The sequence below is a fragment of the Triplophysa rosa genome, linkage group LG4 (assembly GCF_024868665.1).
Source record: "Triplophysa rosa linkage group LG4, Trosa_1v2, whole genome shotgun sequence".
NCBI classification, from domain to species: domain Eukaryota; kingdom Metazoa; phylum Chordata; class Actinopteri; order Cypriniformes; family Nemacheilidae; genus Triplophysa; species Triplophysa rosa.
In genome coordinates this window covers 26,453,131-26,580,260 of record NC_079893.1, presented here as the reverse complement: position 1 = coordinate 26,580,260, position 127,130 = coordinate 26,453,131, and the positions used below count along the sequence as shown (strand labels likewise).

The 127,130-nt window shown below is 39.6% G+C and overlaps 8 protein-coding genes across 16 annotated transcripts; 6 read left to right on the top strand and 2 right to left on the bottom strand.

Moving 5' to 3' along the window:
- The first annotated feature begins 7,507 nt into the window (after positions 1-7,507).
- Positions 7,508-11,857, top strand: btbd3a (BTB (POZ) domain containing 3a). The gene is made up of 5 exons (XM_057332698.1): positions 7,508-7,693; positions 8,211-8,428; positions 9,382-9,472; positions 9,939-10,057; positions 10,175-11,857. Exons 2-5 carry the CDS (start codon positions 8,274-8,276, stop codon positions 11,205-11,207), a joined length of 1,398 nt encoding a protein of 465 aa, XP_057188681.1. The 5' UTR covers positions 7,508-7,693; positions 8,211-8,273; the 3' UTR covers positions 11,208-11,857.
- Positions 11,858-13,169: 1,312 nt separating this feature from the next.
- esf1 (ESF1, nucleolar pre-rRNA processing protein, homolog (S. cerevisiae)) lies at positions 13,170-19,490 on the bottom strand. The gene is made up of 14 exons (XM_057331460.1): positions 19,382-19,490; positions 18,302-18,795; positions 17,927-18,207; positions 17,619-17,732; positions 17,388-17,497; positions 16,089-16,241; positions 15,828-15,942; positions 15,510-15,660; positions 15,271-15,429; positions 15,006-15,130; positions 14,760-14,853; positions 14,443-14,528; positions 14,214-14,360; positions 13,170-14,053 (listed from the first exon to the last, which is right to left on the bottom strand). Exons 2-14 carry the CDS (start codon positions 18,759-18,761, stop codon positions 13,736-13,738), a joined length of 2,313 nt encoding a protein of 770 aa, XP_057187443.1. The 5' UTR covers positions 18,762-18,795; positions 19,382-19,490; the 3' UTR covers positions 13,170-13,735.
- A 253-nt stretch (positions 19,491-19,743) lies between these two features.
- ndufaf5 (NADH:ubiquinone oxidoreductase complex assembly factor 5) lies at positions 19,744-22,623 on the top strand. Its single transcript, XM_057332160.1, has 11 exons — positions 19,744-19,998; positions 20,086-20,126; positions 20,208-20,271; positions 20,444-20,491; positions 20,612-20,715; positions 20,810-20,849; positions 21,263-21,460; positions 21,580-21,640; positions 21,717-21,800; positions 21,927-22,009; positions 22,093-22,623. Exons 1-11 carry the CDS (start codon positions 19,819-19,821, stop codon positions 22,153-22,155), a joined length of 966 nt encoding a protein of 321 aa, XP_057188143.1. The 5' UTR covers positions 19,744-19,818; the 3' UTR covers positions 22,156-22,623.
- A 126-nt stretch (positions 22,624-22,749) lies between these two features.
- On the bottom strand, positions 22,750-40,128 carry kif16ba (kinesin family member 16Ba). 4 transcript variants are annotated; one of them, XM_057332155.1, is made up of 32 exons: positions 39,823-40,128; positions 38,099-38,168; positions 37,901-38,014; positions 37,369-37,485; positions 37,122-37,219; positions 35,465-35,574; positions 35,230-35,372; positions 34,985-35,153; positions 34,777-34,908; positions 34,521-34,696; positions 34,366-34,431; positions 33,711-33,770; positions 33,510-33,629; positions 33,351-33,402; positions 32,971-33,108; positions 32,749-32,831; positions 31,426-31,514; positions 30,279-30,311; positions 29,907-29,960; positions 29,360-29,561; positions 29,060-29,271; positions 28,595-28,979; positions 28,163-28,423; positions 27,707-28,044; positions 25,648-25,803; positions 25,452-25,557; positions 25,019-25,066; positions 24,657-24,701; positions 24,447-24,569; positions 24,259-24,348; positions 23,834-23,917; positions 22,750-23,738 (listed from the first exon to the last, which is right to left on the bottom strand). In XM_057332155.1, exons 1-32 carry the CDS (start codon positions 39,867-39,869, stop codon positions 23,577-23,579), a joined length of 4,083 nt encoding a protein of 1,360 aa, XP_057188138.1. In that variant the 5' UTR covers positions 39,870-40,128; the 3' UTR covers positions 22,750-23,576. The 4 variants fall into 4 exon arrangements, with proteins under 4 accessions (XP_057188138.1, XP_057188140.1, XP_057188139.1 ...); XM_057332157.1 differs by lacking the exon at positions 25,019-25,066; XM_057332156.1 differs by lacking the exon at positions 30,279-30,311.
- A 7,872-nt stretch (positions 40,129-48,000) lies between these two features.
- On the top strand, positions 48,001-51,603 carry LOC130552459 (uncharacterized). 2 transcript variants are annotated; one of them, XM_057330758.1, is made up of 2 exons: positions 48,001-48,060; positions 50,470-51,603. In XM_057330758.1, the coding sequence occupies exon 2, from the start codon at positions 50,478-50,480 to the stop codon at positions 51,114-51,116; it is 639 nt and encodes a 212-aa protein (XP_057186741.1). In that variant the 5' UTR covers positions 48,001-48,060; positions 50,470-50,477; the 3' UTR covers positions 51,117-51,603. The 2 variants fall into 2 exon arrangements, with proteins under 2 accessions (XP_057186741.1, XP_057186739.1); XM_057330756.1 differs by lacking the exon at positions 48,001-48,060 and adding an exon at positions 48,095-48,409.
- A 1,372-nt stretch (positions 51,604-52,975) lies between these two features.
- On the top strand, positions 52,976-97,390 carry mast1a (microtubule associated serine/threonine kinase 1a). 5 transcript variants are annotated; one of them, XM_057330752.1, is made up of 27 exons: positions 52,976-53,144; positions 59,224-59,252; positions 78,052-78,140; positions 78,238-78,313; positions 80,475-80,547; positions 82,396-82,553; positions 82,664-82,739; positions 82,982-83,191; positions 83,272-83,373; positions 83,738-83,870; positions 87,050-87,117; positions 87,421-87,497; positions 87,714-87,922; positions 88,367-88,505; positions 90,108-90,240; positions 91,034-91,199; positions 91,538-91,645; positions 92,454-92,576; positions 92,654-92,763; positions 93,249-93,409; positions 93,741-94,006; positions 94,099-94,347; positions 94,462-94,694; positions 94,829-94,951; positions 95,168-95,301; positions 95,378-95,565; positions 95,679-97,390. In XM_057330752.1, the coding sequence occupies exons 1-27, from the start codon at positions 53,094-53,096 to the stop codon at positions 97,388-97,390; spliced, it is 5,196 nt and encodes a 1,731-aa protein (XP_057186735.1). In that variant the 5' UTR covers positions 52,976-53,093. The 5 variants fall into 5 exon arrangements, with proteins under 5 accessions (XP_057186735.1, XP_057186736.1, XP_057186734.1 ...); XM_057330753.1 differs by having other exon boundaries at positions 59,221-59,252; positions 91,538-91,639; XM_057330751.1 differs by having other exon boundaries at positions 59,221-59,252.
- Positions 97,391-108,278: 10,888 nt separating this feature from the next.
- On the top strand, positions 108,279-115,535 carry atg4da (autophagy related 4D, cysteine peptidase a). Its single transcript, XM_057332678.1, has 11 exons — positions 108,279-108,606; positions 110,386-110,622; positions 110,783-110,866; positions 111,287-111,460; positions 111,710-112,067; positions 112,147-112,214; positions 112,311-112,444; positions 112,978-113,056; positions 113,139-113,215; positions 113,808-113,927; positions 114,140-115,535. The coding sequence occupies exons 2-11, from the start codon at positions 110,427-110,429 to the stop codon at positions 114,317-114,319; spliced, it is 1,470 nt and encodes a 489-aa protein (XP_057188661.1). The 5' UTR covers positions 108,279-108,606; positions 110,386-110,426; the 3' UTR covers positions 114,320-115,535.
- Positions 115,536-115,663: 128 nt separating this feature from the next.
- Positions 115,664-125,171, top strand: actr2a (actin related protein 2a). The gene is made up of 9 exons (XM_057332679.1): positions 115,664-115,816; positions 116,983-117,093; positions 117,307-117,522; positions 117,607-117,679; positions 118,632-118,768; positions 121,750-121,899; positions 122,029-122,174; positions 122,906-123,038; positions 123,372-125,171. Exons 1-9 carry the CDS (start codon positions 115,769-115,771, stop codon positions 123,540-123,542), a joined length of 1,185 nt encoding a protein of 394 aa, XP_057188662.1. The 5' UTR covers positions 115,664-115,768; the 3' UTR covers positions 123,543-125,171.
- Positions 125,172-127,130: the final 1,959 nt, after the last annotated feature.

Sequence of the window (127,130 nt, the reverse complement as noted above, 5' to 3'; positions counted from 1 at the left end):
CTTCCAAGAGATTTGCCCATTGAGAAACACACAAACACAGAGAGACAGACACCCATCGTTGGTGCTGTAATGTGGCAACCGTGCTGTCAAAAGAGCCTGTGTCTATAAAAACAGAGGGCTGGAGATGAAAGGATGAAAAGAGAGGGGGATTGATAGAAAGAGAGATTGAGAAAGGAAGAGGGCGGAGCTTGAGAGAGGGATTAGAAGGGAAAGCTGCCGCCTGTGGCCTAAGGCTGTGGATTGACTGAACACGCTGAGGTCACTTCCTCTCCTGATGGTCCGTTTGAGCTAGAGAAAGGATTGGACATTCCTCCTATTGTCCAAAAGCAGAGGGCACCAGGAGCTCAGGATAACATGGGCCTCAGGGAAGAGACAGAAAAAAGTGAAACGGCAACTTTAGTGGAAACGGATAGAAGCGAATTGAGCGGTGTTTGCTCTTTCTGATCACGAATGAAATCTCTGTTTCTCCTATAGAGAATTGAGATTGAAAGGAAAGAAAATGTTGAGTTTGCCTGTAGTACACCAGATGTCTCAACTGCATGTTTATAAAAAAATCTATTTCTTCTCTTCCTCTGCACTGATTGAAGGATAGAGGTACGGGTGTAGGTCTATCTCGAGGCAGAGCTTCAGTAAACGCATCGTTTCCACCCAATGTGCCATGCAGTATCCCCACGCGTGTATCAAGAGTTTAGCTTCTCCTATGAGGAGCCGTTAACGCCTTAATTATTGAAAAGACTCTTACAAACACTAGTGAAATAAAAACATCGATCAAACTTAGTGAAATTCATCCATATGTATTAATGACATACATCTTACAAACACTAGTGAAATAAAAACATTGATCAAACTTAGTGAATTCATTCTTAGCCCTTTATTTCCCGGGTACATGATGTCACTATTCCGAGTTTTTGAAAAACCTCCGCCCAAAGGAATACGGCAAAAAAGGGGCGAGGCCTTCCTTAGAGAAGAGGAAGAGCCGCTGGAGTAGTGTTTGGTTCTCAGAGATTTTAAACATTTACTTTCATCACAGTCCTACAGCTGGTAATAAGAATTCAGCTACACACATTCTAAGATGTCCAACGGTCAAATAACAGCTTCCGTGACTTTAACATCGGCTGTTAAAGCTGTTCTGTGTAACACACTGACATTTTGTGTATGTGCGCATAACTGTACACTTCTACGAAACGTCCTTTGAAGTCCTGCTTGCAAATGTCTCCTAGTCAATCTGCTTGTTTTATTATCCAATTTAGGTCCAATATGTGACCCTGGATCACAAAACCAGTCTTAAGTAGCACGGGAACATTTTTAGTAAAATACAAAAATACATTGTGTGGGTCAAAATTATTGATTTTTCTTTTATGCCAAAAATCATTAGGATATTAAGTAAAGATCATGTTCCATGAAGATATTTTGTAAATTTCCTACCTTAAGTATATAAAAACTTTATTTTTGTGAGTGGATGGTCTGCCACAGTGCCCCTGATTGAACAACTTCAAAGGCGATTTTCTCAATATTTTGATTTTTTTGTGCTCTCAGATTCCAGAGTTTTAAACAGTTGTATCTCAGCCAGATATTGTCCTATTTTAACAACTCATATATCTATAGAAAGTTTATTTATTCAGCTTTCAGATTATGAAAAAATCTCAATTTCGAAAAATTGACCCATAAGACTGGTTTTGTTGTCCAGGGTCACATATATTCATTATTTAATATAACCGGTCTGACCCAATCGGTCCGGTGTCATTTCCCTCGCCATAGTAGGAAAACAAATCTGTAACAAAGATTGACGTTTGCACATGCACTAACCTCCGTTACACTTCGATCGATCCATATGTTTTTAACTGATGAAGTGAAGTTGATGCCATTGTTACTGTTTATTGCTAAAAGCCTAATCTTATAAAAAGAGAATGTGAAGCTGACGTCACGCCCTATGTTGCGGTGGCGGCGCCATCTCGGGAGGATAATACTCCACTGCGGTTATTGTTTTGATATATACCGTTTCTTGTTTTGTTTGATATATGGAGAAATCCAAAGTGAAAGAACCACGGGCTTTTCCTGAACGACTCTGCGTAATGCTATTGCAGTTTTTAACACAGCAAGACCGACCTACCATAGTTATATTTCCTAATCAAACAAGAAAAACAAAACACTGCATTGAACGCACTAGCAGCCATCCTCCCAAGATGGCGCAACATCCAACGTGGTGTGACGTCGATTAACAAGCTCTATACACATGCACTGAGAGGGGGACCTGAGAAGCGGAAGCTCGCTGATATTGTGTGGGTGGGACATCTTTAGACACCCGCTCTAAGCGGGGAACCAATCACGACAGACCTGGTCAGCTTTACCAATCAGAGCGTTTCGGAAGGAGGGACTTTATATAAACCGGAAAAAATCCAGTCGTTTTGTGAGAAGAGGGACAACGTGAACAATAGACTTGAAATGTGTGGAATTTAAAGCATTTTTTGAAACTAGAAACATGAACATCCACTCTTAAAGAAATCTTCAAAAGTATTTCCTAATACATTTTACATGGTGTCGTGGCAAAAGCAACATCCACCCCAAAAAAGAAGACCAAACGATTGGGTTACACTTTGTTTTACAGTGCCCGTGTTACAGTGTAATTATACATTTAAAGGAGAAGTTCACTTTAGAATTAAAATGTCATGATTATTCACTCAAAATCATGTCATCCAAGACGTCCATGTCTTTATTTCTTCTGTAGAAACTAATCCAACATTGTTGAGAAAACCATTTCCTGCATATCATGGATTTAATGGGGGGTAATCTGATTTAAAGCCACAATATGGAAGAATTTTGTTATGAAATATCCAAAAATCATTTGCACAGTGTGATATATTTCATGCAGTTGTGTACTGACATTATCCCAAATGTTCTCAAGAATGTGCAAATCCAGAGAAATTCCTATTTAAAATAATGGCCCGTCCCTTGTCTCCCTTGTATATCAGTGACTTAATATCCGCTGCTCCGCACTACCCTCAGTTTCCGGTTATAGAAACTACGGCAACACGCAAATGCGGAAGTGGTTAATACAGCATCTGGGACGCAGCATCTGTTGTTCTGTTATCATGGATCACGATTACTCTTTGGCAAGTAAAGGAAACCCAAAAAAGAGTAAACGTAGACCAAATGAGGCAAGCAGGCTTATGGACAAACGAAGAAATAAAACGAGGATTAATATCCATGTTCCTGTGTAGCACCTTAAATCAGATTGCCCCCTATTAAATCCATTATATGGAGGAAGATCTAGAAATGTTTTCCTCAACAACCTTGGATTAGTTTCTAAAGAAGAAATAAAGACATGGACGTCTTGGATGACATGAGGGTGAGTGAATAATCATGAAATTTTAATTCTAAAGTGAACTTCTCCTTTAAGTACTGAGTGATAAAAACTACAAGTACTGACAAGGGGTTAGGATAAGGATTAGGCTTTGGTTTAGGGTAAATTACATGTAATTATGCATAATTTATAGTACATACTAAATACACGTAACGTGTAACAAGGCCGCTGTAAAATAAAGTGTTACCGAAAATATTTTGAGAAATGTCCATACAATGGAAGTCAATGGGGGCCAATGTTGATTGGTTACCAATGTTCTTCAAAATATCTTTTGTGTTCTGCTAAAGAAAGAAAGTCATACAGGTTTGATATGACATGAGGGTGAGTAAATGATGACAGATTTTTAATTTCTGGTGAACTATCACTTTAAAATGGTTATCATTACTGTGGGCACTCATTTTAATGCAAGCCTTCTGTCAGGCCCCATCTAAAGTCATTAAACAAGATCTGTCCGAAGTGATGGCATGTCACGTTCGGCTGCTCTTTCTACAGTTGAAGGGCCTTAATGAGATGGAGGGCCTCCGTGACCGTGAAGGAACATTAAAATGACACCTGTTTGAATCCATTGACGCAACAATAAGAGAGACACAACCAGATTATCAGCAGCTGTTCCTCCGCTGGCCACAGTTTCTCTGAATGGAAACCCCTGAAGATGTGAATGAAGGTCCCTCATCCTCCTCCTCCTCCTCTATTGTGGGGCCGTTTCCAACAGCACGGCCGCTCGGGGCTCTGTTGTGGCTAATGGAGTTTATAGTGGTTTAATTGAGTGGAGTAAATACACCGAGCACATCAATGGAGCGGCAGGCAGATGCTGGCGCGGATAATGAGCTACGGGGCTATTCTGAAGAATTCAAAACTTATTCAAGACTCCATTATCCCGTTCAACCACGCGCACGAGGGCGGAGAGCAGCGGCGCAGATGGCGGGGTGAGAGGGAGGCTTTACGTTTAAGAACTTCGAGATGGCATTCTTTGAAGCAAATGCAGCGAAAAGCGATGGGGTCTTTATTGAGTATTCATTGCTGTTGAACACCGGTTACTATTGCAGTGTAATGGACCAGTGGAAGAGAGAAAGACAAAAGCAGGCAAATAGGTCGAGAGGATGGAAAAGTGAATGCGAGGTTTGCTGAACCAGTTTAGACCGGCGTGAATTTGAAGGCTTATGGTTTATGCTGGTTTTTGGAATGGTCTGATAGATCAGCATAGCTAAGATGTTTAATTACAAACCCAAAGATTTCTTATTACTCCAGCTTTTCTTTTATAGAAGTACACATTTCCAAATTTTGGTTTCAGAACCATTTTGGGTTGAAAACAGGTGCATGAGAACAACGTATTTAGGTACAACGTATTCACAGTAATTCCTAGAAATCTTTGTTTATAATATTCACAAACTCATACCCACTCTTTAAGACTGTCATAATAGGGGATTTGAAAAAAAAGAGGATTTGCATTGACACACTGTCTACATCCCACAATGCACCTGGGATGCACAACCGTCTGTTCCTCTCACATGCAGCCAAATGAACAATACTAGTTTCATGAAATGCTACAATACACCTCATGGCACACTGTTACCGCCCTTTCCTTCTTCACAACACACACGCAGCCCTGAGAAAGCCCTCGCCACAAAAAAAGGGGCAGGAACTGACCAGCGTATGAATACAGAGCCCTCCATTATCACACCATGTGTTCGCTGAAAACGCTGCGGTTCCCAGGCATAAGACTTATTATTCAATTCACTGAATGCCACTTGACAGATAAAGAGAAAGAGTGAGGGTGTGAATAAAGAGAGTTAGTACGGCTAATTCATCCTTTATCTCCGTAAACAGCATTTCATTGTAATAGACTTCTAATTGACTTTGGCCAATCTGCTCACTGCAGGTTTTGAAAAGGATCTCGGGGGTTCGGGGTTTGAATGCATGTGCTGTTACTCACAAAAGAAACACACTGGAAATAGGGCTGAACAATATGGTGAAAATCTTGATACTTACATATTTGGTCTGAAACGGCTTAAATGTAATGAAACGGTTTTTCTATCCCACAGTGCAAAACATAAACATACAATAAAATGTTGTGCTTTAAAATGATGCTGCAACGTGAATGTGACTAAAATAAATCCATTTTGGTTTTATCTGGCTCCTGTTTCTTTCTACAATGAACTGAAACTAGAAAGAAATCACTAGGACAGATTTTCTTACTCTTTTCGTACTGCATAATTGCTTTGTGTACGCAATAATATTTATTCTTGTACTTTTCAACACCACTTACAGTATTGGTAAAACAAGCATTGACACACTGTAAAAATGAACAAAATTTTACAGATTTTTCATATATAATGTCAAAAAATTTGCAATTTTATAAAACTTTATACTGTTTCATTAACAGATTTTTTTGACGTATTTTTGATTTAAGGTTAAAGACAGTCAAATTACAGAAAAAGTTATTTACAAGAAAAACAGGAAAAACATGTAATTTTATGTGGAATTTTCTTATTTTTGTGGTATATTTGGGACGCCCCAGCTGCTGAAAAATTTCAGTTTTTTACAGGATTTTTTACAGTCTATTTTTGAAATACGGTCAAAAACCATCAAATTGCAGATAAAGACAGCAAATTTACAAGAAAACAGAGAAAAACATGTAATTTTGCAAGAACATTTTTTTATTTTACAGAATATTTCTGGTGCCCCAGCTGCCAGATAATTTCAGTTTTTTTACAGGATTTTTTTACATTGTTTTTGCAGTTTTTAATTTATAAACGATTACACGTGCCTGGACGCGTAAACTTCCGGTCTGTGCTTGGTTATAATATAACATTTTATTTCATATTTAATTTATATTCAGTTATATTCATATTTCTTTGTATATTGATTGTATTAAATTATATTAAAAATACTCAACAGTTTATTCTAAATTTAGACTTTGGCAAAACTGGCAACGAATGAAAACCAAAAGTTGGCCCAAACTTTGAAGAGAGGTGTAGATGTACCACAAGACTGACCACAACTATACTGCATATACAGTCAAAACAATGAAAACCTGAATAGCCTTTAAATGGCCTGTAATAGGTCTGAGATACAAATCAATGTCCAGACAAAAAAAAGTGTGGCTTGTGTTTATAGATCCTTCCCATCAGGTCAGTGCATGTCTCTATCTGAGAGAAAGTAAGACCCGTTACCCACAACCATCCCCCATGACCAGGGCCTCTATAGTGTAATTAGTAAATCATTACATGAGCCTTCTGCATGTAACAAGGGCAGCACTGCATTCCTTTGAATGATTTTGCTGTCAGCTCCAGTCACGCTGCATTCTAGGGTCAGAGCATTTGCATGACCATGGGATTTCAATGACTCTGAGTCTGAATATTTGTTGTTTTATCTCAAATTGGAGAGATTCTTTGCAGTCACTGAATTTCACACACTGACCTCAGTTGTTTATGAATGAGGTTTAGCATGGTTAGGATGGTTAGAGAATTTCTTTGTAAGGTGCAAAAATCCCAAACATTTATGGAGGACATTTTTTTATTTAACAGCTGCAAAGACAGCTGAAGTCACTTACAGATGGAAAAACAAATGATGCAACTTAAATGAGATTTTTTGGATACTTGAAGTTTGTTTGGTATAAATTAGAATTTGAGTTTGAACCAAGCAAAGTAATGGAAAAATGTATAAAACGAACCATTACATGAATATAAAACATATGCATTGTATTAAAAAGATTAAAAACAAAGGAATGATGCGCTTATTTATTTTGCTACGTATTAGTAAGTAGCCTACTTGCATCGAGTGCCACCTCCCGGTTGTTGGCTGTAATAGCAATAGATTTTTTAATTTGTCAACAATTTTGTTTCAAACTTTGCGTTGACTTTTAAGTTAATAATTTTTTACTTAAAACAAAAGAATTTTTTTATATATTTTTGGGAAACACTTTTCCACAATAAGACCCATGGTTTAACTAAATGAAAATTCCGTCATCATTTGCACCCTTGTCATTCTATCACTTTAATACAGTGCAACAATCAAATAAATACACAAGAAATTATTAGAAGAACACTTCTAAAACCAAGCAAAATAATCAAATAGTACAATATATTTATTCTTATTGTTGTAACGTAGTGTTTTGCCTCGCGCATGCGCACTGAGTCAGGCGGATTCTACGATCATGGAGGGAGGATGTTGACGAGCAAACCAGCTCCAAACTTTCCTCATGAATTCTCCTATAATCAATATTCAATAATCTAGCTCTGGTAATGACGACGATTAACTTTTATCGTTGTGTAAACTCGGTTCATGGCAAGGCGTGATAGTGTTTTACTGTGATCTTTCGGAGGCTCTTAGGTTTGTTGCACGATGATTGTTTTTGTTTATTTCCTGTTGCACACATCTGAATCAAATCAGCATATTTTAATATTACTGATGTCACACGTTTTATTGACAAACGAGCTTCTAGATCCTTTAATCCTCATTTTAACAGGGTTTGTTGTTGTTGTGCGGTTGTTTGGATATGGATGAACTCACCTTTAGCTGTGATCGCTAACTGAGTATTGCTGCACTTCAGTCCGGGAGTGAATGCGAATCAGCTTCCTTTGTAATTCGAATTCATTTTACAGATAGAAGTGATGACGACAGCATAATTGCTAAAGGGAGTAAAAGATTTGAAAATGTATGGATCTGACCATATACTGTTATGAATGGCATGTATACTTTAATTTATATAAAGAATACTTTTTACAAATCGCTTTAAGATGGTTTGTGTCACACAGAATACCTTGATTGTGTTTTGTCTTTCAGATGTATATATTGATTATTTATGTCATACTAAATCGCTTGATTGTGTTTGCGTCTTTTTTCCAAGATACAACGGGTGCCAGATCCTCTGCCATGAAATCCTCCTAAGGAATTGACATGTGTAGGTAAAATGGCCGCTGAACTGTTTCCTATCAAAAAGACGCCGGTTGTCACAACCCCCACCACTGGCACGGCTTTACAACAGTACCAACAGCAAAACTTCCGCAACAATAACACTATCCAGGGATGTAACTGGCAAGGCTTGTATCCAAGTATCAGAGAAAGGTAAACTCACTCTCTGTCTGTTCATTTCTCAAGTTTTCTCAAGCTTTCCTCTAAAACCTAGCGAGCTGCCTATCAAGACATTTTAAGGCGCCTGTTCCAAGACACATATAGAAATAAGATGTCTTCTTGCATTCTTCACTTGGACATTTGTTGGACATTGGTATTTTTACACTGTTATTTTCTACTTTGGTGCAAATTTGAATCAAATGAAATAAGAATTTAGATTGCGTGTGACTTCAAATGCTATTAGATTATTAATGATAATCTTAAACTATAATTTATTTTATTATTAAGTTTATTTATTTTATTTAGCCTTGTTGTGCAAGTTCTCTGGAGCTTGTGCAGAGGCAGCAGCTTTTGCCAGAGGGGAACTGGAATCCCCTGGTTGGGCCTGGGTTCTCCTGAGGTTTTTTTTCTCGATTAGAGTTTTGGGTTCCTCGCCACCGTTTGCATACTGTTTTTGCACTATCTGCCTGACCGGGGGGGCTGCTTTAGAATCTTAAAGTTTTACTTAATTAATATTGCATATAGGAATTTATTATCTGTTATATTTGACCTGTGCTTCTCTCTCCTTTATCCTAAATGTGTGCTCTCACTGAGCGTGTGTGTGTGTGTGCGTACTTGTCTGTGTACGTACGTGTGTGTGTGTATGTGTGTGTGTGTGTGTGTGTGTGTCTCTGTGTCTGTGTGTGTTGGTGCGTGTTGTGTGTGTGGAGTGTTTTGTGTGTGGGTGTGTGTGTTGGTGCGTGTTGTGTGTGTGGAGTGTTTTGTGTGTGGGTGTGTCTGTCTTCTGTGTTTTCAACCTTTTCTTGTTTTTGCAGGTACAACTTTGATTGTTTTGCTTGTAGTCAATGTGTCTCATGTACAGCTGCTTTGTAACAATGAAAATTGTAAAAGCGCTATATAAATAAAGTTGAGTTGAGTTGGATGCCATTTGGATTCTTTCCTCATAGAAACGGAGTCATGTTCAACAACGAGCTGATGGCCGACATTCATTTTGTGGTGGGGCCCCCAGGAGGAACCCAGAGGGTCCCGGGACACAAGGTACCACATTATCACTGCCTTGCCTTCTTTAATAATCGTTAATAACTGTAATTTATATAAAGAGAGGGCCCAAGTCATGTTTCACCTCAAAATAAAGTGTTTAGGACTGTTACGTTTTTTTGGGGGGGGTTTAATTTTCATGACGAATAAGAATACTTTACAAATTTGGTAATATAGTCTTTGATCAATTATTTTGAAATAAATAAATACGACTGTGATGTTAACGGTTTTTTCCCACATTACAGTAACAAGGACTAGTTTTTTGTTTTGCAGTTCAGTTTTAAGAAGTTGGTTAAGATTGATCAGTAAAAAGTGTCATTAGGCAAACATTTTAATAATCATTAAATTGGCTTCATTTTATTTTGCATTTCGAGGTGATATATCATCATTCATAGGAAACATAATATAAATAAAAGCAGAAAATGGTTTTCGGTTTTAATTGAATAGGTTTTCTTTACTCTTGCAGTATGTTCTAGCAGTCGGCAGTTCTGTTTTTCATGCTATGTTCTATGGAGACCTGGCTGAAGATAAAGAGGAGATCCGGATCCCTGACGTGGAACCAGCCTCGTTCCTGGCCATGCTAAAGTAAGTCGTAGATCTATGCCTTGAAAAAACCTCTTTATTTAGATATAATGTCCCATATCTGCTTACATTTGATTAAAAATGGAGAAAATAGTTGTGTAACATTTTATCATCTTCCAGGTATATTTACTGTGATGAGATTGACCTGTGTGCCGACACCGTACTCGCCACCCTATACGCCGCCAAAAAGTACATCGTTCCCCACTTGGCCCGTGCCTGCGTCAGTTTCCTTGAGACCAGCCTGAGCGCCCGAAACGCCTGTGTCCTGCTGTCTCAAAGCTGCCTGTTCGAGGAGCCTGATCTCACTCAGCGCTGTTGGGAAGTCATCGATGCCCAGGCGGAACTCTCCCTCCGCTCGGAAGGATTCTGCGACATCGACGCACAGACTTTAGAGAGCATCCTGCGGCGAGAGACGCTCAACGCCAAAGAGATGGTGGTGTTTGAAGCCACCCTGAACTGGGCGGAGGCAGAATGTCACAGACAGGACCTCCAGCCAACTATAGAGAACAAACGTCTTGTTTTGGGCAAGGCGATCTACTTGATTCGGATCCCGGCGATGGTGCTTGACGATTTTGCGAATGGCGTGGCACAATCCGGCGTGCTGACGCTCACCGAGACCAATGATATTTTCCTGTGGTACACGGCGGCCAAAAAGCCTGAGCTGAAGTTCGTGTGCAAACCGCGAAAGGGCTTGACGCCGCAGCGGTGCCACCGATTTCAGTCATGTGCGTACCGTAGCAATCAGTGGAGGTATCGCGGGCGCTGCGACAGCATCCAGTTCGCGGTGGACAAGCGCGTCTTCATCGCCGGATTCGGGTTGTACGGTTCAAGCTGCGGCTCGGCAGAGTACCAGGCTAAGATCGAGCTGAAACGTCAGGGCGTTACGCTTGGGGTCGCCATTATCAAATACTTCTCCGATGGCTCCAGCAACACGTTCCCTGTGTTCTTTGAGTACCCGGTGCAGATCGAACCCGACACGTTCTACACGGCAAGCGTGATTCTGGACGGCAATGAGTTGAGTTATTTCGGCCAGGAGGGGATGACGGAGGTCCAGTGTGGGAAGGTGACCTTCCAATTTCAGTGCTCGTCGGACAGTACCAACGGCACGGGCGTGCAGGGGGGCCAGATCCCTGAACTGATATTTTACGCCTGAGAGAAACCTGTTCGCAGCGGAGCTTAATCAGACGCAAACGTTTTTTTGTTCTTTTACAAAGTGCTGCTCACATTCACGGAGAATACAAAAAGAGAGAATTTAATACACTGACAATCGATAATAGACTATCAGAAGTTTTTGAGTCTAGCTTTCAAAATCTTTTGTGCACATGCAGACGTTCATACATGTTGTGATGACGTTTGATCTTCAACATCAGATCTAATGTGCATGAGAGAATGAGATTTAAGAACTATGACAGAAGACTTGATTTTTAGCGAATAACAACTGTGTTTATATCACCAAAAGCTGTTGTAGACTAAACAAACATTTTGGAACGTCATGCACAAAATGTATGACTACTTTTATGAGGGCGTGTAAAAGACCTTTAAGAGCAGAAATTATAATCCATATATTTTACAGGACAGATATGCCTCCATCTTAAAATAAAATTATTTTGTCACGACTATCAGCACTGGTAACACTAAAGGACTGCAGACACAGAGACTCAATTCAAGTGAGACTCAATTCAAGTGAACAATCATACTGTGGTCTGACTAAAAGACACTCACTTGATCTGTTATATAGAGAATCCCATTTGTATCACCCTTGTGTATGAAATTAATTTTATTAAACTTAAGTTTTTGTATACATTTTTACTTAACATGTGAAGCACAATTTGTCCTTAAGCGTTTCGCTGGGGGAAAACATTATTTTTCTCTACTTAATCCTCTAATACTACATTTTCTGTAAGCGCCATGAACTTGCGAGGTGTTTGAGAGAAAGACAGCACCTTTACAATTACACGTATGTAGGACTTGTTACAAAACTCTTATGAAAATTTACCATGGTTTTACTACAGTTAAAATTGAAAAACCATGGTTTTACTACAGTTAAAACCAAAAAACATGGTTACTGTAGAAAAACAATGGTTATCACAAAATAACCATGGTTTTGAAAACCATGTTTTTTGTAAAAACCATGGTTACGCCCCAAGTAATCAATGCACCAAAAAAACATGGATAATTTTCGTAAGGGAAATAACACCCGGTTGTGTTGCTAACATGAATAACCGTACATTGTGTGACTTGAAAATATATTTTGTTGCTTTTCTAACAAAACAGAACAGATCTGAGATTTTTTGCTTGTATGACGCGAGCGATACAGTGACTAAAATATAGAATCTTAGATGTGGGATAAACAGCACCTTGGCAACCAGTAACATCCTTTGCTTTAGGAAACACCTGTTTCTTTTAAAAAAATCTAGTGATTACTGTGGTCCTCACTCTATGTGCCAAAAATCCTGAGACTTCAGACTAGAAACACTCTATTCAAGCTATTTCAACTGGCATACGTTTTCGACGTCGAAGTCAAACTTTAATTGCACTATTTTTTATAAAGTAGATGTTTGTTTTGTAACACTGTGGCTCAACCTATAGTTATCATTACATTGCGTTCTTAACTAAATTTATTCTCAAATGTTTCACAGGGCAAAGTCACGTTTCTCTGTTGCAAAGCTGTTGTAATTTGTAAATTGTGCCTTTTCTGGGTTGGGTCTGATGGTTTACTCGAGTGGTTCTTACGTGTACTGTTGATATTCCTGGATCAAGAAGTGAGATGTTTTAACATGTTTCAAGTGCTGGTCGTATTCACTGGAACTGTACGTGCAAAAGAGCATTGATTCATTCACGCCTGTATTTTGTTATTTTTGGCATAAGGGAAGAAGCCTGCTTCCTGTGTTGTGTAGAAAAGAGATACCCATGAAAGTGCCAACAGACTTTGAATGTGTGAGCGGCGTTTGTGTCTACATGAATAAATAAAGCTAACTTTAACTCCAGTTTAAAAACGTCTGTCTTCGTGTGATTGTCATTGTTAAATTGCACAGAATGGCTTTTTCTTTTCATTTAGACTTAAATCTTATATTGGTCTCAGAGTAAGAAAATAACAGGTCATTTTTATGAGTTTATTTTTAAACTTCATATTATGCAGTTTACAAATTTTTTATCGTAATTGCTACTTAAAAACTCGTTAACAAAAACGTTAAGCTGCAGTCCTCTGTTTGATTAAAATCAAATCAGTTATTGAGCAAGTATGTACAAAAAAATCTATAATAATATATAAATATATAATCTATAAAAAATATGTGTTCTAACCTTGTCAGTCAGTTTGACTTCAACCAATGTAAACATAGGTAACCTACAATTTTATGTTTCAAACAGAGATGGCGATATAGAGGCAAAAATTGTGGACTGCAGCTTTAATTTATCGCTATGCAATCTCATTCGTTTTTTACTGCAAAATACGACAGAATTAAAACTGCTTTTAAAATCTAATTGTCAGATTTTTGATAGCACATTCAAGTGTCAAAAATGACAGGCCGACCACTACACTGCACTTACTACACTGATATAACTTGACTTCACAGCATATAATCCAAAATATTAATATCTTCATATTATCAAGTGAAAGTCGAAAGCAAGCACATGAACAGCAGGATATCCACTCAAACATCTAGATCTCTTGCAGTCAATTTATTTTGTCTTCTGTTTCTTTCGTGCTTGAAACTGTTCTGTTTTGTTTTTGATAGATTTGATGAGCAGTGATAAATTAGGGTCCGTGGCTTTAGCGGTTGATGTGTTTTCTGCGCCCGCAGCCTCCGTTTTGACCTCTTGTGCTGCTTTGTTCTGTAGCGCCACCTCTTGGCTCTTCTGTTCCTCTTCTCTACGTTTCAGTTTCTCCTCGAAGATGCTCTGTGTGCCTTTGGTCTTCTTGTAGGCAGGGTCTGAGGGGTCCAGGTTATAAAGATGGGATGTAAACATAGCCTGGAAACGCGGGTCTTTAACATCCACCTGGAGAACATACCAGAAACAGTGAATCATCATTTTTTTTACTAGTGTACATCTTGCATTTACCATTCGACTTACTGGTTAACAATTCAGAGAACATGTACATAAATATTGACAGACATTTAAAATATTTTATAAACAGTATAGGTGATAGAACTCTGACCTGGAAGTCGTCCACATCCAGCGGGGTGTTGCTCTTCAGAAGTTTCTTCCGCTTCTTCTTGCTCAGGTTCTGGTGCTCCACGATCTTGTCATAGTTGAAATGTTTGTGCCCGTCATCATCATCAGCCATTAGCAGCTCCATCTCAGCCTAAAGATACAACACTCAACAGTTAACCCTGTGACGTTACCCCTAAACCCACAGGTGTCACATGACCATAAGAGCAGCTCACCCTCTGTTTCTTCATCTCGTCCTCCTCTTCTGGTGTTTGTTCCTCCTCCTTACTGCTCTTCTTGTTCTTTTTCTTTTTCAGAGATTCTGCAGCAGAATTAAAAACAAACTCCGTCAATTCATTCGAATGAGATGTCCTTTTATGTATATGATATTTCAGAACTTTAAAATTAAGATGAATTTAATATTTTTATAATTTCCCAGGCATCTTATTTTAAAATTCCCAGATATTTCCAGGTTGTCAATTTAGGAATTCAATTTTGTAGTATGATGAAATGCATAAAAGGAAAGAAAATTAAGTGCAGAATTGTAACTAACGTGTCGTGCCGAGCTCCTCTGTGAAAAAGGGGTCGTTCAGGTCAACATCATCAGGAATTTCATCATCACTGATTATAGGCTCCCCCTCCACTTCCTGCAAAAGACAAAACCGAGGCTACGTCAACACTAATTCGGATACATTTGAAAGAAATGGAGAGAAAAAGATACGCTTCAAACAAAAACTATTACGTGTGAGAGCAGAAATGAAAGAAAACCCAAGCGATTTATCCTCAGCGTCACGTTTACCTTCGTTCCCTTTCTTTTCTCTTTCTTCTTCTCTCTCTTCTTCTCCAAAAATTCCTCCCATGGTGTCAGCTGATCTTTGCCATCCATTTTCTTCTTCACCAACTTCTCAGTCTTTTCCTTCAGTCCTAAAAACAAAAGTGATCACACAGCGTTGGAGAATAAGCTTGTATCAGGGAAAATGGACACCATGTCCCAACCGCACACTTCCATGCTGCTGCAGGATGTAGTATGTATATCTTTTTCAAACACTGTCTGACTGTAATACCTGGTACCCATGTGATCTCCATGTCCATGTTGTCATCCTTCTTCTTCTCTTTGTCCTGAATGCCCTTCAGAAGTTCTCTGTATTTATTGATCTGATCCGAGTCTTTCCTTCCTTTGCTCAGCTTCTTCTCCTCAGGAAGAGACTCGACAGGCTTCTTAGCTGAGTGTCATAGCAGGTGTGATGGTGCTTTTTTGTTACTTAGGCTTATTGATGTCTAAGAATTCTTCACCATTACTTACCTTGTTTCTCTGGCTCTCCGTCGTCCTCCTCTTCCTCGCTCGAGGAGGCCAAGTAAGCGTTAAAGTCCATATCCAACATCTCGTCCTTGTTGAACTTTCTACAGAGAGCCGTGACGCGGTCGTGATCCGTTTCGTCCCACGTTAGCCCCACCTGTTACAAATTTCAGACCAACAATTAAACGTGACATCACATGCACAAATGTTGAAGTACTAGAAGGCGAGACTTCTGTCACTAAAGTGGCCACATTTTCCATATTCATAGTAATAAAACTGCAGCATCTTGTTATTATCTGTAATCTTTGGTTTAGGGTGCCAGACCTTGGCTGTAGTAGTTGCTGTCGAGGTGAAGAGTTTGGGCCTGTATGACGTATAATCCACATCTGTGGCGCTATCCTTCGTCTCTTCATCAAACGTCACATCATTTGGGACGAACCTGCAACAAACAAACAAATCATCTGTTTGACGTCTTGAATAGATGAAGTATTAAGAATCTATTCAAACATTGAAGTGGGTTTTACACATTTATATAATTTTCAACCAAAATGCCAAGTAAATCGAATTTTGCTGTCTCTCTTATACCGCAAGTCGATGGTGGAGCAGCTGCTCTCGTACTCAAAGCCATCACACTCCTCGTAAATCTTGGCTGCCGTTTCGACCGTGTCGCACTCCACCACAGCGTAGTAATACCGCAAACGCTTAAATTGGTAATCACGAATCTTTTCTCTGTAGATCCTGAAAACAAAACAAAAAATGAATGCTTTTTTGAATTTGCGTTTTATAAACTTATTTACTAAATGGACATTTTTAATCTGCATTTCTCTGGCTTTGTCTGCCATCAGTTTTTTTTGCAATGCATTCTGGGACTACCTTTTCATAAAGGACACAAACAATACTGAAAGAAATATGACTGAAAGAAATCACCTTTGAAAGGGTCAGTGTGAAATTTAGCGGCATCTAGTGGTGAGGTTGTGAATTGCTGACACAGTACTAAGATGATGTCACATTTTCACTGCTTTGCTGAAGGAGATCATGTATTTACGAAACGTAGTTTGTCCGTTTAGGGCTACTGTAGAAACAACATGGCGGATTCCATGCAAGTGGACCCGAGGTCATTCTAATGTAATAAAAACATAACGCTTCATTGTTTAATGCATGGGTCTTCAACCGGGGGGAACTCCAATGGGTCCGCTAATTAGTGTTTACTCACAGGCAACTTTTTGTTAAAAATGTAAAGCATGGGTACAGAAATATAACAACCAATGTTCCTTTAAACTGCGCGGATTTAAGCTTTCGCATCCTGAGACAACTTCTACCTCCACTAGAATAGTCTTTGTGCCGTTAACCAGAGTCAGTCATCTCATTGAAGCCTTAGTAAAAACTAAGGTTCAGGATAGGTAAATGTTTAACTGTCCATCTCACAGTAAAATGAAAATGTATGATGCTGCAAATCCCTTAAAATAATCAAACAATCTATATTAACAATAAAAATAATACACAGAAAAGTATGTATGTGCAACAATAACATGCATAATAGTGCTAATGTAATGTAATGTTATTTTAACATAATATTGCTGTGACAATAAGGGTTGTTTCTATTTAAATAGCTCTCTAAGGGGTCCTTGCCCCGAAAAACGTTGAAGACCCCTGGTTTAAGGTCTTTATACACCTCTGAAGACATAGTTATGTATATTATATTGCAATGCACTTCTGTCAATAGATCCTCCAAAAAATGACACACTAGACCTCTAAGAAAGCAAATTCATACTGCTTAAAGTTTAGAACTGCGTTCACGTAGGGCGCACACCTGTGATCCCTTAAAATGATGCCTACATGGGTGGCTTACTAGAGCCAATGACACGCTATGACTCTGGCTGGTACCTTTGCTCTTCTGTGTCTGCATCCGGGTTGTCAGGCAGGCTGGTGGGCTCCATAGGACCTTGAGTCTGCTCGATTTTCATTCTCTCTTTCCCAAACTCAGATGGAAAAATCTGAAAATTCATGTGAGATTCTCAGATTCTAAAGCATCACCGTTCAATTATACAGAACGAAGCCTATAGTAAGATTGTGGGAGGAACTCGAGCAAAAAATTAGGGATTGGACGATACATGCCTTCACAGACAGAACCATGCCTCCTTTGGGCTTAAACGAGTTGAAGAGAGCCAGAAGATCTTTAGCTTTCATTCTGTCCCAATCCATGTTACAAACCGCCAGCCGCCTTGAAGTCTAAGCACACAGATGTAGAAAATAACACATTAAAACATCCCAGTAGACCCTTATACACAACAGCATGTTACAGACCACTGTGCAACAAATTAGCTTTCCTTAGGCAAAATTATATTTTTTTATTATATTTTAAGATGTAAGATATTATATATTTTATGTATTCTGTTCTATTCTATGAGACCGTATGAGCTCACATTATCCGTGCGTGGAGCATCTTTCCACATCTCTCCCCAGTCATGCTCAATTTCCTCTTCCTCCTGGCAGAGGAGGTCCTCCACATCATCATCACCATCATCATCTTCATCCGAGCTGGTCTCGATGTTTCCTCTCCCTCGGGCCAGATCAGGCCCGCTGTCACTGTCTTCCTCTGACTCACTCTCATCATCTTCGTCACCATCATCATCATCTGTATTGGCTTCAGATGAACCATCCTCCATGGTGACATCATCATCAACCCCAGACTCTTCATCCTCATCTGTTAAAACAAAACTCCAGTATTCATGAAATCAAGCTTGACCTTATTTAATTTTTAAAAAGTATGAATACATGAATCTTGTACTTAGTGGTACCTTCTTCAGACACCCTCACTCCCTTCCCTAGCATCCTTGCGCTTGGTTTGGGAACCTTCTGGAGCTTCTTTGAAGGTTTTTCTGGAAAATCTTCTTCCTCCTCTTCAGATTCATCCGTCTGATCGTCGTCTTCATCAGCTTGAGCTCGTTTACCAGCTATCTTTTTTGCTGCCTGTTTCTTTTTAGTCTTTTCCGTCTTCTCTTCGTCCTTGTCTTCATCTGACTGATCGGAGTCAGAGAGATTGTAGAAGCGTTTGAGGTCCTCTGCGGACGTGTGGTTGACAGGCCGGCCGCGTTTATCGACCGTATACTTTAGCTTGAAGCGTTTGTCGTGGAACATGGACTGGAAACGTTTGTCGATCTTGACTTTGCGCTCTTTGTCGGGCATCTCCCAGAAGCGAGGGTCCTTTTTAACCTTAGAGAAGCGGTCATCTCCGCTTACAGTGTTTTTGGAAGTCATGATGCTTTTGGATGAGGAAGATTAAAGCATTGACCTGTAAACAACACAAAAGTTGCTCATATAACTGCAACTGGGGTGATGTCTTTTATCTTTAATTATATGAAATATTGGTAAATGCATATTCAAACTAATTCCATGCAATATGTTGTAGTAATCGTTTCTTTATAAAAACATACATTAAATACACTTTAGACGACTAGAACATATTTGCAATGAAATTAATTAGTAATTATAGTAATCGAATAAAACTTAAAATTCACACCATTCAAGGTTTGTTTACTCAAAAAAAATCTAAATAATGATTAAATGACATTTCAGTTTGGACCATAGGATTCACACACAAAACGTAACGTTAAATGCATTTTGCATCTAACTTACTGCTGTCCATTTACACAATACACATCAAACATTTTCCTGCATTGTTCAGTAAGTTGTGCATGACGGTAATACAATAAACTACACATCGCTTTGTTTATCATTGGAGTGCACAACATGTGTACACAATATTTCGTCTAATAACCAAACCAGGCAAATGATCAATTATGAAAAACAAACAACTATTTGACACCCAAATAAAACACACTAAAACCAACAACATTTATTAGAAAACAAACACTCACCTGTAGAATTTTCCTGCGATTTACGCACCACAGGTCCACACGTGTTTTCCCGTGATGCACCAGTACTTCCGTGACTCTCGTAGCCCCGCCCACTTTCCCCAACGGCGAGCCACAGAACCCAAAACGCATTAGACGAAAGCGTTCTTGCTTTTCTTTCTACACTATTAACTTTTCTGTTACGTCTGTTGATTTGCTATATTTATGTTATACATGAATATAATATGTACATACACACATGCAAGTATTTATCATATAAATTAAGCGATTTAAATGGAATAAACTGAAACCGATCCCGGTCCCTTCTCCAGTAGATTCGATCCATTCCGCGTTTTATCTCAGTTCTCTCTATTGTATGACGCAAAACTAAACCCTTTCGTTGTTTAAGATCCACAAGCATACCTTTTAAAGACTGTTACAGAAGCGATGTGTAAGAAAGTATGAATGTCAACCTGCAAAGCCTCCGATCTCTGCAGCGTTTGTGTGGGGCGGGATGGAGGCGTCTGTCCTCCATGCAGGGAGGATCTATGAATGTATTTGACAGGCGCATGAAGCGAAAACAGAAAAAATGGGCATCGTCTTTACCGGACAGCGCAAAATACGATTACCTGAAAAACGAGGTGAGATGGTTTGCTTTCTGATGGGTGCGTGTGGCTTTAAAAGAAGCGCAACTGTGTGTGTGAATTGTGTTTGGGTTGTCTTTGCAGGTGGGCGGCAGATTGGCAGACAGAATATATGATGTCTCAAGGTCATTCACAATTACTTGTGAATTGTATTATGTCTTGGGATGAGATATGAAGAATGTAATGTGATTTAAACGTCATTGCAGGACTTTTCCTCTGGCTCTAGATGTGGGATGTGGGAAGAGTCACATCGCGGAGTATTTGAGTAAGGTAGATCAGTTCTTAAAGATACAGCGCTCTTTAAATGCATAGTTCGTCCTTGTAATGTTTTTGTTGTCATTAACCCATCCTCATGTCATTACAAACCAGTATGATTTTGTTTTTCTATTTAACACATAATATGTTGACAGATTCAGATTCTAAAAAAATTCTCTCTTCTCAGGATGTTGTTGGACGTCTCTTCTTGACAGACATCTCAGATTCTTCTTTGGTAGGACACAGATAGCTCTTGTACAGCTTCATTTTTTTATGTCCATCGAGAACATTGTATAATTGATATCCCTTCTGTTGCCTGCATCTTCATTTTCCTTTTTATCCTCATTATATTCAGAGGAAGAACAAAGATTGTGAGATTCCTACTCACTCTGTTCAGGCAGATGAGGAGTTCTTGCCCTTTAAAGAAAACACATTTGACCTGGTGTTCAGCAGCATGAGGTACTGTTCAGCCCCAATGCATTATGGTATATATGTGGATATAAAAATACAAACTTAAAGACTGTCACTTATAAACCTGTCTTTGTATTCTTAGTATGCACTGGATCAATGATCTCCCTGGAGCTTTGAGACAGGTATGAAGCCAGAAAACGCTTCAGTTCCTCTTAAAGGAATAGTTCACCCGAAAATGAAAATTCTGTCATAATTTACGCACCCTCAAATTGTTTCAAAGCCTGTGTACATTTTTTTGTTCTGTTGAACACAAAAGGAGTATTTTTAAGAATTTGGTAACTACACAGTTCTTGGGCACCATTGACTACCATAGTAGATTTCTTTTCTACTATTGTAGTCAATAGTGCCCCAGAACTGTTTTATTAGGAACATTATTCCAAGTATCTTATTTATGTTCAGCATAACAACGAAATTTATACAGGTTTGAAACTACTTGAGAGTGAGTAAATGATGACAGAATTTCATTTTTGGGTGAACTATCCCTTTAATTGTATAAGCATAATATCAACCAAATTTCTTTCATTTCGAAAATCAGATCCACCAGGTGCTGAAGCCAGATGGCGTGTTTATTGGAGCAATGCTTGGTGGCGACACGTTGTACGAACTGCGGTGTTCTCTACAGTTAGCTGAGCTGGAGAGGGAGGGAGGGTTTGCTCCTCATATCTCGCCCTACACGGCCGTCACCGACCTGGGTAACCTGCTGGGCCAGGCTGGCTTCAACATGCTCACTGTGGTCAGTGGATGACGATTCGTTTATTTATTTTGGTAATAATGTTGGTTTAGTGTTTTTAGTAGAATGTTCCTTAAAAAACGTTTTTTTTTGGAATTTATAACAAATTCTTTCTATTGCAGGACGTTGATGAGGTTCAGGTCCATTATCCTTGTATTCTAGAAGTCATGACTGATTTACAAGGTAAATTCAATGTCATTTCTCATTCTCAATATATTATAAAATGGAAAGACATTCACGTGCATTCTGTGCACTTTAGGTATGGGTGAAAGTAACTGTGCGTGGAACAGAAAGTCACTCTTACACAGGGACACCATACTGTCAGCAGCTGCCATTTATAAAGGTGCATCACACTTTTTTTACACATTAAAATGGATTTTAGATCAGGAAAAGCTTGTAATGAGCTTGATGTCAATTTAAGTTTTTCTTTATTCCTTTCTGTAATTCTCTTCGATGTTATTTCTTTTAGAAATGTATGGCAGTGAAGATGGGTCAGTTCCAGCTACGTTTCAAATCCTCTACACGATTGGCTGGAAACCTCACAAGTCTCAGGTCCTTCACGTTTCATTTGCTATTCTATTCTGACCAATCACATTTATCTAAGAGATTTTGACTGTGCTGCCTTGTTTTTACAGGCAAAACCAGCAAAAAGGGGCTCAGCGAATGTCTCGTTTGCAGATTTGTCAAAAACAGGCTAAATTCAGACCGACTACCAAAAATCCGATGACAAATCTTAAGACGGAAAGATGCATTTATACCTCACATCAGCCCTTCCTGTTTGGATCTGCTTTACTGAAATGTACAAGATTACACAGAAATGTTGCATCAACGAAATGTATTTTTGAAATGCCAGTATACTCGAAAATATGATGCTATACAGGTTTGTTATTTTCTTAAAAATAAGCAAATATTAACAACAAAGAAATTCATACCAGTAGGTTCCTCACAAATGATTACATTCAGTTCCACAAATAAAAAAGTAAACGACAATATGAAGTTGAGATGAATTGTAACTCCTTTAAAAATGTATACATCATACTTTCGATCCCAAGTCCAAAAAACAAAAATACACATTCATTCTAGTGTGCATCTACTTGAAAAATCAAACTGTCTAATGTAGCATGACAGTCAACTCATTTACATAAACATTCTACATTTACATATGGCTTTATCGTGTTCAACATTAATGTTTTTTCTCAGGTTACATAGTCACCCGTGTTATTACACTATATTCTACTTAAAAAGCCCTTAATCTGTGTCAAGGGTCCGTGAAGGGGAGTAAAGGATGGTAATGGTGACATCTGTTGTTTCTGGACGACGTTAGCTTGCAGTACATGTACCATTAGAGTTCATCCCTTTGAGCTTTGACCTCTTAGTGGTTATAAAACATGAGGATTATACAGTAAATACACAACACAAGCAGTTAGGTTACCAAAATGAAAGTTCTGTCATTATTTACCCATTCCAAACTGTCATGAAATGACAAGGGAGTAAATAATAAGTTACAAAATTGAGTTTTCGCGTGAACGGTTCCTACAATCACTGTACAGTTTTTATACTCAAGTCAACCAATCAGAGGCCAGAATAGAAAGCATAACTTTAGCTGTTTTTGAATCCATAGAAAAGCAACTGTGTATGAACATGGTGAACTACAAAAAGCAAATAGCAGCTAAAAGACGTTATTTGCTTAGTTACAGACCCCATGGTCCTGTGTAAACTTAAGATGTTTGGAGCAGGTTATGGCAGCAGTCTGTTGTCAAAAATCCACATTTCTCATTCTTAGAAACATGTAAATCTCAGTTACTGCCTACAAGGCACTACAAAACTTTTAACATATACTTTAAACTTTTTCCTGCTCCCTCTCTTTCAAGTTATAATGTTCAGCTTTCCTGAGTGAGCTCATGAGCATCATTAACTCCGAAATCAAAAGAATTACTACTATATTATTACTGTAGTGCAAAAACAAAGACATGCTTCGTATCTTCAAATCTTAGCAAAATAAAGAAAACATTTCTTTTGATTTTGCGCTTATATGAATTTCATGAAATGTGCATATTTTAGAAAGCTACTCGAAGTCCATTTCAATGACAGTGTCTGCGTTTCATTTGAGTCTTGTGTGTCAGCCTGTTCCGTGGCTGCTGTAGTCAAAAACACCTTTCTTAAAGAAAAGTGAGATGCTGCACACCGCATGTTTCGAAAGTTGCAGTCCAGACTCTTCTGTCCTGAGAGGAGAAGACGAGGACGGTGACATCATCACATGGAAAAAGTTCCGCAGGTATTGCTGGGAAAAGACTAAGATGTTAGCAACACCTTATATAAAAACAAAACCCGGTTGTTAATGTATCCAGAATTGATGGCTGGATTTGTGGGATTTACCTCTAACTGATTCCGCCGTTCTGCGACCATTCTCTCATCTCTGTTTCCAAATATCTTTTTGGGAGGAAAATCCAAAGCCGCAAGCTACAGCAAGAGCATATTTAAGAATATTAGAAAAAAGGAGATAAAATGTTTACGAAATGTGCAGTTTGTCTATTCAGGGCTGCTGTAGAAACAACATGGCGAATTCCACGCAAGGGGACCCGCAGTGTATGTAGATAGAAAAAGCGAATTCTAAGGTAATAAAAACATAACGTTTCATTATGTAAGGTCTTTATACACCTCTGAAGACATAGTTACAGTATGTATATTATATTGCATTTCTGTCGATACATCCTCCAAGAAATTACACACTGGACCTTTAATAATGGGCAATAAATGCAATACACAATGTATTTCATATTACATGTACATGCAGGCTGTACCTCGGGATATTTCAATTTCAGACATTTGTGCATCTCCCGAAAACGACTGTATCTTCTAAACACCGTCCAAGTTTCTTCCAAAACTGTGATCTAAAAAAAGACAATGGAAAGCAATTGTCAGACATCACAGATGCACTGTATGCTTCATTCACACATCCAGATCTGTGGTTGTAAGAACGCAGGCAAACCTTGATTTCAAACTCAAAGTGCTCATCTTTGCCCTGTCCACACAGGACGTAACGGGGAATGCTGATCTTCACTGGATTTTTAAGACTGTCTGGACTCGGATCCAGAGGTTTCGACACCTGCCGCTGTGAAAAGACAGGATCTTCCAGTCAGAAATTGTCATTTCATAGGCTGCCAATGAAATAACATGCAAATACATCATAAGACCATACCTTGTATTTCAGTTTGCGTGGGTCGATTAGTTTTTTATCATTGTCCTAAAAGTGTAAAACAGCATTAACTAGAGATACAAAAATAACTTGAAAAATCTGAATTTATAGTAGCTGCTATCAAAAGGCTAGCAGGCTTGTGATTTTCCATCACAGTGAAGTTGCAGAAAGTTTCAGTGCAGCTAAGGGCTTAAGGGTAAAAAAGCATCTACGCGAGAGTTGACAGGTGGGCAGCATGCTACCAAAGCTATAAACCACAGAGGAAATACCCAATCTACTGAGATCAGAGATTGTGAGGGATGTATGCAAAGAATTAGGGCTGGATCATGCAAATCAGGCCCTGATTGGCTGAGGCCTGTGCTTACCTCATCCGTCAATCTAACAGAGCTACCCTCACTATCCTGATCCTCGTCCTGAAGAGTTAAACAACTTTGTTGTGAGTCTTGTTAAACATTGTACAATATATATTTATAATGTGAAGTGTGTCGTTTCTGCAACACAAGCTGCACTAAATGTTAAAACTATTGTAGAAACCTTTGTTTGAAGGTTTAACAACACTTTAGAAATTCATCATTTTTGCAGCTTTAAAATGTAAACGTTTGAGACAATCTTCTAAAAAACACTTGGAAGTTTGTAAGAATAACAACCAGCCTCATGGCTCAGAGAAGAAAAGAGCCATAAAGTTTTGGATTGACATAAGAGTGAGCAGATGACGACAGAATTGCCATTTTTGGGTGAACTGTCCTTTTATAAAGTTATTAATAGCGGGAGATGCCTTCAATAAGTAACTGTCCATACCTGTAGTGAGTCTGAAGACAATGAGAGAGTGTTGTTATTCTCTCTATTTAGCAGGTTTAGTTTCTGTAGCCTCCGCTGGACCTCTTCTTCAATAAGAGCGTTTACCCTGAAGTGGAACAAGAGCAAATCACAAATATTTACAAAAACTGCAAACACTAGTACAGAAATAATGAATTTTTGTATGTATGTATAGTACCTCTCGTCACCTAGTGACAGTACAACGGGAAGAGTCTGTATGGGGCTGACGGGCGATTGGTTCACATTTTTCTCTTCGCTGCTCACGTTTAGACTCCGCCCACTTCCTTCGCACTCGCTGATCCTCTGCTTTAGCTGTGCGATCTCTCTCTCCATCCTGAGAACAACCAGAAAACCCATAAGGGCACGGGAGAGCACTTCTGGATTTACCAGGGAGCCAAAGTAGCATAATGACTAAAAGCACTTCAAGTGTTATGACATCGCCCTAATATATTAAAATAAATATATATATATATATACACAGTATCCAGTATCTCACAGAAGTGAGTACACCCCTATAATATTTTATTATATCTTTTCATGTAACAACACTGAAGAAATGACACTTTGCTACAATGTAAAGTAGTGAGTGTACAGCTTGTATAACAGTGTAAATTTGCTGTCCCCTCAAAATAACTCAACACACAGCCATTAATGTCTAAACCGCTGGCAACAAAAGTGAGTACACCCCTAAGTGAAAATGTCCAAATTGGGCCCAAAGTGTCAATATTTTGTGCGGCCACCATTGTTTTCCAGCACTGCCTTAACCCTCTTGGGCATGGAGTTCACCAGAGCTTCACAGGTTGACACTGGAGTCCTCTTCCACTCCTCCATGACGACATCACGGAGCTGGTGGATGTAAGAGACCTTGCACTCCTCCACCTTCCGTTTGAGGATGCCCCACAGATGCTCAATAGGGTTTAGGTCTTCACCTTTACCCTCAGCTTCTTTAGCAAGGCAGTGGCCGTCTTGGAGGTGTGTTTGGGGTCATTATCATGTTGGAATACTGCCCTGCGGCCCAGTCTCCAAAGGGAGGGGATCAAGCTCTGCTTCAGTATGTCACAGTACATGTTGGCATTCATGGTTCCCTCAATGAACTGTAGCTCCCCAGTGCCGGCAGCACTCATGCTGCCCCAGATCATGACACCCTCACCACCATGCTTGACTTTAGGCAAGACACAATTGTCTTTGTACTCCTCACCTGGTTACCGCCACACACGCTTGACACCATCTGAACCAAATAAGTTTATCTTGGTCTCATCAGACCACAGGACATTATTCCAGTAATCCATGTCCTTAAGTCTGCTTGTCTTCGGGTAACTGTTTGCGGGCTTTCTTGTGCCTTGTGCATCATCTTTAGGAGAGGCTTCCTTCTGGGACGACAGCCATGCAGACCAATTTGATGCAGTGCGCGGCGTATGGTCTGAGCACTGACAGGCGGTCTGACCCCCCACCCCTTCAACCTCTGCAGCAATGCTGGCAGCACTCATACGTCTATTTCCCAAAGGCAACCTCTGGATATGACGCTGAGCACGTGCACTCAACTTCTTTGGTCGACCATGGCGAGGCCTGTTCTATGTGGAACCTGTCCTGTTAAACCGCTGTATGGTCTTGGCCACCGTGCTGCAGCTCAGTTTCAGGGTCTTGGCAATTTTCTTATAGCCTAGGCCATCTTTATGTAGAGCAACAATTCTTTTTTTCAGATCCTCTGAGAGTTCTTTGCCATGAGGTGCCATGTTGAACTTCCAGTGACCAGTATGAGAGAGCGAAAACACCAAATTTAACACACCTGCTCCCCATTCACACCTGAGACCTTGTAACACTAACAAATCACATGACAACGGGGAGGGAAAATGGCTAATTGGGCCCAATTTGGGCATTTTCACTTAGGGGTGTACTCACTTTTATTGCCAGCGGTTTAGACATTAATGGCTGTGTGTTGAGTTATTTTGATCTATCTATGTGTGTGTCTATTATATTATTATAATATCAAAAATATATCTAAAATAAATATAAAAGTTACAAACTTACTTAATTTTGATATTTAAAAAAAACCAAGACATGTTATCTAGGTCATTTTGCTTCCCAAGCAAATGTATCTTTATCCCACAATTTTTTTGATATTTGTACTGAAAAAAAACTTTTTTTTTTGCAGTGCATAGGAACTACATTAAAGCAGACTTCTAATTAAGTCATTTCTGGGAATCATTAAAAAAACACCAGAAAGAAAATCAGCACACCTCTCCTGGTCCAGGTCTTGTGTTCCTGACGTCCTGAAAGTGCTTTGTCCCAGTGCAGACTGTGACCTCCTGCGGGGTCCTTCGGCTTCAGGTTCAAGGCTGAGGCTTCTGCGGTAGGTGGAGTGTCTTTTTTCCAGACGCGCGACTGCCTGCTCTAAAGCCTCCCGCTGCTGTTTCTCCCTCCACTCCAGGATCTCCTTCTCTTTCCGCCGAACCTTCTCTTCCTGACGGGCCACGTTCGCCGTGAACTCGTATGTCTGCTGCAGCTGTTGCAACTGTTCTGTGCTGGCGCTGTACTGAGACAAGCGCTCCTCCTTCTCCTCTAGCTCCTTCTCTACCTGCAATAGAAAAAAAAGAGAATATAGAATATTTTCGGCAATAGAGAATATTTTCGGCAGTCCTTCGTTGTGTGTTTAAGGTATAACGCACCAAAAAAAACGAATCTCAAACCTTTACCTGATACAGCATCTCATCTAGGTCCTTGTCCATTTCCTCTGGACTGGTGTCAGACCCAGGAGACCCTGTTCCTCCTCTCACCCTCTCTAGCAGCTCGATGGCTCTCTGGCGCTCCTCAGACACAGCAGGGAGATGCTTCTCACGCAGAGAGATCAACTGTTTCTCTTTCTGCTGCAGCCTGTGTTCAGCTTGCTGGACGAGAACCTCCTCCTGACTCAGAGACGAGACGTCCTGCAAGCCACGCTCCATCATGTCATGGACCTGAAGGGACAAGACGCAAGAAAGAGACACATTAAAACCGATATGAATAAAATAAATGACTCATAAATAATGATGAATGAGTCAAAATCAGGTTTTAATCAAAAAACGATTTCGTTATTTTGTAAATTAAGAATCCATTTCTACTAGTTCCAGTGTAAAGGGCACTTCTACCTGTCTTTGTTTGTCCCCGTGCGTGTGGAGCAGCAGGCCGAGCGACGTCCGTTCGCTGTCCACCTCTCGCTCCAGCCTGTCCCTCTGCTCGACCAGCGACTCCTCCAGCAAACTCAGCTCCTCCACCTGCACCTGCTTGAACTGCTCGTATCGCTCCTGCACTCTCCTCCGCGCCTCCTCCCCTCCCTCATCCTCTCCGTCGATCCGCGCCTCTTTCGCACGGAGCAGCTCTTCCCTGAGCTCACCGAGCGTCCGTCTCTCCTCCTCCAGATGATGCACCTCGTCCGGCGTGAGTAGGGCGGCCGCCTCCTCGCTGCGCTCCCTCAGCTGCTCCTCCAGACGCCCGACCAGGCTCAGCTGCTCCTTCTCTCGCTCCTCCAGACGTCTGGACATTCAGGACATTTGTTGAAGTTTCAAGAAATATAAATCTACAAGAAATTATATTATTAACACAAACCGTCTCACCTGCGCTCTAGCTGGAGTTTGACAGCCTGGTTCTCTCTTTCTCTTTTGAGGCGTTCCAGCTCACGAAAGAGCTCAGTCTGTTCTGCTCGCTCTCGTTGGGCCTGAGCTTTCTCATCTCCCTTCCGCACCTCCTCCTCCAGCTGCTCGTGCTGTAGCTGATGTCTTTTTTGTTTCTGCTCCTCCTGTTCTTTCTGGTCCCTGTGTCTTTCCTCCTGTATAAAACATATGTTGGTTTAACATTTTCAAATGCTTATAAATGACAATCATAAAACTTGGTCATTTCCCGAACACCGGTCTGACCTGGAATTTTTCTTTCTCAGCGATCAAGTCTCTGAGTCTGCTTTCGATATCCTGACTGCGTCTGCGCAGACTCTCCTCCTGCCTGCGTATGCGCAGCTGCACCTGCTGAGACTCCTTCCTCTGAGACTCCACATCCTGCTGCATGCGCTCAAGCTCCGCCTTCTCACTCTTCTGCTTCTCCTCCATCTCCTTTATCAGCCGCCTACAGCACCAAAGAGTCAGAGGTGAGGATGGTGATTGGCCGGATTCAGCAGTGACATCATCCATGACAATAAAATGAGGTGTTCAATGCAGACTTCATTCATTTGTTAGGAATAATGTTTTGTGTGCATCAACAAATGTGCAAATACAAAGAGACAATAGACAAATAAGATAAAGAACCTTATTTTTGAAGGTATTTCAGGACATAATCTGTAACATATCTTTATTTATAATTTGAGCTGTTTAATGTAAAATGTTAAGATAACTTTCATCTTGACCTGTTACTGTTTCTTTGATATGATTTGCATGAAATAATGGTTGTTGAATTTGTGGTCACATGACAAACCTTTTAGTTTCAAGTTTTTCCAGTTCCTCCCTTTGTTGTCTCTCGAACTCCAGTCTGGAACACAAAAACAATCGGTTTCCACCCTTAAAACACACACACACGCACACACCACAGCAAACTCCCAGCAGTGCACGAGATGAAGGTCGGCATCAACTCCATCGCAGCTACAAGCACATGCTGCAGGTTACGCGACGTGAAACAAACAAGCAGTCAGATGAAGACACACGCTTAACTAAAGTGTTATGATCATGAGGCGTGAGGGGACAAATAACTGCATGGACGAGAAATGGAAAGAACAAACCTACAAACACGACGATTTATATTCAAATAAAGAGACGACAGTTACAGACTAGTGGTGTGTTTATGTTCTACCTGAGAAAGATGGGTCCCTTTTCAGTGAAGAGACTGCCACAAAAAAGTGCAGAAAGAAAAAAAACATCACCAGTTTTATTTTAGTTGTTGGTAACCCAAATGTTAGGATGTTATGACAGAGCTACATTCACTCCTGCAGAGGTAAGGCCTCAAGTAAAAAAATATTTGAGCTGATGTTGTAGATTATTGCCTGCAACTGTAAATCGCCATTACGAAAGAACTGTCAGGGCCAAGCTGTGAGTTTTTTTTGACATGCATGATGCAGACGCGCCTGCTTTAAATGCAAAAGCCAACATGCGCTATATTGTTTAAAAGGGATGCATCAATATAGAAAATTGGACTAATAATAATAATGACTGTTAACGCATATAGTGGCTACTGCAATATTTTCAATCAATCACTTAATAATAATTAAAATCTCTTTTAAAAAAATGTTTATTTTTTATTTTTTAAAAGATAATGTAAAAAACAAGTGGCTATATTTTGATTGACTGTTGCAGTCAATACTTGTCGATTCCTCTTACAGCACACATTTGTTGGGGATAGGTTACAAATTTAACCAAAGAAAATTCTTGCCAAAATCTGGCATGCTCAACATGTCTGTTTTGAGTCTTTGTACCTTCATAGTTTTTTAACATAATAGTAAAGAGACATCAGAAAATGGGGTGAGAGTGGGGAACAGAAGTCAAGTGAGGACCACATGACTGGACTCGAACTCTGGTCACCTGGACCACTATTCTTGTTAAATTTTGATTGTGACCTATTAATTGAGTCTCCAACCATATTTGATCAACAATCTTTATTGTTCACTATTTTAAAAGGCACTCTGGAGCAGAAATAATGTGACATACATGCACTTTATCCTACATTTCTATTGGTCGATCTCAATACAGTCACGAATACATAATGCATCCTTTGTTAACATTTAGTGTGTACTGGTGAGTGGGGGGCTGGAGTTTGTATTTTAATGCGACATCAGGAGTACCAGCAATGGTGTCGGAGAGCATGGAGAGAGAGGAGGGTGGAAAGAGGAGGGAAGAGGAGGCTCCTGGTAAGGAAGATATGGAGGAGACTGAGGAAGAGGAGTCGGGAGGAAGATATCACACGCTCTCAAACACACGTTTATTCGCACGCGTGGGTGACTTACCCGGGGTTATACAACATGACTGTGGAGAGGTTTTCACAGGATTTGGAGAGGTCACTCATAGATAAACTCAGACTTGTCAGGAGGCCACTCTGTTGAACAACAGCAATGTTACATTAAATTAAAAGAAAATGTTATGTAAATATTGTTATGTTTGTTTTTGGTGAAACTAAAATAAATTTTGAAGAGTTTTTATGCAGCTATCCAGCCAACACAGAACAGATCACTAATTCAACTATTTTGGGAACCAAATAATAACATTTTGGAAAAGTTATTTTTACAGTTTATTTTTTGTAAAAAAAAGTTCTCTAATGGTTATTGAATGGTTATGAATGGTTATGGAAATTGGAGGCGGCCGCCTCAGTCAAATGTCGTGCCGCCTCAGGCTCTCGCCAAAATTATGTTGCGAGTCTTCCCAAGAAGTGCTGCGTGCATTTAACAGACTGTCATTTGTAACTGCAGTTGCGACATTACGCCACAGTGGAGGCGCTGTTTCGTTATCAGCACACTGAGGCGCTAAAAAGAGTTGCAGAACAAGAGCCAGCCTGTGTTTCACGGCTGTTTGTTTTACATCCAAGTATGTTTAATTTCTTGAAATTTATTGAATTAACATGACGTACATCATTGTAATGTCTTTAGCTGTGCAGTTGGGTCGTTGAATCAGCGTATACTGTACACAGCGAGTTCGCCAGTATGAACGTTCAGAACGACTCGCACACGAATGACTCATTTGAACCGATTCATTTAAACTATTGAACTTTTCAGTCACTAGCGAATATAAGAGATCCTTGAATCATTTAAAGTGAACCACAGAGAATGCAAGATGTGAATGAGCTTTGCTCATTTAGAAAGACTGGTTAATTCAGTTGGCTATTGTGGGCTGAAAAGTTAGTTGAAATGATAAAAAACATTTCTGTTTGGTTGAATAAAAGTAATGTTTTATATAACTTAATAATTGTCATCTTTATCTAATTTTATTAGAACTTTTAATATGTCAAACTCAAAGTCACTTTGGTTAAGCCACTTAAAGGTACGGTAGGCCTACGTGTGCGTGTACAAGATCAGGATGGCACCACCTCAGCCTCATTTTGAGCCAGGAAAAACCCTGACGTCTACATTTAAAATAACAAATATGCGCACGGAAAAGACGTGAAATGTGAATCGAGCCTTAGGCTTCTTTTTGTGCTATTTTTGGTTCACTTAGTTTGCAGCATGCCAGCACCTGGTTCTGACAGTGTCTGATTCCACAGCCAGAGTGTCTATGAAAGAACGACGGTCATAAGGGTTTGGTACAACATGAATTTAGTTCATCTAAATTTTTCTCACCTTTCGTTTCTCTCGTAATTTTGCCGCCTCTTTGGGATGGTTGAATCTAAACATATTGGTTCTGCCGAGCAGAATAACAGCTCCTGAAAAAAAACAATACAAAAAGCTACTGTTTTTGAAAAGAAAAAAACACAAATAAAGGAAAACATCACTTCTACACGTTCTTTTATTAAATAAAAAAATATTTGTAAAAAGAGTGTAAAAAATGTTTGTAATAAGAACCTTGGTTTAGCTGGCAGGGCTCTGTGACCTGAACTCCGTTGACTGAACACTGAGCATCATTCAGAGGGATGAGAGTCACCCTGCCATTCTGATTCTCTATCAAACAATGTTCACTTTCCAGACCCATACCATGAAGAACTACACACACATAGACGCACACAAAATATCGAGTATTACTATCATCTAGTTTCCAGAAAAACTTCATAAGTTGTATGTACTGCGTGTAATTATGTTTTCATCATGAAATTCATTCTAAAGTTATTAATTGGTTATTAAGAAATACACTTACACAACTGTTTAGACAATTCAATATATTATATATCACATATACTAATAATTAATAACTAATAATTCTGTCCACGAAAGCAGATTTCACTCACTAATGTCCTGCTCATTGGTAGCATCATCACGACCAACATATGTCCTTCCCTCCTGTAAACACACATTCCTTCAATCATGACACACTTTGCTGCAAACACAGATTATTACATTTAATACGCACTACAAACACACAATCACATTCATAACAAACCCTTTACCTTCAAATGATACAAAATGATGCCGGTACTGAGTAGATCATCATCGATACCAATGAGATGAGGCAGTTCTGAGTCTAAGATCACTCCGATTCCCTCCTTCCTCAGAGCCAGAGTTTCTTCCTGCACAACACAACCATACATCAGAGCTTACAGATGCATGAACACAATGCAGTACAGATGGCCTTCATCACTGCCACAAACCTTGAGGATGTTCTGAGTTTCATTCCATTTGTTCGTCCATTCCTTGGTCAGCTCTAAAACCTGTCACAGACAGGTATAAAAACTAGGGCTGTCAAACGATTAATCGCGATTAATCGCATCCGGAATAAAAGTTTGTGTTTACATAATATATGTCTATACACTGTGCATATTAATTTTGTATTTATAAATACAAACACATACACATAAATACATATTTAGGAAATATTTACATGTATTTATTTATATTTACTAATAATTGAAATGATATATAAATATTTTTTTAGATTTTCCTTAAATATATGCATGTATGTGTATGTGTATGTGTTAATAACTACAAAATTATTATGCACAGTACACAGATATATATTATGTAAACACAAACTTGTATTCTGGATGCGATTAATCGTTTGACAGCCCTAATAAAAACATGTGATTTGAATCAAGTGTGTTACTTTTACACAGTCAAACAGACAGTCCCGCCTAACACCATTGGTTGCTGTGCCGGGATGCTCAAACGGTATTTATGGGCTTGAATTTGATTTCATTAAGATTTAAAAACCGCTTAGTGAGGTTATATCGGTTGCAGAGATGCTATGATACAGAGGAGAGTATATCTTTTGCTATGGAAACGATGCTTTAAAAGGGTGTAGTTTACCCTGGCTTCATTATGATGTAGTTCTTCCTCCATACTTAACGCCGTGGGGGAATCCAAAAGTGCAATCTAAAAAAAAACACACGCACACAAAAACAAGAGTACATTAGAATGACACAGTTCATAACCCTTTACGTAAAACAGGATCAAGTTCAGACCTGATTTCCCTGTGCGAGCAGAGCTTTAAGTCGAGCGATCTCGGCCCGGAGTTCTCGGATGAGTCTAACATTAGACTCTTCATTAATGGTAGGTTTGTTGATGATGTTTTTGGCTCGGTTGGCGTAGCGTAACGTGCTCAGCGTCTCGCCGTAGTTCACATCTGCGGGTGAAATGGCTGAAAAACAAATGGTTTTTAAAATGAAAACTACTCCTGCATGTAGATGTGCTTGAAAAGATGTTTAATTCTTCACTCACTTGCGATCATGATGGTTTTGGAGTTTCCGCCCAGACTGTCTTTCAGGAGCCAGGTGAGCACCGAATCTCTGTATGGAACAAACACTTGCTTCTTCTTCAGATGACTGTTTAATCCTTCCTGTGACAGATCAGCTACAAACACAATAAAATAATACATTTGATATCTTTACAGTTTAAATATTCAGTTTCATACCATATCCTTACTCACCTAATGCTGAGATGACGTTGCCCAAAGTGACCAGTGATTTGTTGATATTGCCGCCCTCTTTAAGTCGGACCCCAGTGGCACCTGTAGCATCGGCCCGCTCACTTCCTGCCAAGTCCACTAGATGAATCTTACTAACTGTCTCGCTCGGCATCTCAGCATCAAACTTGGCCTGTGAGGATGGGAATTATTGCGTTACTTTCTGCTGTACTCGCCGTGTGGTCAAGCCTGTGATGTGTTGCAGTTACCTGTGTGAAGTTAATGGTGAAGATGGCGTGCGAGCGGCTGCTGGCGTCGTTCATGCCCGTGCTGGCCGTGGTGCGGTTAATGTTCCCCGCCTCCATCAGCTCTTCCACGTCACTGAAGTTCTGCACGAGGTGCTTCGATAGGTCTAAAATCAATGATTTTTTAAATGCGTTTTATGTTCAAATACAAATTCAATGCAAATTGGTATTTTGGTTACCCTAGTTCTGTTATTCTTACCTTCCACATAGGGCCCTTCTTTTGGATGCTCTCTCACTCTGAGGTTATACGTCTTTGCCATCTTTCTCCTTAACAAGTCACGTACTCGTTCATTGTAAATCTCCAGGTAACTGTCAACACAACGACAACAGTAAGAACAAGATTTGTGTTTGTATTCTGCGTTTTGCGGCATTATTGTTTCAATTGCTTTCATTACGGACCTTCACAGACGATCCTTTAAAGGAACAGTTCACCCAAAAATGCAAATGAAAACTCTGTCATCATTTATTAACCCTCAAGTACAAATGTCTTTGTTCTGCTGAACACAATGAAAGATATATAGAGAAATCGTCGCCTTGGAATTATAAGGTTCTGTCTGAGTAGTTTTGAGATATTGAGCTTTTAAGTTTTTGCATTTCATATTGCAAAAATGATATGAGGGACAAATCTCTTTTATACATGACAAAAACAATATTCCAAATGTACAATATCAACATTTTCAGAAATTTGTAAATGTTTTTTTTTGGAACAGGTCAAACGCAGATGGAACCTTCTGATTCTGAAAGAACACTTTCTGTTTAGAATTATAAGGCTCTATCTGCGAAACATTCATTAACGCAATACATTTTCAAGCAACACAAACAATTTACTTGTAAGTTGTGTTAAAACATGAAATTAGTGTATAATAATACATTTACATGGTTTTTATGACACTTCTTTCATATTTTAGGATGCTTTTTTCTTGTTCAAGTTAAGCATAAAAGGCCGTGCTAATTGTTCTATCGATGTTTTATCCACAGAAGGCGGGACAGATCAATTACTTTTTAGAGATGAGTATGGCTGAAAAAACATAATAATGTTTATTGTTGTTATCAAGACTCTTGACGCTGTTGACTATTTGGCATTAACTGCATTATGGGAGTCTATGTAAAGACAGGTATTAGGAAGCTAGCGCTGCTGGCTAGTGTTGTGTCTATAAATATACAAAAATGAATCTCCTCAACAAAACCTAAAACAAAACAAAAATAATGTCGTTTGAGCTGCTCTCGTTGACAAGAGTATCAATAAAACAGTCAACCTTGAGGTTTCTTTTAAACATTGTTTTGTGTTGCACTGTTTCCTCAGATATTCCCGTCACTGAGGAGTCCGGTCACATGACAAAGAAAGCTGATCCTGATTGGTCCTCTTATGTGCATTCAAAGTGCTGATTGGCTCTTGCAGATAGAACCTTATAGCACCAAATTATAATTCAATTTGGAGATAAACCCTTTTTGTTTTCTTAAAAAAAGTCCCAAAATGCACACATTTAAAAAAACAAACATGGCATACTGTAAATAAATTGCACAGAATAAGAATAAGTGAATAACTCAATTTTGACCAAAATGTCAGATAGAACCTTATAATTCTAAGTCGACGAAATGTTTAAACTAAACAGTTCTGGGGAACCATAGACTACCATAGTAGTGTTTGTTTGAACTCAAAAGAAGATATGACGAATATGGGAACCAAACAGTTCCGGTCGCACATTTGGCTATCGTTGTCATTTTTCCAACTATGATAGTCAACAGTGGCCCAGAACTGTTTGGTTGATTTGTAACAACTTGAGAGTCAATAAATAATGACAGAATTAACATTTTTGGGTGAACTATCCTTCTAATTTCGATCTGATTCAACTCACCTGACCTCTGTGCGGAAAGAAGCCTCATCTCTTCGAGTCATGCCTGAAATCCGGCTGAATAATCCTTCACAAATTCGCGGAATTAGCCCAACATCACCCTACAGCAGGTCAAGATTCAATTACAATAACATCACATAAAATATGATCAATATTTTATACATTTATATTATTTTACAAGCTACCAAGATATCTCTGTACTGAAAAATGTGTCGTGCTCAAGTCAAAGTTCAGAGAAAGAATCTCTTACAGGTATGCCCATCATAGTGTGTGACTTCCCCGACCCGGTCTGGCCGTAGGCGAAGATGCAGGCGTTATATCCTTCAAAAGCTGCCTTCAAAACATCTGTGCCCAGATCCTTAAACACCTGCAAACACAAAAATATTCCACAAACTCAAATGTATGGATTTATATGTATTGTTAATGATAAACTTTTGGAAACCAGCACTGAATTACCGACATATTTAGTGCTTCGCTGAACAACAACAGACACAATGTTGTCATGGTTCACAAATTTAACTAATCTACACAAGGTCTAAATGGATTAATCTCTAAACAAATCAGATTATTTTTATACAGAATGGGCCCAGAGAGTTGTTTAAAAGTTCACCTCTATCAAACAACAAACAATAAGAAACATTTTGAGTCTATGTGGCTACGTAGAACATCTTTTTATGGGCAAACACATTAATATTAAAATATAAATAAATGTTCTAAAAATCCATCTTTTTTATGAGCTCAACCAGCCTTAGCTTTCATTTTTACAATCAATACCCACTGACCTTCTCCTGCGAGACAAAACTGGCACTTTTACCGTCCGAGGAGTCGTAGGAAAAATCGTACGTAAACGTCTTCGTTCTCTCTCTCACGGAATCTCCAGTCACACCATCCGGTATCTGATAAACAAACAAGCCAAAAATGAGGCTGCAAACGTTTATTTGTGAATCACTGACCTCAGAAACAGCCAGTTTTTCACCTACTTTTACATTGGTGATGGAAGTCTTGTTTCCCTCCATTTCGATGATGCTTTTGGCAGACAGGTCTTTCTCCCTGTCCAAAAAAATCAATACTACATGAATAAAATATCTGCATTTATGCATTTCATTTATTATTCACACACACTGCGAAGCCGGTAAAGTCCATAGACATGCACACTAATAGGAGACAATTTAATTTAACTGCTCTGTTGGTTTAAATCACTTTCGCAGGTCTTAATCTAGCTTTCCTGTGGCTCAGTGGTTAGAGCATGGCGCTAGCAACGGCAAGGCCATGGGTTCGACCCCAGGGGATTGCATAGAGTTAGAATCAAATGTGTAATACAATGCATTGTAAGTTGCTTTGTAGGGATGTAAAGATTCACCGTGAGCCGGTTGAAAATCGATTATAATGTGTGACGATTCAAAATCGGTTGAGTTGTGAACTGAATCGCAATACATTTTTTGAACAGCAGGGGCCGCCATGTTCACTGCAAACCTAAACGTGGACGTTTCTTAAATGCAAAACAATCCAAGAAAAGCACAGACAGTATTAGTTTAACAAAAGAGACTTTTTATATTATTAATTTGTTATAAAATTGTAGTTTAGTTTTGTTATTTGAAATAAAAGATAATTTTTTTATACAAAGAAACATGAAGAATTTAAGAAATAATGCAAGGGAAGTTGCTCATTTCTAATTTGTTTCAATTCATTTTGTAAAAATAAATCGTGAGTAAATCGTGAATAAATCGCATCGTGAGATCAGAATCGTGAATCGCATCGCGAGCTGAGTGAATCGTTACATCCAGGGCTGGACTGGGAAGAAAAATCGGCCCTGGCATTTTTAGGCCCGCATGCATACGTGTCCATTGCATTCGCATAATATGTCCGTCTAAGCGGCCAACGCCTCCGCTACGGCCCCATACGTCAGCAGCCCACCGGGGAAACGCCTGGTAAGCCAGATGGCCAGTACGCCCCTGGTTATATCCCTATTGCTTTGGATAAAAGCGTCTGCCAAATGCATAAATGTAAATGATACTTTCATGAGCTGTTTAAGAAGGTAAGTATGTATGTATTTATGCATGAACACTCACACTGTAAATTACGTTATCAGCATAACAATGTGTGAAAAATTAACATGAATTTCAGGAATTAAAATATTTCCCCTTTTGAATTTAAGGACACTATGACGTGGACTCCACGTGATCTGAGCAGAATCTAAAGAGCATCTTGGGTTCTTCGACAGTGACATTTAGGCTGCAAAAAAATAATTGAATTATTTATAACAACTTCTATATATTTATATTTAGTCTTTTCGCCCCATACACGTACCCAGGTCCCGCACCTATGGGACCAGCTGATGTTTCGGGAAAAAAAATCATCTGTATTCCCAGAGGATGTACAGGGAATTCAGTGCTTGTAACAACAGAAACTTCACTACGAACACTGTTTTGATTTACATACTGCCCCAAAATCTCATAACTTTAGGATGTCGGTTTTAATTCTATTATTTTCAATGGTGATTCAAATTAGATTCTTTACTGTAATAAAAAACATGGTCCAGAAAAAAAATTCAGTAAAATAAAATAAGTCACAATAAATAATAATATTAAGCCAATAACATGTTTTACTATTTTATGTATTTAATGTGTTCCGTCCTGCTGTCATGTATTTCGCTCCGCAAATTCACGTACACGTGTTTACTTGTGTGTGTTTGTGACTCTCTCACCGTCTGTTCATGGGCCGGACCCGCACTGCCACCCGAACCGATGCCATGGCACATCCCTGAAGATCAGAGCGGACTCGCACAATCACAGAAACACTTCGCGACAGTTCTCATGGGTGACTGACACTCGTGATATCGGCTGTAAAATCCGTGTAAAACAGACGAATGCGGTCGTGAGGAGCGATGATCGCGCTCGTTTACGGTTTACTCATGATTCCCGAGAATAGAAGACACGTTTCTTCTGAACGCAGTTGATCAATTTGTATTATTTTCCCGGAGTGATTCACAACGTCTTTCTCTTTGCTGGTGCACTGGCTGCATACAGAAAACACAGGAGACGCGACACTGCCACCTGCTGTATGGGAATCAAGTCGGGTTTTTCAATGCAAGGGAATCATCCTGATAGCTGAGAATTTCAATTTGTTACTGTCAGATAAGGTTCCCCTGTGATCGATAATACAAAAGATTGGGCAGGACTAAAGCCAGCAACCTATAAGGTTTAAACTACCAGCTCTGTGCCACCAGTGTTCTATTAAACAAAAATATTTCAAATATGTTTAAATGAAATAATGATAATGCTGGTTAAGCATATTTTTTTCTTCTTATCTGGTCTGTTCTAAATCTACTTTAGATTTGTCACATATTAAGACTCCCGATTAAATTATCTACTAGCTTTAATAAACTTACACTGTCATGATCCATTTATACTAACCTGTTTCTATTCTATTCTATTCTATTCTATTCTATTCTATTGTAAAAAAAAAACGAAGTATAGCCTTAAAGAAGGTGAATAAAGACCAAAAAGGGCCGTCGTTTCTTGTCTTATATAACTTTATTTATACAGGCCATTTTAAAGCTTTAAATTACAGCACCCCAAGACAAATACGACATTTCACACTTTTACACAGTAACAAAAAAAAATAATCGTCCTATAGCTTTATCAATAAGGACAGAGACTGTACTATAATCAAGTTATGTTATAACTAAATTGCAATATAATTTAGTGTCTGGAATATAATTTAGTGTCTTCTATTCTAACATTATTTTAGGGAGTACATATTACAAAGTATTATAATTACTTTGCATTCTTTTAAATTAAATTGACAATATACAATCACAATGTAAATGTATCATTCAGAATAAAGAAACAACATTGTGATATTATTTAATGACACATGATGTTGGTGAGACTGTTCCCAGACGACTGCACACAGAAATAAAAGGCTGTCTGATGCCGTCCTGAATCCGTTTACGTTATCCTGTTTCTTTAACAAGCCATATTGTACAAAGCACACCAGTCCACATATCACACCCATAGCTTGATTCTACCAGCAGACTCTGTTATCAGATCATTCTTATAATTTGAGATGACTGCGTAATAAGGCATTTTCACATAATATATAATTCCATTACGAGCCATTAGCACGTGACTAAAGTGCTCTATGAAAGTGAGCACAGATCGCTCAGTAATAATAATCTGTTTACTGTGTAACCCAGAATACCTCACATCAGTTTTTTAAAGAGTCAGTGCCCATCCGCTGTTCTTGGATTTTTTTCCCAAAGTTCATGGCTAGCGTCGCCACAGCGTAAGAAGAGAGGATGACGATGGTGGAACCCACAAACTGTGAGGAGGCCCCACGAGCGGGGACCTTCAGAGCTCTCCGAGGCATTAAACCTTCTGCCCGAGGTAACGTATGCGACACCGATTCCATGATTCCTGCAGGCGTAAATGAGCTACAGACGTAAATTCCAGTTCACTCTAATTTCTTTCAAGAGGATTCTTTTTTCAAGGGTTCCTTCCAGGCTTGGTGGTCAAGAAAAGTAAGATTACTTCCCAGGATCTTGAAACTTGATGAAGTGTATTACAGTATATCAGTCAAGCTTCAGTCTGATCTCAAACACACGTCATTCATGAGAGGATGTGAAGTTCCATCCTTTATAATCCTCGCCTCATCCCTCCCTCATGACACCATTGGAATCCCCAAATTAGCCCAGTGTCTGTGTGCGTCGATAGGATATTGACATAGACAGTCCAACAGAGGATTAGCTAAACTTGGATGGCACGATCAGACAGGTGAACTTTAATTCTGTTGGTGAAGTCCTACATAGGCTCAGTAATGAAGAGAAGGGATTAGACCAGCAAGAAGTCTTACATTTACATTTACGAGCGTTACACGTTCCAATACATATTAACCTTCTTAAACGTTTTTGTTTCTTGTGTCCCTTGTTGAGTTAAAGGAACAGTTCACCCAAAGATAAAAAAAATGTCTTCATTTACTCACCCTCGAGTTGTTCCAAATCTGTATAAAGTCTTTGTTCTGATGAACACAGAGAAAGATATTTGGAAGAATGCTCGTAACCAAACAGTTCTTGGCCTTTGACCCTTGACTACCATAGCAGGAAAAAATCTTTATAATTTTTTTTGTTCTGTTGAACACAAAGGATGAAAGCAAACAGTTTGGGGGCACTTTTGACTACCATTGTTATTCTTCCTATTCAATGGTGGCCAAGAACTGTTTGGTTAGAAGCATTCTTCCAAATATCTTTCTCTGTGTTCATTGGAACGAAGAAATGTATTAAGATTTGGAACCACTTGAGCTAAACGATGACAGAATTTTTATTTTTGTGTAAACTGTCCCTTTAAAAAAAATGCGAAGCTGTTTAAAAGTGTTGCCATAAATGTTTCCAAAGAAAGAATGACAAACTTGATATGGATCAAAAATGGTCACGTTTGTTTTAAACAAGACACATGTCATCATACTAAATATGAATCTATAAAGGACATGCCAGGAGTTGCTCTGCATCTTATACTAATGTTGACATAATTGAATTTCCTCCATATGTAGGTTGAAATACATCTTTAATTTGTTTGGAAATAGATGTAAAAATAACAAATGAGTCATCATAAATAATATGAACTTTGTTAAAAGGATAAATAGTAAATTTTGTAAAGAAATTCATTCGTGTAGTTTATATGTATTTGATTATTTATAGACTGGTTGATCTCATTGAGAACATTATGATGTTAGTCAAGGCCACGCTGCCGTAAATAATCAGGTGACCCAGGGAACACTACAGTCATCATTAGATCTGTAATCCAATTTTACCTGTATACGTGAGCATATGTGTGCTCCAGTTCTGAGACACACTTCTCACAATTTATTGTGCTAATTGGTTAACTGTTTTTTCCATTCCTCCTTAAAAGTTAAGTGTGTATGTCTGGGTGAAGTATACACTGCAAAAAAGGTTCTAATCCTTTTTGTCTTTTTTTTACTTGCCAACATACAGTAGTTCCCTACACACTCCATGTTTTCAGTGTCAAGTGACCTGGATTTTCTTCGACCTATTTGACATGAAACAGTTTACCCAAGTGTTGTTACACAAGTACAATATAACAACAAGGAATATATTCCTACATGCTATTTCATAAATTCATACAATTCAACGACATAACCCATAATTCTAAAGAAAACCCACCAATTAAAAAGCTGATCATCATGTTTATATTTCTCCAGTATAATAGCCACTGATTGTACGCTATCCTTTACTCAATCAAGCAGAAATATAAATGTTTTGATTAAACTATACCTGTGGTTTAGGATAATCTGATTATCTGTACCAGTAAACTGTGCCAACTAGGGTTGATAAGAGCATTTGTGTCCTTGACACTGTGCTGTCAGCTTACATCATTGAAATGTTTTACTTTGAGAACAATTTGCTGAGTGACAATTAGTGACCGATAAGTTTTCTTTATGGCCATTAAAATAATGTTCAAGTCTGATAACCGATAATGTATTGACTGTACATCAGAAGTAGAATTTAAATTGTTAAAGAATACACATTTCAGAGAATAAAAGCAATGCATGTTTCTGAATGTTTTAAGGAGCGCTTACACTGCTGTGCAGAACAGCACACTGCATAATTGTATCCTACTATTTCTGCAGAATGGACGAAAAGTATGGAATATGGAAAAATTCTTTATGAATGTAATACCTAGTTGATCAAATAAAAATTGCCAAAATGTGTAGTATAAAACAGATCACACTGCGGAGAATGCTTTATCTCAATACAATGGACTCCAATTGACTTTACATTGCATTTAATAAACATTTAAATATTATTTAATAAATATATTAAATATTATTTATTCCACTTTCCACCACCAGGCGTCACTGCTAACCATTTCACCGGAAGGCTTTCCGTGTCTGCGTGTTTGGAACGTCCTGTCGCTGTCTGTATGTGTGTGCAATATTTCGCATCTGTTAAAAATGGAGTAAAGTAAGTTATAGATTGAGGTTATCACTAAAGGTAATGTAAATGTGTACGTCATAAAAACCGCAACTTATGCGCTGTGTATGTGGCCTACACGTATATTTACAATTTATATCAGTGAGTTTTAGCGGGTGTTACTTTGAATATATACATTAAACATCACAGCACATTACTACATGTGTATATTTCTTACTGAAAAAAAAAACTTATATTTGATTCTGACCTCTTTTTTTAACACAAGCTGGGGGTGAACCCACGTAATCGGTTTTTGTTTACCTTAAAGTCACCATGAAACTGAAGTTGCGATTGACTTCTTTTCCTTATCGTGACATATATCCGAGGGAAACGGCTTCTGAAATTTGAAAAAAATGTAGGGCGGGGCTTTATTTTGCCCTTCCCTTTTTGATTAGTTTGTTTAGGAGGGCTAAAAATGCCTGGCCATTGGACATAGTCTTACCTCTTTTTTTGCTGACGTCATGTGGTGAAGAGTTGTTGTTGAGAGGGGGAGAGGAGCTTAATGTTTTTGATTAAAGATTACAAGTGCAAATTAATTTTGAAAAAATGATGGTGTGCACGGAATCATTTATAATAATCACTGCAACACTGTAAAACACTTAGAATTTTCCTGTTTAATTTCATGGTGACTTTAACAGTTACTTGGTTTTGGTAACGTTTGTGGTGGCACTGTTTTTAATGTAAATAACAAACGATTTTGGTATTATATTTTAACTTTTTAATAGTTAAGCTTTTAAATTTTGCAATTGTGGAAGATAGAAATTTACATTTTATTAATTGCATTAACTGTAGTATTGTTTCTCCTGCTATTCTTGACCCCATCTATACTACAGCTGAACCAGTGCCCCATACACACACACATTGAGAGGTCGTAAAACTTAAATTCATCTGTTTTGTGCCCCAGAACTGTTTGCTGTCCTACATGAAGCATGGAAGGAGTCCGAGAGCGGGAAGTCCGCATAGGTTTTTCAGGGGGCTTGGAAGGGACAGGCCTGGCTGGGGATGAGAATAGGGGAACAGTTCCTGGAGGGGCTCCCAACAGGGGTGACGGCATGACAGGTGAACAAGGTTGTTGCAAGGGGATCCAGGGATAACAGGGGGGAAGAATGTGGAGAAGCCAAGGCTTGGGGGAAGTCAGGGGCTCCCCGCGACAGGGACAGAGTCCAGGGAAGACATGGAGACAGAGGCAGGTAAACTGACTGAAGGACGGGGCGATGACACAGGGGAAACAGAGGCTGACCTGGAGGAAGACACACAAGAAGAGACAGCGGCAGACCCGGAGTTGACCATTGCTGCTGCTGCTGCCGCCGCTGGCTCGGTGACGGTCGCCACTGCTGCTGGCTCTCTGGTGGCCGCTGCTGCTGCCGGCTCGCTGGCGGCCGGCGGGGATCCCGGAGTACCCCCAGGGGAAGGTTGAGGCTGCTGGGTTGTGCCCCTCATCCTCCTCTTCTTCCTCCTGGGCCGGGCCACGAGGCTTGTGGCTGGAAGAGGGGTAGCGGCAGGGAGCATGGGAAGCATCTGACGCCGACTCCCTTCTTCCCCGCTTGCCACGATGAGTCGCTGGCGGGGTTTGAGGTGGACAAATCAGGGTCTCCCAGGGTGGTGACTGCACGACGCGACACTCAGGGATCGGGAACAAGGGCACAGATGGAGTAGCTGTGGCTGAGGCCCTGGACTCCTCCTGGTTCATTGTGAACCTCACCATATCAACGAAGCCCAGAGGCCTCAGAATCCTCATCTCGGAGGGCTGGAGCGGTTCGTTCAGGCAGCCATTGAAGATGACCTTCATTTCTGCCTCGTCGAACCCCGCCTCCCTCGCCGCCGCCAGGAACTCCAGAGCGAAAGATCGCACGCCCACATCGTTCTGACGTAGTCCGAAGAGCCTGCGGGTTATGACGGTTTAGCTCTGGAGTTGAAGCACTGTCTGCTGGGTTCTTTTGTTGGCCTGTTCGTTCTGTCATAGTGTACGGAACAGAGAACCCAGATGAAGACAGGATCAGAGAAAACAAAGATTTGAATAATAAAACACAAAGCAAAAGACCCATGAGGGGTGGTAAAACAAATACTGACCAAGGGAGGATAACACAGACTCAACAGAACAATAAACTAACTAAACTGAACTAAGACAACACTTGACATAACTAGACTAGATTGTGACTAGACTGGACTGTGACTAAACAATTTTCTAGACTAGACTGTGACTAAACAATTTTAGGCATGCAAGACGCAACGTCTAAACAAGGCTTTGAATCAAAACGAAGATGCACAAGACAGAAAACACAGGGGCATTAAATAGGGAACCAAATCAAGAGGGGAACAGGTGCAGGGCATTAAATAATTAACAATCAATAATGAGGAAACGAGAGGGCGGGGTCAAGAGACGAGACCGGAGAGAGCACATGGCATGCCAAAACAAACAATGTCATGTCTCTCTCACACTAAACACGTGGGTCTGTCATGATCCTGCCACAAGACTAAGAAAAATATGACCACAAGAGGCAGAATCATGACAATAGGCCAAATATACTTAAACTTTTCACTCAGTAAAATCAAGTATACTTAAGAGTAAATATAAGTATATTTCTAAGAAGTATATATTACTAAGAAGTACATAAGTAGTAGACTGAAAGAATATTTTTCTATTTTAAGTTTAAAAGAAGTATACTTATAGCACACTTGAATAAACTTATTTTTGATAAGGGTAATGTTAGAGGGGAATGGGGGAGTCATAATTTGGCAGGAGTTATTTTTCGGCACCACACCAGATCCGGCTTTTTCCAACACAAATTAAGCCCTGCTGTTTCCTACTAATGCTGCAGGTAACGCTAACACAAATATTTATTTGTACCTTTGCAAAGATGCTGTAATGGTCTTGATATCGATAAAATATAAAACAAATGTCACTTTATTGGATATATTTCTGCATTTTTCATATTTTAAGATATTTTAGATATCTAACCGCACTGTAGATGTAAATTGAGTATGTTACTGGAAGCATAGAATAATGTAAAATACCAGGTTAAATGTGGATGTACAGTACAAGTGTTTTTGCTAGTTTCAGCCTGACGCAGTTCTAATTTTCCCTTCCTGCACCGCATTGTTTAAATAGCAAATCCATTTGTGCGCCCATGGGCGTTCTTGTCTAAAAAATAGGTGTGTTCAGGTGCATTGTTGGCGTGTCAATGACGCAATATGTTTTTGGGTATTTAAAGAGTACATTAGTAAATGTGCCTATAGGCGGGTGCACAACGTGCGTTTAGACCATGCGCTTAGATCGTTAAAATCCCGTAGTGTTCATTTTCATCATCCTGACCCCTCTACCTTCTGTCACAGCTGTAAATAGTTTCTGACTGGCTAGAGCAGATTTAGGCAAACAATCACGTAAATGGAAACGAAACTTAAATGATAGTAAAAATGTAGTTTTAAATAGCAAATAAAACGGATTTCACTTTCAATAAAAACAAATCAATAACTCAAATTTCAAAATGTTGTATTTTCTTGGGAACAGGATATCAGTCCTTTGGATTCCAATCCATGATGTGTGCACTGCTTCATGGAGCTAAAGGAACAGTGTTAGAACTAAAAACCAAATTATTTGCATGATGTAAAACAGCCATGAAAAGCAAAAACAAAACCTTTTGTTTAAAGAAAAAGATACTGGAGACATACAGTACATCACTGTGTCCTCAACACTGAGCACATGAACCCCATGGTAACAATAATTATCAAACATCCTTAAACTCTAAGGAACTCTAAATACAGGTAACTTACAATGACAACAAAATATAGCCAGCAAACACTAAAACAGCAATCATTTAAATAATTTTAACCAGCGATTTGACAATGCCACAATGCATGCTGGGAACTTTTGAACACTAGAATCGTTACTTGAGATTACACAATTTGGCAAGTTGGTCAAACTTCTTGACGCGCTTTGGGCAATTACATAAATATGTAAGTACAGTCAACAAAATAATCTTTGTTAATACCAGATTTGGGCTAATTTTGTTCACTATGCTTAAAATAATACATTATTCTACTTCTACTAAAAATCTTTAAGTTCAAGTTATTTTTTTACCTTTGTTGGGAGAACAATTTGAAGTTGTACAGTGTTCATACTGTGTGGCTCATGACTTGACAGCAGCATGAGTCACAAATTCCATACATTAAAGTTCACCAAACGTAATGAGATGAAAATAAAGTAAGAGTCATAGCCATGTTTTGTTTGGGACACACCCTGTATGGTCGGTTGTTTAAAAACCTGTTGGCTCAGTGAAAGTCAGAGTTAAGAGCAACATCAGAGGTAAGTCACCTTTTTGTCTTAATTAAATTTTTTCTTGTGCTTGTTTATAAAGTCTATAAAATTAAATTCAATGTTATTTATATAGCGCTTTTCACAATGTGCATTGTTCCAAAGCACGCTTTACAGGAGAAAAATCCAATTTAACCATTAAAGGGAACCCGGTGTATAGAGAGATGTATGGCTTATATGCATTGTAATAGCCTTACACTACTAGCATTTGTCGTTAGAAACACATCAAATATTTTCAGTTCTTAAAAAAACCCTAAATGTAATACTCATTTTAACCTAAGGAGGCCGCCATGTTCTTTTTTGATGACGTAAACTGGTTGCACGCACAGCTAGGCTGTCATGGTTCTGCCCCACCTTGTCTTGCTTCTCTTGACCTCGTGGCAGAACCATGATAGAACCTCTTGTTTTATGTGGAGAGTGACGTTTTGTCCCTGATGGTCTTCCACTCTCCGGTGTGGCGTCTCTGTTCCCGCCCTTTCGTCTCGTTATTGTTTGTTAATTAGTTCATGTCCTGCACATGTCCCATCTTGATTTATCCCCTTTATAATGCCCTTGTGTCTTCTGTCTCGTGCTGGATCATTGTTCTGTTGTGTTCTGTTTGTGTCATTTGGGTGAGTTACTGTTCTGTAGTTAGTTTAGTTTATTGTGGTTATGTCAAGTGTTGTTATTATTTCTAGTCTAGTTAGTCCCTGTCCTTGTTGCTATGTTTTGTTATGTTCCCCCACGTGGGTCTTTGTTTTGTATTTTTTAGTTATAATTAAAGTCTGTCTTGTTAACCCCTTACCCGCTGTCTGCACTTGGGTCCTCTGTCCTTGTCCTCACCACCCACGTTCATGACATAGGCAGCCAAACTAAACACCGACACACTAATCAGTTCTTCAGTAAATATAAGGTTCTGTAGGATAATATGTGTGTGTGTGTGTGTGTGTGTGTGTGTGTGTGTGTGTGTGTGTGTGTGTGTGTAACAATGTTCACAGTAAGAAAGAAGGAGGAGGGAACCGGCGAACGTTGAACAACAAAACTTTAATAAAATAAACAAACAACAAAACGAAAGTAAAATGTCACACATAAAACATAACGTAAAGTCCAGGTCTGGTTCTCTCTCGTCCTTTACTGTTGTCGCTCCTCCTTTTATATAATTCTAAAAGAAGAAAGAAAGAAAATAAAGACGCTATTTGGTGTATTTTCCTACATTTTAATATTGTTTGTCAGAAACAACACAAACATGCATATTAATAACCAAAATCATTTTGAATTTATCATATACACGATGTTTTAGCCATTATACAATGCATTTTATCCAGATTTTGACTTTAGTCTAACGTTATTGTCTTCTCTCCCTCGGTCATTAGCTGACGGGGGCTAATATTCACGTGTGCTCTAATACAGAATAAATAACCAAACCGCAAGCATTATTATTGTGTTTATCAGTATATTCTCATAATGTATAAAGTATACGATTATGGTGTATGCTGATGTCTTAAATGTCTCAAAGGCGGTAGTTTAAAGCTATGATGAATGCACGCTCACCTTGAACAGACGTCTAATACTGAACGCGTTCTTCTTTTATGGCTGGCAGGCTGGCTTGTGTCAAGAGGACATACCGCCACCTACTGTCCCTGTGTGTTTGTATATCTGATCTTATGTTTTACGTGTCATATTTTACTGTTATATATGGAAAACGTGTGTGCTTCGCTGTTGCGAAAGAGAACAGGTTTAGGTCGCAACCATTTGATATCACGGATTCTGACGCAAAAAAATGGCGGCCTCCAAGTAAAAATATTTTTTTTAAGTTTATGAATACTGTGACAGTTACACTGTTTTTTTATTTCACAATTATAAAGTGAATGCCATTGTTCATATATTAAGCCATACATCGCTCTATACCCAGGGATACTTTTAAAATTATTAAATGCTGTGAGCATTGACACATTTTTATTTCGTCATTCTCTCTCTCTCTCTCTGTATGTGTTTTTAATTAGATGATATTCTAAATCTTTTGTGTTTCTATTTATATTTTGATGGTACTGAGATGATCATTATTTGTACAGGTGCAAATATGTCAGATGTAGATCATTTAGGTGCAGATGCTGCCCCATGCCTCCTAAGTGATCCATCTGAAGGTAAAGAGTACACAATGTACCATGGCACATCCAAAGAGGCCGCGGAAAAAATACAAAGAGACGGCTTTCATCAGTCTGCTGATGGCATGCTCGGACGCGGCGTCTACCTCAGTCGAGATTTAGAGAAGGCTTCCAGATACCCTCTGGATCTACCTGAGGATCAGAGAGTTGTTCTGAAAGTCAAAGTCAACGTTGGTAAAGTGAAGAAGATCGACTCTCAGAATCACCCGATGCGAAAAACCTGGCATGATCATGAGTATGACACTGCCTGGTGCCCTCCAAATTGTGGCATGGTGCCAAGTGGACTTGAGGAAGACTGTGTTTGGGATCCAGAACATATCACAGTCATTGATGTAATCCCATCACGCCTTCAAAACCGATTAGAACCAGAACGTCTACCGAATGTACTTTGGCACAGGGAGGCACAAATACCTCAAAATCTGTACTTTGGTGCAGTGGTCACCAGGAGCCACCAGACCACCAGAGACCCTGTGAGTTTCATTCGTCAGAGAACGAGTCGTGGCATGGCACTGAGTGGCGGGGCTAATGCTAAGAAAGGAAATAAGAGGAGATAGAAATAAGTATCATGATAAGCTGTAACTATATCATACAACATGTTCCAAAGATGTAGCTAAGAATTGATCAACAAAAGCATTAAAATTCCATAGTCTTATCCCATGTTTATATGTACAGAAAGTACGGTATACTTTACAGTACTTACACTTACAAAAGCATGTTTTTTCCCACAAATTGTGATTGATGCTGAATACAACATGGGTATGTTTCAGCATCTTCAATTATTTAGTGTATTTCCAGCTGAAAAGTTTACGGTATATTATACATATCTTTAATACATGTATATATAGTTAAATAAAAGTTCAAGTCATGTCCTGTTTTGATCTGATCTGTCTAAATATGAGACGTAGTGTAAATTGATATCAGACTGAGCCCTTCTGCCTCCTTTCAAGTCTCAAACAGGTGTAACAATTACAGGAAAACAACCATGTACACAGAAACGAAACTTAAACCTCACAGAAAATGTTGTTTTAAATAAAACAAATGAACCTGATTTCACTTTCGGTTCTTTTTATTTGTCATCTCAATTTTAATAGAACTTTTAATGTATATAATATTTTACTAAAATAAAAAAGGTTTGGATAAATAATGGTATAAATAAAGTAAAAAACAGTTCTCCACATTACTATACGCACGTCCAAATCTCGTGAGAAATAGTCCACCACCCGGGTATAGAGGGATGCACGTGTCGTCACTTTCCCACGTGAGCACGCTGGAACACGCCTGCTTAGTGAGAGCCGTGGTGGCAAAACACTGGGCAAAATGAATGGTTACAATATAAATAAACGCAATTGCGCGCAACCTTTCAGTGTCTAAGAACACCTGATTCCTTTGTAATTTATAAGGTAGTTGTAAGGATCACCGTCGAGTCCAGCTGCTTAGTTTCAGCAAATAATTGCGTGTTTTAGTCCCGGTTTTTTGTTCCTCCTAATGAATTCAGTCATTTTGCCTTAGTTTTACCACTCAAGGGAGCGTGTCGCGGCGTGTTCACGTGGGAAAGTGACGTCAATGCATACCCTCTATTACCCGCCTACTCTTTTGTGAATACTGACGATTCGGAAATACTATTCGTTCGCCTACTGCTTTTTGCCTACCATTTCGGACGCAGCCACAGCCAGAGAGAATTTTCATTTTGGAGTGAAGGCTATTTATTTAAATGTGCGCCACCTATACGTTTACTCCAGTCCAGGCATCAACGGGTTAACACGTGAGAAGATACATTACACGCGCATTCTCCAGGGTAGTGCACTATGTGTTGTGAACCAGAAATGGGAGGCAGTAGTTTATGGGGCAAAATTCAGATTCAATTAGTACATCACAGGAAGAAATGATTACTGTATTTCGTAAAAAAATCCACAGAAGACAAACGGCACCAATCAAAGCTGGATGCATTTCAAACCAACGATGCCATTACATCAGCGAATATGATATGATGGCGAGGTCCTCTGGGGGTCAGACACCGGTCCATTAGTGCGGCTGGATGTCTCGTCGGTGCTCCAGATGTCCAGCAGAACCGTCCTCCGATCGCACGCGCCTCCGTCGCGCCCGCGCGGACCGAGAAAGTGAAGCAAGAGATGAATCGTTTTCTTATTTTTGACCGCGAAATTCACGCGCCCTGCTCGTTGAGATTTGATTTTTACGTCATTATCAAACGATATTCTGTATGACTGAACCTTCATCTAGTGCATTTTTCATCAGCTGGGTGTTGTTGAGATGTCTATCGCATCAACGCCCATGAGATGTTGATTCACATCTGTGCCGCGCGTGTTATTTTCTCTTGTCGAGGAGAGAAATGCAAACAGACTGCAACTTTTAACATCTGCTGTGTATATGACACGAAAAAGCTTTAAAAAAGAAAGCCTTGTGTCCATATTAAAAGTGCACGAATCAGCTGAGGGGCTCTTTCCAGAGGACTCTTGAGTTGCCTACACGTGAACGAACGCAGATGTGACCGCGGTTTTTCACAGACGTACAAGATGAGCGATACTATGGATGATTCCGGTATTATCCGCCGAAGGAGGATGCAGGTGAGATGACGTCGTGTGTACTTTGTGTTTGATTCAATTTTATTTTATTACTGTAATGGATTCTTAGAGGCGCCGCATATATGACCTTAGTTCTTGACAGGAAACTTGTAAACTTGTTTTATCCAATCAGAATCATCAACTGCCTGCATCATGTAAGTTAGCAGCATTAGTGTACATTTATTTGTAGGCCTCGGGAAGGGGTGTGTCATGCTTGAACAAGTGCAATTTTTATGGTCCTTTACTACTTTACTGTACTGTAGAGACAGTGCTTATTTATGTTGGTAGTGTCTGGTATGTCTGGTAGTTTGTTCATTTTTTCTTTATAAAATGTCTTTGAAGTATCTGTGCACATTCAGTTCTTTGTAGGTTTATAAGATAACATAGCTCAGTGGTTCTCAAACTGGAGGCCGTGGCCCCCTGGGAGGCCCCAAGATGGATCCAGGGGGGCCACAGATTTTGTGGCATTTCATGAAATATAGAAATTTATGATATATTTTATGCAATCAAACATCCGTAAAATAAGAGCACCAACTAAAATAATAGATGTTCCAGCATTGTATAACTGAACATGTTTTAAGTGTAATTAAAACTCTAAGCTTAAGAATAAATGTCTTTATTTGGGGGGGCACAAAGCGATGCATTCTTCACAAAAGGGGCCATACAACAAAAAAGTTTGAGATCCACTGGCATGTTTTTGCCAAATTTGTGCTAGTGGGCCCACCCTGCATGTTACCATCAATCCTGTTACCTTTTTAAAGACCGTTATATCCCAACATATTGAAGAACATTTAGTTAGAAACGTAGGTTGCTAGTATGCAGCATGCATACACTTTTTAATATGTGCTTTGAGATTTGGTGGCCATTGTTCACCTCAGCACATCTTGCCCAGGCCAGCATAAACAGAAAAGGTATAAAAGAGGTTTTAAGCTTTCATTGTTCTTACGCTGTGGAAACAATTTGCTGTTCTAAGAAGTCGGAACAACGTGTGTGTTTCTTTCACTTCCCCTTATTAATTCAGCTGAAATAAAATACAAGCCGGCTGTTCACAACTTGAGGCGAGCGAGACATTTCGGTCATCACTTTTCAGTTCCCTTATTGGAAACTGAGAGAATGTAATGTTTACACTCCAGCTGGTTCATACTTTAGTCACGCACAAGCCTATATATAACGATCTGTAATTGTATTTGTATATATCAAATATGTTTTAAATGCTGAAAATATAGAGGATATATCTCCCTACTTAGAAATACCTCACCTTCAACATAAGAGATGTCATCACAGAAGTCAAGTACTGCAAGATATTTAATAGAAAATAGATCTACACTTGCAAAAAGTTTAGTCCTCAAAGTGATAGTTCACCCAAAAACGAAAATTCTGTCATCATTCACTCACCCTCTTGTCATTTCAAACCTGTATGACTTTCTTTCTTCCACAGAGCGCAAAAGAAGATTTTTTGAAGAAAGTTGGTAACCGAACAACAGTCCCCCATCACTTCTATTGTTTGGACACAAAACCAATGCAAGCGAATGGGGGCCAGTTAACAACATTCTTCAAAATATCTTCTTTTGTGCTCTGTGGAAGAAAGACAGTCATACAGGTTTGAAATGACAAGAAGGTGAGTAAATGATAACAGAATTTTCATTTTTGGGTGAACTATCACTTTAAGGCACTACTTATGAAGGTCATAAAACATTTTGATGTAAGAAAATGCTGTTTTGTAAATCTCAGGGACAAATAATAAAAGCCTTATGAAAGAATTCTCACAATTTCCCTGTTGCATTCAGCTGCCTGTATAAATGCAGAATCAGGATTGTAGCTCTGATCCCCGCCAAAAAGCCATCTGGATCTGAGCGATGCAAAGTTGCAATGGCTTTCCTCCTGCAAAGCATTGTGTTTTATTAGATGGAGGCCGCGACATTTGCTTTCAAGGATGCCAGGGAATTGTGAGCAACCCAGGGCAGCCAGACTTTTGGGAGCATTTCTGAGAAAGTCATCCCCTTTGGAATCGACCCGTCAGGAGTCTGGGATGGCAGTTTAACGATTGCAAACAGCGTTATTGTGTAAAGGTGCATCAGAGCTGTGCAGAGCCCATAGTGATTACGGTTAGGATACTGGACAGGTGAGTGTGTGTGTGTGCGTGTGTGCGTGTGCGTGCGTGTGTGTGTGTGTGTGTGTAGAGTTCACTAGCAACCACTTAGGATACTTATAAATGCTTTGCTTATCATGGTGCGTGCGTGCGTGCGTGCGTGTGTGTGTGTGTGTTTGTGTGTGTGTGTGTGTAGAGTTCACTAGCAACCACTTAGGATACTTATAAATGCTTTGCTTATCGTGGTGTAGGCTTACAGGAAATGCTTGGACACAAATGCGTAGACGCACACACATTTAAGATCTATCCATCAGAGCACCATGTGCTGGATATTGAGATGGACTTTAGGGAGAGTCTGATGTTCCTGGGGCGGGAATCTGCTCATTGAGCCCCATTAGGATGTTAATGGCAACCTGACAGTTCAAAGCCTTTGGGAAAAAATTTGTGAAAGATTAAATGTATATCTAGAGTAGGACTTGGGTATAGCTAAATCACGTGTTGTTTGGTGTAGTACGTATTTACATGGTTGTGTTAATATTATATCTAAAACAAAATCATTGTGAATCCAATGCAAATGTTCAAATGTCTACTGACATTTTTCTAAGTAAAACCAAGAAGTTATAGCCTGTTTTGTTTTTATAACATAACACTATAAGTTATGTTTTATAAGGCAGTGGTGATGTCCATCTCCAATTTGCAGTCTGTGTTCTTTATTCAAAAATACTGTGGACGATGTATTAAAAAAATTCTGTGCATGTTGCATGGTAATGCTTGGAGTGTGAAGCTCAGCTTTGAGAAAAACTAAAGGAGGCGCAGCAAAACACGTGCAAAGCTTATTGAGGTTAGGCCCAAGAGAGTGGGTACAAATATTAATAGAAGAGAGGATCAACAAAATTTCAGTAAGTAAAATTGTAGCTCCTGTGAAAGCTTATTGCTTTCTATTCATTTCTGTATAACCCATATTTCTTAATAATTATTTATTTTTGCCAAATAGTTTTCTCTAATAATTACCTTAAAGGAGCAATGTGGAGATTTTATATGGCATCTAGGGGTGAGGTTGTGAATGGCAACCAATGGCTCACTTCACCCCCTCCTTTTCGAAGCACTACGGTGGCTGACACAGAACTAAGATGTCGTCACGTTTTCGCTTCTTTGCCAGAGGAGATAACGTATTTAGGAAACGCGCTCTGTAGAGCAGTTTGTCCGTTTAGGGCTACTGTAGAAACAACATGGCGAATTCCATGTAAGGGGACCTGCGGTGTATGCAGATAGAAATAGCTCATTCTATGGTAATAAAAACATAACGCTTCACTTTATATACCTCTAAAGACATAGCTATGTATAATATATTGCATTTCTGTCAATAGATCCTCCAAAAATCACACACTGGACCTTTAAAAGTTTTGCGTTTTCTCCTTTATGTAACATCCCAGATAGCACAATCCATCTGGTTTACGTCTATTTGACGTCTGCATTTACATCTGCAAGACATCTTAAATACATAGTTTGCTCATCTGCAATACGTCTCGGAGACGTCTGAACGTCTGTTATACGTCTGCTAAAGATCTGGAGATCTGCTGCTTAAAAACATCTGCTAAACATCTTAGAAAGAGCTGTTGTACATCCATTCTAAATCATAAACATCTTACAGAGATCTTCTAGATGTCTATATGACGTCTGACAGCAGACATCTCCGAGACGTATTGCAGATGAGCAAACGATGTATTGTAGATGTCTTGCAGATGTAAATGCAGACGTCAAATAGACGTAAACCAGATGTATGTGTGCTATCAGGGATACTGTACACCTCATGTTTTGATTGTTTAATCTAACCTAAAGACCCTTCAAAAGCAAATGTTTTACAACTCAGGATCTTATTTTTGGTTACTATTGTATACTGTATGTAAATGTGTATTTATTTATTAATATTTGTTATATTTGAATTACATATTAAATCATATACAATATGTATCAATTTCAAACTGCAAATTTGAAATCACATTTTTGTACTCCCAAAACTGTTCATCTGTGAAGTCATTTCAGCCTGATTGTTAAATCTCTCTGTTTGCCTTCAGATTAACAGTACTGTTCTGTTCTGGCAGTCTGGCACCTCTTACTACCCTCATATCTCCTTTCATCCCTCGTTCTATCTTTTGCTAAAACGAGAGGCTTTTCTCTTCTCCGTGCGTCGAGCCCAATCTGTGTCATTAGTCTTAGCTGCAGGCATCCAGTTTTATTTGTTTAAAGATGTAATGAGCCCAGTGTTTGTCAATATTGTCTTGTGTCTTTATGTCAAGTTAGTGTTATGTATAGGTAACTTTGTGTCCTGTATTGATTACATTTCTGGCCACTCCATCAGACACACTTCACATGCCTCTATTGCCTTTGCCACATCCTGTAAAAGTTTGCGTGTTAGCGTTAAGATGTAGATAAATTGATTATGAAATGAAACAATTCACTGCTCGTTTTGATTTGATAGACTAGTGTATTTCCGAGTGAAACGGGATATCTAGTGCGAAAATGTAGGGCAGGATGAGCAAGGCTTGAGTTGGTGATCAGTCAAGGATGTGTTTTAAGAGACGGAGCAAATCAGAGATATCTAAGAGATAATCTGTGATTTTTCTTGTCATATTAGACACTAAAAAAAGAACTATAGTTCTGTTTAGTAGTAGCATTATTATTGGATTATTATCGCCTGTGGTCATTCATGATTCATGCAGTGACGGCTTATAACTGGAACATTGCTGTTTGAATGGCTCTAGGGACTTGGCGTAGCATCAATACAGTAACAGAGATCAAATTCGGATCGAGATCAAATATGTCCCCATCCTTCCTCCTGACCTCATGGCCTTTAGTACAGATCCTCTTTCAGCCCTGACCTTTGACCTAACCATGCAAACAAAGTGTAAAAAACATTTATATGAATAAATAACTGACAAACATTTGATTTACTGGAACTGGAGATATTTACATGAAAATGCAAATTAGGCGCTGTTGTGGCTTTTCCCCTGCTGTCTCACTCCCTGCAGACAGTCGATACATAGTATGACACTTGGTTTTCTTAACAGAAATTAAGCCTTTAATGAGACTTTTTGATGTTTTTTGTGTTTGCTATTGCTCAAACATAGGGTTAGGAATGAAGATGGATACAGATGAAGGTGAATAATCCTCCAATTACATTGTTTGGTGAATAGAGGTGTGCTATTACACAGCCAAAGCTATCAAACTTTTTTAACCTGTGGATGATAAAAAAGTGAAAATATTCCATAGACTTAAATTAAAGAAGGCTATGGCACAATATCTAAGGGTCTGAATAGCATAGAGACTTATGAGTAGGACTGAAAAACCTTGGTAGCAACCCCTTAGCAATGCTAGGAAACCATCCAACAGTCCATTATGTTGGTGAATTTCATGAAAAATATATTTTTCCACAAAACTTGAAATTTGAAATGACACACTAATAAATATATAATGTCAAAAGTTTCATTTTTAAGTGAGCTGTCCCTTTAAGAAATGTGATGTCAGCATACACACACACAGATACAGCAGGCAACCACAGAGTGTGTTTGTCCACTTAATGCTCCATTAGTTGCTCAGTGGCGCCGGTCCTGCTGGCAGGGAGCCCTTGTCGCACACGATGTCATCAAAGCGAGTCATAGCGGGTGATGTCATTTCCCCCCGACAGGAGCCATCAGCCCGGCATCTTTCCTGCTATCCTGCACTCTTTGATCTCTCCAGTGACCTTGTTTGTGTAATTGGCCGGTTTAATGTTTTGGGTATTCTTCTCCCCTAAGTGCTGTCCTCCCTCTCGGAGACCGAAGGGCATTGTGGGTCATAATGAATGCCAGCTGGTATAAAATTATTCCTGTTTAGATTCATCAAGATATTTCTGTCCTGAAGCAAACTGGTATTGAGCAGGTATTGATGGTGTTCCTTTACACTGGGTAATGTAATCGCTCAGGCTAACATTTATATCTCTCTGTTTTCCAGAAGGATCTTCCCCTGCCCAGGAAGAACAGTAGGTGAGTGTGTCCTCATTTTAATCTAAAATTGTTTTCCATATTGCCTGTGAACATCAATCCTATGACAAACCAAAATTCCTGGCCATGTTTTAATAAACCTGCCATAGTTGTTGGTAATATGAAATTACTTTTTGTGCTGAAAGAGAATGTGAGAACAATTCTTCGAATTAGAAATGCCTATTCATCTTTTTAATAACACACCGAGCAATTGTTCTTCAGGGTTCCCACTCTTCTTGAAAGTGCTTGAAAGTGTTTGAATTTCTGACATGAATTCAAGGACTGGAAAGTATTGGAAAACAGACATAGGTACTTGAAAGTGCTTAAATTAAACAAACTAGATTTTGTTAGTTGCAGCGCTGTTAAAAATATTGGTTAGTGTTGCCAAAGCCAGAACAAAACAACGTTGCTGATCTGGGGGAAAGCGGGAAGAACTTAAAAAAAGAGGCTTTGAGTGGATGGATCGTGATCATGTGCAGTACTGCATAAATCAGTCAGAGGCGTGGAGTTATTTAACTCGCTCAATGCCAGAGAAGTGCAAATTCAACGATGCTTGAGCTATAATAAAAAAATGGTTTATCAAAGTTAAGATGTGGAGTACACCAGCAGGTTATGCATCAAGCAAAACGGTTAAGATCATCGTATACAGTCAAACATACTGTATGTTGTATTAAACCACTGATAAGTTTCTTTTCAGCTACGTTCATTTCAAGAATAATTTCATTAGTTATCATTATTCTTGTCAGTCAATGTGCCTTAAGAGTTTGAATCGTTTTTAGGATGTTAAGAAACACTGAAATGCTAGCTAGATAGCATTGGTTTAGCGAAAACAAAAACATGCTCCCAGCAGTGTTATCTGTTGCAGTAATGAACTTTTGCTGTGTGTTTGGGCGGAGGTTTGGATATTTGAGCTTGCTGTGTCTGAAGTCGCTCAGTCATTTTTTATCAAGTTCACCATATCAGCAGTGATGGAACGAAATGTTTGAATGCTGGTGTATTCCTGCACGCGTCAGAGATCGGTATCTTTTAGAAACTGCTTTGTACCTAATTTTGAATATAACAGTAATAATAATCATCATACAGTAATATCATATATTTTTATTTACAATTTATTTTATATAATGTCTTGAAACTTTCCAGAGCACTATTTATGCAGATTGACAGATGACATTGAGCGTACATAGCGCCCTCAGGTCACCGTTGATTACTTGTCACATTGAATGCTAAATAAATAAATTGAAAATAAAAATATTCAAATGAAAGGCGAATTCCAAACAGAAGTGAACTCACCTATGTTGTACTACCTTTGAAGGGCAGAACCCTTTGAATTAAGCTCCTTGAGGGCATTCTCATCTGTTTATTATCAAAACTAATAATGCACAATCATCCAGGTACTTGTCATTCTGACAAGTACAATAATAATAACATGAGATTATATTTACAAATGATTAAACTAAATTGAATGTTTGTCTTTTTTTAACTTTTTTCTTGCCTAAAAACCAAAAGTAAAAATGTTTTCCCTGCAGTAGGTTTGCATTTGTTAGAAATGGTTTAATAAAATATTTAAAATCAATACATAATGCATGATATAATTTGCTCTTGAGGCAAGTAGCTATGTTAAAATCAGGATAATGTTCACCCAGTCGGTTGTCATCGCAAAAGAAACCCCTTCTGTGTGATACTTGTCTCCGCTTCAGTCCTTTATTCTATCTCGATAAGCGGGCACCTGTACTGTACAGTATCCCATACTTACATTGGAATGTCCCACAGTTACTACGAAAAATAAGACAAATCACTAATTGACCAGTGTGAATTTTCTAAATTCCTCAAAACAACGAACAATTTTCTAAGTCTGACTATCTATAAGTAACTCGAGACAAGACATTTTTATACTCCACGTAGACTGTAAATCATTAAAAAAATGATGTAACGTTTACATTATGTTATTGTGCTTTTTATTCAAAGAAGCTCCCTTTTGTTTATGTCTTGTTCTCTCCAATATGGCAGCATTGTTGAACCCATAACAGCAACAGGCCAAAGCCTTTAATGCGATGTCTATTTATGTCTGTGACTGCATGTACCCTTTGTTAACAGACTTCTGAAATGGCCCTTTGTGAAGAGAGAAATCATAAAAAATGGTATCCTTTTCCTAAAGTGCCCGGCGACGGCACGAAAACACAGTTTTAAATTTGACCAAAATGTGCTTTTAAAAGTCCTTGAAAGTCCTTGAATTTGGTGTTGATGAAAGTGTGGGAACCCTGGTTCTTGCTGAACTAAGTGCAGTGCCAGTCTGCTTCTTTCGATCAGTGGATAAATGCATAAAACTTGACTCTGTGTTGCTGTCAGGTTTCAGCTTCATTTTTGATTTAAAAATATATTTTTGTAGCTATGAAAATGCAGGGAATTTTCCACATTCTGTTTGCATCGCTGCACGCACTGAGTTCTTGAAAAAAATCTGGCATCCTTGCTAATCCTCAGAAAGCCATTTTTTTACTGACGTCAAAGCTGTTTAAAGAGAACTCGCGGCAGATGTTTTCTGTGGACGAATTGAACTGAATCACAACATCTTTCTTTCAATATCACATGTTGACATGAATTACACAATACTCTATATCCTAATAAAATCACCAGCTTCTGTCAATTTGGCAGTGTTGAATGTTGGACCGCAAGTGCAGTAATGGTGCATGATAGTCATAAATAGCATATCGCAGGAGTGCAGCATGTGTGTTAAAGAGTACATAACATGAGATCATGAAAATGAGATTTCATGCAGTGTGTAATGTTGCTGTGTTTGAAAGTAAGCAGTCTGCCAAGTTGTAAATCCGAAGGTGAATAAATAACAAAGTTATTGGCTTGGAAAAAAGGGATTCAAATCTGAATCATGCAAAAGAGTCATCCCTAGTCCGATTCGCGAACCACTGCGGATTTACGTCACTACATATAGTCCCCGCCTACGTTTTGCTACGACTGCCCGCGAAAACTTCACTCTTCTCCCCCAAACACTGTAGCTCGTGAGCCTCATTCACGTTAGACCAATCACAGCAGACTAGACCATCTGACCAATCACATCAGACTAGACCATCTCACCAATCACACCAGACTAGACCATCTCACCAATCACACCAGACTAGGCTAGCGGAAAGGAGGGGATTAGACAGATGAATCGCGGAACGAATCATTTGAGAGTCAGTCAAGAAGGTAAGGTAAGAATAACTGCCTGTTATTACGAAATAATAGAGTTTTTACACCTTCTATGTACATTAACTTGTTGTTGGACACTCCATAAACCAACGTAGGACCCTAAAAATCCCTAGTTATGTACTATTTAATGTTAATGCAAAACTGTAATGCAGGGGGACTGTGGAATGTCAATGGAGCGCTGGCCTTGGTGCTGAATCTCTGCTCTGCGCTGATATAAAAATGCGAGCTTTGTCTGACTCTGCCAGTCTACACTGAACGTTCGGTTGTGTGATCCACAGCCGGCCTATATATAGCACAAAAACACTTTTGTTTCACACTCCAGAGCATGTGTCACTGTGTGTGCTTAACTAGCACTTATGTGAGTTTGGGCTTTTGTTTGCAGATCAGACATGATAGCTTTTTGTTTCTGATGGTCTCAGAGCAGGTGTACCAGCATTTGCGCTCTCTCCTCTGTTACCTGCTTATTGGCACTCACACACATAATACAGAGGTTACAAACATTTGTACACACACACACATGCACCGGCTGCGTGTGTGTTCTCTTTCGGGAGGGGCTTGAAAAGATGCTTTCAGGTCCAAAAATATAAAAGGGATTTATATTGTTTGATGAGTCTGTTGAATTCTTTGTGCTTAATGCAGTTTAATTGGACAATCGATTTCATTATAAAGAAACAAATATGCTTTTAAATGTAACATTTTGAATTTACATGGCAAATTAATTTGATAAATATCAAGATGCTGTTGTCAAAATATTAAGATACAATCTTTTACCTAGTACACCCAGCCATTCTAGTGTTATTTTATTATCAGTTGGGCCAGGACAAACACACACGTCCTCCAGCCATTATCACCGGTCATATTTTCCCTCATGAATTTGACCCAATAATTCCTAAAAGCTCATCCGTCTCTCTCTCTCTGTCTCATCTATATTTCATTTCTCTTGCCACCATCTCGATCATTTATTATTAAAATGAACAGCTTTTAATGGCCGTCTGGACATCTTTGCAGTGTGTGTGTGTGGTTTCAAAGACGGCTCCCAATCCCTGCAGACCTTCCAAACAATGACATGACGTGTTTTGAATGTTTGGGCGAGGTTTACTGTGGTGAGCTATCTAGGGCACAGAGATGATGTCACTTCTTATATACCCTGGCATACAGAGATGGGTGGGGCTGTGCCCACACATCAAAATGACATGGACCAGTCAGATTGGAGCGTCATGTAAGAACCAAAGAAAGGTTTATTTAAGCTTAACCTTTTCATTTCTCTCTCTCCCTTACTTTGGCTATGTCTCTTGCTCAAAAATTATATTATATTACAGTACATTACATATTATTATATTATATATATATTATATTATGTTATGTTATGTTTTATCATAATATAATTGACCAATAAGAAGCCTGAAAACCTGTAGTACGTAAATACGCCTCATGAATATATAAATACCCATTTTTACTCCTCCCATGTGTCATTCAGGTTCCCATTACCACTGCCATATATGTTCTTGAGGCTCTGATAGGCTTGTAATGGCCACACAAACACGCACACATATGCTGACAGCCCTCCTATGATTTCTCCTCTGTTCATCTGAACCCCCCCTCCCCCCGCTCTCTCTTTTTTGTATCTCTCTCTCTCTCTCTCTCTCTCTCGCTGTCTTTACTTCCTGGCTTGGCACATTACCCTTGAGAGCTACCTTCTCTCTCTTCTCTCTTCTCTCTCTCTCTCTGTCCTCTCATTCTCCATCACTCAGCCGCACACACTCAGACAAACAGGGGAGCATGTGTGAAGGAGGATGAGACGTGTCATGGCCTAGTCGGCTGTTTTCTGTGACTGTGTGTTAAAGTGTGTCTTGACATACTCGGCTACCGCTGTTGCTTTCATCGCTGCGTGTGTGTGTGCGTCTGCGCCCAACCAGGCATTCAGGCTAGCAACATGTTCCGCCGCACAAAAAGGTAAATGGAAGAGAGATTTATTTGGCTCACTTAGTAATGTGCTGCATGTTTTTAATTCAATGTTTGCTCATCCGATGATGATGGTGATAGTAGTGGTGATGAATATGATGATGTTGATGAAGATTAGTTGTTGTTTATCCTGATGTCATCATTTCCTCTCCCGCTGTTTCATGGAGGGTGGACAGTGATTTGCACGTGTGAGCTTATGAAATCTGTTTTAAGAACCGATATTGGTCGATATATCGGCTGTAGATTAACCAAAGTTTTGACACACCAGTCAATTGCAGATGAATTAAAGTTAATGTATATGCTTTTATTATATTTCACTCATTAATTATATTTTGCCTTATTTTCTTAAATTTCTTACAATTTATTGCAAGACAGGAATTTTATAAGTGTTTTCCCATGCATAAATCTTTATTTTAAATTATGAATAAATTATAATAAAATACATAATATATTTATAGTATATAATAAAACATATTATGTGAATTATATTAAAACATTGTGATTTTCTTGCACAGACTTTAGTTTTAGTGGTATTAAGTATTATAGAACAATATAAAACATTTTTTATTTTGTACAATTTTCTGCTTAAGTAATGTTTTTTTTCTCTTGAATATTTGGAATGCAAATGCATCTTAGGGCATCTTATTTTATTGCAGTTGTTTTTTCAGTTTTTTTAGTTATTATGCACCTTGGATAGACAGTAACCAAGCTTTTATTAATAAGTTATTTGTGTTTAACATACTTAAGCCATTAAAACTTCATAACATGGTATAATGTTATGGGTGGTTAAATAGGCCCAACAACACAAAGCATATGTTTACTGTTGCCAAGCATCGTTGCAACTTGTCTCATGTGGTTTCATTAAATTATATTTATATCAGAATTATCGACCAATATTGAGTTTTCAATCGCGAAATCAATATCTTGAACTAATATAATGCCAGTTTAATAACAATATGCATGAAGACATCATTATGAGTGATGGCATTCATGGGTTCCAGTTAAATGCACACATACACACACACACACACGCTTGACTTGGCACAAACCCATAACACAACTTCTATTTGTGTGCTTATGCTTTGCACATATGCTGTGGTGGATGTTGTGTGTCCCCTTATGGTTGTGCAATAATGTGTCTGATGTGTGTTACAGGAGAGATTAAAGTGGCTTTGAACACACGTGAGTGCTGGTCTGTACGCAGTGTGCTCAAATCTCTCTCTCTCTCTTACTTTATCTGTGGCTGTCTCCCATGGCGCTCCATTCTGTCCACACTGATTCTGCTTAGCTTAGATTAGTGACATTCTGCCAGAAAATGTGTTTGCGTGTGTATGACAGAGTGGTTTGTTTTTTAGAATCTTGAATATAAGGATATTTTATTTGGTTCCACTAGCAATTTTTTCCACTTGTTTTAAAAGGGCCATATAAAATATCTTTGACCTTTTCTAGAAAAAATAGCTCGATTCTCTACAAATACATACGGGGGGAACAATCCGAACTCTATAAAAATAAAAATACCGAACAAATGAACCGTCTCCTTATAAAGCATGGCCAGCATAAAACTTATTAAAGTAAATTTAGCTTAAAACAAGTGAAAGTTTCTTTAATGTACATTAATATTATCGTTGGAATGGTTAAGTACAGTATAACTAGAGAATGATTGAGAATAGACAATTTGTGCTGCGTTGATGATCTTCAAAAACAATTTGTCCTTTGTAATATGAGCTGCTTTGAATCTCAAATGCTATTATGGACAAAAAGAAAAGCAGACGGAGAGAAATATGGCGAGGGAATATGAATGAGATGAACATGAAGAGCAGAGCCCGAGGAGACATCTTGGCCTAAATTTGAGAAGAGCAGAGTGGTTTATTGCTCTCTTCAACACCTGCTACTCACTTCCACTTTCTCTTTATTCTAAACTTCTCTTGCCAAGTGCGGGTTTTAACTTGATGTCTACAGCTTGTTTCTTCTCTCTCTGCTGACATATATTAGAGACAGAATGAGAACACGAGAGACGGAAAGGAGATTGAAGGGACCAGTTGTGTAGTCTAGTTTTTTGTAGTGAGTATACTCTTATTTCCCCCCCAGCCTACTCGCCCGTCCCAGATCGACAACCCATGAGCACCACCACACTCACGAGTAGGCATAGAGTATGCCTCTATATGTAATCAGGAGCATTCTGAAAGATTTATTGCAAGCAAGATTTCAATAGCCAATGACAGCTGGGTGGACTTGCTGGTTTTGTTAATCAATGTCTAACTCAGCTAGTTAAGAGTTACATTTAGCCTTAGATGGTATATACACAACCAAGCACAGGTTTTATCAGCTGGCAATTTTCAATGCACATTCGTGATCCATGTGAAAACCCAGCTATAAAGTCGTTTATTTGTGATGTACTATTTCTACATAAACCCACCCTGCTAAAAAATAGTATTACATAAATTCTATTGGTTTACTACTATTACTATTAAGGGGGATGCAACAGTGTTTCATGCATTCTGACTTACTTACAATGTTAAACATGCAGGCTTCTCATAAAGGGATTAAAGGGATACTTCTCCCAAAAATGAAAATTCTGTCAGCATTTACTCACCTTCGAGTTGTTCTTAATGTGTATAAATATCTTTGTTCTGATGAAATTGTTCTGTTTTCAATCAGCCTTAAAGAACCCATGTAACACCCCTCCTGATTTCACTTCACTGGCTGAAATGCCAAATGAATAAATGTAAACGTAAATGAATACAGAGAAAGATATTTGGAATAGTGCTTATAACCAAACAGAGATCAACACCCATTGACTCCCATAGTAGGAAAAATTACTGTATCATTTGTTTTGTTCTGTTGAACATAAAAGAAGTCATTTTGAAGAATGTAGGACAGCAAACAATTCTGGGGCATTTTTGACTACCATTGTTTTTTTCCTACTATGGGAGTCAATGGGTGTTAACATGGTCAACTTGTCAAAAAACGAGTTGTACGTATGACGTAGTATTTCTGTGCTTGACACACTCCCCCAGCACTCCAACTTGTTTCGGAAAGTTTTTTATAAGTCTGGATCCCTGTTTCGTAACAGGGATCCTATTCCTTTTATTGGCCATTCTCCCAGAAAACCACGGCAAGGCGAAAGAAAGAGCCCGCCCACGCGCCAACTGACGAGCGAGACTCGCTTACCATCAAGATTGCCTGTGCATGGGCCTCCAACTCGATTATCTTGCGATGGTGAAGTTTAGGTGTGTCTGTTTGTTCACGGCATTTCAGTGATGGATGTTATATAAATGGTAAATATAACGCAGATCATTTGAAACTGATAGATGGAGCGGTCCCAGCGCTAAAAAATGCCAGACATGAACAGCATGCGGTAAGTGAAACTAAGTCATATGTCTGTGTTTGGATGGCAATCGGCGCATACGTGCATAATCTAAACAACACAAATTTATAGTGAATCAATAGTTATGCAGGGATAATGCGATGATGTAGGGCAGGCTATTGTGTGCTCGTTATTTAGTTCCTCCCCCCGTACACCCCCAGGACGTCGTGTTTTTCCGGAAATTATCGTACAGCTGTATCTATCTTTTAGAAATGTGATCAAACCAAATACTCTTCGAAGATACGAAGTGTGCAATACTACTCTATAGGTACTCAAGATTAATATGAGATTGGCAGAAACTGCGTGTGTTATGGCAGCCCTATGAACCACAAATTGTTCTTTTACAAAATTTAAAAAAATGTTTTGGGCATTAATGAGTGTTCTATTGATTCCCATCTGCATCTATTGTGTTTTGGACAGGGTTCTATTATTTTTTCAGCAGGACAACCAACATAATGTAAAGAATATCCTGTGAAAGTATAATCTTTAGATTTTCATATAGTTTTGACTGACTAAGGCCATGTCAAAGACTTACAGTAAATCATACTGAAATTAAATTTAAACAAAATTAAATGGTTTAAATCAAACTCTGATGCTCGTCACTAATAACTCGATTTTTATCCTAGTTTCCACACACTGGGTCACACTTATGTTGCGCCTATTGACATACATTGATAGTTAACTATAATAATTAACAATAAACATTTGTGCAGTTTTGTCAAGCACCAGTTGCACTTATAGATTGCTGGCAGTGTCTCTAGCCCAGCGTTTCTCAAAGTGTGGGGTGGGTCGCACTGGTGTGGAATAGAGACATGACAAGTGGGGCGCGACAAACGGGAGGAAATTTGGTCATTTTGTGCCCATCTCTATAAATTCCTTTATGTATTGACCATACACTCAAAAAACAACAACACTTTTAAATGTAAGCCTTACTTAGAAAAACATCAGACTGCAAAGAAAATGTCACGTGGAACCATAGTTGCCTACAAGAATGATTTCACGTCAGAATGTTAATTGAAGCGGAACAAAAACTTGAATGTGGAGAGTCGGTAGCGGGTATAACAATTAGCAATCGATAAGTTTGTGACATGGAATGAAAAGATAACTGGAAATTCGGCACCAGCAGACAAAACCAAGACAGACAGTGGACCTAACGTTTTTTACCATTTTGTTGGGGCGATTGGGGACGGGTGGGGCTCCGAACCCTTCCCTACCCCCAAAGTGGGGAATGGCAGAAAAAGTTTGAGAAACACTAGCCTGACTTTCACAAGGCTGGCCAGGAGTTCTCATCTCTTATCATCTAAAACAATTATGAACATTGTAGTATAAGTTGTCTCTCTCTTTCTCCCTCATTTATTGATTCACCACACAAAAACGTTTGTGAAGTTGGTTAGTTAGATACAATTTAATATGCCAATAATCCTCTTACAGTTATTTTAATGATAACAAATATGCTCATTTTATTAAAGAATACGCAGTGGTTTTAAAAGTGGGGGTGAGTTAACATCAGAAAGTATGATACACTGGCGACCCCGGGACTTGACCCCGGGACCCCGCTTGATCTTTTCTAGTGGGTATACGGCGTATACCTGCGTATCATGTAGACTACATCACTGGTAGGGACTGAGGTGTGAAAGATCTATCCTGAAATACGTTGGGTGACATGTGGAATAGTCATAATATTTACTTGGCAGTCATGGTTGTTTGCTTGACTCAATGGTTTCTTTGACAAAAAAACCCCGGAAAAAAGCAAATATATAAATATGACTTTATATTATTGTGTAATATCCAGCACTTTTTGGAAATACGGTTTACTTTGAAGAATATGCATAAGTTTAAGCTCTAAGATTTTCTTTTTTGTAACGTTACAGAGAAAGCATTAGAGAAAGTATTACAAAACTCTCATATGGTGAAATCAGATATACTGTATAAGATGACTTCAGATATCTCTTCAGATCACTTAACTTTAATATATCCTTACACCATGTCTTGTACCTTACACTGACATGACTTCACAACCCTACAGCAATCATCTCCAAATCTCAGCTCAGGAAATGAAAGCACTGCCAAAAAAACTGTAAAGGTTCATTTGTCGTTTTAGTTTTTAAGCCTGTTGATCTGCAGCAATAATCTGCCATGTTTTTGTTTGATTTGATGTTGATCCTGTGATTCTGAGTGCAAAAGAGTTCAGGTCACTGACCCTAAATCAGTTCATGGCACTGTCGACTTCATTCAGGGCTGATTCATTCATAAACTGTCTCATATAGCAGCGGATCAGATTTGTTCAGTTCATTCTATTCTCAGTCACAAAAAAGACATTGTTGTTATAAAACATTCAGAAATATTTATTGAGATCTTGACACAAACAGAGATTTAGGAACAATTTAATGTCACCCTGTGGTGCAAATCAAGTTTTTAATGTTGTTTATATGTCTGGTGTTTTTAATATGCTTGAAAACAAAGCTTGTGCAAATTCATTAGTCAACAACATGCTGATTTTTTCTTCATAAAACTGATGTTCGGTAAAGAAAACGCGGTCTCAAAAACCACCCCTGTTTTCTAGGTATGTAAGGATTCACCCAGAGCCGGTTGAAAATCGATCATAATATGTGACAATTCAAGTCGGTTGAGAAGATGTTTACACTCTGTCTACAGATGCGTTTTAATTTGAAAACAGAGTTTTCATTTTCAAAACGCTCTTTGTCCACACCTAGCGTTTTCAAGCGTTTCCCAAACACTGCCCATCCACACTGAAACGTCTGAAAACACTTACATCCATGTACTGCACGTCAGCATGTGTCATTTCTGTCAAGCATTTATTTACTCTCTGCATTATTATGTCGAGCCAATGTGCAGTGAAACTTAGAAGAAACCACTCGTCCACTGCCAAACAAATGCAATCTAACGTATGCATGAACTGACATTAAAGGTGCCGTTCCCCGTGATGCCATTTTTCAAACTTTAGTTAGTGTGTAATGCTGTTAGAGCATAAATAATATCCAAGCGAGATATTGTCTTTAACAGAATTCGCTTTTCAAGGACTACAGAGAACGGCTGGAATCAGACTACAGCCCTTTACTTCCCGGGTAAATGATGTCACTGTTACGAGTTTTTGAATAACCTCCACCCAAAGGAGTACGCCAAAAAAGGGGCGAGGCCTTCTTTAGAGAAGAGGAAGAGCCGCTGGAGTAGTGTTTGGTTCTCAGAGATTTTAAACATTTACTTCCATCACAGTCCTACAGCTGGTAATAAGAATTCAGCTACACACATTCTAAGATGTCCAACGGTCAAATAACAGCTTCCATGACTTTAACATCGGCTGTGAAAGCTGTTCTGTGTAATACACTGAAATTGTGTGTGTGTGCGCGCATACATCTAACACACTTCTATGAAACGTCCTTTGAAGTCCTGCTTGCAAATGTCTCCTAGTCAATCTGCTACTTCTACTCACAAACATGTTGTAAGCAATCACGTCACACAGTTTGCTGAGTGGATCAGGTAGTCTGAGCTGGTGTGATGGAGTGGAGGCGGGGACTAATTTGCATATTCATGAATCTAAATATACTAATATACTACATATACTAAATAAAGCAAGCATTTTAGAGTATGAAGAAATTGTTTTAACAGGAAAAAGTTTTGATGATCAAAGATGACTTTTAAAGTGTAGGTTATCCCGTACAGGGGGACTTTAAAATAAAGAAAGTTAAAGGCATATGTAAAGGTTTGGCACTGTTTGCAAATATGCAGTACAGTAAATTGGATTTTCCAGTAGGATTTATCTCTGATTTTATTATCTTTATTATCAGTATTGCTCACCGTAGGCTAAGACATCGCTGAAATAATGTCCGCACTGTCCACAGTCCCTGTTTACACAAACAATTATTGGTGTTAATGGTGGCTAATTGCTAAAAGTACGCTAAATCAATTAAATCCAATCAAGATCAGGTTTATCGGGATTAGATTTTCACAGAGCAATTGTTGTGTGGTAGATGTGCCACAAACAGTTTGAAAACAAGATTAAACGGCATCCCTTTAGTCTGACATGATGTGTTTTGTGTCTGACAGCGTTGGGAGAGAACTGAATTAAACCAGTGCAGGAAGAGAGAATGCTCTGAAATACAGCTGATTAAAGTTCTCCCATAAACCTCGTGAAGCTTATAAATGTCCGATAATAAAGACGGCTCACATGCTGAATTCAATTTCTCTTGTACACTAGCTGAATCCAGATGAAATGCAGTACTGTTGAAATGGACCACAGTACTGCTCAGTATGCCAATGCTGTTTGAAGACAATTTAAGGATTTTTTGCTTTGGTCCGTACAAAATTACAGAATATTATAGCAAAGCAGATTCACTCTTGGAGAATTTAGATCTCCGAATGACTTTCATCCCGTTTACTGCATAGAAAAAAGGTCAAGTCAGACAAGTCACAGAATGTCGAAATTATGTTTTATGTAACTCTGATCAGTTAAAGTTATATTTACAAAGTCTTCGAGTCGTCTGTAACCACATGTGTAATCCACGTTGTGAGATTTGAGTTACTCTCCCATTACCGAGCAACATATATTTGGGCCACTTTGGCATTGCGATCGCTTCAATTAACAAAATCTGGTTCTTTATCGCGCCAAATCCCCGTCACTCACAAGTCATCACATCTCAACGGTAGATTGATTGACAGGTATAATGTATAAGGAATAATGTGTTTATGACAGTGGTGTAAAGTATTGGTGTAAATGTACTTAGTTACTTTACTTAAGTATCTTTTTGGCTACTTTGTAGTTGTACTGAGTATTAAAGATATTAGCAACTTTTACTCTCTACTTAACTACATTTTTGAACAAGTATATGTACTCTTTACTCCACTACATTTGTAATGACTAATGCAATTACACATTACATTTTGCATGGCACCTATCTTATAATTAATATTGCCATTTACAGGGCAATGAAGGTACTACAATCTTGTGGATTTTGCCCTAACTTACAAAAACTTGTCAACATGGCTTCTTTATATGAATATGAGTGCAGTATCAGGTAGATGTCAATCGCTGGCGGTTTATACACGGTTAGCCCTTACACGCTATTTCTACAGTAATATATTGGCAACACTGTTGCCAGCTAGTTACTGTAGGTCACACATCTACAAAAGCTCTTGTTTTTAAAACTAACTCTTCCTAAATGTGCTCTAAACATGTTTGCTCAAAATTTGACCATGTGGTGGGACTATTGCCATGAAGTGATGTAAACCAGTAAAAAGAATGTGTAGTATTTAAACTTTCAAAAGTGCTCTCACACTATATAGACAAAATATTAACCTATAGAATGAGTCGGACACAGAGAAATGAACAATCCACATATGAATCTCAACAATGGTGACAATCAACTGAACAGCTTCATGCTGCAATGCATGCTGGGTACATAGTACAAAACTCATTCATGATTGTTTGTCACCATTGATGAGGTTTGTATGTCAAATGTCTAACTGTGTCTCAATTGCAAAGAAAGATTTCCTGACAGAGATCTTTCCATTACAACATGTGATCACTTTACCAGACATATCTTAATAAATCTTAAATGCTATATTATTATTATTTAATGATTGGATTCTTTCAGATATATCTTCAGTTACTAAGCAAACATAAAGTTGCGGTTCCTGTAAAGTCCCTTTCAGTGTTATTGTATAAGTGTACATTTTAAAGCTACAAGAAAGTCAAAGAGTGGGTGTTTGTAATAGACGTACAGTAGGTTATGATGTCGGCCATGATTTGTTGCAATTTTGAGGTGTTCAGTCTTATTATGATTTAAGAAAATAAATGCGATTGCTCTCCTCACGAATCGACTGTTTCTAGTTTTTCACTGACGTGTCTCTTAAGTGTTGAGGACTAGTGCTTCTTTGAGCCTACGAGTAAGATACTCAAGTACTGTTAAAATCAGATACTCTAAGACTTTTACTGAAGTCGTTTTGAAATTGGTGACTTGTAACTTGTAATGGAGTAATTTTCACTGCAAGGTATCTGTACTTTTACTTAAGTATGGTTTTCAGGTACTCTTTACACCTCTGGTTTATGACTGCACATTATCTTCGTACGTTTTGAAAAAACCACTGAGACATATCTCAAAATATTTTCTTTTGTGTTTCACAGAAGAAAGTCATATACAGGTTTTGAATGAGATGAGTGTGAATAAATGATGACTGATTTTTATTTTTGGGAGAACTACCCCATTAATACCATTAATATTTGTGTTTATTAATTGAGTCTCTGTGTGACTTTTTTTCTTTGTGTCCTTTGAGAGTCTAAGCAGGTTATAATTGTGATTGGTTTAGTCTTCATGGTAACCTCTGGCCCTACCGTGACCTACAAATGTTTAATGTTGCAGGAAGATTAGCTGAGTTTGATTTGTGTTCATGTATGTATATCCCGGTGGGGACCTAAACCTGAATACACACCAACACATGGGGACTCGTGTCACCGTGGGGACCAAAATTGAGGTCCCCACGGGCAAAAAAGCTAATACATTGTACAGAACAATATTTTTTAAAAATCTAAAAATGCAAAAAGTGTTCTATGATCTTTAGGTTTAGGGATAGGGTTAGGGATAGGGGATAGAATATACAGTTTGTACAGTATAAAAACATTACGCCTATGGACTGTCCCCACGGGGATAGTCAACCAAAGCCTGTGTGTGAGTGTGTGTGTGTGTGTGCGTGTGTGTGTGCGTGTGTGTGTGTGTGTGTGTGTGTGTGTGTCAGGGCAGGAGAATTCAACTGACAAGAGCAAAAGCTATTTAAAGCTATTACTTCGTTCTCTCAAACCTAATGCCTTTTCTTAATTTATTCATTTTTTTCTTCGCCCATGCGCTTTCTTTTGTCAGATTTTTTCCTTTTCTTTATCTCTGAATATATACATTTCAGAATGTCACTGAGCCTCAGTCTGCTCAATGGTTCACTGAACACACACAGACAGTCCTGTGAAACTCTCACATTTCCATGTGCTTTTCTTGGACAAATCACACAAAACTGTCCATGTCACGTCACCCCAAATCTAAATGAAAAAAAACAGATTTTCTTTTTTGCATTAATAAAAATACAGATAGAATCATTTTGAATATTTTTTCTTCCAAATTATCATTGCTTTATAATGTATTTTCTTTCATTTTAATTTCAATTTTCTATTTCTTGTAATTACTATTATTCTCGAATGTGATTCTAGTTAGATTCAAAAACACATTTAAATACGCAATTGTATTTTAATGAGACGTAATGTTTTTTTCCAACTGGGCACGTTTTGCATTGGCTTTCATGATGAATTTTCACGTTATTTTTAATAGATATAATGTTGTAAGGTCTGTATATTACAGCAATTCCTCCTTCAATGACTAACACTCAGAAGTTAAATCTCGGCTCATATTTTCAAACTGAGCCGTTCACAGATTATCAGCCATATTGGATGCAAAATGTTTAGTTGGCAAATGGCGCAACGCTTTACATTTTTACTCAAACGGTTGCTATAGTAACAAGTGGCTTGAGTTCACTACTGAGGGCCCGTTCTGAATCTTAAATCTTGTCATGTTATTGCTTAAAGGAACAGTTCAGTCCACAAATGAAAATGAGCACTACCGCTCTCTGAATGTGAATTGTGAAAGAAGATCATAACTGCTCTTTTCCATAATAATAGAAATAAATAGAGACAGCTGTCAAAATTGTGCTATCAACAATAATTCCTCCCTTTGGCTACTGTCATCAATAAAATACAAACCGGAAGTGGCTTTTAGGCCTTTTTTTTAAATAAACCAATACTAAATTGGTTGAATGTTGATGTTAGTGTCAGTTCTGCGTGTGTAGTCTTGTTTTTGGTTGTCGGTCTGTGATTGCCAGCATTAGAGGAGCTGGAGCATCAGTGGGGTTTGTTTTTCTCGACGGGTGTCTCATGTGCGTGTATGTGCAGCTTCGTTGTCCGTGATTTATGGCACTCTTAGGATAGAGCCAAGAGCCAGCAGGGATCAAGCATATGCACAGCGACTCACACACTCACACACACACACGCTTGTTTCTTCCTGTGTTCATTTGTGTTTTAAAGAGAACAAGTGATTAAAACAGACATTTGCTCAATCAGACATCCTTACCAAGCTCATTGAGTGAGAGTCAGAAAGAGAGAGAGAGACACACAGAGACACACAGGAAAGATGGGAGGAACAGAGAGAGGCAGATTGGCAAGAAGAGATGAAATATGAGAGACAGGTTGAGAGACAACGGAAGAGGTGAAAGGTATAAAAATAAGGTCAGTGACCTCTAGGCAGAGGGATTATGAAAATAAGAATTTGGCCCTTTGTAGTGCGTTATAGAGGAATGTGTGTAACAGAGACGATGAAGAGGCTTCAGGACAATTAGACACCCTTTCTCAGCTTGTCTCCTGTCTCACTCTCTGTGTCTCGTAAGAGGTTTGAAGGAGAACATTACTTACTACTTCCTGGAGGCCGATATTAATGCACTTCTGCTAAATATTTCACTGTTCTCTCTCTCTCTCGCTCTCTCTCTGTTCTGATATGATGTAATATCTTTGGTGAGATATAAAGGTTTTGTGGAAGCCTTTATTGTGCAAATTAGCACATTTTTCTATATTTTAACTGTAAAAATATTAAATCATTTAATATGTTTAATAATATATACTGTAGAACAACACATTGTTATATGGTAACACTCTAATATAGGGACCAATTCTCACTATTAACAAGTTGCTTATTAGCATGCGTATTATTAGAATATTGGCTGTTTTTATTAGCACTTATAAAGCACATATTCATGACCATATTCTACATCCCTAATCCTACCCAATACCTAAACCTAACAACTATCATACTTACTATTAATAAGCTCCAAATTAGGAGTTTATTGAGGCAAAAGTCGTACTTAATGGTTTGTTAATAGCGAGAATTGGACCTTAAAATAAAGTGTGACCTACTAGGTACAGTATACAATATATATTAAACAATACAGAAATTGCTGTTACTCATACAGTATATTGAAAATATAAGCACTTGGTTCCAATGTAGGAAAATGTATTATTTAATATGTTGTTGCATTATATTATCCAGTATATTACCATATATTTTGTTTCATGAGAGGTAAGTCATTTATAGGGTGACGGTGGATTCTAACAACCAGTATTATATCAATAGAAAATGTGTATGCTGTGAACTGTTTATGTTGTATAGAAATTGAGTAATATTTGTGGTAATTATGCAGTTTTTTATATCGTTGTAAAGAAAGATAACAGTCAGACTTGTGTGTGTGTGTGTGTGTGTGTGTGCGTGCGTGTGTGTGTGCGTGCGTGCGTGCGTGCGTGCGTGTGCGCGCGAGTGTGTGCGTGTGTGTTGTAGGTTCACAAGAAATTGTGATTTATTAGTAATACTGTCATCAATACAGAATCCTTAGTTTTCTGTAAACAGGTTTATGAAAACAGTTTTTTGTAAAATGCACCCCAGATAGGTTATTGACAGGTCTCACGTGATTTGAGCTTCTATTTTCTCTGCTCTGCACACATACTTGAAAACAGGAGTGTATAGGTCATATTTAGCCTCAGGTACTACAAGAATCAGATAAAAGCAAAGCTAGTGGGGGGGGGACACCACAGAAAAACGATCAAACAAGACCGAGAACAGTGTGACACGTGAATCCCTCAAGATTTCCATCAATACTCACAAAGGAAAGAATGCACAAACACACACACACAAATGTACACATGTGATCAGGTGTGATGAACAAACCCTATAAATAGTCTTCAATTTATTCTTCACATTATATGGAAATGAACTTTCAGTTTATTGCATCATGTCAGGAAATTAGGTTATTGGACGTCTCAGGGAGTTTGTGTTTCATTGGATGTGATGAAGGCTTAGATGGCCAATGACAGGGCTGATTTTTCTTTTGGAGGCTGTCGGCAATGTTGCTGTGGCAGCATCTTGTTTTACATCCTTGTGTCTGGCTTCACTCGCTGTAACTTTATTTCCCATGTGACTCAGCAGTTTTCAGAGGTCGGAAGTAATTTATTGAATTTTTTGTTTAAGATGGATCAGGATACTGGTGTGACTTGTTAGGTCACGTTAAATTCTTGATTTTAAGACATAATTCTGCATATCTGATTTGATCTTAAGATTTATTCATTTACAGGTTTTAGATTCCTATTCAAAAACTTAAATCATTTTCCTTGACCACACACACTCATCCTTATTCCCCCAGGAGTGTATAATAGTTGTGTGTTTGTTTGCTTTTCAGTTGTCGCACCAGTAACAGGAAGAGTCTGATCCTAACCAGCACATCTCCCACCCTGCCACGCCCACATTCTCCTCTACCAGGACACATAGGTGAGTCTTCTTCCATAATCACATGATCTGCACCCATGAGAAATACTTCACATGAGCTATTAAGTCCATGTGTGTCTGTCATTCACAATGCTAACAGGAAGCAGTCCTTTGGACAGTCCCAGGACCTTTTCGCCCAGCGCTCCGGCCCATTTCTCCTTTGCATCTTCCAGAAGGTAACAAACAGCCAGCCAGTCGGCTGTTCAACTCATTTCTTTGTATACAGTATCTTGAGACTGCAAAACACATTTTTTGTCATATCTGACTTAAATCCATTGTATAGAGCAGTGGTTCTCAACAGGGGGGCCATGACCCACGGGGGGGAGTCTCAGCTTACTTCCAAGGGAGCCTCAAGATGACTAATATTTTAAATTGAAACAAGCATTAAAATACATTAAGAAAAACTAAAAAACAAGATATTTCCAAGATATTATTAATAAAGTTTTTTCCAGTTAATGTCAAGCTATAAAAAACTTTATTGGGTAGAAATTGTGAGTTTTGTAAGTGCGAGGGGGGCCTATGAATATTGTAGAATACAGTGGGGGGCCTTGGAGTCAAAAAGGTTGAGAACCCTTGGTATAGAGTAATAAAATGAAAACGTACTGTATATATAAATACATTTATTCAAATTATAGGTTGTTTGAACCGTCCAAAAGCTTTTCAAGTGGTTTATTTAGTAATCTGGACAAACAGATTAATCTCCAAAACTTGCTAAATAAAATCACAGACAGTCAGTGCCACAAATCGGATAAAAAAAAGAATTAGGTTTGCGTGCAATGTGAACAAAATGTTTGTCTCTGTTAAAAGATGTATCTTCACAGATATTTAAGAGATTTAGTTAGGCAGGATTAATGGATGTTAAACAGATTCATTGAGGTTTGGTGATGCTAAATCTACAGTAGCTGTTTAGGAGACAGAAGAATGAGATTCTCCAGACGGCTAACTCGCACAACTCCCTATCTTTCCTCTGAGATCGACAGGCCGTCACCTGGCCTTTTGTCTAAAAGACGAGTGTAAAGGAGAGATACTGGATCGATCAATGCGTTCTTTCCTGTCTAATGCACCCGTGCCCTGCGAGGGCTAATATTGGATTTAGCTAATATTAGTCTTGATCTTGAGATGGTTGTACTACATGTATCATCAATTGTGTCAAAAGCATAGTGCTACCGCCACACGGAAAACATGAGAAATAAAATACAGCTCTTGACAGAGATAATACAGTTGAGTTCATTGCTGCAGTATGTCTCAGAATACAGATAGATGGATGGATTAGATTGACAAGTTTAGAGTTCATTTATTTTAGTGCTTTGAACCTTAATGTCCCTTACTAATGCTAGAAGTTATTTATATACTGTAAATTATGTTACATTTATATTTATTTAAATACATATATTATTTTTATTTAAATAATTTCTTCATATTTATGTAATTTATATATTATTTACATAATAAAATATTTTTATGAATAATGTCATTATTATTATTTATCTGCATGTGTCTCTTTTGACAAGTTTAGTGTTATTTAATGTCATTCTCTTACTAACGCTAAGAAGTTATTTATATACTTTATATCTTTTTATATTTGATGTACTGTATATCGTTTATATATGATTTACATAACAAAAATATTTAAATTAATAATGTTATTATTATTATTATTTTCTGCATGTTTGTATTTCTCTCTCTATATAGGGATGTTTTTGTAAAAAATAGCACTAAAATATTTTGTTATATTTATTGAAGTATTTTGTTGTACTAAAAAATGCATATTTCCGCAAAGATACTTTAGAATTAAAATAAAGTTGAATTGTTTTTAATAATTAAACACAAACACTATTGTCGCTCCTATTAATAGTCACCATTTTGCATCTTTGCTATGGAAATTTACATAGGTAAAATATTATTTGTCTTTAAGTAGATCTTTGGTTTTTAGCATGCAGGTACTCTTTTGAACGTGGTCCCTTTAATTGTGTAGGATGAAAGTTTTAAAGAGCCTACTGGGAATGTAGCCTCACTGAAATCAACACTAAACAGTGCAGAAATGTGCTGGTTGCTTAGCAACCTGCTGCCACATTAAACAATGGTACCTCATGAAAAGGACCATCAAACTCTCCTCACAAAACACTGTAATACCTCCAGTCAGGATCTAAAATAGTCACATTTAATGTTACACCATTAATGTCAGTCATTGGTAGACAATCTCATGGTGTTTGTCACCGGGCTGTGTTTTGGCTGGTCAGCATGGTCCCATTAGACCCCTGCTGGTGGATGCCACTGCAATATGCTGATATTCATGTATGATCATCTCTCTTACTGTGTGTCTATCTCTCACTATAGGGCTGATGGCAGGCGCTGGTCCCTGGCCTCTCTTCCTTCTTCTGGATATGGAACCAACACACCAAGCTCAACGGTACAGAAGAAGTGGGCTAATCTATAGATTATCTCACCATCTTCAACACTGACATGGGATGTAATTGTTTGGTTGAAACGAACTAGACCACCACCGTGTCTTAAAACACACACTCTGTGTCTCAGAAGCTCCAGACACATCCATAAAATCTCTTATGTGCAGGATGAGATGTTAGCTGCTTGTGAATATAAATGGGTTGAGTGCAAATGAAAGACAAGCTGAATCGAATTAAAATAGAATGAATCAGAATAAAGTCAGAATAGGTCAAATATACTGTATATGTTAAAGCCCATTTTGGCACTATATACAAGAACCTTTTGCAACTTAAAATCCTTTTGATTTACTGTAACTCAGAATTTAAAAGGGAATAAAATTGATTATTTAGTGTATATGTATTTCTGTTTCTTTAGCTGTTTTCATTGTAAATCTTGCCACCTGTTTTTTAGATCAAACAAAAAAAAACTTCTGGAGCTTCTAAATGTTTATTTTTGCAAGCACTGAGTTAATGAGCTCGAATTCACATTCTCATGAATATAGATATCTCAGCGGCGTTACATTACCATGTTTATAAATATTTCAGTTTTTGCATTTTATGGAAAAGATCCATGCCAAATGCATAAAAATGTAACACTTTTTATTTCATATCATGGGGTCTTTAGGCTAAAAGCAACCTAAAAAAGGACACGCCCTTTGGTATGCCCCTCCTCCAACTTCCTGGAAAAAACAAATTATGTTTCATTCATGTGACAATAGTCATTCTCCAACCTAATACGTAGATTTGAGAGCCCAATAGTAGACATGTATACACCTAAAATGATGAACCATTGGTTTGTGTGTTTGCAGAGGTTGTAGTGTGTATGCTTTGGTCAGTGATGGTGAGCGAGAAATTTAGTTTCCCTCAGCATTTTATTGACTTTACAGTTAGATTTTTGTAATGAAAGCCAAAAGCATTCACTCTCAAATGCAAGGGATTCCTAAATGGCGGCCAGAATCATTACCACAAGACTGTTTTACACAACTTAATTGTACAGTTCACTCAAGTTATTTGGCTTATTTAGGTTAGTGATCTTTATTCATACTTATATTTAGACTGGCTTGGATTACTGTAGAAACACATAAATTTAAATTAGACAGATCGAGGGCATCATGACCTTTTCAATAGAAACCACTTGAGAAAACTGTATAAGAAACCGACTTGTGTTTTGCTCTAAATATGTGACAATGCTGTGATTTAGGCTTAAAGAACAGTTACTCACCCTCGGGTTGTTTCAAATCTATAGAAATTTCTTTGTTCTGATGAACACAGAGACAAACAGTTCTTTGCCACCATTGACTACCATAGTAGGAAAAATGACGATGGTAGTCAAAAGCGCCCCAGAACTGTTTGCTTTCCTACATTTTTCAAAATATGTTTCCTACATTTTTCAACAATGGTGGCCAAGAACTGTTTGGTTACAAGCATTCTTCCAAATATCTTTCTTTGTGTTCATCAGAACAAAGACATTTATGCAGATTTGGAACAACTTGAGGGCGAGTAAATGATGACACAATTTTTTATTTTGGGATGAACTGTTCCTTTAAGGCCACGTCTTAGAGAAATCTTAAAGCAATAGTTCACACAAAAGAGTTTTCAGTTTTGGTGCAACTTTACATTTTTAGTCACAAATGAGTTACTTTAAATCACTATGAATACAAAGTAGATTTTTTTAGACGAACATAGATAACATCTAGTCATCACTGCAAAAAATATGAATTGAATGTTTCGTCCCTTGTGTCACGAATGACAATGTATACAGTCTATGGCGGTGTATAAACATGTATGCAGTAAATTGTGTTTTTGTTCATCAGTCTTCCAGCTCGTCTCAGGAGCGGCTGCATCAGTTGCCCTTTCAGCCCACGCTGGACGAGCTGCACTTCCTGTCCAAACACTTCGGCAGCACAGAGAGCATCACCGATGATGATGGACGGAGGTCGCCGCATGTTCGGCCACGCTCTTGCAGTCTCAGGTACTGTGCACACGCTGACTGTCTTCTGCTGTTATGCTTACCTGAGCTACATACCTGTACACACATCTTCACTTCCTCTTGTTTTGACTTTCTTCTCTGTCTCTCTATAGCCCTGGGCGCTCGCCTTCCTGCTATGACAATGAGATTGTTATGATGAACCATGTTTATAAGGAGCGGTTCCCTAAGGTTAGAGAGACACACGCTTTTAACTACAGTATAGATGTCTGCTGTTTTTATATACAGCCAGTTATAAAAAAACCCAACCTAACCCACAACCTAACAGACACTTTCTGCATGCTGACAAATATATTTTGTCAGAATTTACTCGTTTCCACTGTCCTAAATGACTCTGCCGCACCTGTCAATAATTTTGTGACCACAAAACCCCATTCAATGGCATGTAAACTCTGTCTGTGTGTTGTTTCCAGGCCACGGCTCAGATGGAGGAGCGCTTGGCTGATTTCATCGAGACGTACTCGCCCGAGAACGTGCTGCCGCTGGCCGATGGGGTCCTCAGTTTCATTCACCACCAGATCGCCGAGCTGTCCCGAAACTGCCTGACCAAATCTCGCGAGGGCCTCATCACCACCGTCTACTTCTATGAGCTGCAGGAGAACCTGGAGAGACTTCTGCATGATGTGAGCACGTGTGAAAATGAAACATAGTTTTAGAAACTCGCAGGCAGTTGGAGTGTCTCATCGCTTTCTTTACCCATCAGGCTTATGAGCGATCAGAGAGTACAGAGCTGACCTTCATCACAGAGCTGGTGAAAAAACTCTTCATCATCATCTCTCGTCCCGCCCGGCTGCTTGAATGCCTGGTGAGAGTCCATAAACACACACACGCGCGACTTGTAGCGCCTGCCACTGGGCTTGGTCGCTTCTTCAGCCTACGTTTTATGGTCGCCATGGCAACTAGCTGATGGGGCCACCAAGGTCAGAAGAAGAAAGTGCAGTGTGCTGAAAGGCTTCAGTGTAAGAAAACCCGGGCTGGTATTATCAAATAGATCAGTGGTGCGAACATGCTGGGACATTTCTGTTCCTCCTGTCTGGAGACCTTTTAAGGTGGAAAGAATTTTAAGGTGGCAGCTATTAAAAAAATCTTTTCAGAATGCCACGATTGACCAATCAGAATCACGCATTCCACCGAACTGTGTAATAATGTACCTCGATTTCTGTGTTCAGGAGTTCAACCCCGAGGAATTCTACCATCTTCTGGAGGCTGCTGAAGACCATGCTAAAGAAGGACAGTTAATGAAAGCGGACATCCCACGATACATCATCAGTCAGCTCGGATTGACCAGAGATCCTCTGGAAGGTGCGAGAAACGCATTAAACACCTTCACGTGTTTGTCTCCATAGGGAACCAGAGTAGAACGAGCCTGAGAGATGAAGGCAGGGAAATGTAGGTCACACTGAGAAACTTGTGTTGAGACTATGAAACAGGTTAAGAGGGTACACGAGCGGTCGGGAGTTTTGTATTCCTGCCAGGAATGCAGGGAAAGGTGTTAGCGCTGCTGTGAACCTGGCAAACAGCAGTCGGCTCAGAGTAATGAGGCTTTTTATAAAGACATACTTTAACAAACCACTCGTCCATTCTCTGCCCTCAGTGCACAGCTACGGGCAACAAAACACAGACTCATTTTCTAGAAAAAGGCCCTGATTTGTGCTGGCTGGTCAGAGTGAGCTAATGCAACGCAATTCTTGAGCAGTTTTATTTTACATCAATATAAATTTGTAAAATGGAAGTTGTACATAAAGCATTAACGATAAGACTACATACATTTTTTTGCATTGGTCATTACGTGGGTCATTTTACCATGTTTAAATCTAAATGGCGAGTTATTTTGCAGAATATATCATGGAAATGATATGCGATTGAAGTTTTTTGACGCATTATGCGTGGCACCTGAGTTCAAACACATTCTTTTTTTGTTTGTTTAATAAACTTAATTACATTGTGAGGAAACGTTTTTCAGAATTCAGTTAAATTCATTGAACATTTTTGTCACAGAGTTTAGCGCAGAATTCCCCTGACAATAACTCTGGGTTAAGGCATGCTATAAGAGTAATGTTGTCTTATTTGAAATCCAGTACATAATTTATCAGTTCGCAGATTTTAGACGGAAATTATTTATCATGTGAGCAGTTCGGCTTGAGCTGGACTCTGTAGCGTCACTTGGGAAACCCATTAGCTCGGGTCCGTCAAATCCGGTGTGAAATTGCTTTGACACGTTTGAGTCACTTCACTTTATTTGTTCTATTTCCTGACTGCACAGGATGCCCAGAGCGTTAGTTTATAATCCCAAATGTCATTACACTGAATTCAGCTAGTAAAGATAAAGCTGACGCTTCTTTCTGTTTGTGTTGTCTTTATTTTAATGGTTTTCCTCAGGAGTTGTTGTTTTATATATATTTAGACCAGCAATGCTTCTGGTTTTTCTCTTTAGACTACACGGTTGCCTTGGTGACTAAAGGTGTTGTTTTTAGACTTGACTGTGCAATATCCTGCTACATTTTGCAATAAATTATAATAAAGACAGACAGTAGGCCAATAGGGAGGCTCAGAGATGACGTATTTTTGAATGCAAAACCTGGAAGGACTTCCGGTTCCATCGCTCCAAAGTCTAAGGGTTTTTTTAATGGGTTTTAGGTAAATCGCCCGAAATAAGGTCTGTGGTAAACAAAACCTCTAAATATTTTCACGTTTTATTCTATGACATAAAACACACCAATTATAAACCGCTTGTGATTTTTTAAAGCCTTATTGTGTCTTAAAATGGCGGTTGCTAACAAGTTGCTAAAAGCGACTACTTCCTTTGGCGGGGACGTTAGACGTCATCGCGCATATAAAGCTCACAAATCATGCAACATGGGCATAAATCTCTTAAAACGTAAATGCGGATTAATTCACGGAGTAATTACTTACCAGGGAACACATTTTTAATAAAGTTTGAAAGAGTTGTCGGAGGCTTGGTGGTGGTGACGTTGATATCGAGCGACCTTAAGTGTAGTCTGTTTATAGCATCTTGTTAGCTCTTTACTTCTGCCGATTGTATTTAGGCTTCAAAAGTAACAAATGTGGTGTCAGTTTGTAAAGATGATCTTGACAGACAAAACGTGTAAACATCATAAACCTTTGTTTATCACAGAGCTTATTTTTTGCGATCTTCCAAAAGTGTATGGGAAAAATGCATATGCTTTTAGTCGAGGGAACCAGTGCCTACAAAAATACGTCATCTCTGAGGTACTGGATTATACGGAGCCCTTTTAGGGACATGGTGGTGAAAAAATATGAGAGGGAAGAGAAAATATTTTTTTAAAGATTTTGCGTTATCTCACAAAACATTGCGTTCCCTCGCAAAACTTTTGCTTTCTCTCGCAAACATGTTTGCGTTCCCTCGCAAACACATTCTGACAAAGTTCTGAGTTCTGACAAACACTTCATGTTTAATGTCCTGCTGGCAGAGTTTGAGACTAGCTCCGTACATAAACATTGGTCTATAGTCGCAGATTCCCGGACCAATAACTCGTGAGCTAAACGTTCTTATAACACAAATGACACCTCATTCTATGTAACGAAAACAATGAATTTTAACTTAATTTTCCACAAATCGAGCCTTTTATTGATCTCAGTCGGCAGCCGGCTGAGACAAGACCGAAGGGATCGTCTGTAAAGTGCAAAATCCGAAGATCATCAGGCTACGAAAAATAGTCATTAACTTCAGTGCTACATACTTTAGTATAACAAAACCAGTTTAAATTCAGCAAGAGAGCATTAATGTGTAAACTGAATTTGGTGAGACCACAGTGTGTAACATTTAAGTTATTAATGACTATTTTTGTAGTAACGCTTTTCGGATTTACAGTCACTTTGCAGACGGTTTCTTTGGACTTGTCCATGTCACCTGCTCAGGAGATCAATTTATATTCTCGTTTTGAGGAAGACTAGGTTGTAGATCATTGTCTAAGGAATTATGTGTTATTTGTGTTATAACAATTAGCTCACGAGTTATTGGTACGGGAATCTACTCTGAACCGCTCCATTGTTAATGTACGGAGCGGGACAACAGGGATGTAACGCAAATATGTTTGCGAGAGAACGCAAAAGTTTTGCGAGATAACGCAATCATGTTTGCGAGAGAACGCTAACGTTTTGCGAGGGAACGCAATGTTTTGTGAGATAACGCAAAACCTTTAAAAATATATTTTCTCTTCCCTCTCATATTTTTCCCACCACCATGTCCCAAAAAGGGCTCCGTAGGGATTATGTACGTATCTAAAAGTATATATAAAGTCAACATTATTCAGTGTGTTGCTGTTGCATTTACGTACTATAAAATCCTATGTATACAACATCACATATACAGTAGGAAACAACAAAAAATATTTTTTACTCTTCATAGTAAAAGTAAAGAAAATAGTAAAAAAAAACAGTGCCTGTTTATTGTATATATATATAATCATTTTTATACCAAATATAATCTTTTCATGTAGATATGGTGAATTTGGAGAGTTATGACAGCGAGGGACCGCACACTCCTGAAACCGATGACTCCGCAGAAGTGAGTGTGTGTGGAATAGTGATGTGAATGCTGTTGTTTTGCCGAAACTTAAAAGACTGAATTAAACATCACAAGGAAATCATGTGATTATAACAAACAAATTAATATTTTAGATGTTATGTAAGCGTGTGATTTTCTAAACCCTTTAACACAGAAGCATAGTCTTAATTAAGGACTCACATCTCAGCTGGAGTAATTATTCCAGCAGCAGCGATTCAGGATGTTTGACGTAACCAAGTGAAATTATGCTTCGGTCAACTTCTCCTGTGTATTAAATCCCACTTTTCTCTGGTTTCATCTCAGGGGAAGCTCAAAGCCATGAAACCTCCATGTGAATCAGACTTCCAAACTATCAAACTCATCAGCAATGGAGCGTATGGGTGAGAACACACGCTTATAGTAAAACATTATTCTATCCAAAATTTACCCATATTTACGTATTCTACGAGTTTTGGATTAATAATATGTAATATTTCTGGAAATAGCCCATGTTATTTGTTTTGTGCAGGATGTTGTATGCATGGAAACATATTAGGTAATGACATGCATTATCAGAAACAGTTTAATTCCATTATAATTCTACTTTCTCATTGCAGAGCGGTATATCTGGTCAGACACAGAGAGACACGGCAGCGCTTCGCCATGAAAAAGATCAACAAGCAGAACCTGATCCTGCGGAACCAGATCCAGCAGGCGTTTGTGGAGCGGGACATCCTGACCTTCGCAGAGAATCCCTTCGTGGTCAGCATGTTCTGCTCATTCGAGACGCGCCGGCACCTGTGCATGGTTATGGAGTACGTGGAGGGTAAGATGTCGTTTGCACACTTTCTCTGCAGTCATCAGCCGTTGTACAGTATGTTTGTGATTTAGGAATGTGTCAATATAAACAGAATATACACCGCTGTAAATTATTTCATATTATAATGAATCACATTTACCTTGGTCTTCAGAGATTAAATTCATGATGTACTTCACAGCACCTCCCCAGTCCTGAAAGTCCATTTATTGAAACTAAGTATTGAAAATAAAATTGGCCAACATGAATAACTTCTGTCTTTGGACAAATCTCGCCTGGTGCGAATAGGCTTGTTCACAAATTTTCCTGTTCAGTTCTTGGTTAGAATAAGCTACACTTATGTAAAGAGAATAATGTACAGGGAACTAGAGCTTCACAAAACGTAAAAGAAGATGATGCTTCAGATTTTGATGATGAATGCATTGAGCCAAAACTTTCATTTCTCTCTTTTAGGAGGCGACTGTGCGACCCTTCTGAAGAACATTGGAGCTCTGCCTGTGGAGATGGCCCGGATGTATTTTGCCGAGACAGTGTTGGCGCTTGAATACATTCATAATTATGGCATCGTACATCGGGATCTCAAACCAGACAAGTGAGTAAGAGATAAAGGCCTTAACTACAATTTACCTACCGGTTGTTTTAACCGGCTTTAAATTCACCACAATTATTTTTTAGGTTCTCACAGTGAATAAATCCGAAATATAACTATAACTATAAAGTTGTAATAATTATTCTAAATTTAAGAAAATAGCATAGGAACAAGGGGTTGATGACACAATGACAGCCAATCAAAATTGATTAAAATTGAAGGTGCTCATGCATTTAAAATGTAAACATAACGTTGGTTTGGATTCAAATTTGTAGTTTTCTTTATTGTTATCGTCCTTTTTGCAAACGAGTCTTAAAAGTGTTTAAAAGTTATTTTAATTGAATGATTTGTAGGTCTGGATGAGTCATTCGAAAAAATCAATTATGCTCCTCTGTCATGTATAAATCATGTCTAAATCTGTGAAGGTAATCTCTAAGGTAATCATCTCCAGTAATCACAAATTACTGGAGCCAACCATTGATTAACAAATGGAAATTTGTTCATCAATGGTTGGGAACTCTGAATATGAAGTACATGAACCACTGATCTGTTAAGCATTGCATAATGTGGTAAAAACTATAAAAAGGTTTAGGGCTGCAACTATCGATTATTTTAGTAATCGAGTATTCTACTGATTTTCCATCAATTAATCGGGTATTCGGATAATAAGTACTTTTTCTTTATTAAAGAGCAATACTAAATATCCAAGAGAAAATAAGACAGGTCTCTTAAAATGAACAACTAATTTGTTTCCTTTTTAGAAAAAATAATATATTTATTGCTGAAATTGCATACATTCATATCTGTGAAAACTAAACCCATTTAGTACATTCCATTGCCGTATTAAATCCAAAATGCAATATAGGCCTAATACAAATGTATAAAATAAGAAACATTAATAAACATAGAAAGAATAATTTCAAAGGTAAACAACTAACTTCAGCTTATGCATGATGCATTTAGTTTATCTAAATTAGTTTTAGTTTATTTTTTACTATTAAATAGTAATATATTTGTCCACATAAAAATACGGAGTTAACCTGACTTTTATTTTGGCAGGTCGTCGGAAGACGCTTATTTTTTAGTGTGTTAGCTTCACTCAGTAAAATGTTCTGAAATAAACTCTCAGAGCAACTCTGAGCAAGTTTCACTCGCAAAATAGACTAAAACTAAGTAAAATAGCAGTTCACCATTTCAATAAGTTATCACTTATTTATCAGCATGAGAAATACGTGTGAGCGCGTGAACAGACTAAAATGCGTGTGTCTCACGGCGAATGCGAGAGCCCTGTAACATGAATAGAGTTTAGCGGGCTGTGCGTCAGTAATAACGGTCCGTGGGGAAACGCAGTGCTCCGTGTGTACTGTAGTTAAATGGATTAAACGAGGCTTCGAGGCAACAAAAATTGCCTCGATGATTTTTTGTATTCGAATTACTCGAGTTACTCGAGGAATCGTTTCAGCCCTAAAAAGGTTATTATGAAGGTCTACAGATGAATCAAGCCAATTGTTTTCGATATCACCAAAGAGACATCCCATTGTGTAAAGCTTGTGGAGAAATTCGTCTACTTCTGTGCTCCACTCAATTTACGATCCTTCCCCACAGTTTGTTGATCACGTCGATGGGTCACATTAAGCTGACAGATTTTGGACTGTCAAAGATGGGGCTTATGAGTCTGACCACTAACCTGTATGAGGGACACATTGAGAAGGATGCCAGAGAGTTCTTGGACAAACAGGTAAACGACACAATGTGACACAACCAACATTCATCTTTTTTTGAGGAGGCATTTTCTGTTTTTGTTCTTATTTTCTAGAACAGGATTGTGCATTAGCTGTTCCAGTGTGATTTGAGCTACATAGACACTAACTGAATTGTCATGATCCTGCCTCTCCTGGTCATGCTTTTCTAGTCTTCTGGCAGGGTCATGACAGCCCCACGTGTTTATTGTGGAGAGAGAAATGGCATTGTTGTTTTGGCATGCCATGCGCTCTCTCCGGTCTCGTCTTTGTTCCCGCCCTCTCGTTTCCTCATTATTGATTGTTAATTATTTCATGCCCTGCACCTGTTCCCCTCTTGATTTGGTTCCCTATTTAATGCCCTTGTGTTTGCTGTCCTGTGCTGTTTCGTTTTGCCTTGTTGCCATGCGTGTGCTTTGTTTGCCTTGTTGCCATGCGTGTGCTTTGTTTGCCTTGTTGCCTTCCTTACCCTGTTGGATTTTACCTTGTCTTGATATTTTTCTAGTCATGTCAAAGTCGTGTGAGTGTTTAAGTATAGTTATCCTGTTCCCTTGTTTTTGCCCCCTCATGGGAAGTCTTTTGTTTCCAGTTTATATTTGTGCGATTCTTGTTTAACCCCCATCATGGGCTTTTGTTTTTGTAATAAAGTTTAAGTTGATTCTGTAACGCTGCCTGCAATTGGGTTCTCTTTCTTGGAAATTCCTGACATGAGTGATGAAGTGAAATCGCTTGCCTTTGGTGTAATTCATAGACCGCTTTAATGTGACCTGTAACATCAGTCTCTCTCTTTAGGTGTGTGGTACACCTGAGTATATCGCCCCTGAGGTCATTCTCAGGCAAGGCTATGGGAAACCAGTGGACTGGTGGGCCATGGGAATCATCCTGTACGAATTCCTGGTGGGCTGTGTGCCGTTTTTCGGCGACACACCTGAAGAGCTTTTTGGCCAGGTGATCACAGGTGAGGAGATGAGCAGGTGAATGACAGTGAATCTTGCAATCCTGACGTGTGGTGGTCTCAGATTGAGGTGAATCCTGATGTTAAATCGCACCTCACTCTTGATAAGTCTCTCTCGCAGAGATCTGCTTCTAAAATGGTTCGGCATTGCACAAATATTCGGGGCTTCCAAGCATCACCTGGGCTAACTTTAGTAACAGCAGTGTTGATTAGTGTGAAAAACACTGATTTAATAGTTTGCTTCTCCAGAAATGTCTTCCAGAGGATTGTTTTTTTTCTTGAAATGAAATGTATTAAAGATCTTTAGGTGATTTTGTTTGTGTTTGTGTTTGTGTATGTAGATGATATTGAATGGCCAGATGGAGATGAGGCGTTGCCTGGTGATGCTCAGAGCCTGATTTCTGCCCTGCTGCAGACCAACCCGCTTGTGCGACTGGGCACAGGTACAGGTAGCAAACCTACCTCATTTTTACCACACTGGCATACTAGAGTACTGTATGCTCGAATTAATATCACTGTTAACATGAAATAGAAATGAACTCTGTTTTGGCATGGTAATGGTTTTATTATGCACAATTTAACCGTGAGTGTTGTTCTAAATTAAACATTTGTATTTTGTAATTTAATCCAAATATAATAACTTTCCCCACCTCTGAAACGAAATCATTTTTAGCTGATATCATAAATCATTTTTATGTTTAGATTTTTTTTATTCTTGTAACACGGGCTTTTCCAAATCCAGTATCCACAGAATGTGATTTAACCAAGCAGGAAATATTCTTAAAAGTTAAAATTTATATTAACAATCACAGGTTACTTCTAGCCAACACCTAAAATCTGATTGTTGATCCAAGTACTTTACATCTCCTGCTTGGAAATCAATATGGTAAAAGAATGTCATTATGTCCAAGCAGTCATTGGTTTTCTTACAATGAAAGTGAATAAGGACTGGGGTTTTCTGAGATCTCGTACATTGATTTTAAACCTGAATCGGTTCTTAACATGACAGGACTATATGTACAGTATATTAAGTGTATTTTTTATGTATTTTATGGTGTTTTATTTTTGGAGATTTAGAGCTCTAGTCCTCATTTACTTGCATTGTATGTTGGAATGACAAAACGGCAAACAATATTAAACAAATATTTCTCCTCTTGTTTTCAATAGACTAAAGATAACAGCACCTGTATCCAATAAGGATTGACTGTTTGTTTTATTTACATTGTCTGTTTGTTTACATTTGTTTACTCGCAACAGGTGGAGCTTTCGAAGTAAAGCAGCACTCGTTTTTCTCCGGATTGGATTGGAACGGGTTACTCAGACAAAAAGCTGAGTTCATCCCTCACCTGGAGTCCGAGGAAGACACCAGCTACTTTGACAGTGAGAAGTAGCTCACATTTTCTTTCAACTGTGCCCTTGATCGGCATCATTATATCTCACATCTTCCTCTGTCACAGCACGATCCGAGCGTTATCGGCACATCAGCTCGTACGATGAGGACGACACCAATGACGATGAGCCAGTGGAGATACGACAGTTCTCCTCTTGCTCGCCGCGCTTCAGCAAGGTCAGTCTGACACGTTCTCAAAAGCACTTACTCATGCGCACACACGCATTCACTGTACTACTGTAGTATCTTTTTATCCTTTTTCTGTCTGTCTTCTATCTGTCTGCCTTTGACAGGTTTTCTGTCAAGGTCGGAACCACAATCACTGATATATGAGAGACAGTGGCTAGTTTTCAGACTTTTAACATAAATAGATGGAAGAAAATAAACAGAAATCTTAATCATTTATTTATTAATTCTAGCTATTAATACAAGCACACGTACATCTTTTCTTTTGCATTTTCTAATCTCCTCTTACATTTAATATATTCAACTTCTTTTTAAGTGGCAGTGTTTTCCGTGTGTTTGCTTTGAACACAGGTCATTGACACGCGCGCACACACACACAATCGATTTTACTTTATTTTCAGATTTCTCTTTGCCCACATATGGAAAATGTATGCGTTGAAATCTGCATCATTATTTGCCTCTTGTCTCCGTTTCAGGTGTATAGTAGTATGGAGCACCTGTCCCAGCTGGAGCAGAAGACCCCTGTAGTCACCCGCAGAGAGCACAAAGGTCGTCGTGAAGACAAAATGGCCAAGAGAGAGAGTCTGGGCAGCTTCAGCATGAGAGACAAGAGCTGGAGGACAGGCTCGCCTGAGATGTACGTGTGTACAGTATGTGACAGGCAGAATTAAAATAAGAATGTTTTATATTCAAATTGAATGCCTAAAAATAAAATTAAATGCATTATATAGCTACAAAATGGCAAAAGTTAAAGAAATCAAAAGTCCTGCCTTCCGGATAAAAGACACTGACACATGGTCTTCATGACAGTTCAGGACACAGAACTGTAATATGAAATCAAATTTAGCCAAGTAGAAATAAAACACAATTACTATACATACAGTCAAACAGCCTTGAAATTCCTAATTTCTTTCATAATATTTGTCAAAGTCCAACATTCTCTCTCGCTTTTTATTTTATTTCTGTAGGAAACGTCTGTCATGCTCTGAGTCTCTGTACATGGAGGGAGACTTTAGTCCTCCAATGGGCGCCCGGCGGCGTTTTTCAGCCCTGATGGACACGCACCGGTTTGCCGCTCCTCAAGAGGTTGACGGAGAGCTCGCAGCACGACAGGGTGGCACTAAAACCCCCGGATCATCAGTAGAGGAGGTTACTGCTCCATCATCGCCAAATGCTAATGAACAGAGGAATGCTGGGAAGGAAGTGCTATCAGCAACTTCCAGTAAGGCGTCAGGTGAGGAAAGAAGGAAAGCTGAATGGAAGTAATATAAGTTATTATGATTGAAGCTAAGAACTGCCCATTTAGACAGGATTTTACATTTGCAGAGAAGCCATCAAGACCAGGTGAGGTATCAGCTCCACAGGCCATACCTACTGCAGGGGCCACAGCACTACTCTCTAGGGATATGATTACCATGAGTGACCCAATCGGTCAGCGAGCGACCAAGGATCTGGTGCTTCGGCGAGCGCGTCATCAGCAGCTGTCCTGTGATGGGGAGAAACACCCCTCACGTCCTGGCAACAAGGTCATCAAATCTGCGTCCGCTACAGCACTGTCTGTCATGATTCCTGGAGGTACAGTTCAGCCTCCCACCACTGGAGGGAACATGGTTATAGGATTTTAAGTATTGTGGCTTGGACGTGTTTTGTGAGATTTTGCTAATTATTAATTAATTTACCAATTTCTAGTTGAGCAGCAGTTGGGTAGCTCTCCGCTGGCCAGTCCCATGTCCCCACGCTCGCTCTCCTCCAACCCCTCTTCACGAGACTCCTCCCCCAGCCGTGACTACTGCCCCACGGTCACGGTTCTTCGTTCACCAATCACCATTCACCGGTCTGGCAAGAAGTACGGCTTCACCCTCCGTGCCATACGGGTCTACATGGGAGACTCTGATGTCTATAGTGTGCACCACATAGTCTGGGTGAGATGGAAAAACAGATCATGACAGAATCATGATGAACAGAAAATGTTACTATTAAGGCATAATAATTTTTTGTTCAAAGCAGCTTGGTGAAGCACTTGTTAATTGTTAATACTCCTCTCATCCAATCACAGCATGTTGAGGATGGAGGCCCTGCCCAGGAGGCGGGGCTATGTGCTGGTGACCTTATCACTCATGTCAATGGAGAATCTGTGCATGGATTGGTCCATACTGAGGTGGTAGAGCTAATTCTTAAGGTGAGACATCAAATATGATATGGTTCCCCTTAAACGTTTTTTGCTCAAATATGAAACTATTGGAAGATTAAAAGTGTTTTTCAAGCAAGACATTTAAATTTCATAGCACATGTTAAGTGTGGGATGAGTTAGGTTTTGGAGTTTGGTTCAAACTGCTAATCCTTAGCAATGCCAATGTCAAAAAAATCTAATTGCCTTTGCTCTTTCTCTGCTCAGAGTGGAAACAAGGTGACCGTGACCACCACACCCTTTGAAAACACCTCCATTAAAGTAGGACCAGCTCGCAAGTCCAGCTACAAGTCCAAGATGGCTAGACGCAGTAAGAGGCCAGTCAAAGAGGGACAAGAAAGGTACAATCTGTCTGCTGTCCTAAACTTAAAGAAAATATTGTGTCTTGTCCATTTATATTTCCCTTGTCATTTACAGCAAGAGGCGTGGATCTTTGTTTCGCAAAATAACTAAGCAGTCCAACCTGCTGCATACAAGCCATAGTCTGTCGTCGTTGAACAGGTCCTTGTCATCCAGTGAAAGTCTTCCTGGCTCTCCTACACACAGCCTGTCAACTCATTCACCCACCCAGAGTTATCGCTCCACCTCTGACTCATCCCACCTTGGTAAGTATATTAAAACGGAAAGGTAGAAATGAATCAAATTTCCCAACTTCATTAACATTTATTTAAAATGACATTGGAAAACTAATATGATTGGTTTTTGGCGTTTCACCCAGGTGCCTCCTCTCAGAGCAGCTCTCCTGCCTCCAGTACCCCAAATTCCCCTGCGACAACCCAGCACATGCGGCCCAGCTCCCTGCACGGACTATCCCCTAAACTGCACCGGCAATATCGTTCGGCCCGTTGCAAGTCTGCCGGAAACATTCCTTTGTCTCCGTTGGCTCACACACCATCCCCCACTCAATCCTCACCCCCTCCTTTACCTGGGCACACGGTGGGAAGCTCCAACACAACCCAGACGTTTCCTGCCAAGCTACACTCGTCCCCGCCTATAATAAGACCCCGACCCAAGAGCGCCGAGCCGCCCCGGTCCCCGCTTCTCAAAAGGGTGCAGTCAGCAGAAAAGCTTGGATCTCCTCTTACATCCTCTTCATCGGAGAAGAAAGGAGGACTCGGGGTGATGAGGAAGCACAGTTTAGATGTCGGACATTCAGATTATCGCAAGGATGGCTTCCACTGTGAGCTGGGACTGCAGAGTCTAATGGAAATTGAGGGTGAGAACCTGGCATCCGCCCCCACGACTTCTCCTTCGCCCACCCAGCAAACCCCCTCACCCCCAGAGACGGGCATTTTTAAGCCGGTTAGGAAGCTGGGCAGGCAGGAGTCGCCTTTGAGCAGAGATGCTTTGCTTGCTGGGCGAGAAAAAGAAAGAGACAAGGAGAGGACTGGCGAACTGATCCAAATTGGGGACGCTAGAACAGGGTCGGTTAGAGACACGTTCCTTCCAGGTAGCTTTACTCTACCTGGTGCAAGTTTAACTTCACAAGAAGGTTTCCTAGGTAAACCCCACACTGGGCAGCCTCCGTTTACTAAATCTTCTCCATCCGAGTCCAAGCCTAGTGTGGTTGTATCCATTCCATCACCCCTGACTATGGTGTCTTCCCTGTCTGCCAAAATTACAGGTCTAAGTAAGAAGGAAGAAGGAAACGATGCAGGTAAAACTAGGCATAACCAGCAAGTGAAAACCACTAAGCCTTTATGCTCCCTAAGCACATCAGATGTAATCCGCAAAGACTCTTTAGGGATACAAGGAGAAAATGGATGTTGGAGAAGAGAAGTGAAGCAGGACGTTGAGAAGCCTTTAACTTTAATCAAGCAAGGCCCATCATGTTCTGCTCCTGGGAAGACGACAAGCACAGAGACAACCAAAGCAAGTAAGGGACCTTGTGATGTTGAGAGTCTAAAAAAGGATGTTTTAGATCCCCATACCAGAACTTCAGATGTAAGGTTGAGAACTGTTTCTAAAGGGGTTATTCCGTCCCATCCACCCCAGGCACAATGCTCTGCTTTGGGCAAACTTAGGCAAGAAAAGGGCCTGACTCCGGTCAGCTGCTACCGCGCAACGTTCGATTGGGAGGACAAATGTCTCTTGGAGGTTGTTGAGGAACACTCACCATCTCCCACTCCTTCTCCAACTGGACTGACCCCAGATCTTCCCAAATCTCAACCTCAGTCCCCCGGTGGAAAATCTGGTTTGGCCATCACGTTGACCTCCACAGGGAAATCTATGGGGCCTGTCAAATGTGAAACTCATGAGGGGACCAAGGCAAAAGACACCATCAAACCATTAGAGGTGACCCAGACTTGTTCACTAGGAAAGACTGAGGCTGCTTCTGGGAGTAGGGAGAGCTCCAAAGGGGGTGATCAGAACTCTTCTAGCACCCCTCTGCATTTGAAGACTGCCAGTAGTACAAAGAATGGATCTTGATTCTGCAGAAGTTGAAGATATAGATGCCTTTATGGAGGGTTTAGGAGTGTTTCAAAGCACTTAAACATTCAAGGACATTGCCACCAGTGAATACTATAACCATATTGCGAACAAGGGAAGAATTCCTGCAAGGGTCTTTAAAAATCTGTTGTTTATTGTACATTCAGAGCTTCTGATAGGTGTATTATTAAACGTGTGTTGGGTGTTTGAGAAAGTGAATGGGTGCATGTTCTGTGGTGCTTGTGCAAGAAGATGAAACAAGGCAAGTGCTTTAACAGATCAAACAATGCTGAATACTGTGAACAACAAAACAATATTCCTCCATTTTCTAATGTGACCAACTATGATAGAGGTTGGTCACTAAATAGACATATCAATTTTTTGGCCAAGACAGAACAATATCAAAGACGTGCTGTTTCTGTAGCGTATGTGGCTGATTCAGTTTTTCAAACCAGATTAGCATAAGGTCTATCAGTGACTGTGTGGGATGCTTTCTAAACACTAGATGTCTGACTCACTCTCATACAGCTCACAATTCTTTCATCATAAAAAAATATTGAATAGTGAAGTTTTGTTTTGCTATATAAAAAATCAGAGCACTCAAAATTATTGATGTTGGTTTTATCTTCAGAAAAACGAAAATCGCTCTTTGCATACACTTTCAGTGTAATATTTTGTAGAGCCTTGTTTTTCTGTGATGACATTCAAGCATTGAGAAGTAGGGGGATGCTAAAAGCTTTTCTCTAGGTATAGACCTCCTTGATTGAGCATTGAGATTTCTGTGAAATGAAGCATTTTAGTGCAGATTTAATCCAATCTCGTATAGGCCACTGTTATGAAGCTTTCTTGACATGACATAGTTGACCGGCGTACCTTTCATTTCTATTCCGTTGGACTCCTGCAGTCTCTTTGAAAGTGATCGTTGACCTCACCATGACTTCGCTCTGTAGTCTCACATTCACAACCTGAATGATGATTCCTCTGCTGTGAGCTTTGTAATTCAATAACATGAGGGAATTTGGTTAAGGGTCCAGACACATTTGTAAGGCGCTGTGTATGTCTATGGAACAGTGACTAGTCAGAACATAAATACTATTACTAAAGAACTAAGAGACAAATACATGACACAACAGTTCATGGGTAGGCCCATTTCATTTCAATGCAGTATTGTTTTTTTTTTTTTTTGTGAATCACAAAAAAGAGTTAACAAAATGTCCATAATTATAAGACTCGTGATATCTTTATGTAACGCACAGACAGTTAAGAATGATCTTACATTTGTCTGAAATACCACGAGGTCGCGTTCACGTATGCCACCGATGGACGCGCCGCTATAAATTTAACGTCATATAAGACGTCATACGCCATTCGTTCCCTATCGAGAGCGGTCTCTCGACATTGCGGAAGCTTCCGCATATGGGAACTCCTCCCTTCTCACCTCTCCTGAAGTCTTATTGGATAACGCCAGTGAAACTGGCCAATTGTCGCGCTCGCAACCGAATGTAATTACTGGCGACCCGAGACAGTATAAATACAGTGCACAGCGACAATACCTCAGAATCTTCTCTTTCACGCTGCCATCATTGATATCGTCAGAAGCTTCTTCATCCGATGGCCGCCTTCTGTTGCCTTTGCGTGGGTCTCATTGACCCGCAGGATACGCACGAGTAATGCATCGTCTGCCTGGGCCTGGCCCACGCTGAGGCGGCATTCGGAGAGTCTGATTGCGCGCACTGTGCTGACCTGCCGGCGCGTGTCTTGAGGACTTGCAGGAACGTTGCTTGAGGATTATTCCGGTCGAGGCCCACTGCCGCCAAAGGATCGCTGGTGGGCCCACCCATGCCACGTGGCGGCGGCGACGACGACGACGACGATGACCACCCGGCTCAGGGCCGCTGTCCTCTGCCGTCGCCTCGTTCCCCGGTCATTTTCACTGAGGAGAGCCTTTGTCCCCCTCCCGCCGTTGCGGATGCCATTTCCTTCGGCCTTGACGTGGAAGACGACGACTCTATGTCCATCTCGGCCTTGGTGAAGGACTGGGCGGAGTCGGAGCGGGACCACACCGACTCGGAGAGCACCCCAGACCTCCTTGTGAGGGTGCTGGAAAAGGCCGTTAAGGAGCTCGACCTTAGCTGGAGTGCCCCGGAGGAGCCAGCTAAAAGTAAGCTCGATTCCTGGTACTTTTAAGCGGGCCGCCGCCAGGCTGCACCGAAGAGGAGTACTCCTTTTTTCCCTGATGTGCACGAGCACGTGGTTAAGTCGTGGACGGCCCCTCAATCGGCGTCCACGCTGCCACACAGGCTATGGAGGCCCACGGTTATACCCGCATGCCGCCCGTGGAGGAGACCCTCGTTGCACATCTGTGCCCCTCCTCCTCTTCGCTGAGTGCGGGACAAGGTCTGCCGTCGAAGCCGTGCAGGTTTACCGCCCACCTCGCCGACAAGGCGTACACCTCCGCCGGGGAAGCAGCCTCCGCGCTGCACTCGATGGCGGTTCTACAGGTCTTTCAGGCGAAGATCCTGCAGGCGCTGGATGGGGGCGCCTTGGATGCGGACGCTGTGAAGGACCTGAGGGCGGCGACGGACTTTGCGCTGATGGCGACGAAGCGCACCACACAGGCTATCGGCAGGTCGATGGGCTTCATGGTCGTCCTTCACCGCCATTTGTGGCTGACGCTGGCGGACCTCAAGGACGCTGACCGGAAGTCGCTGCTCAACGCTTCCATTACTCCCTCTGGTCTCTTTGGGGATGTCGTGGAGTCGGTGTCAGAACGCTTCACGGAGGCGCAGAAGCGCACAAAAACCATGAGCCACGTGCTTCCTCACCGTTTGTTGCAGCCGGCGCCAAGAGCGAGATCCTCGTCTGCTTCGCGCTCTTCCCACAGGCCGGCTAAGCAGCTCGCTGCCGCGGCTTCGGCTCCCCGAGACCCTGGGCCGGACGTCCGGCCTAAGCAGTGGTCTGCCCCAGCTAGGAAGAAGTACGGGCAGAAGAGAGGTCATTGAGGCGATAGCGGATCGTCTTCGGCTGCCAAGCTGCCTTCCTGACGGGTCTGCAGAGAGAAAGGGGGAGTTCGTGAGTGGACCGGTGCTCAAGCGGCGCCGTTTGCATCTTGTTTCCCCCGCTGTTGTGGGCGATTGGTGCAATGCTCAAAATGTTGTGTGTGTAAATGTATTAAAAGCACTTACCTCCTCACAAAAGGAGCTCTCTCCCCTTCACTCACACCACACTGTGTCCCCTGCCCTGCCACGGTGCAGCGCGAAGCCACAGTTAGAATACGCTATAACCGGCATCCCCTCACCCACGGTAGCTCCCGTTGCGCACTCTGCCCGCCCAAATGAGGTAGAGTGCGGTTTCTACAGCCGGTATTTTGTGGTGCCCAAGAGAGATGGCGGACTCCGTCCTATTTTGGATTTCAGACCCATCAACCGAGCGCTTCACAAGAGGGTGTTCAGAATGATTACGCTAAAACAGATCCTGACGCAAGTACGTCCCGGGGACTGGTTTGCGTCCGTGGATCTGAAGGATGCATATTTTCACGTTCAGATAGCCCAAAGCCACCGGCGCTTCCTGTGGTTCGTGTTCGACGGAGCGGCGTACCAGTTTGCTGTGCTGCCATTCGGACTGGCATTGGCTCCACGCACATTCTCGAAATGCGTGGACGCAGCGCTTTCCCCTCTCAGAGCGAGTGGTATGTGCATTCTGAACTATCTGGACGACTGGCTGCTTCTATCCCATTTACGAGATGTGCTTGTCAGTCATACGCAGACGCTGCTTCGTCAAAAGAGCAAGCTTCTGCCGAGTCAGTCCATAACATATCTAGGGGTATGTTTCGACTCAGTGGAGATGCGCGCCCGCCTCTCTCAGGAGCGCTTGGAGTCCATCTCCACCGCACTGCGCGCCTTCAGCCTGGACCGGTCCGTTCCGCTGAGGGTATTTCAGAGACTTCTGGGACTGATGGCATCAGCATCACCAGTCTGCCACCTGGGTCTTTTGCACATGCGTCCTCTGCAGCTGTGGCTAAAGACTCAAGTTCCGCGGAGAGCATGGTCCTTGGGTCGTGCTCGCGTGTGGATAACTCACAGATGCCTCAGCGCTTTGGAACTGTGGCGCGACTTGAGCATGTTCAGCCAGGGCGTTCCCCTGGAGCTTGTGACAATGCGCACGGTGGTAACGACGGATGCGTCTTCCTCGGGCTGGGGTGCAGTGTGCGAAGGCAGGCCGGCGTTGGGTCTGTGGTCGCTGTCTCTGAGCAGTTGGCACATAAATCGGCTGGAGCTGATGGCGGTGTTCTTAGCTCTGCAGACTTTTCGGCCTCAGCTGATGCAGCGTCATGTACTGATTCGCACCGACAACACGTCCGTGGTTTCGTACATCAATCGCCAAGGAGGGGTCCACTCCAGAGCCCTTTTCAAGTTGGCTGCGAGGCTGCTGCTGTGGGCAGACCAGCACCTGCTTTCCATCAGGGCAGAGCATATCCCCGGTCATTTGAACTGCAGAGCGGATATGCTCTCGAGGGGAGGTCTTTCCCAAGGGGAATGGAGACTTCACCCCGACTCAGTACGGATGATCTGGGATCGCTTCGGGAAAGCGGAGGTGGATCTGTTCGCGACAAGCGAGAAAGCACACTGTCCGCTGTTCTTCTCGCTGCCGCGCTGCCGCACTCCCCCAGGGAGACGGATGCTCTGACGACGCGCTGGCCGGACGCCCGGCTTTACGCTTTTCCTCCGGTGAAGATTCTGCCCCTTGTGCTGTGTAAGATCAGAGAGGAGAGAGCGTCGGTGATCCTCGTTGCTCCGTTTTGGCCAAATCAGCCGTGGTTCCCGGACCTGAGAGAGTTACTGGTGTCCTCTCCGTGGGGGATTCCCCTCAGGGGCGACCTGTTATCTCAGGCGAACGGCTCGATTTGGCAGCCCAACCCGGATTTGTGGAACCTCCATGCCTGGCCGCTTCAGGGGTCTTAGAACCCCTCCCTCAGAGAGTGCTTGACACTATTGCGGAGTCTTGGGCGCCTTCCACGATCTCCTTCAGTACCCCCGTGGGATTTGTCTCTGGTGCTGAGGGCTCTCTCTCTGCCCCTGTTCGAGCCGTTGGAAGCTGTTTCTGTAAAGGAGCTCTCTCTTAAAGCCGTTCTCCTTCTCGCTCTTGCTTCGGCAAAACATATAGGGGATTTATGTGCACTTTCTATCGGCGCAGATTTCATTCATTTTGGGGCCGGCGACTGCAGCGTCACTCTACGGCCGAAAGCGGGTTATGTGCCTAAGTTCCTGTCTACCCCGTTCAGAGAGCAGGTTATTTCGTTGCCCGCTTTGTCTTCCAAGTCGTCTGCCTCGTGTGATGCTGACGCTCAGAGGACTGTGTGTCCGGTTAGGGCTTTGAGGGCTTACATTGATCGTACGGCCGGGTTTCGGCTGTCAGATCAGCTCTTCGTGTGCTATGGCGGGGGGACTAAAGGTCGGGCTGTCTCTAAACAGAGGCTCTCTCACTGGGTGGTGGACGCTATCAACCTGGCGTATGAGAGTCGAGGGCAGGCCTGCCCTTTCGGCGTCAGGGCTCACTCAGCTAGGGCTGTTGCCTCTTCGTGGGCTTGGGCTAGAGGCGTTTCTATTAAGGACATCTATTGTGCGGCTGGCTGGTCTTCACAGAACACCTTCGCCAGATTCTACAGGCTGGATGTATCCTCCTTAGCCTCGCATGTCCTCTCGGTGAGTACGGACAGCTCAATGTTACCTAGTTGCTGATCTCCTATATTGTGCAGTTGTTACCGTGTTACTGTTAACTCTGTGCTTGGTGCAACTGGACTTGCATATTATATCTGCCCGGGTTTCCGCGCTGACATTTACTATTGTGGTGTCTGCCCTGTCTCAGTGCAGCCCGCTCATTTCTTTGGCTGAGATATGCAAATTTTGTAGAAGACCATTCTTGCAGCTCATTGGTCTGTCTCAGCCAATCAGCTGCGGGCCCTTCAAGATGACTTCGCGATTGGTTCATCGGTGTGCTTAACACTGGTGAATGTATGTGGTCGGTGTACGGCTGTTTTGCTACTCTCACGGCGGGATTGCATACAGTTCCCATATGTGGAAGCTTCCGCAATGTCGAGAGACCGCTCTCGATAGGGAACGTCTCCGGTTACTGTTGTAACCTCGGTTCCCTGAGAAGCGAGAACGAGACATTGCGCTAGCCGCCGTGTTCGTCGCGTGTCAGCCTTGGAGGCGTTCTATCGCAGATTCTGAGGTATTGTCGTTGTGCACTGTATTTATACTGTCTCGGGTCGCCAGTATTTACATTCGGTTGCGAGCGCGACAATTGTCCAGTTTCACTGGCGTTATCCAATAAGACTTCAGGAGAGGGGAGAAAGGAGGAGTTCCCATATGCGGAAGCTTCCGCAATGTCTCGTTCCCGCTTCTCAGGGAACCGAGGTTACGACAGTAACCAGAGACGTTTTCCTGTTTAAAAACGACCGATTAGCGTCAGAGAGAATAATTATTTATTCATAACGACTCCAGTTTCACTTTTCATCCAAAGCTGGCGTTTGACTTCTTTCTTATACTTTGCCTGGTTTAAATGTTGCTCTTTATATTTACCGTCCACCGCCCAATGGTTCGCTACGTTTTTGTGTTTCATGGAAGAAACAAAATAGTACCTTTAAATGGCATATACAGTGAGGGAAATAAGTATTTGATCCCCTACTGATTTTGTAAGTTTGCCTACTTACAAACAAATGAAGGGTCTATAATTTTTATGGTGGGTTTATTTTAACTGATAGACACAGAATATTAAAAAAAATCAGGGGAAAAAAATGTTATATAAAGGTTATAAATTGATTTGCATTTCAGTCAGTGAAATAAGTATTTGATCCCCAAGCAAAACATAACTTTGTACTTTGTGGAGAAACCCTTGTTGGCAAGCACAGAGGTCAGACATTTCTGATAGTTGGTCACCAGGTTTGCACATGTGTCCGGATACATTTAGTCCACTCCTCTGTCAATCTTTAAGGTTTCTTGGCTGTCGCTCAGCAAATTGGAGTTTTAGCCTCCTTCACAGAGGTTCTATAGGACTAGGGTCTAGAGACTGGCTAGGACATTTAATGTGCTTCTCCTTAAGCCACTATTTGGTTGTCTTGGCAATATGTTTTGCGTCTTTGTCATGTTAAAGGCTCATCCATGACCCATCTTCAGTGACCTAGTTAAGGGGAGGAGGTTCTCGTCCAAGATTTTACGGTACATGGGCCCGTCCCTCAGCCCCTCAATGCGGTGAAGTCATCCTGTATACCTGTAGCAGAGAAAAAGCCCTAAAGCAGAATGTTTCCAACACTGTGCTTCTCTGTAGACATGATGTTCTTGGGCTCATAGTCAGCATTTCTCTCCCTCCAAACACAGGAGTCCATTTTGGTCTCACAGCAGTGCCAGCACTTTCGCCAAAGCCTTTTCTGAATCATTTTTATGTTCATTGTCAAACTTAAGACGAGCCAGGCGGGCCTTCTTGGGCAGGAGGACCTTGCGGGTGCTTCAGGATTTCAGTCTACTGTGGCATAGCGTGTTACCAATGTGTTACCAATGTTTTGCTTGCTAACTGTGTTCCCAACTGTCTTGAAATCATTAACAGGCTTCTTCCGTGTAGTTCTGGGCTGATCTTTAACATTTCTCATGATCATCTTTACCCCATTGGGGAAATATTGCAGGGAGCTCCAGAACAAGGGCATTTGATAGTTATTTTGTATATCTTCTATTTCCAAATAATCACACCAACAGTTGTCTCCTTCTCACCAAGCTTCTGTCTGTAGCCTATTCAAGGTTTGTGCAGGTCTCCAATCTTGTCGCTGACATCCTTTAAAACCTATTTGGTCTGGACCATGGTGTTGGAGAGGTTGAACTGGAAGATACAGATTCTGTTGGCAGGCATCTTTTATATACATAACAAGCTGATTTAGGAGTACTTTCTTAAAGTGACAGGACTAATCTGTGGTCCATATAGGCACATAACCAATCTGTGGAGCCAGAATTCTTGCTAGTTGGTAGGGGATCAAATACTTGTTTCACTGACTGAAATGCAAATCAATTTATAACCTTTATATAACATTTTTTTCCCCTGATTTTTTTTAATATTCTGTGTCTATCAGTTAAAATAAACCCACCATAAAAATTATAGACCCTTCATTTGTTTGTAAGTAGGCAAACTTACAAAATCAGCAGGGGATCAAATACTTATTTCCCTCACTGTAGGGGTGTTGCGTTTTAAGTACGTGTCCCAGATTGAAGAATATTCAGCACATATGTATTAGCAAACTCGGAAAGGGTGAAAGGTGTCGGTATGATAAATACTCTATAGTTATAGAAGTCACAGTTGTCATGGCAACTTGGAGCTAACACAACCTACGGTCTGTTGGCGTATGTTCATACACACACACATGCAAAGAAATATGAGTAAACGTTTGGCTAAATATCTGTTTTATAACACTTGTGCGTATGCAACCTCTATGCAAAATATCATATTTGTAAGGGATCCAACTGATATTTTTGCTCTTGATTCCAATATCCGTAAACGTTTATGGTTCTTGGTCTTCAGAAAATGCCATATGAGTTGATGATTGTATGTGAAGATTCAGTATTATGAAGTTTTCTAATTGATTAAAAATAAAAAAACACGAAAAATCTAAAATAAACAAGATTGTCCAAATAAAGAATCAGCTGCTGACAAATTCAAGTTAAAGTCTTCTCAGTAATCAAATTCCAACACTTCTATTCAAAATATTTAATGAACATATACAACAACATTATTGTTGTTAGTATTGGACTATCGATTTATTTTTTTTACTGCTGTGTGTAATCAAAACATATTACTCAAACCTACATTAATAGCTGAGGTGTGGCAGGAATAGATTGGGGGATACTGCCATCTAATGGCTAACATGTGCACCTTCACTATTTTTATTTGAATTCACTACACCTTGTTTTAATGTAGTATTAGCAGGAGGTGAATAGACCAAGAGTGCTTTATTTGTATTCCGTAATACCATACAGAGGTATTGATTTACTGTAGTATGGTAATGCCTTTGGATAGACAGGTACGGATATCTATTAGTCCTTCCGCATAATGTATTCTCACACACTGCACACTCTTTCCAACAGTTGTATCATAGCAGATATTATTTGCTGTTTCATATCTCATTTCAATGTTTGTGAAGATTTCTATATATCTATTTAAAGCATAATATGTTTATTTATTCTATTATGTAGAAACTCAACACAGGGGCATATCAGAGAGTTATTGGGATGTATCATTAAAGTGGATACAGGAAGTAGCATATGCACAAATAAAAAATGTAAAGACTGCTCTTTGGGTGAATGTGTTAATATACCAAACGTTAAGTACTTCAAAACTTGTTTTGATACCCTTGGATTCTAAGACGACACAAAAGTTATAGTCTCTTTAATTTCTACGTTGTTTATGCTGTTGTCGTTGTTTGGCCCTTTTCGAGCATGAATTACCTGTTGTGGATACAGACAACACTTCACAGCCCAGAATGTTTATACTAGGTGACTTTTAAAGTTTATTGAAAGGTGAGAAATTATGATGTTTAATTAAGCTATACTGTAATACTATGTCTTCTGAATGATTTTGTTTGCGCTGCAGAATAGATTGAACTGTGTTCTATAGAAAACAAGACATAAAACGTATATTGTCCACTTGTACATGTTTAAGTATGTGTTTGTGTTACAATTCAATCAGTTTTGTGGTTATATGTGTCTTTTTATTTCCAACAAAATGTGATTTTTTTTCAGAAAGCACTTTATTTCATGTCAGATGTGATTTATTATGTTCAAAGTTAATTTGCCCAAAGTTCTAATTTGAATAATGAATCTAATTTATTAGATTTATTTTGTTCTGTTTGCCATGTTTAAAGTTTACAGCACATGTAAGTTGACCCATTACCCTAAGGTGCAGTGAATCAATTGAATAATAAAAAGATATTGTTTAAAAACATGCATTCTTTCTTTTCTTTCTTACGTTTTTAAAACACTTTGAAAGTCAGATTGAATTTATATAACCCAAATTTATACAATTACACTATGCTTTGCCAAGTAATAGACCTTTGACCATAGACCCTTTGGTGTCCTTTATAACACAACGAGTTATGGATTAGTTAACAGCATTGGATTGACCTTTTGCCAATACACAAGTTGGGCACTATTGTTATCATACTATGAACAGAATAGGCCCTATCTATCAAATTGATTATAATATTAGTGGTCTGCAAACAGAATCATAAAACGGTCAGTTCTGGTCCTTGATTCTGATTGGCTGAGCGGAGTTCTAAGCCGTTATAAAATACCCCAGTAATTAACCCACTGCTTCTTGGGGCTTATTGCTTTATTATTCAACAATACGCAAAGCTTAACACTTGCATGACATTTTCACTCACTATTGATTCATATTAACACCCTTTATTTATTTAGGTGTGTCTAGTTAATGTAACAATTTACTTTAAAACTTACACTTTTACATTTTTTACAAGACTCTTTTTAAGGACTTTGTGAATAAATAGCTTAAATGATCAATAAATAGCTTATGTAAATAGAATGTAAAAACGGGTTGCTTAAACAAACATTGCCTGACACATAACCACTTCATTGACTTTAAGACCCAAGATAAAATACAAAAAAATTACACAATTGTGTAAAAACAGGAATGAAGCGAACATTCTTTCAATTTAAACACATTATTTAAGAACCTTGTTTTAACTTGTATTACTTGAATTTTGTTCAATAAGAAGGAAACAGCCAATCGTAGACTTCAGTTTCCCGTGCGTCTAGATAGATGGAAAATGCGTCCAATCATCGTACAGTAACTGTCTTACCTCACGAATTGCGTCGCTCAGTGGGCGGGCCGAGGGTGTGTATCCGCAATGACAACAGGAAGTGACTGCCTACTGGTTTAATCTCTCGCCGATTTACGCACTCTTTATCTCACTTGACAGTCCGACAGCTACGCAAGATTATAAACAAGTAAAAACTCATGACTTCAGCCTTATCGATACTCGCCGAGATGACGGCGTCTAAACAGGCCTGAGATCGGTCCTCGCATAGCGAGCGCACAGTGTCCTTGCCAGACATCAGACAGTCGATTGAGCAGCTCGACACTGGATATAGCTGCTCAGTTTACAGGAAAAGTGTGAATATACAAGGGGGATTGTTGGAGATGCCGGTTTCAACGTGAAGGTAATCTTTAAAATATTTAATACAGTTTGTTGTTACCTAAATGTGTAAGAGGCTTTAGGTGCACTAGTGCTACACGATCCCTAACAGTTAACATCAAAATCAGGCCAGTAGATGTAGATGTCAGTAGATGCGATCTCCATCGGAATTAGACAGTACCTGCCTATTTAAATATGAATGTATTTCTTTTTAAAGATATTGCAATTGGCTGCATCAGTGTACTGCTTACTGCATACTACACGCAACAGCAGTACATGTACATCTTGTGGTTTATCTACGTTATGTGCTGTAGTCCTCGATTTATTGCACAAAACCTAATAATTTATAATGGTGGTAATGTTGTCCTCCATTAAATAAATAACAAGAATTCAATTTATTACATTTATGCATTTGGCAGACGCTTTTATCCAAAGCGACTTACATTGCATGATACTATACATTTGTTACTATGTAAGTTATGTGCAATCCCTTGGATCGAACCCATGACCTCGGCGTTGCTAGCGCCATGCTCTAACCACTGAGTTACAGGAAAGTTCCATTTTAAATGTAAACTTCTCATTTATTTTGTACTATTTGTTACACTGTGTGATACAGTATATATACAGTAAATACAGTAGGTCGTCCAGGTATACTATATAGCTGTACTCTACAGGAATACGTAGTATGATAGTTTGCTGTTTCAAAGGCAGCCACTATGATGACCTAGGGTCATTCACATACTTTTTTTAAGGAGTACTTAATAGTCACATGGTGTAAAATCATGCATGTGCCGCCACTTTCCCCGACCGGTCATGTGCACAAGGATTGAAGGAACAGAATTTGCATTGTTGTGCAATTCCGTTCTCTCTCTCATTCTATACTTGCTCTCATTTGACTGTAATCTCAAACTTCCTGCTGATAAACGGTGGAAAAGGAAGGCAGGACATTACCACTTACCATTATAGTATGTGTTTGAAATCTTGTTCACCACACCCGTCCTCATGTGACCTACTTGTTACCAGTAGACAGGTGATTGTTTATGCAACACCCAGGTGGAATGTTTTTTCAATAGTGTTTATTGCGACGTGGATGCAGGGAGCAGTTAATATTGCGTGACTGATTCATGGCCTTACAAAATGTACTGTGGCTACAACATGATCAGGTGACTGGGTCAGTATTTGTATTACCAGTATTCCCACACACATGAAAATATGAAATACTGTGGTTGTACATGTTTAACCATTAAGAAAGATCAGAGTCATTTTTAATGTGTCAGTTGTTTCTCAAAGACAGCATTGAGATGGGGAGACATTTAAAATTCAGTCTCAGATGTCGCTCCAAACCCAGGAATCTCACTTATGTCTCCATTGGAGTTTTGGTGGCGATCCCAACAACTGTCATTAAGGCTGTAACATGAACTTGAACATTTCTTATAAATTTACCCAAAACCTGATTATCTAAATTAAATGACTAGTTCACCCAAAAACAAATATTCTGTCATCATTTGCTCAACCTCTTGTCATTTCAAACCTGTATGAATTTCTTTCTTTCTTCCACAGAACACAAAAAAAGATATTTTGAAGAATGTTGTTAACCAGCACCCATTCGCTTTCATTGGTTTCTTGTCCATAGTCCAAACAGTAGACGTGAATGGGTGCCGGTGCTGTAGTTTTAAAAGTACAGCCAGTCTGGTTTCCCACAATAAAAAAGATGTGATGAGAAATTAAGGAACCTGTTGTAATTCTCAGTTTCATTATTTCCCCTCTTGTTACCGCATCTTTTTCTTCCACGTTTCTCCCTCAGGCTGAAGTTGTTCTGCGATGCTGTTGCCTACAGCCTAAACCATGAACTCCGTATCCCCCAGTGCGGTTCAGTACATAGTGAGCGGTGGTGCTCATGAGGACAAGCCCCCACCGCAGTCCAAACGCCTCATCGGCCATGGGTCTGTGACCGATGACATCAAAGAAAGTTCTGGAGAACTCGATGAAGTGGATCGTCTCAAGGCAAAGTTCATGTCAGCATGGAACAATGTGAAATACGGTTGGTTTTCATGCACGTTATTCAATTATTAAGAATATTCAAACTCGACTGTAAATAATAACGTGAATTCTTGGTTCCTTTTTTCTTGGTTATTTTTAAAGTGCATGTTCAGATCCAGCTGCAGCCAGGGTAAATGTTTTTATCTACATGTGTTTCCCAGGCTGGGCTGTCAAATCTAAAACTGCTTTTAATGCGACATCTCCCCTGATCCTTATGGGCCAGTCGTATGTGTTCAATACAGAAGGTGAGATGCTCAATGAATGCTCAATGCTCAATGAACAGCTTAAAGTGATAGTTCACCCAAAAATGAAAATGCTGTCATCATTTACTCTCCCTCTTGTCATCCTCTACAGAACACGAAAGAAGATATTTTGAATAACTTTGTTAACCGGCACCCATTCACTTGTATTGTATGGACACAAAACCAATGCAAGTGAATGGCTGCCAGTTACCAACGTTCTTCAAAATATCCTCTTTTGTGTTCTGCGGAAGAAAGAAAGTCATTCAAGTTTAGAATGACATGAGGATTTTCATTTTTGGGTGAACTATCACTTTAAATTGTTTCAAACTCTTTGCTCGTCTTCCATTGCTCAAGCAAACACATAGTCCCGCCTCAAACTCACACAATTAGTTGAATCGATATTTCCTCTGTCTCCTAAACTAGATGAGGTGGAACGTTTCCGGCAGATGTTCGTATCCTGCGTCTGGCTCACCTACAGGAGAGAGTTTCCTCAGCTGGAGGGTTCCGCCCTGACCACAGACTGCGGCTGGGGTTGTATGCTGCGCAGCGGACAAATGCTGCTGGCGCAGGGATTAATGCGACACTTCATGCCTCCAGGTCTGATCGAACTCACTTTCCTTTTGTTTGTAAATGAAATAAACCAACAATATTTCGATAGCTTCGATTGTGATATATTCCAATATTTCGTCTCAGCCCTATAAATGATCATTATGACAGTAAATACAGTTTCAATCCGAGTAAAACTAGTGCTCTGCAATAAATGCTGTCATACTTTTAAAGAAGAAATCTCTAAGCAGTATCGCTGTCAAGTGTTAAAATCTCATTCAAACGTTCTGTGTAACCCAGACTGGAGGTGGGCAGATTGTCACCCGCTATCAGATGTTGATTTTGAGGTGCTGAGGCCCAGTTCCCCCTCCCGCCCGGCTGGCATGTCCCTGCCGTCCTTCACATCCTCGTGGTCCAGCCCTGTTGCTCAGAGGAACCCGTCCTCTAGCAGTAATGAGGGTCAGAAACCGGTCCCCAGACAACAGCCTTCAGTCAGCCGGCACCCTCAAGTGGAGGCCGTTCACAGGAAGGTGGTGTCGTGGTTCGGAGACCAGCCCTCGGCTCCGTTTGGCGTACACCAGCTGGTGGAGCTGGGAAAGGAGTCCGGGAAGAAGGCTGGGGACTGGTACGGTCCGTCTGTAGTGGCACATATGCTGAGGTGAGAGAGGAGGCCGGTTCAGTTCAGATTCTGAAATGACACCATGTATTTTCTAATGTTGGTCTGTTTTGTTTTTCAGAAAAGCAGTGGCGAAAACGAAGAGAGAGTTGCTGAACGTTGCTGTATATGTGGCCCAGGACTGCACGAGTGAGTCTTCACTTCCATCATGTGTGATTTAAACTGTTATCTCGTGTGTTTGTAGGTAACGGTGATCTCACGCTTGTGTCTATGTGTGGTGTGCAGTATATAAAGAAGATGTAATGCAGTTGTGTGACTCGGTGGAGTCCAGTTGCCCGGGATGGAAATCGGTCATCATTTTAGTGCCAGTACGACTGGGAGGAGATTCATTAAACCCCTCCTACATTGAGTGTGTTAAGGTATATCTGATATACGCACATTCATTAACATATGTGCTAAAATTCAGAAACAGTTCCCCTACAAATGAAATTCTGTCTTCATGTACTCTCCCTTAAATATGTATAAATGTCTTTGTTCTGATGAACACATAGAAAGATATTTGGAAGAATGCTTATAACCAAACAGTTCTTGGCCACCATTGACTACCATAGTAGGAAACATTGCTTTATAAATTTCTTTGTTCTGTTAAACACAAAAGAAGATATTTTGAAGATTGTAAGAAAGCAAACAGTTCTGGGGCACTTTTGACTACCATTGTCATTTTTCCTACTATGGGAGTCAGTGGTGGCCATAAACTGTTTGGTTACAAGCATTCTTCCAAACATCTTTCTCTGTGTTCATCAGAACAAAGAAATGTATACAGATTTGGAACAACTTAAAAGTGAGTAAATGATGACAAAAACAAGTTTGGGGGGGTGAACTGTCCCTTTAATTCGATCTTAATATGCATCATGTTGACATCTGTCAATAATGAACAATCTGTCCTTTTTAGAGCATACTGAGGTTAAAATGCTGTATAGGAATTATTGGAGGGAAACCCAAGCATTCCTTGTTTTTTATTGGCTTTCAAGGTACGTTAAAGGCCTGGTAAGCATTATTTGCTGATTGGATACTATGTTTTTGTCTGCTATCTGATTGGCTCTTTGTTTTTAGATGAGCAGCTGGTATATCTAGACCCACACTACTGTCAGCCAGTAGTTGACGTCACCCAGGGCAACTTCTCTCTGGAGGTGAGACAGGAGCCAAACCGATTCATTTGTACTGAAAACATCACTTGCATTAGAGAAGTTCTTCAGATTTGACGAATAAATGAGTTAAAGGGAAAATGCGTTGAAAGATTGGAATTATTCAACTTTCTGAATCATCAGGTTGCAGAAAGGCATATCAGAGCCGGTAGTAGATGTTTTTTGGATCATACAGTTAAGAAATTATTAGTATTTTTTTGCATTGTGACATTATTGTTATGCATAAGTATGTTTCCTTCTAAATTCTCATTTCCATAATGCGTTTTTTATTACTTAATTAATTAGTTTAATTATTATTTCAATTATTCTCAGTTGTGATTGTTTTTAGGTCTTTATTGTTGCATTATGATAATGAAAATTAGGGGAGATTATGCCATGAAAACAATCTGATCTTTAAAAAAAATCTTTAATTGTTAAAAATAAATATGTTTTTCTTCTTTTTGTTTTTGTGGTTTGAGATAAAATATGTTAAAATTCAAAATTCAAACATTTTCTAGTCAAATAAAAAATGGAAATAAAATCAGTAAATGTTATTATATTTGTTGTTAAATATGTTGAATTTTCTCGCCTTGTTTAGTCATTTCACTGCAACTCGCCGAGGAAGATGAACTTCAGTCGCATGGATCCCAGCTGCACTATCGGCTTCTATGCACGTACAAAGAACGATTTTGAGTGTTTGTGCTCGGCGGTCAGTGACGTATGTATTTCAGTTTCATCCAGTAAAAAATAAGCTTCATGAAATTTCAGAGTTCATAATGATATCAAAACATTTTTACCAGACAATATCTGTTTACTTGTATGTTGGTTTTCCTGTGTTCTAAGCTTACAGCTCTAGTACTATAGGTTTTCTAAATGGCACAAATCCCATATTTCTTTACTCACAACCTGTGTCTTGTTCTGTTCATCCAGGCCTTGTCGTCATCTAAAGAGAAGTATCCCATCTTTACATTTGTAGAGGGCAGGGGGCAGAATTATGGACTGGAGGAGCACAGCGGGGGGCCTGTGGACTCTACTTCACACATTTTGCCGTTCAACAGACAGAGCAGGAGCAAAAGAAGAGGAAGCACGGATGAGTTTGTGCTCCTGTGAGGAGCGTGAAGGTTGTGTGAAACCTTGTAAATGCTGCACTGACATGAATGAAACTGCTGTTTGTGTGTCATTCACAATATGATGACCGCTTACAAGGGAGCCTTCGGACACAACAGTATGTTCTGGTCGTATTTCATTCAAAAGAGACCAATTTTATTTTGCATAAGACAACTTATTTTAGGACCATTAAGATTGCATTGTTACATTACATGTCATTTATCTATATTCACATTACCATAATCCAAAACAAAACTTTATCAAATCCAACTTCATATTTATATATGTTGGTAGTATTTATTTTGCTACGTTTCAATAATATTGGTATTATGGGAATAAGAATTCAGGGACCTAATATTCATAAAAATAATATCACAATGCTAAAAAAACTTAGTTGTCCTGAAAATAGGCTTAATTGTCTTCATGCAAAATGTGATTTCTTTTTTATTGCTTTTGAAAATGGTATGTTATATAATTGGGAAATTTTTGTGAGATTTACCTGTAAATGTGGCTTAGGTCTACGCTCTGGATGTGGAGCTTTCTGCATCATCGCCGTTTTTAAACATGCTGCTTTATCTTTTGTCTCTCTCACATATGAAACAAGATCCTGCTGTTGCGTTGCTGTGTCTTTGAAGGTAAATGGGTCTTTTGAGTATTTTGCTCTGAGACTATGCTCTGTAACTGGATAAAATTTGAGTGATTGTGGGTAATATTGACATGGATGTTGAGCACCAGTCTGTTGCTGTTTGATGTACTTAATTTTCTACGTTTAAAGAGCACTGCAGTGTGCTAGTGTGTGTGTTTTGTTTTAAATCATTGTGATACTTTTGAATGTGTTCTCTTATTTAATTGTCTATTTTAACAGGGATCACAGCCTTACCTCCTCAAGCTCTCATAGACTGTGTGTCGTTGAATCTGATGCTGGAAGCTGTCTAGATGTTTAATGTCAGATTTTTTTGCCATTTCAGGTCAACAGATGTACTGTAGCTGTTACTGTTTAAAAAAGCTTTATTTTTACAGTTGTAGTTTTTGTTCACTGTTTCGAAGATGCTTCGGATAAAGTTTAACTGCTGTCACTATCTGAACCTAAAGTTTTCGAACTGAGATTTTTGTGTTTTCTGTGGGACCAGTGGACAGCAGGACTATGCACCTGTTTGTCTTCTGCTTTTGTGTATTAATTATTTTTTCTCAAAATTGAAATTAAACCAGGTGACAATTACATTTTTTAAAGTGAATTTACTTTCTCATTAACTAACATTTTTCATCAATATATTATTTTATTTAATAAAATTTATTCGGATTAGCAGATTTTTTTCTAGTCGAATATGCGACTTTTATTTTGATGTCGTGTGAAGGGCTGGGCGCTGACTTCCGGCTTGCTGAGATCAGACAGCAGCGGCAGTAGCAGCTTCAGTGCTGAAATCAGGGCGGATTCACGGAGTCTGGTGAAAGATGGACAGTCAAGGCAGGAAAGTGGTGGTCTGTGACAACGGGACCGGGGTGAGTATGACCCCGAGCTTCACACGGGTCGGCTCGGCCTGGATGACGCTTTATTCGCCGTCTGTGCGGTTTTATGAAGGGTTGTAGAAGAGAGATGCGGCGGAACAGGAAGTGTGTAGATTGCACCTTATTTTACACGGTTATAGTTGTTTAACACACGACCTGTATGGTGCAAAACATGCAATGATTAAATTATGCAGAAATTATGAACAAGTGATGATTAAAAACGTTTCGGCATGTGAATGTTTTGCCGGATTGTATGTCGGTCCGTCCGTCCGTCGTAATGTGATTAACATTTATTTGATTTTTAATGAGATCAGTTTATGAATATGTGTTGTTGGGGATGTTATGTCCATAAGCACATTTCAATAAATGAAGCTCGTGTGTTTGTGTCTATGAAAGGGATGATAAAGACGATCTCAGACTCACTTCCGAGTTTGTAATCTCACATCTGGCCAAGAAAGGAAATGACATGTTAGCAAAAGCAGAGGAACACATTTTGCTTCATTCTTTCTATATGTCTGCTATTAGTTGGTAATAACATGATGCTTTAGTTTATGCTATGGTAGTGAAACGTTATATTTTTCCAACGTGTCATATAGAAACACAAAGCAATAAATTAATTAATAAGTAACTTAGGAAAATCACACAAATTGTATTAAATTCAACAGTGGGTTTTGATTTTGCTGAATTTCTGTGTGCAGACCACTATTGGAACTTTTCATTTCATTTTATTTTTTTATTTTTACTACGCACATCACCCTAAGGAAATAAAGACCAGTGAGTGAGTGGTCATAGTTTTTAGTAGATGCACCAATGTATCGGCGTCCAATATTTGATCCATATTAAACCACCGCCATATCAGATATAGCATGATAAACTTTGATATAACAAACTGATAGTTTAGTAGTGTTTGAGGATACCGATGTCCAATTTTTTTTTTCTTTGTAAAAAATGTAATTGCAACATACATTTGCACTGCTCTGCAGAAATATCAAGAAGAGGGAAGCACAACTAAAACATTTAACATATCGGTTATAAGCCAGTAGTTGAATCAGTATCAGTAAAAAAAAAACGATTGTGTATCCCTAGTTTATTGACTTTTATCTTGCCTGCTGTGAAATGTGTCAAGTCATCTCATGTGTTCTCTGTCTTCCTCTCCTCAGTTTGTCAAATGTGGATATGCCGGCTCTAATTTCCCCGAGCACATTTTTCCAGCTCTGGTCGGGAGACCCATCATCCGTTCCACTGCCAAAGTGGGAAACATTGAGATTAAGGTAAAGTTTCCTACAGTAGAGTATATCATCAGCTAAATAATTATTGCTCACACAACCACTGATGTCTGGTTTGTACAAGACTTTGTAAAACTTCTGTTTGACAAAATCAGTCATAATAATCTAAATGATCTGATTCATCAGATTCAGTTTAATTGAAAAAAATACAAAGCATTTGACATTGAGACTCAAATCTTATCCCTGTGTGACTTGTAGGACCTGATGGTTGGCGATGAGGCCAGCGAGCTGCGCTCCATGCTTGAGGTGAACTACCCGATGGAGAACGGCATTGTGAGGAACTGGGATGATATGAAGCACCTCTGGGATTACACCTTCGGGCCTGAGAAACTCAACATCGACTCACGAAACTGCAAGATCCTGCTCACGGAGCCGCCTATGAACCCTACCAAGAACAGAGAGAAAATCATTGAGGTTTGTGCGTCTGGTTGTATTTCTTTCATTTAGCTCAGTAAGGTTTGTGTTCATATGAGTTTTGACCTTTTTCTCTCCATGCAGGTGATGTTTGAGACCTATCAGTTTTCCGGGGTTTATATTGCCATCCAGGCTGTACTTACACTTTACGCTCAAGGTATGTAAATTGGATCTAATAAATGGATATGAGATTGATACGAGCATAGCACTCAAGTTATTTTATTACAAAATACAATAATTGGCAAATAAGAATCTGTTGAACTATTCTAGAGAACTGTGAAATACTCTTGAAGCCTTTTCACACTTGAAATCGTTAACCCCGGGTTATTCTAAACCCCAGGTAAACAGAATCCGGGGTTATCTGTTTCACGTTTCACACTGCTTATAATTTACCAGGGGTTAAGAGATAACCCTGGGTATTCATAACCTGACGTTTCACACTGTACGTCACTAAACCCTGGGTTAACATTCTTATTTGCATATTTGCGGTGTCAACAATCATGATTGGAAAAATACTGCAGCGTCAAACTGACTGAATAAAAATAGCGTGTGGTCCCTTTAAATCACAGAATACCTCGTTGTTCTGCATCTGGGAAAAAACGATGCCTCGCAAATCCTTTTTGGCTGTAAATAAATAAAAAACTCAAAGGATTGTTTACACAGCGCACAGTTTCTGTCAATGTGCACAGCTTGTGAAATGAGGTAAGCACTGTTCAGTTTTTGATTGGGTGTCCGTTGCAAAGTGTCTGGTCGTATCATTCTACCCCAGCTTCACTTCACACGTTTGGCACCGCAATGCAGGGTTAACCCTGCAAAAGCGGGTGCTAACTCTGCTTCGGAGCAGGGTTTCATAACCTCGGGTAGAATGCGGGGATAACCACGCTTCAAAATTACAAGTGTGAAACGTTCGTTTACCCGGGGTTAAAAGCGGGATTTAGAATGAAGATAACACGGGGTTAAGCGCAGTGTGAAAAGCCCTTTGGTTAATTCATTTGAACAACAAACTATACAAAGAAAGACAGTTAAGAAAATAAATATTAAAATCCCAATATTGAACTTATGAAAAATTGTTCTCACATTTTAAAGACTAAGATTGTATGTGCTTGCAGGTTTGCTGACGGGGGTTGTGGTGGACTCTGGTGACGGTGTCACTCATATTTGTCCAGTGTATGAAGGTTTCTCCCTCCCTCATCTCACACGCCGTCTGGACATCGCCGGGAGGGACATCACACGCTACCTCATCAAGGTACAAATGTATATACTGTATGTATGTATGCAGAGCTGGGTAGTAACGAATTACATGTTATCTGGATTACGTAATCAGATTCCAAAAATCAAGTACTTGTAATTAGAGTAAACTACATTTTAAAATACTCGTAATCAGACTACAGTTACTTTTTTATGGATTACATGATTACATATTATTCACAGAATGGTGGGGAGGGTTTTAGAATCGCACAGAGATGCAAAATGGAGCGGCACTTAGCATTCGATGGCTAGATGTATTGACACTAAGGCAGTCAGCAAGTGAGTTTGGCATCGGGCCAAAAAAAAAACTATTTCGCAGCTAGATGGCGGGGCAGAACATAGTCAAAGGATAATTTAAGAAATTCATTGATTAAAAATGCAACTTGAAAAGCCTACTTCTAAAAATGTAGTTATTATATAATTACATAAAAGTCATATAATTATTTAACGTAGCCTATTTAACGTAACGTAATGTGTTTGATGTAATAACGCTTTTAATAACGGGGTATGCTTTTACGTCGTGTCGTGTGATGTTAACATTTAAGATAGCTAGAGAAAATGGCACTATCCTGACTTAAACTGAGACGTTTATTCAAGAAGTTTATTATAAACTGAAAACAATTAGGCTTACACATTTTCTGTCAGAGCGGGATCTGCGGGATTTGGTTTACCGGTGAGCGTAATGTGAACAGAGCGTTTGATTGGTCCGTGAGCGACTGAGCATTGAGCGCACAGTCATTGAGCGAAATATTAATAGTAGGCTGAAAAACAGCAGTTATGTTTCAGTCCAACATTCTGTGACATTACAGCCAATATTTTTAGTAATTTTTATTTGAGTGCCTAAAATAACTGTATAACAACTGATAAAGTAAATTTAATTTTCGTTACTTTATTTCCGTGAACATATAGCTGCCATAGTGCAACATTCAAAATAAACGCACAAAAGATGAAATGCACTATGAACACCTTTATTATTACTGGGGTTAATAAAAGAAACAGGCTCTAAAGAAAAATAGACCAAAACAAGGGGAAATGCGGTCTTAAAACGTCAAACCTCAATCATTTCTAAAAGCGTCTTAGAATGTACTTTTAGAAACTTGGACAAAGTAGCTGCGTCTTTGAAGGCTGCATGCTTCCTCCAGAGATCACATTTGTCATCGAGGTTTATTCAGGTTTTATTTCAGAAAAGCAACAGTTACATTGGGTAAGTGACACAATGTCTTCTTAAGATAAATGAATATAAATGTTATAATGTTTTTTTAACTGAAATGAGTCTGTATCAAACCTCTTGTCGCCCGCGCACCTCTGCAAATGGACGAGGCGTTTGTAGTTGACGCGCATGCCGTTGTGCAATTATTCAGGCTCATGCGGTGTACATGGGACAATAATCCAGCAGCAAAAAAGTAAATCACCAAAAGGGCTGAGCGAGCGACTCTGAGATTGAGCGAGCAGAGCGGAATTTTCAGAAAGGTGCTCTCTGCTCCGCGAGAAATATTAAGGCCCAATTCACATTTCGCATCTTTTCCGCGCGCATATTCGTTATTGTAAATGTAGACGCGCGGCAGGCGCGCAGAAATAGGGGGTGACGCGCTCTTTTTTCAGGCGCGTCGCATCGAGATGAAAAAATCTCAACTTTTCAGAAAGGCGCAAGCGCACCGCAGTTCATGTTACAAGAACCAACCAGCCAATATAGACAAGCTCAGTGAAGACACAGTGGAGACACAGATGATCACAGCATAACTAAATCTAGTAGCAGAGTTATTGCAAGGTATTTTCTGTGCATATAATCCATATATCCTTTGTTTATACCTCCTCGTCTCAACGGCTATCGTGGCCCATGGTTGCTTAGCGACGACAGATGCCAGGAGAGCACAAAGTCCAGGCGCTTTGGAAAAAAAGGAGAACGCAGTGCAGCTCGCGTTTTCCACGCGGTTTTAGACGCGAAATGTGAATCGGGCCTAACGCTCCGCTTCGCTCACATGCCAGTTTTGGCCCGCGGGCCGCCTATTGCCGACCCCTGCACCCCTCGTCTCATCACGTGGGATAAGTGTCTTGTCATACCCCCTAGTATGACGAGACACTTATCCCACGTGATGAGACGAGACACAAGATTGGGTTCACGAAAACAAGACAAGATTTTTACACTATTTTAAGAATAGTCTTTTATTAAACTGAAAATCACAAAATGAAAAAATAGGTGCATTTTGATAATTTAGCTTAAATGAATGTCATTTTACGTCTGTTTTTATGAATTATAATATGATTTAAAAGTGGCAGGGCATCTTCAATACTAATTTCACCCTCAAACTTCATCATGCTGATATCACGAGACCTTGACGAGAAATCTTGTCACATTTTAATCTTGCGAGATCTTGTGACACGAGATCTTGTCACACCCCTAATAGACACCCTTTAATTTTTAAGGAAACACACGGGAAAACTATTCAGTGTTACTATCAGTAATCACTAACAACAAGTTATACAAGTGTTAGTATTTTTTCGTACTGTGCTTTAAAAAGAGGTTGAGGCTCTTGTTGGTGATAAAGAAAGGAATATTTTTCCTCGTTGTATCTGTCAAAAAGTACAGATTTATCCTGCTTCAATATATGTAACATCAAGTAAGATTTAAATCAAAAGTAATCTAAATGTAATCCAAAAGTAAACAGATTACATTACAAAAAATGTGTAATCTAAGAGATAAACACCTTAAGGCCCGATTCACATTTCGCGTCTTTTCCGCGTGCGTATTCGTTATTTTAAATGTAGAGCGCGCGCAAATAGGGGGCGACACGATGCGCACATTTTTCTAGGCACGTCGGCGCTGCATCGAGATGGAAATTGTTCAACTTTTCGGAGTGCCGCGCGCGCACCGCGGGTCATTTGAAGAGAGAAAGAGGCGCGGCTCGCGTTTTGCACGTGTTTTTAGACGCGAAATGTGAATCGGGCCTAACTCTCTCTCTGTGTCTGTTTATATTGCAGCTGTTGTTGTTGAGGGGTTACGCCTTCAATCACTCAGCCGACTTTGAGACTGTGAGAATGATGAAGGAGAAGTTGTGTTACGTGGGCTATAACATCGAGCAGGAGCAGAAGCTCGCTTTGGAGACCACCGTGCTGGTGGAGTCGTACACGGTGAGCAGCATTGGGGTTGATGATGTGTATTCAAATTGATGTGGAACTTGGTGGTGGTTTAACACCCTAAAACAGATTCAGAACTAACAGAGGGTGTTAAGAGAGTTTTTTTTATGTATGTGTGTGTAGCTGCCGGACGGCAGGGTGATTAAAGTGGGCGGAGAGCGGTTTGAAGCTCCTGAAGCGTTGTTCCAGCCTCACCTCATCAATGTTGAGGGAGTGGGCGTGGCCGAGCTGCTTTTTAACACCATCCATGCAGCCGACATTGATACCAGGTCAGTTTCTATTACTTTAGTATAATGATCTTGATGTAGTAATATAATCATCTTAAAATCGCGATTTGTAAATCTTTGAGCAACTTTTATCTCAGTTGAAAATTTCTAATAACTTTTATCTAGCTCAAGATTTAGCTCAGCTCGAGATTCGAAAAGATACACAAAAGGGGTTATAATGGTATTTTAAACAAAAAAACAGATTTCTTGCCAAAGTTTCAATGTTATTTTGTTAAACAATTGACAACATACATGGTTGAATTGAACTTTCGGTATCTAAATGATTACAAATATTTTATGAATTAAAATGTATTTAAAATAAAATAAAACAAAATTTTATCATAAAGTTAAGAAAGGAATTAAAAAGCTAAAGCTTAAGAGAGACCTTCTTAAAGCAGTTAATTAAACAAGTAATACATTAAAACATGTTGCCAACTCATGTAATAGGAATAAACAGACGACATATCGTAAAACAAGATGCATGTAGGATACATGCGAGATAGATGTTTTGTATAACAATGCATCAGTAAATGGTTTCATGTGGCTTTGTTTGCTGTAAAACCATATTAACCAAAGATTAGAGATTACTTTGGTCTCGCCACAGTAACCAGACCATGATATCTGTAATGCAAACGTTAATGTCTGCGGAAAATACTGCTAAATACGAAAGTTTCTTTTCATGTTTGTTAGCATGAACTCTGATGGGAGTTAAACTGTATCTATCTTCTCACCAGGGCTGAGTTTTACAAACACATTGTTTTATCGGGCGGTTCTACGATGTATCCCGGCCTGCCGTCCCGTCTGGAGCGTGAACTCAAGCAACTGTACCTGGAGCGAGTGTTGAAGGGAGATGTCGACAAACTCTCGGTACAAATAGCACAACACAAATAATCTGTAGATTTCCACTTTCAGACCTTTCAGTCTACTAGACTCTGACCACTAGGTGGCAGTATTTACATTAAGATCTATTTTACAATTTCACACTCCAGTAGGAAATCATTTTGCAGTTTAATAGTTTTCTGTTAATAATACCAGTGTATCACAGTTTTTTACCTGTTTTTCTGTTAATAATACCAGTGTTAGTAACTAAACATTTTACAACTTCTGAATGGAAAAAATAAGCTATTCCAATCTGTTAATGGATTTTATTTGGTCTCCTTGCTTTTTCACCAAATCCGTCTTCATTTCGTCTTTTTATAGAAATTCAAGATCCGCATCGAAGATCCTCCACGCCGTAAGCACATGGTGTTTTTGGGCGGAGCGGTCTTAGCAGACATCATGAAAGACAAAGACAACTTCTGGATGACCCGAGAGGAGTACCAAGAGAAAGGCACACGCGTTCTAGAGAAGCTGGGGGTTACTGTTAGATAAATCACACACACATACATGCACCGCACCAAACATCACATACTTGCACCCACATTATCCATCACGCCGGGTGACGTTTTGGCAGCGTAAACAGACTTTTTTTGGCAGACTGTGAGAATATACTTGAGGATACCAATCAAATACTTGAACTCCCTTTGCAATCCAAAAAACAAGTGCTCGATGTTTGTACGACATTCCAAATGTAACGGTTCGTAGCTGAAGAGGGAATAAAAAATCAAACCTGTTTACGCTGGCAAAATGTATCCTAAATAATCCCTCTTGTTCACCATATCATGATCTCATGTTTATTTTGGTTGCTGTCGCAGTCTACATTGACCCTAATGAAAAGAAATGTCACTCAAAAGACACAGGAGGATGGAGGTGGTGTGCAAGTAGAGAGACAAAAAGATGTATTTTTAAGACGACTTTAAGTATGTAAAACATCATTTTTTGTAATATGAATAAAAATAACAGCAGCCAGTTTGCTATTGAAAAGAAATGAAGATAGTAAAGATTTGTGGCCGACCGTATCAAATAATAGACATTCCTCTGAAGGCAGACTGCTTTTGCTGAATTGTTGACTTTCTTTAACTTGCTGTATTAATGTCTTTCTGTGTTTTTAATCGCCGCGCTTGACTTAAAGTGAAATAGCAGTAGGGACCAATACTCCCAATAAGGAATTCATGTGGAACAGTATGAATCCATTTCATTTTGGTACAGAAAATCTCTTTGCTGCATCAACTCATTTTAGTTTTAAGACTTTCATAAAAATATGTTTTTGAACGGTTTGAAAGGAAAACCATTAAATTGCATTCTGGTTGAATCTCATGAAACATGTTGGGAACGTCATCAACCTTCATTTAAGGACCATTTTGCATCACATCCCCCCTCACATTTCTCCTCAGTTTTAAGCTCTGGTCTGAATGTGACCTGGACATGTTTTCATGAGATTCATGCGGAACTAAACACGTTCAGTTGTAGTTTGCGCAGGTATCCGGGCTGCTGGTCTTAATTGTGGATTTAATTATCATGTCTGTTGTTCCATCGCAGTAACCCCGCGTCCTTCTCCCCGCTCAAACCAACCGCAACCGGTTTGTTTAGTCTCCTAACAAATATCAGTCCCGCTCTTTTCCGCTGAGGAACGTCACACCTTTGTTCACTTTCTCTCATTTTTCTTTTACGTTCTTGCGTCATGTTTTTGCTTTTTTAATGTGGGTTGTTGAGTCAGGACGCGGTCTGGGAATGGAAGGTGACGATGACACCCGGGTGACCGCCGGGCAAATCCGTGTCAGACGCTTCACTCCCAGACCAAAGGTGGCTTGAGATGTACTGATTTTTTTGCTCATTTGTAATATGAATGATATAATGATGGTATTGATGATGAGAATTTGAGTGTCTGTAAGCTGGATTTGCATTGTTTCTGTGTTTGGTCTTGGGTTTGCACACGATCTTCACACGTTGAAACAAATCTCACATGCATTCATCATTCCTGTGCCAAGTTTGGGTATTGTAGTTGGATCAAGACGTTTTGTTTGTTTGTTTTTCTGCTTTTTGTTTGTTTGTAGCGTACTGCTGGACTTGATTTAAATAAAGCAAACTGATTTATAACTTAACGCTTAAAGTGAGTCTTTTCAAACAACTGAGATTTTAACTACAAGTATTATGGTTATGTAAAAATGGTTAAAATAAAACCAAAAGCGGTGCTTAGTGTAGTAAAACCGTGGTTGATTTTCTGTAAAGCTGCAGGAGGTGTGTGTGTGTGTGTTTGACTGAGATGGTCGTTTTTCTTAATATGTGGCGTGTAACTATGGAAGCGCCCAAGGAATGACCGCCCATCTCTGTTACCATGGAGATGTGCTGTACACAATGTATTTTCACTCTGTTCTCTTGGAGCTGTGATATATATATATCACATATGGGCACTGGCTGGTTCATTTTTTCCCTTGACTGTCTAGTCCAGCTCATCCTTTTATAAACCAAAAGATTTTTAACGTTATGAGAATCAAATTTAACCACTTGTGTCCATAATGTCCCTTGGTTGTGTATGTGTATAAAATTCACAACAATATTTCTATATTCTCCCAAATTTCAAATAAAAATGTTGTTTCTATTTTCATTTATTTGCAGAAAATGAAAACTGTAGAACAGGTCAAAATAACAGAAAAAAGGTATTTTTTCAGACCTCAAATACTGCAAAGAAAACAAGTTTATATTCAATATATATGATAATTTTAATGTGATAACCTTTCAGTTTTTATCACAGTTTATATGTGTCTTGTCATGCTGTCAGTCTTTCACATTGCTGTTGAATGACTTTGTCACTCCGGAGGTTTGATTTTGTTGAAATTCAACAGACACGAGACCGGAATGGCCACAAAACATCTAGAAATGCTGATTAAATGAAAATTTGGAATAGTCTCTTCATTTTTTCTGTGGCTGTTTAATAGTTTCATGTGCGGGTGCATGTATGTATGTATATGTATTTTATTGGCCAGACAGTATCTTTAAAGGAAATGTGTCTAGGCAAGGAGGTATATCTTGCCCTGTCCCTCTTCTTTTAAGATTTGTCAACTTTATGTAGGTCTTTGTAATATACCGGTCTTTGTAATGTACCAGTCTTGTATAGTGAAACAGTTATGTGGCTTGATGAAGGGATGTGTGCGTGTGCCTGTGTGTAGAGGGGAGGGGTGATTGTTCACATTTGTTTCCGATTTTATTCATGTAAACAGGGGGGCTGTCAGACTCGGTGGGGCCTGTTTAAATTAAGTCCAGGCTGCTTTGCACGAGCGATTCGCTCGCTGCATTTTACACGCCACTTTGCACTGCTGAGACTGGTGATGTGTTTGCATAAATGCTTAAAATGTGTGGAATTCATTCTCAGTTTGACCCAAGAAATGGTCAATTCACTAAGGTTACAACCTTGTGTCACTATGGTGTTGTTGCTTATTTAGAGAGATAGTTCACCCAAAAAAATATGTGAAGAATTAATTTGCAAAAACAGATAACTCAGTTTTTACAATAAAATAAAACGTGTTTTTTATTGTGCATTGCAATTAACATCAATCAAACTGCAGTTGGGTTGTTTTGATTAAGTAATAATAACTTAATAAAAAGACTTAATGGTGTTAAGACTTATTAAGTAATAATAATTTAATAAGTAATAAAAAATTCTGTTTTTTGCAAATAAACTTTTCATACAATGAAAGTGAATGGGGACTGGGGCGGTCCATAAGAAGTACTTCCTAGGTCACACTACAGATGTGCACTATATTCCAAATGTTCATGATCCATAAGTCATAATTCCCTGGATACCTTACTCTCAAATATTTGTCTTTTAACAGTGTAAGAAAGTAAAATAATATTTTCTTACTACTGTACCTTTAAGATGCATCTTTACAGTGGTATGTCCCTTTTAATAAATCTATGTAATAATAAGTAACAAGTTATCTAATCTAAGCAACAGGCTACAGAAAACAGTGTTGTCCATATGTTATGTATTCCACAGATCCATTCTGCACTACACATGACTCAATTGCCCTCTGGAGGGATAGAATAGTTTTTCTGTTCAGTTGAACCCATCCAGAGCACAAC

What these genes read in the sequence shown, in the direction of transcription:
- btbd3a (XM_057332698.1), top strand. Translation starts at nt 8,274, where the DNA reads ATGGCCGCTGAACTGTTTCCTATCAAAAAGACGCCGGTTGTCACAACC. An exon ending in TATCCAAGTATCAGAGAAAG is followed by an intron (nt 8,429 to 9,381) that starts GTAAACTCACTC and finishes CTTTCCTCATAG; the next exon opens with AAACGGAGTCATGTTCAACA. An exon ending in AGAGGGTCCCGGGACACAAG is followed by an intron (nt 9,473 to 9,938) that starts GTACCACATTAT and finishes TTACTCTTGCAG; the next exon opens with TATGTTCTAGCAGTCGGCAG.
- LOC130552459 (XM_057330758.1), top strand. Translation starts at nt 50,478, where the DNA reads ATGTCAGATGTAGATCATTTAGGTGCAGATGCTGCCCCATGCCTCCTA.
- atg4da (XM_057332678.1), top strand. Translation starts at nt 110,427, where the DNA reads ATGAACTCCGTATCCCCCAGTGCGGTTCAGTACATAGTGAGCGGTGGT. An exon ending in ATGGAACAATGTGAAATACG is followed by an intron (nt 110,623 to 110,782) that starts GTTGGTTTTCAT and finishes TGTGTTTCCCAG; the next exon opens with GCTGGGCTGTCAAATCTAAA. An exon ending in GCGACACTTCATGCCTCCAG is followed by an intron (nt 111,461 to 111,709) that starts GTCTGATCGAAC and finishes TGTGTAACCCAG; the next exon opens with ACTGGAGGTGGGCAGATTGT.
- kif16ba (XM_057332155.1), bottom strand. Translation starts at nt 39,869, where the DNA reads ATGGCATCGGTTCGGGTGGCAGTGCGGGTCCGGCCCATGAACAGACG. An exon ending in AAGGGACCCATCTTTCTCAG is followed by an intron (nt 29,961 to 30,278) that starts GTAGAACATAAA and finishes TTTGTGTTCCAG; the next exon opens with ACTGGAGTTCGAGAGACAAC. An exon ending in GAAAAACTTGAAACTAAAAG is followed by an intron (nt 29,562 to 29,906) that starts GTTTGTCATGTG and finishes TTGGTGCTGTAG; the next exon opens with GCGGCTGATAAAGGAGATGG.
- mast1a (XM_057330751.1), top strand. Translation starts at nt 53,094, where the DNA reads ATGAGCGATACTATGGATGATTCCGGTATTATCCGCCGAAGGAGGATG. An exon ending in TCCTCTACCAGGACACATAG is followed by an intron (nt 78,141 to 78,237) that starts GTGAGTCTTCTT and finishes CAATGCTAACAG; the next exon opens with GAAGCAGTCCTTTGGACAGT. An exon ending in AGGACAGGCTCGCCTGAGAT is followed by an intron (nt 93,410 to 93,740) that starts GTACGTGTGTAC and finishes TTATTTCTGTAG; the next exon opens with GAAACGTCTGTCATGCTCTG.
- ndufaf5 (XM_057332160.1), top strand. Translation starts at nt 19,819, where the DNA reads ATGAATGTCAACCTGCAAAGCCTCCGATCTCTGCAGCGTTTGTGTGGG. An exon ending in TCGCGGAGTATTTGAGTAAG is followed by an intron (nt 20,272 to 20,443) that starts GTAGATCAGTTC and finishes CTCTCTTCTCAG; the next exon opens with GATGTTGTTGGACGTCTCTT. An exon ending in GCTTCAACATGCTCACTGTG is followed by an intron (nt 21,461 to 21,579) that starts GTCAGTGGATGA and finishes TTTCTATTGCAG; the next exon opens with GACGTTGATGAGGTTCAGGT.
- esf1 (XM_057331460.1), bottom strand. Translation starts at nt 18,761, where the DNA reads ATGACTTCCAAAAACACTGTAAGCGGAGATGACCGCTTCTCTAAGGTT. An exon ending in TGCTCCACCATCGACTTGCG is followed by an intron (nt 15,943 to 16,088) that starts GTATAAGAGAGA and finishes TGTTTGTTGCAG; the next exon opens with GTTCGTCCCAAATGATGTGA. An exon ending in AGAGGAGCTCGGCACGACAC is followed by an intron (nt 14,529 to 14,759) that starts GTTAGTTACAAT and finishes ATTCTGCTGCAG; the next exon opens with AATCTCTGAAAAAGAAAAAG.
- actr2a (XM_057332679.1), top strand. Translation starts at nt 115,769, where the DNA reads ATGGACAGTCAAGGCAGGAAAGTGGTGGTCTGTGACAACGGGACCGGG. An exon ending in ACAGAGAGAAAATCATTGAG is followed by an intron (nt 117,523 to 117,606) that starts GTTTGTGCGTCT and finishes CTCTCCATGCAG; the next exon opens with GTGATGTTTGAGACCTATCA. An exon ending in TCACACGCTACCTCATCAAG is followed by an intron (nt 118,769 to 121,749) that starts GTACAAATGTAT and finishes TTTATATTGCAG; the next exon opens with CTGTTGTTGTTGAGGGGTTA.